General features: G+C 45.5%; 2 protein-coding genes across 15 annotated transcripts; both read right to left on the reverse strand.

Moving 5' to 3' along the window:
- Positions 1 to 2,086: 2,086 nt before the first annotated feature.
- On the reverse strand, positions 2,087 to 12,910 carry QSOX1 (quiescin sulfhydryl oxidase 1). Its single transcript, XM_075422522.1, is given in 13 exon segments — positions 2,087 to 3,369; positions 3,465 to 3,480; positions 3,482 to 3,645; positions 3,852 to 3,991; positions 4,085 to 4,212; positions 6,675 to 6,804; positions 7,026 to 7,160; positions 7,596 to 7,741; positions 7,929 to 8,019; positions 8,795 to 8,897; positions 9,072 to 9,120; positions 10,455 to 10,555; positions 12,652 to 12,910. Coding segments are annotated over 13 exon segments (2,190 nt in total). The 5' UTR covers positions 12,908 to 12,910; the 3' UTR covers positions 2,087 to 2,638.
- Positions 12,911 to 19,972: 7,062 nt separating this feature from the next.
- CEP350 (centrosomal protein 350) lies at positions 19,973 to 102,192 on the reverse strand. Of its 14 annotated transcripts, none has more exons than XM_075422526.1 (39): positions 101,965 to 102,192; positions 88,502 to 88,587; positions 86,804 to 86,847; positions 85,762 to 85,876; positions 84,875 to 85,007; positions 82,437 to 83,053; positions 81,799 to 81,909; positions 77,687 to 77,800; positions 74,472 to 74,615; positions 72,992 to 73,647; positions 72,196 to 72,317; positions 69,575 to 70,641; positions 68,089 to 68,242; positions 66,684 to 66,877; positions 65,565 to 65,754; positions 63,747 to 63,967; positions 63,452 to 63,615; positions 62,626 to 62,784; positions 62,294 to 62,425; positions 59,898 to 60,034; positions 59,402 to 59,521; positions 57,280 to 57,446; positions 56,549 to 56,745; positions 55,815 to 55,999; positions 54,799 to 54,886; positions 54,263 to 54,409; positions 53,317 to 53,474; positions 49,610 to 49,732; positions 45,121 to 45,320; positions 43,311 to 43,522; positions 41,922 to 42,066; positions 38,496 to 38,656; positions 37,856 to 37,995; positions 36,971 to 37,053; positions 34,203 to 36,286; positions 32,609 to 33,010; positions 32,375 to 32,521; positions 31,096 to 31,218; positions 19,973 to 24,063 (listed from the first exon to the last, which is right to left on the reverse strand). In XM_075422526.1, the coding sequence occupies exons 2-39, from the start codon at positions 88,572 to 88,574 to the stop codon at positions 23,839 to 23,841; spliced, it is 9,654 nt and encodes a 3,217-aa protein (XP_075278641.1). In that variant the 5' UTR covers positions 88,575 to 88,587; positions 101,965 to 102,192; the 3' UTR covers positions 19,973 to 23,838. The 14 variants fall into 14 exon arrangements, with proteins under 14 accessions (XP_075278641.1, XP_075278639.1, XP_075278651.1 ...); XM_075422524.1 differs by lacking the exon at positions 101,965 to 102,192 and adding an exon at positions 99,914 to 100,248; XM_075422536.1 differs by lacking the exon at positions 101,965 to 102,192 and adding an exon at positions 99,555 to 99,743 and having other exon boundaries at positions 62,674 to 62,784; positions 72,992 to 73,644.
- Positions 102,193 to 103,615: the final 1,423 nt, after the last annotated feature.

Genomic DNA, 103,615 nt, shown 5'->3' on the forward strand with positions numbered 1-103,615 from the left:
AGCACCCATGCAGCAAGTGCGCCAGGTCTCAGCCCACCTCCCAGAGTCCCCCTGGCATGACGAAACCAGCTCCCCCAGCCCAAAGCGGGGTGGGGGAGGGTGGAGAGAAATGCCCTTATGGGCCCAAAACTGCCACAGCCACCCTTTGGCACGGGGCAACTCCCCCCCGTGTGCACAGCCTGCCAGCAGCCCCCGCCGCTCCCCACTTCACCCCCCCCCAATAGTTACCCGTGACCCCATCCCACACCCCCCTACGGTGAGGAGGAGCACGGAGCGACCCGGGTACTCACCACCGGCCAGAGAAAGCCTCTCCCGTTGCAGGTGCTGCCGAGCGGAGCATCGCTAATTGTTATCGAAAATTAATCGATGCTAAGTGAACCCCCCCCCGGTGATTTTACGGCCCAAGCGGGGGGATGCTGGTGGAGAAAGGGTCTCTCCCGCACCAAGGAGTGAAAGGGATGAGGGGCGAAGCGAGCGCCGAGGGGTGGGAAGGTGGCTGGGCGTGTGGGGGGCCGGCCGCCGGCCAGGCGGAAAATTAAATTGCGCTTGAGGGTAAATTGTATTAGGGAACGGAGGCCGCCTCGCGCCGGCCTGCGGCCATTTGGGTAATTAGCCGTGCTGGGAAGGGGTCACCTCCTTGGGGAGGGCAGCTCGGGGGGCTCGGAGCACGGTGTGTCCCCCCCAGACAGCCCATCCCACCTGCAAGAGCATCCATGGCACGGTGTGATGCTTGGGTGGGGACGCTGCCCCGAGGGGGACGGTGTGGGGGTGCTCCTGCCCGCGAGGGTCCCCAGCTGCTGGCAGGGTAGGGGGGCACACCCCAGTGCCACGGCCCAGGAGGGCTGGGACTGCACCACACAGGATTAGGGAAAAGTCTGTTTCCTGGACTCTCTTTTTTCCCTGCGCGCAGGGGCAGCTGTAGCTCCCCGGTCTGTAAATCGCCTGGCGGGGGGATGCTAATCTGCCCGCTGCCCCCCTCCTGGCACCCACCGCCCCAGCCCCAAGCCCCCGCACCCTCCTGCTGCATCCCCCCGACGCACCCGGGCCAGGGAGCAGCTGGTGGGGACGGGGTGCGGGTTACTGACGTCGGGGGATTAACACCCCCCACCCCCCGAGGAAATCAAGGAGCAGGAGGGAGCAGGGCTCCCCACCCATCACCCGGCTTGGGGGGGGACGCAGACCCCCCTCCGTGGCGGGATGAGGCCGCCAAGGACCTGGCTAAGGAACATGGCCAAGGGCAAGCGGGCCAGCAGTGGCAGGGGTGGCAGCCCCCATCCCGTGGAGGTGTGACCATGCACAGGCACCAAAGAAGGAGGAAAGGCAGAGCGAGAAAATTTATTTCAAGGGCAGGTGAGGGAGGAAGGTCCGGAGGAGCCAGAGCTCTTGGTGCCCGGGCAGCGGCGGAGCCGGCCAATCCCCTTCCCCATCCCGCCGGCCCTCGCCTCCCACCTGGGCAAAGTGAAGATATCAAAGAAAAAGGCTCCAAATCGGATTGACACCCCCCCCCCCCCTTAATAAAGTTTATTATCGGCTGGGCTCTAATCCTTTTAAATCCCCCGCGTGGGGGGAAGAGCCAGGATTAGGGGGAGGGCAGCGTAATCCCAATGAATTTGTTACAGGGGGATTTAGGCAGCGCCGGGAGAGCAGATGGCCCCGGCCCTGGAAAACAACCATTTTCCTTAATGATTCCTAACAAGGATAAAAGGGCAGGGAGCATCGGGGACAGGCCCCGGTCCCCCGGGGGTGACGCAGGGATGCTCACGCGCGTCCCTCCTCACTCTGGACCACGGGCACAGCCGGCACCCAAGTGCAGCTCCACGGCTCGCGGTGACTTTTTTCTGGCAGCTTCCTGGCCCCCTCCCCATCACCCCGCTTGAGGACAAACCACGAGCCACCCCAACCCCGGCGCCATGTGAGGGGGGCAGCTGGCCACCGGCGCACCCAAGAGCAAAAAAGCAAGAGAAAACGTACAATCACGACAATTAAAAATCTTTAAAGGGTTTCAACGGAGCCAGCGCTCTTCCCGGGGTGATGGGGACGGCAGGGAGGGGAGGTGCTGCCCAGGGACCAGCCGACACAGCAGGGCTGGCGTTGGCAAAAATAATTTATTCCACCAAGACAAGCAGAGAGCGAGCAACAGCGTGGGGAGGGGGCAAGGGGGGACACACACACACCCCCCGGTCCACGTCTCAAAGGGGGGAGAACACACAAAACGCAGCTGAACCCACAAGTGCCACCCCCCCGCCCAGCGGTGCCCGCTTTTTGGGGTGCTAAACCCACGCCCTCCCGGCCCTGGTAGTGGTTTGACCCCAAAGGGCTGCTCCCCGGCGTGGGACTGGGCTTCCCAGTTTGAAACCAGTCCGGCAGCGTGGAGCTCCCGAGGGCAACTGGGCGCCGAGACACGAACTGCCGTCGGCATCCCAGCTCCCGCTCACCCGAAAACACGGCACCGCGACCGGAGAGCGGGACGCTCCGACACCTGCTTCCCCCCCAAAACCAGCAACACCGCACTCCAACCCTGGGCGAGGAAACTGCTGGGTGGGGGGATGCACCGAACCCCTTCCCGCCGGGGCACAGGACCCCGTCTCAGCAGCCCACCCACTCCGGGGGCAGCCCCCCCGGCCCCCTGCCACGGCTCTCAGGCCACAGGGAAGCTGGGGCGGCCTTTCCGGGCGCGGGTGCGGAGGCGGAAGAAGGTGTACATGCCCAGGAGGCACATGGAGGAGAGGAAGTAAAGCACGATGCAGAGGCTGATGTCCAGGCGGGAGAAGCCCAAGCCGAGCACCCGCAGCCAGGGGCTCCTCCGCACGCCCTCCCCAGCCTCCTCTTCCTCCCGGACCAGGACGCCGGGAGCCCGCCGGCGCTCCCGGCCCACGCCGGCGTCCTGGGGCAGGGCGATGGTGTCCCGTTTGCTGAGGCGCCGGCGCCGGCCGGCCGCCGCTCGCAGCGCCTGGCTCTTGAAGTGCTGCTCGCTGAAGGAGTCCAGGTCGACGATGTCCTCATCTACCTCCCGCAGCTTGGGGTTCAGCCGCACGATGCTGGGACGCCGCGGCTCGGGGGAGCCCGGTCGCCCCACAGCTCTCGTCTCGCCCCCCGTCTCCTTTTCCTCCTCTTCCTCCTCCTTCTCCCTCTCCTCTCGCAGCCCTTCGGTGCCCAGCCTGGCGCCCGTCCCCTCCCCGGCCACAGGGACAGGGTCTGCCTCGGCGTAGTCCCGGTGGATGTTGCCCGGGGAGAAGTGCACCTTGAGGAAGGCGAGCACGGCCGGCTCGTCCCAGGCGTGCACCCCTTGCTCCTCTTTGTGGCACTGGGGACACAGATCCGGCGGAGGCCACTGCATCTTGGGGAACTTGGGGTCCTCCGTGTCACCTCCTGCGGGGACCGGAGCCAGCGAGGGGGTTAGCGGGGACACCGCGACGCAACCCTCCCCCCATACCGGTATAAACCACCTCATGGCGCCCCCTTACCTGCCAGGCGAGCGTTTGACTTCGTTGTGGTGGGACCAGAGCCAGAGGACAGCCTCCTCCCGGCTGGCCACCCGGTCCATGGACTCGGCCGCCATGGCCTCGAAGTGCTCGGCGCATTCCCGGCAGCCGAAGAAGTGCCGGATGTAGCAGCGCATGGTGCCCAGCACCTCCAGCGGCAGCTCTGCGGGGAGGCAGAGGGTAACGGGGGGGGACACAAACAAAGGAGGGTGATTCCGGACCCCCACAGTGCAATCGCCAAGGTCCCACAGTCAGCAGCCCCGCACCCTGACTCCGTGGCTCTTGCCCTCCCCGTGGACCTGCTGGGTGGGGAGACAAGTCAGCACCCCTCCCCGAGAGCTGACACCCCCACCCCGGGGACGCCGATACCTTTGTCGGGGCCGCTCTGGGCAGCCTGGAGGGTCAGCAGGTGGAAGACGGTCCACAGCCCGCAGGGGTAGCCGCGGAAGTGGGGTTCGCTGCCCTGGCAGCCCACCCAGGTCACGTTGGTGGGGAGCACGGCAGGGGGGGGAGGCCTGGAGGACAGAGGGACGCGACGTGTCGGAGCTGGCGGGGTGGTGAGGGGAAAGGGACAGGGGTGAGGAGAGCAGGGGCCGGGGTCCCTTACGTCTCTGTTATTCTTCATGGCCTCCTTCAAGGCGCTGCGGGGCAGCTCGGGCTCTGTCCAGTTCCTCAGCCAGCCGTCCAGGGACCGCAGGTAGGTCTGCACGCATGGACGCCCGGGGAAGTACTGCGGGGAGGGGGGAGAGCGGTGAGGAACCCCAGACCCCGCCACGAGCAGCCCACCAGCACCCCCAGCTCGCTGGGATGGGCTCCGGGCAGCGCCGGCATCCTCTACAGCATTGTGTGCCGGAGGGCTCTGGCCCCGAGGGGCTGGGGGCCGCGGCGAGACCCCTGCCCGTGCATTCAGGCTCCGAACCCCGGCCCCGTCTGAGGGACGCAAAAAGCCACTCCGACCGTAAGTCAGCACAAAGCCGATTAGCAGCAGCGCTTCGAAACCGCAGGCGCTGCGGGAGAGGGGGCAGCCCGCCAAGCGTATGCCACCAGCGGACGGACGGACGAGCTCACGGGGAGGATGCGTCCAGCAGCACACAGGCAAAGCCGCGACGGCGGGGCAGTGAAAGGAAGGAGAAAGGAAGGAGCGTTTTGCTAAGCCTGAGCCGTTCTCCCCGGGCCTGCGGGGAATCACACTGAAAAGTCCCAGATTCGCGGGGGAACTGATCTGTGCCCCGGCATTTCTGCTGCAGAAGGCAGCTCCCTCACGGGAAGCTTCGCCACACGACGCCTTGCTATCCAGGCACCACTTCTTTCCACGTTAGGGTTTTTTTCCCCCCCCTCCCCGTTTCCTTGCCTTAAATAACTCTTGGGAAGGCAACGGTTAAGGCCGGGACCCGCTGGCTGGGTTCTGGTGGCAATCCTGGGGACGCTGCTCCGTCCCGTGGATGAGCGCGGCAACGGCAGCAGCAGCTCGGCATTCTCGGGGAAGCCACAGCACCCAGCACCCACCTGCCCGCGGCGGGGACGCAGCTCTGCCTCCTCGCCAAACCCGGTGGCTTGGCCAACGAGGGGAAGGTTTGAGGGAAGAACTAAAAGGTGGTAAAGGCTGAGGGAGCTGGGCTTGTTCAGCCTGGAGAAGAGAAGGCTGAGAGGGGACCTTAGAAATGCTTATAAATATCTGCAGGGTGGGTGTCAGGAGGATGGGGCCACACTCTTTCCAGTGGTGCCCAGCAACAGGACAAGGGGCAACGGGCACAAACTGAAGCCGAGGAAGTTCCAGCTGAACATGAGGAAGAACTTCTTCCTCCCTCTGAGGGTGACGGAGATCTGGCATAGGCTGCCCAGGGAGGTTGTGGAGTCTCCTTCTCTGGAGATATTCAAGCCCCGCCTGGACAAGGTCCTGTGCAGCCTGCTCTGGGTGACCCTGCTTCGGCAGGGGGTTGGACTGGGTGACCCACAGAGGTCCCTTCCAGCCCCTACCATTCTGTGATTCTGTGATCAAATAAAAACCACCGCCGCTCCCGGCCACCCCGGCAAGCTCGCACCCTTGGCCAGGGAGCTGGGACAGGGCTGGGGACAGGGCTCCTTCTACCCCACTGCTGGAAAACCTCAGACAAACGCCGCGCTCCATCCCACCAGGAGATTAAGCTGCCCTGCTTCTGCCAGCTCAAAGCTCCTACACACTTAGGTTTCACCAAGCCCAACAGAGGAGCAGAAAGACCTTAAATTGGGCTCTCCCAGAGGCAGAGCAGGAGTCCCCTTCCCAGACTACCGAACAAGCCCACAGGGATCAGCCCCCTGAGCCGGGCGATCAGAGCTACAAACCCTTCCGATCCTCTCTGCCGCCCTGGCAGCTGACAGCACCTCTTCTCAAAAGACCCACTGCCTCATCACGACACCCGCTGCCAGCGCCGAGCCTGCTGTCCGCCGATACCCCTACCCCAGCTCTCGTCTGAAACCTTCCAGCACCCACTGACAGAATCACAGAATGGTCGGGGTTGGAAGGGACCTCTGTGGGTCACCCAGCCCAACCCCCTGCCCAAGCAGGGTCACCCAGAGCAGGCTGCACAGGACCGCGTCCAGGCGGGTCTTGAACATCTCCAGAGAAGGAGACTCCACAACCTCCCTGGGCAGCCTGTGCCAGATCTCCGTCACCCTCAGAGGGAAGAAGTTCTTCCTCATGTTCAGCTGGAACTTCCTCTGCTTCAGTTTGTGCCCATTGCCCCTTGTCCTGTTGCTGGGCACCACTAGAAAGAGTCTGGCCCCATCCTCCTGACACCCACCCTGCAGATATTTATTGGCATTTCTAAGGTCCCCTTCTCAGCCTTCTCTTCTCCAGGCTGAACAAGCCCAGCTCCCTCAGCCTCTCCTCATAGGAGAGATGCTCCTGTCCCCTCATCATCCTCGTAGCCCTCCGCTGGACTCTCTCCAGTAGCTCCTCAACTTTCTTGAACTGGGGAGCCCACAACTGGACACAGCACTCCCGGCTCCCGTTGGGACTCTGGGCTGAGTTTGGAGACCCATGGGGACGGGGACAGCCCCACGGCGGCTGCGGGATGCACTGAGCACCAGGACATGGGGCTGGCATCGGCGACTGTGAGCAGTGGGACGCAGTGCTGCGCACCCCGTGTTTGCATTTCGCTTCCAAACAGCTACCATGCGGTGTGGGCCACCCGTCTGCTGACAGCTCCTCACCTTCACCAGCGTGGCCACGTAGCACTTGAGGGCGGCCAGCTGGGCTCCCGACAGCGCGGCAGGACGGGCAGCCTCCACCCGCAGCGAGTAGTGCAGCGTGGACTCCAGGTCGGCCACGTACACCTTGGAGCTGGGGAGGGCAGCGCAACACGGGGGTCCGTCAGCCCGGTAACCCCCACCCCCAGGGACCCAGCCACCGTTTTTTTTCCCACCCTGCCCCCCTCCCCCCCCTCCGGGAAAGGCACAGTCCCAGCCCGTTGCCCACCCGCGGCCACGGCATCTCCTCCCCACACCAGCCCCAGCCTCCCGCAGCCCCCAGGCGATGGAGGTGGGGGGGGGGGGGTCTCTGACCGGTCAGCATGTTTCGGCTGGGACGCGTTTGTCTCGTTGGAAGCGCTGGCGGTCACGTTCAGCTTGTAGGAGCCGCGGGTGACGCCCGAGAGCATACGCAGGTAGTAGGTGTAAAAGGAGCGCGCCTCCACGTGCCTGCAAGGAAGGAGAAACCGTGAGCAAGACCCTCGTCCCTCCCAAACATCCCCCAGCCCCGAGCAGGAAGCAAAGGGGATCAAAGACTCGGCCCGGTCGGCAACTCGGAGGTGGGGAATGAGCGCGGCGTGGTCCGTGCTCCCCACCTGCCTCGACAGCGGGCATCCCGGTACGAAACCCAGAGCAGAGCTGAGCCCCGGGCCGCCACGCCGTGCCACCTCCAGGCAGATGCGGCGGAGGGATGGCTCCGTCACAAGCTATTTCCCCTGCTCCGGGCAGGGCTGGCAGCCTGTTTCAGGGCTCTGGCCCCCCAGCAGCCCTCCCGCCCCACCCCCTGTCTCCTTCCTAACGAGCCTTCCCACAAGCGGAGACACAGGGCACAAGCCTGGCACCCCCCGGGCTCCCCAGCCACCCCGCTCCGTGCCCCGCACTCACACGGGCAGGCGGGTGAAGGAGCCGTTGCGGAGGAGCAGGTAGCCCGAGGGGAAGGAGGTGACGCCAAACTTCTTCACCAGCTCTTCCTCGCTGCTCAGCACCCTCCTCACCGCCACGTTCTCGTACTGCAGCATGTCCAGGGCCACCTGCGAGCCCAGCAGCCCCGGGGTCAGACAGGGGTGCGGCGGGATCCCCAGCCCCACCTCAGCACCCTGTATAACACTTTGCACTTGCAAAGCAGCACGCAAGCCGAGCAGGGAGGCACCCAGGAGTTCTCCAGCACTGGGGAGAAGGGCTTCTAGAGAAAAGGGGGATAAATGCGGCTGCACCCACCTCCCTGCCCACAAAGGAGTTGCTCTTCTCGAAGATCAGCGCCAGGTACTGGTCCTTGTTCCTCTGGAAGAAGGTGCGAACCTCCTCCGTGCTGCAAAAGAGATGAGGATGGCAGCAGGTGCCTCGGCATCGCCGGACGCTCTGCCTCCAGTCCGACAGGAGCTCGGCCCCAGGGATTCGGCTGGGGCAGGCACAGCCCCACCGAGCAGGCAACTCCTCCCCGCCTAAGTTTCCAGCCCCATTTTCTGTTCTGGTTCAGAGGTTTTGAGAAAACCCGCTGGGGTCAGCCAAGGCAGCAGAAAACAAAGCATGGGCAGGGCAGGGCAGGGCAGCAGAGAGCTGCGCACTCACCCAGGTGAGAAAACAAACTTGAAGCAGGGTTGTTGGCTTTCTGGCTAGGACATGGAGGCACCGGAGACCTGAAGCACGTGTCAGGCTCGACCACGGCTTTGGGAAAGCCAAATCTTCCCCCCCCCGGGACAGCAGAACAACCGCCTGCCTCCGGCCAAGACAACTCCGATCCCAACTAATTTGCACCGGATCAAGAAAACCCTTTCTCAGGGCAGGAAAAGGCTGCTGACGGCAGCGGGCTCACTCAGCGTGGCACGGCACTGCCACGTCCCCGGCCCAGGCACCGCTTGCTCTAATTAAGGCCGACGAGCAGGTTCATTAGGAGATGTAACAACACGGCTCGTCTCATCCGGGCTACGTAAATGGCTCTCGCCTGAGCAGGTCATCTGCTTCTCCCTGGGATGGGGGCGATGCAGCAGCTGCTCCGTGCTCGTTTTTGGCTCAGATTTCCCCCGAAACCAGCTCTCCGTGGGACGGAGGCGGCTGGAGCCACCCTCCCATCACGTCGTCCCTACCTCGCCGGCTCCAGCGGAGGACAGGCGGGCGGCCAGGCATCCCGGCTCTGCTCCAGGTTGGCGATGATGGCATGGCGCAGGTCCTCGACAGTGGCGCTGGGATCTGCCGGGGACAGGAGGCCAAGGGGTTGGTCCCGGGGCAGGTGGTGCCACAGGCTGAGCCGAGGGGAGCCGCTCTGAGCTGTCCCCCCGGGTCCCAACGCACAGGGGTGTGGGCAGCAGGGCTGTTTGCACCCGGGATTAAAAAAAAACAAACCCCGTGGCTCTGAATACTCACTTGTAATTCTTATCCCATCCTCTGCCTTCTTGCTAAAAGCTCTGAAAAACTGAAAGGGGAGAAAAAAAACACAAGGGGAAATTGGGGCGAGGGAGTTTGGAGAGGTCAGGGAGGCAGCACGGCCCAGCAGGCAGAGAGTCCCTCCCCAGACCGGCTCTGCCTCAGTTTCCCCACCATGTCACAGCATGCTGACCGACACCAGCCACACCAGAGGGAGCTCTTGGCTGTGTCCCCACCTCCCGGGGCATCTCTGGAGGCCAGGGATGCCAGCAGGGGCTGGGAGCCATCTCCAGCCGAGGGCTGAGCACTGGCAGCAGCAGGGCAGGCATCTCCAGGGGTCCCAGGGAGGCAGCCAGGACCTTCCAAGCCCTACAAACCGCTGTCTCCCTGCTCCAGAGCTCTCACAAAGTGGGCAAGAGGGGTTTTTTTCCCCCACTCCCGGCCTCCCACTGCGGCTCCGGTGCCCGCAGTACAGCCGGAGCGGCGAAACCGGGTTGCGTCAGCCAGGTGTTTGCTTTGCAGGCTGGGCTGGGAACGCGAGCTGTTTGCAAAAGATGTTTGGTGGGGACGGGGGACGCGAAGCAAGTGACTTCTTGGCACCGCCACATCAGCACGCCTCCCGGCCCCAGGAGATGTTTCAGTCCACATCCCGCGGGCGGTGGGTGCGCGGTGAGACCCCGGGGCAGGGCTGGGGCACGAGCCAACGCCCCCGGCAAACCCCCAAATCTGACCCCGCCTCGGGCTGAGCCTGTAAGCCGGGACCGAAGGCACGGCTGATGACCCCCTTATCCCCCCGGTGCCGCCTCACGGCGATCCTGGCTTTCGCTGCCTGCACCTGGAGTGCTTCAGTGTTACTGCTTGTGTCGGACCGACGCTCTGTTTGCGGTGGGAAACGCCGCGATCCGGCTCAGGGATCAACAGCTCAGGGGCTGGGCGCAGGAGGAGGGACAGCACCTCACAGGCCACCGCAGAAGGCCCCCAGTTGAGCCCCGCGCAGCCTCTCGCAGCATCCCCGTGCCCTCCTCCAAATCCCGTGCCCGCAGCCACCCTCTGCCCTCCAGCAGCCTTTCCCGGGCATTTCCAGCTCAGGTTTCGGACTCTCCCCTGTCTTAGGGGAGCTCTGGCCTCTGCGTTTCACCACCAAGCCCCGGTTTGGTTTTCCCCCTCCTTGTTGCTCCATCACCCAGGAGCTGCGCCAGCTGCAGCCCAGCCACAGCCATGTTTTGGGGAAGGGTGAAACAGCTCCAGCCTGCAAAGCCTCACAGGGAATATTTTGGTGCCGTCGCGCTGTCAGTCTGATTGAGCAAGAGAGGGACAAGCCAAAAGGCAGGGCACAGCGAAAACAGGGCGCTGGCAAACACGCTGGGCACGCGCAGCCCCTACCTTCAGCGTGGGGAAGCCAGTGATCCCGAAATCGATGCACACTTGCTGGTTGGCCTCGTCGGCGCAGTCGATGGCCGCCAGCGTCACCGCAGGCCTCCACTCTGCGGGGACAGAGGACGCCGTCAGCACAGCTCAGCCCCGAAAACCGCCCCGCTCCCCGCAGCCACCACGGGGACCTCCCGCCGCGCTGGGGGCCCGGCCCCGAAATCACGGCTCGCCCCTGGCGGGAGACCAGCTGATGGTTTCCAAGCCACCAACACGCGAAGCCGCGGGCCGTGCCAGTGTCTGGCCGCCCTACTTTTCGTGTGGCGGGAGCGTGGGGAAAGCCGCGCGAGGCGGAACCAGGCTTCGCGTGCCCTGCCCTCGCCAGCTCCGCGGCTGCCTGCCCGTCTGGTTCTGCCTGCCCGGCTTCTGCCCCGGCGGCAAGAGGACGCCGGGAGAAGGGGAGGGATGGCTAACTGCGGCCGGGGAGAGCAGGGAACGCGGGCTCCAGCTCGTCTCGCCCCAGACCGAAGGCAGGGTCGATAACTGAGAGGGGACAACCCAAAACTAGCGGCCGGGACGCCGTGGTGGAGCCTGCCCAGGTGCGGAGCATCCACTCCCCTGCTGCGTCCCTCCACCGCCGGCTCCCCAGGGATGACCAGCGGGTCCCTGGGGTAAAACAGAGATGAGCAGCCTGGTCTGGTGGAAGATGTCCCTGCTCATGGCAGGGGGGTTGGAACCAGAGGATCTTTAAGGTCCCTTCCAACCCAAGCCATTCTATGATTCTATGAAGTAATGGGGGCACGGAAGCATTCTAAGCAGCGGGTTCTGCAAGCCAACAGCAAGATGGAGATAAAGCTCTGAAATGCCTCCTTCTTGGTATGAAGGACACAAGCTGGAGAACGCCCAGGCTCTCCTTCGAGCAGGACAGCGGCACACAGATGGAGCCTGTGGGGGAACCGGCCAGAGATGGGGACCTGCTGGGACCATCCTGCGTTGTCCCAGGTGACGGGGCGGGTGGGCTGCTCCCTGTTGCCGCGGCACCAGCGGCACGGGAAGGCCAGTGCCAAGCCACGCTGACAGGAGCCAGCCACGCTCCCGGACTCATCGGCACGTGGTGCCCACGGGTCACCCAGCATCCTCCCCGCCCACCCCACTCCCACGAAAATCCACCCGAGGATGCCAAGCAGCACGGTGGGCGGCTTCCCCGCCCCGTCTCCGCGGACACCCCATCCGCAGCCCGGTCTGAGGAGCAGTGAGCCCTGGGGGGGGGAACCCCGCTTTGGAGAGAGGCCAGGACAGCCGGCGTTCTGCCGCCGGGCTCGGGCACGCACCCCGTTCCTCACATCCTGCCCCGTCGGGGAGCGCTGACGGCATCCCTTCGAAGGGATGGCATCCCCTGGGAAGGACGGGGTGCCCGCCCTGACCAGCACCCTGCCTCACCGGGCAGCCACCGTGCCGCATCAATCAGCGCAGTAACAGGGAGAAGCCGTGCGCAGCCGGGGATGCCGAGGGGGCTGGGAGCGGGCTGCGAGGGTCCCCGAGCGGGGCTGGGCACCAGCCAGGCCCGGGCATCAAGGTCAAAGCCGGGAACAAAGCGGCTGGGATCGGCTCAGCGCCCTGCCAGCCTCTCCCGGGGGGCACAGGGGGTGAGGGAGGGTCGGGGGGGGGCAGCGGGACCCCCCATGCCTGGGGCAGGCTCAGCTTGAGCTTATCCCAGCTAAGGGGGCTCCAGGCAAGGGGGAATGCCCTGGGCATCACGGGGGGGGGGGGGGGGGGGGGGGGGGGAATAGCCTTCCCACCAGGCCGATGCTCCAGCGAGGCTGTGCCAGGGCCCCAGGGGGATTTCGGGGTGCAGACGGCGGGTAGGGCAGTGAGGATTGAGGGGTGCTGATGGGAAGGGTGCAGGGGTGCTGACGGGGCGGAGGATGCAGGGCCTGGGATGTGGGGAGGATGCCAGAGCGCTGATGGAGAGAAGGATGATGGGGCAAGGAGGCGGGAGGGATTTCGGGGTGCCGGCAGGAGAACAGACAGGGATGCAGGGGGGATCCGCGGGCGCTGATGAGGGCAGGGGGACAGAGACACGGGGGATTACACGGGACAAGACAGAGACGGGGATGCGGGGGGCGGGGAGAAACAAGGTCAAGGACACAGGGAGGGTTTGGGGGTGCGGGGAAGGGGGGGGGGGAGCAGGGCAGCCGTGCCGTGGACTCACCGCGGATGTCGCGGGCCAGGGCCCGCCATGTGGGCGCGAAGTGGACGCAGTGCCCGCACCAGGAGGCGAAGAACTCGACGGCCCAAGCGCCGGGGGACCCCAGCAGCCTCCCCTCCGCCCCGGTCCCCAGCAGCTCCACAGGGTCAGAGGCCGAGTACAGCCCTCGTGGTCGCGCCGCCGGCAGAGCCAGCGCCAGCACCAGGGCCGCGGCCGGCCACCAGCACCCGCCGCCCCTCGCCCCCCGCCGCCGCCCCATCGCTCGCCAGGCCGCCCGCCAGGCCGCCCGCCGCCGCCGCCGCCCGCCGCCTTTAGGGCCGCCCGCAAGCCCCGCCCACCGGGGGCGGGGTCAACGCCGCCCGCATTGCGGCGCCCCCTGTCGGGCGCGCAGCGGCGCTCGCCTTGCGCCCCCGCAATCCTCGGCACCTCCATCCACATCATGGGGGTGCACCAAACAGCACACCCCCCCCCCCCTCCTCGGCATCACCCCGCAACCCTCAGCACCTCCATCCACATCATGGGGGTGCAGCAAAGAGCAACCCCCCCCAGCCTCCCCTCCGTGGCATCACCCCGCAACCCTCGGCACCTCCACGTCATGGGGGTGCCCCAAACAGCACCCCCCCCCCACATAAACCCCCTCTTCGGCATCACCCCGTAACCCTCTGCACCTCCACAGCATGGGGGTGTCCCAAATAGCACCCACCCACTCCCCAGCATCATCCCGCAACCCTTGACACCTCCACATCATGGAGGTGCCCCAAACAGCACCCCACCACCCCACACACCCCCTGCTCAGCATCGGGCAAGGGGGGGAGGCCGCAGCGCTGCCCCCCCATGAGGGGACCGACAGCTTAAAGTGATAAAATTCTGATAAAGCGAGGGAAAGGAGAAGGTGGCTGATTCGGGCCCAAAACTCGGGGTGCTGCCGTTACGATCATCCCTGAGCCAATGCCCTGGTCAGATGGCCTGGCATCAGCTAGCATCACCAGCAGCGCCTGCCGGGACACCCCACAGGATGGGGACCCCGGAGACCCCCGATGCAACAAGGATACCCAACAAGGCCCCAAAATCCAGCCCCTCCACCCAAAAAAGGCAGCCATCCATCCCAGGCGGCCCCACCAGCCCGGCCGTGCCACGGCTCACGCACGCACTCACATCAGCAGCTGCCGGACGGAAGGTGTCCGTTGCCCAGCGCCCCGGGGCAGAGCCAGGCGCCGCGGCCCCGAAATCCTGCCCCTGCTCTCCATCCCCAGCCCCGAGGGCAGCGTCCCCGGGCACCCAGCGCGGCTGAGGGCTGGTTGCTGGCCATTTGCCCTGCTGGGCCCCACCTAGGTATTTTAGGCGGACTTGCCGTGCTAGAAAAACAAGCCTGCCAGAGCCAAGCCTTGCCGTGACACAAAAGCATGGCTCTGGGGGAGCTACGGGGGTCCCCAAGCCGGCCGGGCTGTGGGGGACAGAGCCCGTGGGACATGACCCTCGCGGCATTGCTGCCGCGCATCGTGTGCAAACAGGGCAGAAGACGGCTCGCTCCAGCCCCGCCAGCTGGAATTAAATGCTGAAGGGTTTTATCACGCCTTGCTGCCCAGCTAGGAGGGAGCGAGGCGCAGCCTGGCCCGTGCAGGGCTGCTCTGAAAGGTGGCCCATGGCTGTCACCAGACGCCTTGCCAGGACTTGCCTTTACCCAGCTGGCGACTAAAAGACAAAACCCCCTGTGCTTACGGATGTCACCACCGTTATTTTACCCTGGGCTAAAGTCCTTCTTTTAAGGGCTCATCAGCTTGATTAAGTTATCACCGTGAAGGAGAGGCGCTCAGTGCCAGGGTAATTGCCAGCATCCTCCCCATCCAGCCCGCCCAAATTCTTTGGATCCTTTTTTAGACGCAAAAGCAGATCTAACCCGAAGGCAGATGGGCGAGAGCCCGCACCCCGGGGCTCCGGCTCCCTTTGAGGTGAGCCATGCCATTGCTCATCCGCCGAAGCCCCGGGGTGGGGATGTTCCTGCTTCCGGCTCCCCGGGGAACAGCCGGCGCCATGGGTGCTGCCGAAGACCCTGCTGCCAGGCTGGCATCTCCCATCCCATGGCTCCCTGGGGAACAGCCTCCTTCAGTGGCAGGGTGTGGGGCTTTCCAGGCAAGGACTTGCCCAGAAAGCCTTTTTTCCTTTTAACGCTGCTGCAAAGCAAGGGATGAGGCTTTTCTTCCACCTCAAACTGGGAAAAGCCAGATTTTCATTGCAGGATGCCCTGAGATGGGGCACGCAAAGCCAAAGATGAAGCAGAGATTTTGAAACAACCCGTTTTAAGATGGATTTGAGAATAACTAAGATGAATTAGGAAAAAAATAATCAATAAGAAGTCTGTGGAGGTTTTGGAAATGCCCTCCCAGCGCTGCCTGCCTTTTTGTCCTCTCTTGCCTTGCACCCCCTCATTGCTAGCAGAGCCTGTAGGCAGGAAAGCGCAGGGGATGGGTGCTGGGTGACCCAAGACACCCAGCTGCTGAGCCCCCCAGCCAGCCCTAAAGCCCAGCTTTAGGCTCTTGTGGCACATTTAGGAACCTCCTTGGTTTTTAGCAAAGCCTTCAGCACCCACCTTGGCATCCTTAACTTTGGGAAGGGATGTGCTTCACTCCTACGTAGCAAGGCCGTGGGCTAAGGACCACCACAGAGGTCCCCACGCTGCGTAAGTGCCCGTGCAGCAGCTGAGCAGTGGCTTTAGTTCATTAAGCTCATCAGCTCTCAGATCTCCTTTCCCAGACTAACAGCCAGCAGGAATCTCCTTGAAGTCAATGAAGTATGGGCAACACCAACCGGCCAAGAGCCTCAAAGGCTGCTAAGATCTCGCCAAAGTCATTTAAGCCCTGCAGAACTTGTTTCATGCACCCAGAACGGATCATTTTCACAGACACAAAGAACTACTCTGATCATCTCTGCGGTGCGTTAGAGAGGAGACAGGGAAAAGAGCACTTGGGCTTTTATGTATCCAGCCCTTGAAGTGCTGGGAAGGACTACTGAACACGCTTCAGAAATTGGGGAAAGGCTTTTACTGCCCATTTTTAAAAGCATGAATCTGGCTGCAAAACACCAACACCTCAAAACAGCCAGGTACGCCGAGCCAGGAGCTTCTCGCTTCCCTTTAGTTGTGAAGGTCTGGGGACAGGGAGATCCTGAAACGGACTTTCTTCCTTGAAAATTAAAGAACACGTTCCTACCTAATTGTGTGATTCCAGGAACTGACTCCAAGAAAAACACGCAACCAATGCAAGACTCATGATAGAATCATGGCAAGCTCGTCACCCGGCCCTGGCATTTCATTCAGAGAAGTTCGCATGCAACTCCCCTGCGAGCACCTCGGAAATACCAGTTGCAGAGGAGGCTCGATAGTTTCCCCCTCTCTCTCCAGCCTTCACAAGATGGGACTAATGAACTTGGGGAAGCCCTCCTCGATCTGGAGCACAGCACCGCATAAAGCGCGGTCCTTCTCTAAATAAAAGAAAAAGCTTCGTTTCCCCAATTAGCATCTCCAAACAGCCTCAGAGAGCGAGTGAGGATTGTGCCCCCTGCCACGTCCCAGCCACCTGAAGTCAGCTGGGACACTCCAGCCCAGGTGGCATTTTTCCAACTGCTGCACCAGTCACACCTAGGAAGACCAGGAAAGCCCCTTACAGCCCCCACTGGTAGCCGGGAATTGCCGACTACGTGAGACAGGCTCGGTCGCATATGGTTGATTTCCACTTTTCAAGCCCAAGCAGCCTGTAATAACAACAGACGTAAAAGAAAATCCGGGGTGCATTCTCAGGATGTGATGAATGTGTTCGCGCAGTTCGTGTCTGCAGAGGGACTACGGCAGTGCCAGCCCCTTTCTGCTATTCACCGTCTGCTGATTCATCCCTGCTCGAAAGGACAGCAGCAACGCTGCCCTTGCTCTTTTCGGAGGGACCTGGGGGGAGCTGGAGGAACTGATGCCATCCTTGGTATGTCTGGGTAGGAAACGTTTTACCTGCAAATTTAAGATCTACTTAAAGTCATAAATCATCACCATGACCCAGGATGCGCAGAGCAGATGTTTTCCACTCCAGCTCATCTGCCCAGCTTCCAGGAGCAGATCAGAGGAGGCCACGCCACTCAGATTTGCCACATCATTATTTGGCAGCTGGTTTAATTGCAGTGCATGAAACTGAGAATACCACACGAATGACAACGGAGCACTCCTGTCTTGCCGTGGCAGTAGTCCTGCAACATGAGCGAGGTCTCACCTACCAAGAACTGGTGTGCCCGATCTCAAGTTCACTGAGCAGCACCGGCTCCATCACCTCCGCAGAGCAACGCAGCAGGACACAGACGCTGGACCAGGCTCCTTGCTGAGCTCCTCAAGCCAAGCAGCACGAAGGGTGGGATCCTCTGCAGCCTCCTTTATTTTCCTGAGATAAGAGAAAGTAAAATCTCTGGGACACCCCCCAGAACAGGTGTTAATTCCACCTCTAGCAAACTCACAGACAAAAACCGAGTTGGAGCCAGTCTAGATTTCACAGAGCGGCGACAGACAAGTCCGCCTGCAAGAGGAAGCCACCTGAAACCAACACCAGGGAGGGAACATAGCCCAAGGGACAAGGCAGGTCTTGCACAGCGAGACCAAAGCGCTGAAAAACTAGGGTCAAGAGAAACATTCAGAGCAGGAACCAACCAGACCTGCTCCAGGCCATCCTCACACAGCCTGCTTGGCAGGCAAAAGAAGGCATCTTTGCCCCAAAATGTCCTCCCTACGCCCTGCTCCTGCCCAGCCTTCACAGAATCACACAGAATCACAGAATGTTTGGGGTTGGAAGGGACCTCTGTGGGTCATCTAGTCCAACCCCCTGCTGAACCAGGGTCACCTACAGCAGGCTGCACAGGACCGCGTCCAGGCAAGTCTTGAATATCTCCAGAGAAGGAGACCACAACCACAACCTCCCTGGGCAGCCTATGCCAGGGCTCCATCACCCTCAGAGGGAAGAAGTTCTTCCTCATGTTCAGACAGAACCTTCACCCTCCCGACAGCCCCGGCAGCTCTATTTGCTTTCTTTTCACCACATTCCTGACGGATCTTACCGGGGAAGAGGCAGGAAGAAGCAGAGCTGGGGCTGTAGGTTTTGTTTGCTCCAGCTTCCAGCCCTTGTAGGGCGCCTTTCCCTCCCCCACGGGACCCGCACCCCAGAGAGTGCCCTATGCTTTCAAACTCCATCACATCTCATCTGCATTCCTGCCCGCAAACGGCCCGTGCTCCAGGCTAGGTGCCAGCAGCCGAGCTGCCCCCCTTCCTCTCCTTCCTGCGCGCTGAAGAGAGCCGCCGGCATTCAGCAGCTCCCCACCGGTTCCTTTTCTTCAGAGGGCTGTGTTAACGAGAGCCCGGACATCGCAGAAGCCCTCATGCTAGGGCAGGGCGCAGCGACGTCTGGAGCAGAGTCAACATTTCAAGCGCTCCAGCGCTCTGCCAGGCGTCTGAGGTCGTGGGATGGCAGCAGCTGGCACCGCGTCCCTGGGGAGGCACCCGGGAGCAGGTGGCACCCCGAAAGGGAGGCACCAAACCAGTCCCACTCAGCCCAGCGTATTGGTGGGAAGGCGGCCGGCACGCCATTGCCCAACCCGGGCGTTGCACCAGGTCCACGGGTGAAATGGCTGTGGAAGGCGACGGCGCTCTGAGGGTTCTGGGAAGAGTTGCACAAACACCGCCGTAGAAAGTCAGTGCCAAAAAGTGAAGCAACGCAGACTTGCAAATGAGGAAACTGGAGCCTTCATCAAGCTGATTACCGGGCATCCTGGGTAAGGCCAGCAGCAGCAATGCAGCAGAGCGCCGTGGCAGCGTTCCCACCACTCGAGCTCTTTAAAGGGAAGCCAGTTCTTTAGTCAGAGGAGCACAGCTCAGGTTTTTTTCAATGTGAAATGCACTCTGAGCCACTTCCAGCGGTGGATGCTGATGGCTGCAGGTAGCTCACCGTTCGAAAACACAGGACTTGCGGGGCAAAGTCGCTGCAGAGCGAGGAAAGCAGTGACACAGACGCTCTCCCGCTGCTCAGTAATGAGAGCGCGGAGGCTGCAGCACCGCTTTGTCTCGGCCCTTTGGACATCAAACGACCCACCACCGCACTTTGGCCGGTTCAACCCCCGAGCTCACAGGGCTGCGACATGCTTCTCCGTCGGTACGAGGGCTGCAGACGGCGTTCCTGGCACGCTCCGCCAAGGACTACTCCTGCACGCTGGCACAGCCAGAACGCAGCAAAGCTGCTTCCGTAATGGAAGTCCGAGCGCAGCAAGCCCTCCTGCAGGATGAGGTACCTCTGCTAAGGAAAAGCAAAGAGCAAACAGCTGCTCAGCACGGCCTGAAGTCCTCACAACGGTTTTGTTCACACGCCTCCGCCGGGCAGAGATGAGCGGTGAGGAGTCAACCGCCGCACAGCATCCTCCAAGCCGGAACGACCAGCGCTGGGTTTTGTAGACAGCTGCAGTCTCTGGAAAGCAGAGCCCTTTCTGCTGGGCTGTATGTTGATAAACGGCACCATAGCACGGCAGAGGCACAGCAGCAGCAGCGGCTGTCAGCTTGATAAACTCGCTTGGGCCTGGTCTCACACGGTTCCCGCCGCCACTCGTCCGGCACGTGCCTGCACGCCTGCGGTTTGGCACCGCGACTGCTCAGCCGTCCTCCTACAGAGCGCCGGGACCTTTCACATGTTAAAGTCGGGTTGGTTTGTTTTGTGGTTTTTTTTTTTTTTTCTGGAAAGGAAACAGCAAAGATTTAGGAAAGTTCCACCAACACATAAAGTTTCCAGGGAACAACATTTGCCCCCTGGGTGAAGAAGTGATCAGTGGTGGGAACAGCAGCTGTAACAATTTAGGAGCCTGATTGAGTCATCTGAAGCAAGGCTGAGGCTCCAATGAATTTAATTCCAAGGCTGTTGTTTAGCATAAAAATAGCTTTCCCTCACCCAAATGTTTTAAACCATGAGTTTTTAAAACCTATTTGAAATAGACATGTGCAAGGAGTAATTTTTTTCCCCCGCAGATCACGCGGTGCACTCCTGCAATGATTATGCAATGCTATTTGCCCGTTTTTGCTTTTATCAACACTTGGCTTTAATGATCAGGAAACTCTAATAATGCTATGATCATAATTAAGGCAGCTCTAATTGGATTTTGTGGACTGTGATTGGCATCCCAAGTACAGCATCAGACAGCAAGGGGAACATATGAGGGACAAACCTCCAGGACACCTTCAGAATTAGCAGCCATTTGGGTAATTATAAAGCTCCATTTTATAAAGAACCAGGAAACAAGATTAATTTATAAATCAGTTTATTTACAGATTTTGCTCTCTTAAAGTACATTTCAGTTACCAAAGATATTTACATTGGTGTACACAGGGAACACCCTGGTTATTTTACAATTCTTAATTACAAAAGAAAAACCCTCCACATCCTTGGGTCTGTCTACTGTGCAAAGCTGCTCTGGATGTGAACGTTAGCTGAAACTGGCCCAAAAACCAAGTTACCAGGTTATTTACACATACACAGTAAACGGGGTTCTTTTCAGCATCTCCACACCACAGTACACAGGGAGATGGACCCTCCCGAAAGGTGGCTTTGCAAATGTGTATCAAAAGGCTCTGCAAAGTCAAGGAAAAAACTAGTAAATGCAGGTTAATTACAGTATTCCTCTTTCATCTGTATATATTTTTGCATTTAATGTTTAAATTACAAATAAGTTCAATAGTTTGCTTTTCTCCATTTTAGTTGATTTGTAAACACTTCAGATGCACTAAATACCTTGTAAGATTCAACTGCTTCTCTGCTGAAAAGTACTTTATTTTCCTAATATTCTTAAGGTAGCAAAGGGATACGAAAGTCGGAACTGCGTGCAGTTCCTTGCAGAATAGTCACTTAAAAGGTCTCTGTCACTGTGCTACTGAAGATCTTCTGCAGGTACACACTTAATTCAAGTATTGCAAAAAGCTAAGGCCACTTTTTCAAGAAAGGAAAGTGAACAAGACGGGATTTTTCAATCCCTCGTTCCACCTTGTGAGCAACAAGCCTCTTCTGAAAGGCAGAAGTACTGATATTCCACAGCTCGGCTCGGGGAGCAGCCCGCTGCAAGAGAGGTACTCGTGCTCCTTGTCCTCACAAGCCTGGGCTTTCCCACCCGGCACCGAGCTCCTTCCGAAGAGGGAACTGCACCTCCCCAGTGACGACAGCCACTGTCCCAGACGGCTTACGGGTCTCAGAAAAATGTCTCCGCCGTGAATCTTCCAATGTGGCTGCACCAAGATAACCGGGACCCAGAAATATCATCTTGTTCTTAGAATAGTAAGGTTGGGGAGAGGAGAGAAATAGAGAACTCGGCCTCTGTTTGTGAGACTCCAGGCTTCCCTATACCTCCTCGTTACCAGCCATGACCCAGACAGACCACTGCTTCCTCACGGTAATCATCAGTCCACAAGTACTCAACACACTCGAGGTTTTGAGTATACACTCAACTCAAAGCAACTCAACACACTTGAGGTATTGAGAAGATAATTCACGTATGTTCAAGTCTTTTTAGGGTTGCTCCTATCAAGGATTGCTACCAAAAATAAAGTGATTTTTGTAAAGGAATAGAGCCATTACTTAGACACAGCTTCATTCTGCCCAAACAGCTGTCAAAATAGTTACTGCCTCTGTTGAGGGTACTAAACTAGTGCTCTCCGAGCCAGCAAGACAACAGGCATACGATCTCTGATGGTCCCCGGGACCTTGGCAGGCCAACTGTACAACCTTCTCCCTGCTGGCGGGCAGACCAGAAAAGCCATGCCAGCCCTGCACAACAGCCAAAAAGCCTCAGGGATGCAGGGCAACCGTCTCAACATGGCCCACCGTATCTACGGAACAGAAACTAACTTTGTTTCTCTGATACTCCAGCCACAAACCTATGCTGCAAGTTTCCGCCTTCTTTCCGTAATTGCTACCTATAAAAATAACAATCCTCGCTACTGAAGAAGATACACCCAGGAAAGGGAATCTGAGGTGGTGACCCAATCAGTGACACCATGCTGGTTATATGCAGCAGCTTTAGTTTGCTTCAGTCCTCAGCCTTTGAGAGTTTCCTGGTTCAGCATCATGACGTTTTATGTGGACAAGTGAATCACTTACAGGCAAAAAAAGCTGAACAAGGCTCCACCAAGACCATTTGACTTCCAGCCAGCCAGAAGGGCCATTACTGCGGAACAGACAGGCACATGCCCGTTGGAGGTGTTCTGTACACCATGATCTCCTCCTCGTTGTTCCACTCATTAAGCTCCCATGAGTATGGCTCACCATTAACTCACAAGTGAGGTGCTGGCAATACTGTATCTGAGAATTTGCATGGACCTCTGACAAATCCAACGCTTCCCAGTGCTGTCCCTGAAGAATTACCAGCTGTGTGTCATTGTGCAAAATGCAAATATTCCAATGATAGCTTTAAAGAAAAAAAAAAAAAAAAAGGTGAAAAAGAGAAAACAAAACAGAGCAGTAGCAGAGGTATGCATCGCAGGAAGCCCAAAAGCCACGCAGATGAAACAAACGGTAGAGATCTCCCCGCCGTGCCTACCATGGGCTGCGGCATTTTTGGGGCGCCTCTGAGGGCTTCAAAGTGTCTTTCTGTACTCCAGTGTGCCTGGAGGATCTGACTCTCCTCTGGGTCTTGTCCCAAGTTAGCAAACAGGGACATCCGCTATTAAGGCATCAACATTCAGCCCGATTGCCTGTGCTCCTGCACGAAAAACGCAAGAATTGGAGGGACGGGTTAGGAAGAAGCATTCAGCAGAAGGACACTGCAGTTGAACCCAGCACCGAATCAACCACTGAACAGCTGCCCATGGCCTAGAAGCTCTGGGAAAGGAAGGAAAGATGGAGGAGGGAAGTTTCACATCATTTTTCAGATCGGTCCTCTCAACTCTCCCTTGTCTCTGAACCAGGCACGGTGAAGCTCCATTCCTAGTCCTGCCTTTGCTTCCCACCCCTGGTCACTGAGGTTTGGCTTTTTTTACCTTCTCCCCTCCCATATCTGTCTCAAGAAGCTGGAGGTTTTGTGCGAAGAATACGGGGCTCTGGAAGTTTCCAGAACAGATGCTTTCTCAAGTTCGGCTGTCTCAAAACATAAGACAGTGCAGCCAACTGCACAGGACACTCTCTTATAACCCACTTAATAAATTATCTGAAAATAAATAAAAAACCCACAAGCACCAAACATGCAGACAGTTAAGCACTGGACACCGCTTTCTTTGGTGAATACACTCTGTTCTCCAAATTGTTCAAGTAACGGCTTCTCTGATTTATTAGGTGACAGAAAAGGAGGAAGCTGAGGGATTGAAGGCCAAATTTTTGTGAGGAAACGCTTTCCACTCCTGCATGCCCCGTGCCTGAGAAAATCCTGAGTATCCATTATCTGAGAGCAGTTGGTGCTCCAGGAAGAGAAGTGCTACACGGTAGAAGGAAAGTTGTCCACGGGCTCATCTTTCACACTTGACGTTAGGCGGCCTTTATCTCGCTCCACCTCGAGGCTGAAGCAAGTTACATAGGAAAAGCAGCAAGAACTCTTTACTTGAATACAGAAAGCAACATTATCTAATTTCCCTGGACTGGCCGGCACCATACTTGGTACCTCATCACAGAAGAAAGCTGAAAACCAGCTTCACAGAGAAGGGAATTGAATGGGCTCTGGAGCAGAAGAAAACTGATGCACATTGTTCGGGCTGCAGGAGAAGAGGTGTTAAGATTGTAACCCTGTTCAGTACGGTTAAGTCTCCATTTACGACTGAAACCTGACCGAACCATTTCTTCTCCAAATTACTCACATTTCTAAAGAAGACAAGTCGAGTACCGATGGCTGACAGCCATTCCAGCAAAGCAGCCAATATCCCAACTCAACCCGACCCTTTCAGAGCACAAGCTGAACACGGCAATGCCGCCCAGGCTGGGGCCCCAGACAGCCGCTGACAGTTATATGGCATAACTGCACTGGCACATGAACAGTCTTGAGCACTCCACAACACAGCCTCGAGTGAGGGATCGGCCCATTCCAAACAATAAATCCGGTGCGAGGTCTCTAGTGGCAGCGGATGCAAATTCAGGTTCCTTTAACCACATCTGCACTGCCCTTAAACCCCCCCCACGGAAGTCCAGCAGCATCGCTTGCAGGGTGGCGAGTACGTCAGGAGTCAGAAAAGCCTGTGACTTGGTGGCTCGCAGCTGTAAGTTTATTTTTGGCACCATCACACAAGCAGCATCTCCGCTGTTTCTCACTTATCTGGTTCAGTACATCAACCGTGTCTCTGATTAAGGCCTCGAAGATCCAGTCTGTCAGCTGCATCTTCACACACAGCTCATCCTCATCATAGTTCACCCACTGCGCTTCTTCCTCGTGAAGTTCCTGTACCTTGGAGGTTAGAAAGAAACAGGCAAAACAAACATTACAATTCTGTCACTCTAGGAGAATATCCCCTGCAAAGTTCCAGAAAGAGTCCTAAACAGTGCCCATCTGCCAACAACATATCTGTCTTTGTAACAGACTACAGGAAATGCTTGGAATAGCAAAATGAACGCAGATCTGTTAGAACCAGGCTATTTCACTGTAGGAACGTTTTCTGCCTTTGACTGCAGTATCCATTTTAAAGGATTTCATCTTCCTGCACAAGTTTTTCACTTGAAAGAACTTGGCTAATGGGATATTCTTGGCCAACAGCAGAAGCTCCATTAAGAAAGACCCTAATTGCCCATTTGCAAGAAGCTGATTCCATGCAGCTTAAACTGGTAGGAAATCACGCAAAGGCCTTGAACGGGGGAAGGAGAAAAAGACTTTACTGCGGTTCAGCTTATTTGAATAAAAATTAGAAAACCTAAAGGAAACAACTAACCTTTCCAATTCTTCTGGCACGTGTTGTATGATAGAATTACAACTCAGTTGCACAGAGTACTCCACGCTTCGCTGGATATGAGAGCATTAATTACAAATGGAATTTACAGCTAAAATTACATTACAGCTAAAAGAGTAATTCGAAGAGTATTTATTTCCTTCTGTTCCTGATTCGTTGTCAAGCAACTTCCTGTTTTACTGGTCACCAGCAAATAAGTGTTTTAGTAACAGACAGAAATATACAATTTCATTCAGCAAATCCAGTCTCACCGAGAGTCTCTCCAAACTGGGCATCTCCAATTAAACTTATTTTGCCTTGGTGACCATTTCAGTATTACAGATACAAAGCTCAAACTTGAGAAAAGAAAGAGTGGGTGCAAACATCACTCATATTTAAAATGACAGAGAAAACCTGCTAAAAGCTCTTTCTCTGCTCAGTTTTAGCAGAAAGCTCCTCTGATCGTAAACCTGACACTTTGAACTCAAAATACATTTACACTGTCCAATAGACAAGTGGGCCACACACCTCAACACTGCCAAAACAAGGTTAAAACATACTGAAAATCCACTAATCCAGTATCAAAATGTAATAGTGTTGTTATCCGAAGACAGTAGCAGAGCTATAGCCCCAACACTCCCTTCTCCCTCTTTTGCCTGAAGCTACAACCACCCAGAAACTTCTCCGTTTTGAAGGTGACAGCGGCTGTAGCATAATGATGAGTCAATAATCCAAACGCAGTGTGAAGCCCAAGAACCGCTATGGGAACCCCGGCGGATCAGCACCGCTTCAGGGTTTGTAGCTATTCATAAGGCTTCAGTCACACGTGGGGTTTCGGTCTGACAGCTCCTTTCTCCCTCTCAGGAGAGTTTGGGGAGAGCGGCAGGGATCTCATCCTGCAAACAGCTTCGGAGGAGTCGTGCTACGTGCTTAAAAATCTCTGCGCTACCACAGCGAGCGCTCCTCTTCAGCACCGCCCTCCTTTCCAACAGGGCTGTAAAAGATGAGGTGTTAATGCTTTAATTATGCTTTTTATCAGTAAGGAAGAATCAGCACTTGGCAATCAAACTTCAAACGCATGTTGTAGGTGAAAAATAAACTGAATGCTAACAAGTGGCAGATGATCGGGTGTAAGTTTGTGTGGGGTCCAATGTCTGAAATGGACTCCTGAACTCCCTCTCAAGCAGAAGCTTGCTGCCCACAACTGGTATGTGCTGGTTTGTAAATTTTGATAAGCCCTGGACTAAACAATAGCAGCATCCCAAGTCCTCCCAGCTGTCCCATCAATAAAGAGGCATATAGAGGCACCAGTTTGGAGGCTGAGGATGTGTTGCGTGTCTGCATCACAGACTATTTAGATGAGGAAAAGCAAGAGACAGGGGTCATGAAAAGAAGAGGTGGTGACAAATGGAAGGGTTCCCAAAAACCAGAAGTGGGCTGGGAAAGAAAACAGGGGCCTCAAAGGGAAGATCCTGGCTGGAGGAAAGATCCTGGAAATAGGGGAAGATCCTGGAGATGAAGGAGACGGGTGGAGACAAACGCTGGGGGATGCCCAGGGATCTTGACTGATGACATCCAAGACTGGCAACCGGGAGCACAATACCAACTGATGCGATTTTCTGCCCGACCCTCCCAGGCCAGCAGCGACCTTGCTGCTGGGAAGCAAAGTCGAGACCTAATGAACACAACACTGGGGGTGGTGGGAAGCAAGTGAGTAAAATAATCAATTATTAATAATAACAAAAGCTCTTATCTCACTGACCTCATAAATAATAATAACAAAAGCTCTTATCTCACTGACCCCAATACCCAGATCCACACTAAGGTGGTGTTTATTCTGTTTCACCTGCAACAATGTGATGGGGCAGTTCCTTTACTGTGCTCCAGGAGGGAAGGGGAAAAAAAGAAAAAAAAAAAAAAAAAGAGAGAGATTCATGGGATAAAGAAACACAAGTAAACAGGAGAGGACAAGGCAACCTGATCCAGGTGGAGAAAGGCTGGAAGTTAAACAGCAGCAGAAAGATCAAGAAAGAAAAACAGTATCAGTGATTAATTTTCTCTTGCCTCTGTCACTCCCCCCTCTCAGAGGCACAGTGCACAATTTCCTTTGGCATCAGGAGGACTTCCTCGAGCATACTTCTGAAAAACTAAGAGAATGTGCGATTTGCAGCTGCAGGCAAGTCTTGTTGATAGTGTATTCAGAACACGTGTGGGAACTGCCGTGCTGCTTTGCAGCCCTGGCTGCAGACATCTGAGCCAAGGCAGTTGCGACTGCTTTGGCCAGGAAATGTTTGATCCATTTGTTGTTTTGTCACAAACTGCTTCTAAGCACTGGAGACAGTTCGCTTATATTTGGTGACTGTCGTGGCTTTCACAGGAGTGGGCTTTGCATTGTCTTCAGCACATGCACAGCATTTACATTCTTGCACATTCTCATGACAAAAATAAAACTTCACATAGAAGTCAGCTCTCTATACTAGAGAGAAACTGCATTTGGACAAAGTCAGGAAAAAGACAATTTTAATGAAACTGAATTCCATCCTACAGGAAGAGATAATTAGTGGCACAATGCAGAAGGCTGTGTAGTATGGTTTGTGTGTGCTCTCCATTTTTTTTTTTTTAAGCACTCAAAGAAAGAAGGGGGCATACACACACAAAAAAATCAGGAGATAATGAGGCAGCATGATCCTGCTGGCCATCTAATCAGTGCCACAGTACCCAAAAAACAATACTTGAAAGAATATAATCTGAAGGAAACTGTAGACAGTAAATGAGTAAGTTTTGATTTCTGAAGGTTCCCATTCAAAACTACGAATATCTGCAAAATAAACTACATTTAAGGAGTAACTAGATCATTTGGAGACTGAGAAGTACAAAAATCCAGAAATAAACTACTGCCTTGGAAGACTGCCAGCAGGAGGAAGGCAGGCAGGCACACTGTCACAGCCCTTCACTCTCAGAGTGCTTGGAAAGCTTCAGATGCACAACTGCGCATAAGAGCTGGCTTCCATTCTCTTCTTACCGCTTCACTCCCCTTGGGTTTAGATCTCAGGCACCACAGAAGTGGCCTTTCCAATTAAGCCAGCTTGATAGAACAGCTTTGCTTTGTCGCAGAGTTCAAAACTGAACGGAGAGAAACATCCAGCCATTAAGTCAACAGGCCAGAGGATCAAGTACTTCTCAGTGCGCTTGTTGGCAGGCTTCTCAGGTGTGAAAGCTGAACACTTAGGTTTAGCAGTATCACATGAGCTTTGCTTTCTCAAGCTCCAGATAAAAGGGACAGGGGGTGGCAGGGAGAGCAATGGCAGAGTTTGTGCAAACAGATCAGCACAGGGAGTTCTGGCTGAAGACCCAGGTGAAAAAAAAGTAGTGGAAACGGTCTATTGTTAGTACCTGAACTTAAATAAGGAGATACAAGGGTTCTTGCTGTAGTTTGAAAGGAGGTTTTGAAAGGTGCTGGCAGCCCTGATGTCCCAAAATGCAGCACCTAACCTACGTGTACATTTGAGAACCTCCCACAAAGCACAGACAGCACACACGTGACAAAGGCAGCAACAGGAAGGGACGTGAGAAGAAAGCAAACACCTCAACATTCCTTTAACTTGATTTTAAACAAAGTAGCTTTTCATAAATATGAACCTCCTGTACTTATTTACTGAAAGCCAAGATTTGTTGTAATTGTTAACAAGAGGAACAACTATCCAGTAAACCAGGGAACTCTCATGAGAAATCCCATTAACAAATGCTTTCTTGAGGACAGAGATGCCTGATCAAAGTTAACCATGCTGCAAAAAAGGAGAAGAGAAAGGTGGGTTTTCTTGTCACTGGCAGAAAAACACGGCTAACTATGCTGGTTTCAGTGCTCGAAAAGAGCCGATGAGAGTGAAAATGTAACTAAGGATGCAGTGACTGGTGGAAGTACAAAAGATTAAGGAGGTGAACTAATCCATCCCGTTCTCCCCTCAATTTTCAGTGGGTGTGATGGCTGGCTGACCATCACCCACAGCACCGAGCATCACAGACAGCACCAGCACAGTGCAGGCTGATTCTACCACCGTGCCTCTTCCCCACAAGGCTGAACCTCTGGTGGAGACAAGAACCACTGGGAATGGGGTTTAGTATGATAAACGCAGAAGGACACATGCACCGATAATCAGGGAGAGAGACTGAGCTGATCAGAATAGCCTGGCACTTGCTCCATACTTTCAGCAGAAACAAAAAGAAATACAGCGAACAGTCCTGGCCAAGTTCAGCCTGGTTTTAGGGACACCTGACCACCCAGGCAGACGATGCCACCATCTGACAGTTGTTACTAATATGCTGGCGAAGGCGGCACACCACAAAGTGCCCTTTCTCTATCAAAAACCCTCTCACCCTTCGTCACGCCTAGCTCCTGGGTCAGACAGTACTGGGCAGCCAGACGTGTTCAATCCTCTCACTGAAGTCACTAAAAATGCATAATTGTCTCAACAGAAAACTATCAAAGGATGTTTTCATGTGAAGATTAGTTTTACTTGAAGGGGAAATGAAGAAACTTGGAAGGACCTGTGCTCAAAGTTTAAACGCAAGTAACAGAAGCGTAGGAACGTTTACCACTGCTTTAACAAGATCATGTTTTATTTTAACAGTCTTTGCCTTTATAAGCAGCAAAAGAATGTGGAGAAGCAAACAGCTCATGTATGTACTCGCATGACATCCCCTGCACATTGCACGAGGTGTATATTGGCTAACTCTTACCAAAAACTTCAACAAAGCATTTTCAGTTGTGATTTCTAAAGAAGCTTCTACAGCACCTAAACCTACGAAAAAAGTCTTCATTTCTCTTTCAGGAAATTGCTGTGCTGTACTACTTGAATATACTTTAAACAAAATCTGGAAAACTCCAGAACTGACCTCTCAGTTTCGGGCTACACCAATAGTTACTAGCGGATAGGCAGACCTTGTACAGAGCTGCGTATCTACTTACGACCTTGGATTTGCATTATCACAGAATTTATGACCTTAAGCACAAGTTGGAGGCTGACTAGGAGACAAAGCTATCCAGATACGTCATGTTTTATAGAGATTTTAATAAAACAAGGTAAGAGAAATTGAACACTATCTCCTTCGGTTTTCAGTTAGAAGTTTCGCTGATAGTGTCACACATCACAGTATAAATTTGTTAGCAATGCCACTGAGACTACCTTCTTCCTAAAGCATGGCATGCTGCAATCTTCACAGCGTTCTTCCCAGTCTTCAGCTAAAATTTTATTACTGTCTTCTTGTAATAACCAAATAAACACATTATTTATTAAGCCAAGCTTGTCAGAGCTCTATTAATCATTGATGTCTGGGGCTGCATGTAAATCAAAGACCAGATTGTCTGAACTTCAAACTTGCTCCACCTAACGCACTTTGGATGCCTTCAACTAGAACAATTTTTCCCAGTCAGGAATCCTTCTTCTCAGATATGGTTCAAATAAATTAGGAAATTGGTACACAAGCATAATAGTTGTACTTTTAGTTCTCTCAGGGAACTAAACGTAAGAATATTTTGCGCACGATTTAACAGACTCCGTATCCCAGAATCAAGTGTAACAGGATATGCAGAATAGATATTCTATTTACACACAATTAAAATAAACCCCTGGGAAAAAAACTGTGGTGGAAACCTTCCACTGACAGGCAATTAAAAGACCACACGACCCATGACTCGAAGTTACTTATATGTGTGCATGCATGGAATCAATTGCAGGTATAATTAAGTGAAGCACGGTGTTAATGACAACTCATATTCCCAAGCAAAACCTTCACTATCATTATAGCCAATAAAGATGTTAATCACCCTGCAATACAAGCCAACAGGTAACTTTCAAAAACTAGTACACAGCCAGATGTGCTCTACCTTACGCAGCTTTAACACTGAACTGCCTCTGCCCCGGTGGCAGCTGCACCGTCTACTTCATGACAAGTACTACAGGGGGCAGAAGTCCTGCTCGTTGCATAGCTTTGAGGAAACGCTTGGCCGCGGGTGCCATCTGACAGACTGGTTACCTTGTGCTAGGGATTACCGTGTCCCACACTGTGTCTTTGAAGCCTTTGCTGCCCTAACCCAACAACTTCTGCAACTGTTCAGTTGAATCTGGTTAGCAATCTGCTCTGAGTTCTCAGTATCACTGTTCCCAGTTCAACAATGCTACTTCAAAACAAAAACACTTTAATTTAAAGTGAGAAGAAAACCATTCCCTTCCCAAAGATAAAGTTTACTCTTCCTCTCAGTCAAATAATTCAGTGTTTTCTTCTGTAAATTCACGCTTCAAACTTCTGGGAGTGGACAAATTTATACTCCAGTCAAACAAGCAGGCATGAACAGAGAAATCACTCAAGTCACCTTATTTCACTGGCACTGGACTTCTCTTTTTGTCAACAGGGTGCTCTCTAAAATTAAACACCTTCTGTCAAGACCTCACACACACTCTGTATTCTTTCAATGATCGAATACTGAAAACTATAGTCACATGTCACACTTCAGCCTGGTGGACAGTATCTGACATGATTGCTTATTTTCATTCACTGACCAGTATATGATCCACTCGGTCTCGTTTCTTCCGCCCGAATTTCATCATCTTCTGCCAGTCTGTTTTGTGATTAGGCTCCTTCCTCAGGCTGAACAACTTCAGTACTTCAGCTGCAATGAAGCTCTGCAGAACAGTAAAGGTGAGATTTGTCACATTTGAGCTAAGAAGTGAAATGTATGCACAAAGTACCTACCCCAAAAAGTCACATTACTGAACGCGTAACAGCTTTCTGGTTAGCTAAGAGACATGCAGCGTATGCAAGACAGTTACAGTGCAAGTCTTTGAGGCAGCATCATGCAGGCAGAACTGTTAAATCCAGAAGGCGGGGATGGGGCAGGGAAGTGACACTCACTTCTGTAACAACCTTGAGAACAGAAACTTTCAATTAAACAGTACAGCAAAGAGCAGATTATGACTATCCGTTTTATGGGAGAATATTAAAGAAAAGCAGGGTGGGAGTTTGGTGACCTTGTCCTGTGTCCCTGCTCTCCCCTGCCACACACTTTTGAAAGTCTTCTCAACTAACAGAGCAATCTAGATAATATTTTTGTCTTTTCTAGACAATTAACATGCTCTATCATCCGCAAGTTAATCAAAATACAGTCAACCCCATCAAATTGCTGAAGAAACAGTACAGGTGGAAGTCTTCATTTGTGTCCTGATGAGCTGTATGGAAGGTTCTTTGCTGAGCGCTTTCAGGGAGACAGTTTTTTCCCAAATGTCCAACTGTGCAGGTTTAACCTAGGTCCAGCCAGGCTCTAGCTTTTTGGGGTTTTGTCCTTTCTTGAGCACTACCACCAATAATGGGAGAACTCCTCTGGCTTGCCAAATACAATAATGCGCTCACCCATCAAACTCTGGGTCCCCCTGGGCAACTCCTGCTGTCCCCAGTGAGGCTGGCACAGGTGTGTCTGACTGAAAAATCCAGCTCGCCCCATTTGGCCCAACCCTACTGTGGGATCCACGCCACACAAAGTTCCACTGAAACCTGCTAAAGCAGCAGCCTGTCAGCATCCCAATTTTATAAGACCAAGGTCGTCCTGGCAGTTCTGCGCAGAGGACTAAGGTTTAAAAGCAACCAGTACCAGCCAAAAGGACAGGGAGGCAAATCTGTTGAGTGAAAAAGGACAATTTTGACAAAGTCCCTTTCAAGTTTGTAATCTCGTTTGTCTTTTCATCTCCTGCTGGATACACCTGTTATGATCTTTTAACACTCAGGTAAGAGCCACTACAGTATTTTTCATCTCACTTTCCCTGCATGACAAAGATTTCTTCCTACCTTGATTTCATCCAGATCATTTGGATCTTTTACTCGGCGAAAATAAGCAGATGTGATCCTACAGGGTTTCATCCAAATAGGCTGATTTAGATTAGGATCCTCAGCAAAGATTTCCCCAAAGATCTCTCTTGTTAAATCAAATACCACCTTAACAAAGCAAGAAGGTAAAGTTAAGGCTGCTGTTGTTCATGGTAAACATTCAAAGGGCAAGAACAAAATGCTTGAAGACTGTACCTTTTTATAAGCCTGCTTGTTTATTGTGTCTGTGTCCTGCTCTTTGAGGGTATTACTGAGATCCGTAGGAAGGCTGAAACTTTGAAGATCACGACCCAGCTCTTTCAGTTTCCAGAGTTCCTCAGCTGCTGCATGCACCATACCTTCCACCTCCACCGCAGTGTGAGGGACTGCTAAAGGCTCCTCACACGGCTTTGCTGGCACTTTCTGCGGTTCTACCTTGGGCAGCACTGCTGGTTCCTCAGCTTGCTTCTGCTGGACCTTACGGGAACTCAGGCCGTAGTCCTCATCAAACCAGTCTTGATCATCTCCCAGCACACTCAGGAACTCGCGATTGAGCTCCAGCTCTGCTAGTCTCTTGGCAAGCTCTTCCTGACCACTGGCACCAAATACTGGACTCTCCTGTGAATTCAGAGCGACAGAGTAAATATGAAAGCACTGTCACACTGTTGTCTAACTCAGCTTACACTTTAAAATGCTTTGCTGATGTAATTGTGAACATACGCACAAATACTCAGAAAAATAATAACTAGCTCACAGTAAAATTAGAAATGTTTTGTTTCAAATACCTGGAGTTTCTACTATTCCTGATGAATGCTTTCCGTGGGTTCCTACAGAACTTGAAAGGCTGTGCGCCCTGCCCACTGTCTGTCCTAATGTTTAACTGTTTATGAAAGGCTGAGCGGTTTAAAAACTGATAATGTGACATACAACTTTTCCATTCACTTACCAGAAGTCTCAGATCTTAATCAACAGCCTGAAAGCTTTTAGCAGGTGATGGCTGTTTCAGTGACTGAGCGGTGCTCACACTGGTGAACTGACTGAAGCTTTCTGTGATGGTAACAGAAGCGTAGAATGGTTTGGGTTGGAAGGGACCTTAAAGATCATCTCATCACCTTCCACCGGACCAGGCTGCTCAAAGCCCCATCCAACCTGGCCTTGAACAGAGCATCCCCGGACAAACCAGAGCTCATCCTCATCACCTCTGCCCTGCCAGATCATGAAGGGGGCTGCTGTGCTAACAATAATATACTGAGATCAATGGCTCACAACGATACATTGAGATCAATGGCAACAGGTTTACCGGGATCTTCAGCAGAAACGCCAAGTCCTGTATCTGTATCATTAATGGTTGTTCTGAGGAAGCTTGAACTTCCACTACTCGTGTTACATTCGTTCAGTGGATAGAGCAGTCTGACCTTAATGACTCCACAGCAACTAATTCTGTTTCAGGATGATTATTTCACATCAAGAATAGACAGTAAGTTTACAGTCTATTGTATTTTGCCATTTTTAGAATAAAAACTGAGGGTAAGGGTTAAATACAAATTGCACACGTAAGCAGAATGCAACCTAAATGAGGTATTTATCACTTTCATGTGCCAAAATGTGTCTTTCAGCTTGTAGGGCTACCAAAACAAGCCATGAACTGGGATACACAAGAACACACATGTAAGACACATAGATCCACACATCACCAAACAGAACTTGGGAGAAAACAAACTGGTGCCACAAAGCATTCCTCAGATTCAATCATCATCAGTCAAAGGAACAACTGAGTCTTAAAAATCAGTGCAAAATATCTGTTACTCACTGGTCTGGGACACATGTCTGGAGAGGAAAGTTCTTCTCTTTCATCTTCCAAATCGGAACTTAGAAAAAAGTTACTCAGTCCGTCAGGAATCTGCTTTTCTACCTGCTGGGATGGGGTACCGGATTCCTCCTTCGCATCACAGAGCTCCTGGTTGCTGAGCTGGATTTTCTCATTCCTGAACTTCTTTATTTGCTGTAACTGATTGACTGTGTCTTTCACAAAATCTCTAAGCAGACTGTCTGCCAGCAAACTGACCTTCTCCAGTTGGTCTTCTGGCTTTTCTTCCTCTGTAAGTGGTAGTCTAAGCTGGGCTTCTAATTGGTTCTTCTCTTTAGTCAGCAAATCCAGAAGTGGAGTTGCAGGCTTCTCCACAACTCCAGGAGAGAGATCATCTAACTTTTCAGCACATTCTTCCCCCAGTGTCTTCTGCCTCTCCAGTTTTTCAGAAAGGAAATCTGAGATGTCATCCAACTGAGCAGCAGAAACCTCATTCACAACACCAGAACTGAGAGGAGCAAGGCTGGCCACCTCTTTTACAGCATGCTTCAGATAATCCACCACTGACTGTTCTTGGGCAAATGACTCAGTACCTACAGAAATCTCCTTTATGCTGTTTGCTTTAGAAGATGACTCCTCATCAACCCCTTTCTTAGCTGAGGCTTCCAAAACAGCTGTGTCTGCAGGAGCTTTATCCCGGGAATAGCACTCTCTTGCACCTCTGCTCTGGCTCTTATCCCCTTTGCCAGGTGTGGAACTTTCTCTGTCTTTCTGCTCAGTTTTGTGTTGCTTCTCCAGTCTATCATCGAAGAATGAGTCTTTATCCTTATTTGTGTCTAAATGGCTATCAATACTTTCTGTAATGTGAGAGATTTTTTGAGGCGGAGCAAAAATACCATGCTTTTCTTTGCAATCAAAATATTTAATACCATCATAAGTTCCATTATTGTTCCCTTCAGGTTTATCCAACTCCACGCCAGCCCAAAACCCCTTGGCAAACTTAGTCAGACCTTTGAATCGCAGTGTTCCAGGTTGGACTTTACTCACAAGTACTCTATCACCAATGTTGAAGTTTGGCAAACTATCTGCTTCTTCTGTGATCGAAACAGAGGCCCACAGCAGTGATTCGGCAGGGGCCTGTTCTTGCTCTACATCTCTGCGTTCAGTATTTTTTATAAGTTCTGTTGGTGACTTAAGTTCTAATAACCTCTCTGAATGCAGGCTGCCAGAGAGAGAGAGAGACTTGTCACTGAGGTACTCGCTGATTTCACCATCGCTGCCAAGGCTGGTGGATCTACTTCTGCTGGTTTCTGTGTGCTGTGACTGCTCTGTCAGTGACCAAGCAAACCCGTTAGGGGAGAGAAGAGATGCTTCAAAGTCATCTCTGTAATGTTCCCCAGGAAGCATTTTTTCAACTGATGCTTGTTTTCTGGAGGAGGATCCTTCAAAGTCTGCAAGGTATGATGGCTCTTTTTGACTAGAGAGTTGTTTTGAAAGCAGATAACCTTCTTCCTCTGCTGATTTACTCAGTTTCTGAGAAGACTCTTCCACACTTGGGCCAGCTACAGCATCCTTATCTGACAGTCTCTGTTTTAAGATTTCTTCCATACCATGAAGATTTTCCACAGTCAAACCAAAGAGTTCTTGCTGAGAGCGTCCGTTTTCAGAAGAAAGGACTTTCTTTGCAAGGATGTCCAGTGAGCTCTCCTGTTCTTTATCTAATGTCAACAAGACATCAGAACTCTCCAAAGGCTTAACATCAGAATCTTCAGTCTCGTATTCCTCTGACTTTATGTACTCCAAGTCTTCCTGTATTTCAGATTTATGACTGAAGGCAGCCTTTTCATTGGATGCATTTACCGTATCATTCATTGACCCATGGGATATCCTGCTAACATCTTTCACATCTTTGAGAAGAGATGATGAGGGTACATTTTCAAAGGAATCACCAGATCCTGCTCTGGAACTCCTTGGTGACATTAAAACCAAGGAAGATGTTCCAGAAGGTTCTTCTGCATGAACATCTGTCACAGCCACCTTCTTGGTGTGCACAGACACAGATCTCTCAGTTCTTGATGACACAGCATCTTGAAGGAAAGCAGATCATAATAGCCTGCATTATTTTATTGAAAACTGCAGCTACAGGCAATCAAATAACTACCAAGTTTTCTATGCTAAAAGAAGATACAAACTGGTGCCTTGGAAACGTATTTCTATCTGTCCTATGAACATGAGCAACATTCTTTCAGGTCCAGTGTTATAACACTTTCTTTCTGATTCTGTTCCTTGTACCAGTATTTCATAATGTCATACAACACCGAGCCCAAGGTAAGGGCTCAGTTAGTTGTTTGCAAGCCACAAATACAACCAAGATTAGAATGGTAGATAGTGACCAACAGCAAAACATTGAAAAGTACCTCAGAAACACCCCTATTCATAAATTCTTCGTTATTCTTGGTTATTTTTGGTTTCCTTACTTTCCTCAACTAATAAAGGAACAGAAAAAAGAAAGGAAAAAGGTGGTCATGTAATTCTGGTTTCACACGAACCTCAGCAAGAACAAAACTAAATACTGAATATACAGGAAACAGCCAAAGCAGAAGTCTAGCAAATAAAAATCGTAAATAATATAGCTTGATCATTATGGTTTTATGAAGCCTGCAGGCTCTCTTAAAACATCTTCTTGAATCAAGAAGGAAAAGATTACAGAAGTTTAAAACAGTCAGTCTTCAAGATCTTCATCTGTAGTACAGATTCTTCCAGTGACATACCTGCATGCTCTGAAATGGATTCCAAAGATGCTCTGGGTCGCTCTGACTCAGCCAGCGATTTCCAGTTTTTAGCTGTCTCAGGTCTAAATTTGAAAAATCAAATTGCATTAATCATGGTTACACTGGAGTGTGTTGTTCTAGTTTTTCTTAATAGATAAAAATGGAAATACAAGCATCTGCAATTATAATACCACACCAATGATAACATAAACACTTTGCTTTGTCTGCATACTGTGATCTTACAAACTAGCAATGGGGACAGCGAGGAGAGTTTGGCAAGTCCTGGAAAATAATTTTTAAAAAGACTCATCCAACTTCAGCTGGTTTTGCAGCCAAAAAAAGAGAAAAAGAAAATTACTTTGGTATTTTTTCACTTGAATGCACTAAAATTGCACCATTTGCTGGAGACAACAAAAGACCTACAAACACGGTAGGAAGTGCAGAAGCGAGTTGAATTCTCCACCTTTTATAACCTAAACTCTAAACCAGATTTAAGCTGCAAAGATGAATGCCTTGCCTCACGCACTGTGGCAGGCATAATGAATGACAAAAATGGGTAAAAATACCTTCAGGCCTGTAATCCATTCAACTATCTGGAACAATCCTATGATTCTTGCACAATCCTATGATTCTTGCACAGTTGAAAATTATTGTTCAGAAAGAACTTGAAAATAGGACCTGAAAGGCTGGGCAGGACAAAGGTGAGATGTGTACGATTACAGGGACAGTACTTCTTATCTGTTTTGGCTCTGATGAGACCACCAAATAGGTCACCAGGATACTGTGCCACTGTCCAGTAGCTTTCCTTGCGCTCATGGGTTCTGCTAATACAGCATTCACCGCAGTTTCACAACAATCTCAAAAAGACGTAGAAATCCCAGTTACCTATGAAGTGGTGGTGCCTTGATTTTAGGTTTTTCAGCAGCAGCTGAGGATGGAGTTTTAATTTGAGGTTTGGCTGTGGGTGATGCCTCCAGGTCTTGGCTCAGCTCTGCTTCAGTCTTCTTGATAAACTCATCATATGACTGCACAGAGAAAACAGTTATGGCTCTTAGTCTACTAAACCATAACTACAATTCACCAATCAAAACCTACTAAATGAATAAAGGATACACTTGGTTTCTCTGTAAAGCAATCTAATCAGCTTCCTGAAGCTCTACAGTTGTCAATCCCAGAAATCTTAATACTTCACTTTCAAAAACAAATTACATAAGCATCACTCTTTAATCCAAGCTAGGACACTAATGTGTATAAACATACATAAGCCCCCTGAACACTGCAAGCCCCCTGAACACTGCTAGTAACCCATTAAAGATATACATTTTAAAAGGGAATGGCATTTTTGCCTCCAGGCTCTGGTTCATTATAGAAAACAGTTAAATAGCCAGAACACAGTCACACTTCTATCACAGTAATGTGCCTTTCACAGCTGTTGATACAATATTCTGCCAACAATATCCATACTGTAATGACTTCTCCAAGGCTAGCAGTCCTTTACTTCACCCTTCTTCCTACTGTTCCTAACCTCGAGCTGTTTGATCAAACTGGCTTCCTGGGCTTTCAGTCTCTCCTTTTGTCTCTTTTTCTGTTCCTTTTTCAGCTGGTAAACCACAGACTTCCTCTTCCGTAGTTCATCCTTCAGGGCTCTGATCCGTCCTTCAATGTCACTTTGATCGGATGTGGTTTCTGAAAAAGTTTAGTTTTAGTCTTTGTAAGCTTGCACTTCACAGAACAGTTCTACGCACAGCAATAAACAGTCATTTAGTAAATACAAAATACTAAAGAATTTAATGTCAACATGTTCATCTTGACATAATAAGACTCTTAAAGTGGGGTCTCAGATTCACAACACTGCCATATAACATATGAAAAAGTGTTGCATCTTATTTAATTTAGTAGAGAAAGGCTCTGATACATGCAGTAACTTGTTACCAAACTTGTTCACATCAACTATCCATGTTTATGCTGTTACCTCATTAACTGCTTATTATCATGGCAGCTGTTGCCAAAATTAATTTTTTTCCCGACATACTTAAAAATATGAAAACTCAAAGATGCGTACCGAAAAGATATTGGAAATACTTGTTTACAATCACAATATACAATTTCAAGCTACAGCGTACACTTCATTGATGAGAATTTCACTTGGGACAGCGGACTCCAAGAAAAGTTGAGGTTTCTGGCCAGATTAGTTTTTCTGCCACCTAGACTAAATACTTCTACAAAATGGAGAGCTGACTGGTCTACAGTTGGAAGGAAAGTCAATTTGAACAATGCAGGCATTTTCACTGTTGTCAGGCCTCAGGATGACAACTTCTTCAGGGAGAATGGGGGTAGTCTGGATCTTAGACATGTGGTAGACTACTCAATAACAGCTTATACAAAACTACTTGGCATATCTTTGCTCCAAGTTCAATTTTACAGACCCTTCTGTGATGCCATCACTGACTGTAGCCATCTTCCACCTGAACAATGTTTTTCTTAATCATTATCCTTAGTAATTTTAATAAGATCTCCTCCTTTCCTCTCCATCCCCAGAACTCTCTGCAACCTGGTCTTCCAGTCGTTCTGATGATCTTTTACCTCTTTTCCCTTGGGACACTGTCCCCAGCTGCTTCGATCCATTCTCTGCATGAAAACAACCATTCTATGAGTAACTCTTGCTACTTTCATTATTCCTGCTGTAACAACCTCTTAGCCTCTCAGACCTCTCAGACTTTATAGAGACACACTCTCAGTGTCTCATTACTTCTTCTTTTCCACCCATCTGATTACGTCCACTTGTTTCTTGGTTTAAATGCATACCAGCAGAGCGCAAAACAACATCCTTGTCCCAGACTGGTGCTACTACAATTCAGTATCAAAACCTCTTAAAACTATTTATCTGACGTAGCCTTACTGGAGCTCCTCCCTGTGGCTGATGTCCCCCTTCCTCTCCTACAGCAGCAGCTGCAGCTCCTAGGAGAAGGCTCTTGGCTGGTTTGCTTTTTTAATGCTCAGTATTACCTATAATGTTTTCTGGACCAAAAGGTTTGGATGCTCGTAAATGCCAACTGCTTTACCAAACACCCTAGCAAATCACCAGTCTTATGTGGTCAGCTAGCAGAAACAGTGGGACATTTTGCTAATCAATTTCATTTCTCAAGACAACAAACCACCATAATGAAGGATTTAATCATCAACAACAGCCACTAAACACAATCAAACTACTCTATTCTTTTTCCATTAACAACTGTTGTTAACCATTTAAAGAATTTTTTATAAAAAAGGCACAAAAGGAATGGAATTGCAGTTGCTAATCAGGAGCACTTTATGATGCCACTGTAATTAACAACTCCTCCCGAATAGTAAGTGACCACTATATAATTATAGCTTTCCTTGATCAACTCATAAGGGAAAGATCTGCACATGCTTTCATCTTTGACGATCTTGTCTACGCATGCATCGGACTGACATAGCAATGACTTCATTACTACTCAGCAGCTTGGAAGATTTGTCTCTTTACAATGCAATGATTTATTGCGAAACCAGCACCATCCTGATTGACTTCCCACCGCTTATACCTTTCTTCAGCATTTGAAATCAAAGACTGCAAATACTTTATTTTAAAAAAGCTTATTTTCATGATCACTGTTGCCTGCTCTACTTTTCATAATGGCTTCCTTACGTGGTTTCTCAGTCAGAACTTGAAAATAACTTCATCCAGTTGCTGAATGCTTCACTGTGTTGCAAACTGCCCTCCAGACAGAATCCCAATACAAATTACCCAGTGCAAATATCTAGGTGTTACGTACTCCTTCCTCTATCCAGCAGGAGAACAGCTGCCTCAAAATTACTGTGTTTCTATTGCACTTACATACACATTAACCAAAAAACCCCCAAAACAGATTACACTCGCTACATCAAGCGCCACAAACACTTGATAAGTATGCACACCAGTAAGGTATCCATCAATCACAAACAACAGCCAGCACATACAGTAGAACCACCTAAGTCTTTTTCCCCTAAAGACTTAATGATCCTTTAGTGAATTAAAAAAACCAAGTGGGAAAATGCTATCTCATTTGCTAATAAGTATTTTACGATGCTGTATCAGCTGCATTGTGGAATACAAGATGTTTTAGAGACTGAAAGCACAGAGAGGTTCAAAACAGACTTCCCAGCTTAGCAGAGCTGAAATGGTGACCCACTGAATGGTGGCTCAGGAAGTCCTGCCATCCACATGACTAACAGACTGCAAGAGCACACCAGGGAAAGGACCTCTCTGCACCAGTTCACTTCTCATATTCTCTCCCTCAGCATTTACTGGTAGCCAACTTGGAGACTGGATAAAAGCCCTGTGATAAAGAGTCCATATAGCAGATCTTTTATTGCTCAAAATGCAATCTTAGGCCCTATTTTACTGCACACAGTTCAAACCCTCCTCTAAAAATAAAAACATATGTCCTGAAGTATCCAAACATTCTGCACATGCCAGTGCAGGTCCAAGGAGCTCACTCCTACTACCATGATAACAGAGCTCTACAGCTTCTGGGGCCAGGCTGCGTTCAGAAGGAGGACAACCATGTTCACACCATGCTGAACCATATTCTGCTTTCTTACAACACAGAGGGTGAAGAAGTGTCACCTGTTAAAAGCACAGCTAAACTTGGTATTTTTAAATTCTAGAACCACCTTAACTGTTGACTGTTATCTTCTTCAGACCTGTTTGCAGGAACCTGCGTTGCTTTCTGAAAGAAGAGATAATATATAGACCTTCTTACATTAAGACCTTCTTAAACTGAAGGGATCAAACTACATCACAAGAATATATTCCCACAAAACTCAAAACCGTGATAATTCCCAGGAACTTCTTTCTGCCTCCCTACATTTATGTCTGAATTTCAAGTTTACTCGTTAAAAGGAAAAGCTTTGAAAAAGTGATTTAAACCAGACCAGATATTACACTTACCTGACTGTGTCATAGATAAAGATTCATCAGACCAGTTGTGAGATATCTGATGAGACTTCACAGGTGAACGTAGCTGTCCTCCAGTTCTATGGCTGCCTTTGCTGGAATCTTGCTTTGATACAGATATGCTGCTTTTGGGAGGAGACTACGGGAGAAGAACAGGAGAAGTAATTGCTTGTAAAGTTCAGTTTGAAAGCAGGAGATCATTGTCATTGGGAGCTAGTTACAAAGAAAGAACAGCATGACTAGAGAACATCTCACAAGCAGTGGTACATATCCAAGTATCTTTAGAAGAATTTAATCTTCGTTAGCTAGACAATTAGATAAAAATACCAAGAGCTGCAATAGCTGACTGCTTACTTTGAGCTTAGATTTCAGTAAACCTGCTTAGACTACTCTATTACTACCTAAGTGAACTGACCTGGTTCTGACTCAGAGGCGTTCAATACAGTTTATGTAATCTTATCTGGTAACAACCGCAGCAATAAGAACCCACACTAAATATATCTGTGAAACCAAAAGGACCATTTCATGTAAGGAGTGCAAGATGCCATTCTAAATCAGTAAAACCACAGAGCACTATTACTCTGTAGCCAGGCAAAAAATTCTAAGAGCAAATATTCTTCAAAAATGCTCTTACTGCTGCAACATTATACCACAAACCTGTCATACACCTTGAATGTAGTGAGCTTGAGCACATATTTCACATTTTACCTCACCACCGTCTCAGCAGACTTCCCAAGGAAGTATTTGTAATAAGTCTAGATGAACAGTTCTTTTACCCCCTAGACACTGCATTTCCTGTCTCACTGAGCCCAGGGCAAAGGTATCAGAATGAAACTTATCAAAATTACCAACCAGACAGACATAGCAGTTGGAATAAAAGAATAAGGCTGAATTAGCTAGCAAGAAGGCATAATCTGAAACCCAAAGGACTGTGCACGAGGCTACAGCTTCACTTCTTCATCCTATAGCTATACTTTGGGATACATTACTGGCAAGTAAAGCTAAGCGGAAAAACAGAGCATAGTTTCCATGGCCTCAAAGAACTTATACAATGGTAACAAGCTAGCCTACAGCTAATTCACGCTGGTAAACTGGGTCAGTGTTCCACCACTTAATACTACATACCTACATGACATACGCAAAACATTTTGCAAGACTACCCACAAGTTTAATAATATCTAAACTCTGTGCTGAAGCAATTTTTCCTCAAGACTTCAAAGAACATACCTGATCACAATGTTTGTTCACAGTCATGTAAAATGGCATTGCACACAGAGAGAATAGTTTCATCTCCGCTTTGACCACTGAGACAGCTATACTTAGTACTTCCCCGATAGCCTTTTACAAGTGTAAGCACACACATAGCATAAAACGCTCACTCACAAGTTTGCCAGGTGAGGTAGAGGACTTGAACTCCTCAGAATAAACCATTTCTTCGTTAGCTGTACTCTGATCTGGGCTTTTGAGCTGTGCATGGCCCATAGTCTCTGACGGGACAGATTCGGCAGCTGGACTGCCAAGATCTTCTGGAATAGAGCTTTCACTGTTCAGATGAGAGCAAGAAGGCACTGGAGACTCTTCTTCACTAGCTGTTTCTGAGATCGAATAATAAGAGAAAAAAACAAAGGGCCTAAGAACTTGTACTCACTTTATGCCTTCAGAGATACTGCTACCTGCATATAAAGTAGTAACTGCTACCAATACACGTCAAATTGATAAGTGTTATTTCACTCACCTAGACGCTGAGGGTGGAATATTTAGCAAGAACAAGCATGTTTACCAGAGAACTATGATTTAAGACTGCCAAACGTTCTTAGTGATTCCTGCTTGTCTAAAATAAAGAAGAGGTTTTCAGGATATTCTAACACTTTCCAGACAACACACTCCAAAAGATTATTAGGGAAACCTGTCCTTCCAGTTGATCATACCCCAGCAAGAGTCACTATTAGTCTGAAGAAGTCATGGAGGAGCATATAATCTGCAGGCCAGATCTTGAATTTAGAATTGATTGCTTCCTTTACAGTAGCTGCAGAAAACATTTTAATGTTATGATTTCATCATGAGTCTCTTGACTGGCAACAAGTAAAATAATAAGTTGGGTTTTCAATATTCCTGTTTACTAAATTCCGCAGGAGTCACAACATTACTGAAGCAGCCATGGAGAACTATTCAATACTTGAGCAAAGGGTGGGGGAGAGGGACTTCTGAAGCAGGGCTCTGCTCCAGTGCTTACTGGTAGATACAACTAATAGAAAGCAAGTGTATTTTCTCATCTGTTGATGAGAATCCAGCATTCATGCTGAATTTTTGTTCATTGGAACTTACTGACTCATACACATACCATCTTTAAAATGTCTTACCATCCCTAAAATCCACATGACTGTTTTCAGTAACAAGTTTATAATATGGCATAATTCTGAATTACCTTTGCACACTCATAGGACATGCTGCCTGCTTTTGTAAAGCGGGAAAAAAGCAACATTGCTTGTTTCTAGAACCATCCCTGAAGCTTCACTGTTTTCTCCCACTGCAATCCAGTTCTCTGTGCTTCATGCTGAAATTATGGTCCACTTAGAACAGTAAAGCTGTAGCTCCCAAAATCTGTGAATTTATTTTTCCTCACAATAGCATCATTTATACTAATTCCATCCTAGCACACTTTAGCACAGTTGCAGATTTTGAACAGTTACACTGCAGTAACAACAGAGAGAAGAAAAAAATGCTTTCAATTTTTTGAAGATGCTGACAAGGGGAAAGCAGCCCCTGATAAGAGCCATCCTCACCAACAGTAATAAGGCTGATAGGACAGACACCCGGAATACAGGGGAAAATGGTTTAAAGTGGAGCAAGTTTAGAAGATGATCAGCAAAAGATCATGCAGCAATTTTGTTCTGAAAGGCAGAAATATAGCTTGAATTGTAGGTAGAAACATCTGATGGACCTATGCTGCACTGTTCACTTCAGAAGATATACAGCAAGGAAGGAATATACGTTTAACTAAGGTGTAAAATAGGCCTAAAAGAACAAGGCAACAGAAGGCAGTAAGGTGTGCAGAAATCGAGATTCTAAGAGTGTCCACAGAAGAACAACCAGCACCAAAACATCAAAAAAGGAAGCAAGTGCAAGCCTTAGCCACCGTTGTGTGAAATTATGCTTTACTCTTGCCATCTGCACTTCACCCACTTCCCATTACCTTTGGGCTCAGTTCTCTGATCCCCTAGGTCTTTCTTGGCTATTTTGGTTTTGAGCAGCTCTTTGTCCCAGGCAGCTAGAGCCTGCTTTTCTATCTGCCGTATTTCTGCTTCCTCTGCATCCAGGCGGCGTTTCCACTCCAACAATTCTTCAGCATGCTGTCGACGCTGCATCAGCTTCTGTTCTCGCTTGGTTAGGAACCTGACAGACAGAGCAGGAGACAATGGGAAGACAGCCAATCACACTCAAAGGTCCTGATAGCCAGATGCTCTGTTGCCACAATTCCCAGAATCATAGCTGCTCAGACTGTTTTCTAGGATAACATCCACCCTAACTACTATCTCCTAGACTTCTGGTGTGTTGCTGAAAAAAATGCAAGTAGACAAGAGGTTTTTTTCTTTGCATTAAGTAAAGCCTACATCAAACTGTAAACACGCTGCTTACATTTTAAATATCTTCAAAAATCATTAAAAGCACTCTAACTATTCACTAAAATGAACTGGGTGAGTTGCCAATTTCAGGACATGAAACGTACCTGTGGTATTAAACTGGAACCCTCAAGAAAGCAGTGGCTGTTTGAAAAATGAACCTTTCTTTTTGCTGATCCAAACAACAGAAAAATTGTAATCCCAGATGCCCCACAGTTCTTTATAAACACATAATTATAAGAGAAAGTGATTCTGTATTAATAGTTCTCCTGAATTACTGGAGCTTTTATTCTTCTTCTTTTAAGTATCATCTCTATGGAACGCCACACTTGGAATGTTAACTGTCAGCTGACAACATCAAGAGAATAAGGACGCAGGACTGTTATTCCCAGCTACTAACAGATTTGGCTACTAGTTTAAGAGTAGGAAAAAAGTAAAAACTCCTGCTGAAAATTAGCAGATTTTTTCTTTCTTTCTGACAAGATTTCTGAAGTGGTCCATGAAACCTTAGAAATGAGAAAATTCCTATAGACTTTGTAGGTATGAACAGGTGGTGTGCATATACTAGTTCTCTTTGCCAGCCCCTGAATAACAGTATCTCTGGTCTTCTTTCTAAATACTGAAGTATCCAAGACCAAAGCATTTAACCTTTAAAATGCATCAATTGCACACACTTCCTCTAACACACCAAGCCTACAGAAGAGTGTACATCAATCCGTTCGTATGCTACACTGAAATTTTTCAGATATCATAGAATCACTCTGTAGAAATTCCACGGTTTGCCAGCTAGAGTGAAAGTTCCTCACTGGTACAGAAAGCGTGGTGCCTAAAAAGGCAGTCTTCAGAGACTTGTGATCTTTTGCTTTGCAAATGCCTTTATAATTTGTAATTTTCAAGCCAGTCCAAACACTTAGCATCAAAGTTTTTAACCTGCAAAGCAGATACTTTATTTGTGCTCTTTAATCTACCATGTTTCAAAAAACCCTTTCATATGCAGAGACTGTTTCCCAGTTTTGGCTGGGATAGAGTTAATTTTCATCCCAGTAGCTGGTGTGTTTTGGATTTAGTACGAGAAGAATGGTGATAACACTGATGTTTTTGGTTGTTGCTAAGAAATCAAGGACCTTTTTCCAGTCTCCCATGTTTGGCTGATGAGGTGTGCAGGAGCTGGCAGGGAGCACAGCCAGGCAATGGAAATATTCCATACTATAAACATCGTGCCCAGTTTATAAATGGAGGTTGGCTGGGGGACAGGAATCCTTCTCTCTCTTCTATTATCTGTGAGTTCGAATCCTCTCTTTTCCTACAGTTCAAACTTTTCTGTGAGTTTGGTCTTTTTTGGGAATTTTGTAAAATTCATGGCATCTGAGTTCCAGGTTCCACGATCGCTGCTTGCGGACTGGCTGTGAATCGGTTGTCAGGAGGTGAGAAAACTGTATTGTATATAGGGGTTTTTGCATATTCATTATTATCATTAGCAGTAGTATCTTGTTTGTTGCCTTATTAGACCGTCTTTATTTCAATACATGAATTTTACCTTTTGCCTATTTCTCCTCCCCATCCCACTGGGGAGATGGCGAGGGGTGAGCGAGCGGCTGTCTAGTGCTTAGTGGCTGGCTGCCAGGTTAGACTATGACAGGCTGGAATAACCAACTGGCTCATCAGCAGGTCTTGCCTGCTGAGGGACAGCTCTTGTTTGCTCACTTAGTGTTCATTCTCTTCTCTGGGAAAGGGAGCTGGCAGCTGATGACAAAGGTTAAGATTCAGACGAGTCCTTCTCTAGAATAGATTCCTATAAGGTGGAAAAGTTATCTCACAAAAGACAAAAGCTACAGAAGCCAGTAAGACCTGCCCATAATCCTCTTTCCTATGGTCAAAACGAGGGCAGGTCCAAAACAGAAGAACCTCAGAGTCGCTGGAACACCTGTCTCCTTTCAGCTGACAGACTCCATGATTTTGTGCATACCTTTGACACCTTCTATAGACAAACATCCAACACTGCGCACTCTTAGGCAAAACTGACAGATCAGTATCGGTAAGAAACTAGGCTACCAGCAGTAATTGCAGTACCTACATGACACGGGCCGTCCTGTCTGTGTTGTGTCTTTCACCAGCACGATCAGATTTACCAACTCTTACTTTCAGACACACATCAGTTCCCATTAGCCTAGCAGATCGTGTATTTGGAACTTGTCATTATTACAGTGATCTCAATGCAAAAGGCAACTTCTTCCTTCACCCGCTGTTTGATTTTATCAGAATGTCTGGATCTTGAGGGAGGCAAGTCCAGCCAAAATAAAATGCAGGACAAAGGCTCAAAGAAATGGATTCAAAAGAGCAGGACTCTTAAAAGCACATGTCAAATGAATTAACCTAGAAGACCACAAACAGGAGGAGAATTAACTAAATGATCATGAAACTAATCACCACACAAGGACTACTGAGTAAGAAAGCTAAACCAAAGAAAGTGATGGGAGAGAAAGAGGGTTTCAATATTCAACCTATAGGAAGAGGAGGATTCAAGCAGCACAGCTAAGGATGCGGACCCTTTTATAACCCTGGGGGTTTAAAAGGTCAGAGCCACAAGGTAGCATACACACTGCCTTAATATTTACTACAGTCTAGAAGGTTCCAGTTGCAACACCAAGGGTACACGTTTATCCCCAAAAGCAGGGACAACTTCACAGTAAAAAAAATGCAAAGTCACATCTGGCATCTATGAAGCTGGAAATCTGGGGGAGCAGAGAGGAAGCAGCAGCACTCAGATGACACCAGCATGATTTCAAAGTCTAACTGTTTCTCTGGTGCTAATATCACACATTTTATCCATGCATTCCAAATATTAACCTGGAAGCATTAACCTGCTGTTCTAACCTGTACTTGTACATTTACATCCCAGGCATACTAACTTTAAGTCCAAATCAGACAGTTTTAGCAGCTATTCTGAAGCAGTGACCAGACAGCGGGAGCAAAATGAACTGTCTGCCTGGCACTCACAACGCAGTAGGAATAAGAGATAAAAATCACAGAATGGTTTGGGTTGGAAGGCCTTAAAGATCATCGAGTTCCAACACCCTTGCCATGGGCTTGGGCCACCTTCCACCAGACCAGGTTGCTCAAAGCCCCGTCCAACCTGGCCTTGAACACTGCCAGGGAGGGGGCAGCCACAGCTTCTCTGGGCAACCTGGGCCAGGGCCTCACCACCCTCAGAGTGAAGAATTTCTTCCTTACATTTAATCTAGATCTACCCTCTCTCAGTCTAAAACCGTTACCCCTTGTGCTATCACTACAGGCCCTGGTAAAAAGTCTCTCCCCATTTTTCTTATAAGCCCCCTTTTAGTACTGGAAGGCCACTATAAGGTCTCCCCAGAGCCTTCTCTTCTCCAGGCTGAACAGCCCCAAGTCTCTCAGCCTTTCTCCATAGGAGAGCTCTTCCAGCCCTCTGATCATTTTTGTGGCCTCCTCCAGATCCGCTCCAAAAGGTCCATGTTTTTCTTCTACTGGGGACCCCAGAATGGGACACAGTACTCCAGATGGGGTCTCATGAGAGTAGAGGGGAATCACCTCCCTCGACCTGCTGGCCACGCTTCTTTTTACGTAGCCCAGGATGCGTTTGGCTTTCTGGGCTGCAAGTGCACATTGCCAGCTCATATCCAATTTTCTGTCCACCAGCATCCCCAAGTCCTTCTCTGCAGGGCTCCTCTCAATCCATTCACCCCTCAGACTATATCGACACTGAGGATTGCCCTGACTCTGGTGAAGGACCTTGTACTTGGCCTTGCTGAACTTTATGAGGTTCACATAGGCCCACTCGTCAAGCCTGCCCAGGTCCCTCTGGGTGGCATCCCTTCCATCCAGTGAACCAGTCACACCACTCAGCTTGGTGCCATTCGCAAACTTGCTGAGGGTGCACTCAATCCCACGGCCTACGTCACTAATAAAGATCTGGAAACAGCGAGAAAAGTGTCAAAAACGTTCACTGATTAAGAACTTCTTGACTTTCTAGGACTGAACAGAGCATGCTCTATCAAAGAGTCTATGGCTTGAGAAAGATACAGTTACCTGACCAATTGGTTGTAGATATACAGCTGGAATTTGGGGTGGAGGTTGGGAAAACAGACACTGAGAGAGGCCCAGTGGTGAGACGTAAAGACAGAGAAGAAGTAGTGAACAGGAGAGCAGTGTCTACAAAATAAGGAGGAAGAGTTTAAAACTAATATAGCAAAAAAGGCAGAAAGAACGAGAAAAGGATAGCATCTAGCAAAGAACTTTAAAATTGATCGCCTTAAACATTGTATAGTTATTACCCAACATCCAAAGCAGAAAAACTATACATTGTTACGCAGAAGGTAATAGAGCACATACACTTACAACACTTCATTTTCTGTTAATTACAGGCAAGCTACTTTCACACTGCTATATTATTTAAATTTTGGAAGGAGTTTGATTGCTTTGATGCAGACTTCCACATGCGCCGGTTAACATATCTCAACCTGATCTTTTTGCAGCTCCTGCTATTCCAACCATCAAGAGAGTCTATTCTTAGCATTAAATGGCATTAAATAGTAAGCTGGTTTTGTGACATGAACAACTTTGCTAGTCTGAAACTTTAAACACATTTTCGTTCACCTGGCGAAACCTCAATAAAATTACTTCTCCAAAGGTAAGCACCAGTGAAAGGGCAAAATCAGAGATTAAATAATGTATTTTTAAAACGAGCAATTCCAGGAAAAGTACGAGATATACCTGAAATTCAACTTCTAGCTGCAATTTTGGTTTTTTTTGCAACAACATGCAGACTTGGTGTCAGAATACTCACATGTTGACTCTTTCATTTGAAGTACTAACTGCAGAAAGATAACGCCTGTTGTTTTAAAAAAACTCTACATAAACTTACAGCTGTGCTTAAAATGGTACTTCCTAATGAATTACCATTTAAGCTAATTCCTACTGAATTATCATATTTATAAAAAAATACCATGCTCCGTATAGGTCTACCAACTACAATGCAAGCTAAGAAGCATATTAAGGAAAAGCAAAAGAAAATGAGCATTCAATCAGTTCTTCCATTGCACAGATTATCATTAAAGTTGCATATGCAAGGAAAGCAAGGGGAAAATGGTTAATTCTCTTTGACAGAGCATGCTCCTGTTCACATGCAGGCTACATAGACTCACCAATTAAAATTAAAACACAACTATTCTTTCATTCCCCTTTGAGCAGAAGAGAAATATTAAAGCTGCCTCATAAGTAAGGAAGCCAAAGGATTTCCGCCTTGCTGTGGAGTACAGCAAATCCCACGTAGCAGACTTTCCCAAACCCTTCCTCTAGTACTTTACTTGTCATTCAGCTTCATTCCTTTTGCCATGTCTCACAACCCGATTGACACCCTTCAAATGGCAGCTGCCCACCATTACACCCCAAACTAAACATCTTCCTCTATTATGTTAATATTATTATGCATTTTACAAATAAGGACGTTAAAAAAAAAGATACTGAGTTGGCACTGTTTTCAATCAATAAGCACTGCTATCACTATCAAAATACCTGCAAAGGGTGTACAAAAACTATACTATTAGGAAGATTGAGTTCCAGAAAATCATTTATGTTTGCACAAAGTACTATTTCCTTTGAACACATATTGCAGTCCAAGACAAAACCGTAAGAACAAAAAACCATAACAACATACATCACACACTATTTCCACGTGTTCCTCCTAAAAGCAATTGCTTCAGCTTCAATCCTGCTATGCACCTTTTGAAAAATATATTCTCCAGCTGAGCAATAGTTTGGACTGACAAGTAAAATATCTTTAAGGGCAGAACATACTTTGTATCTACTACTATCCCTTATAAGAGTAAGAACAATTATTTTTTAGTACATAATTCTTTCTGCAATCATAAACGTTGCTGGGAAACGAAGGCACTTTGAAAAAATAAGATTTCAAAAACACTACTTGATAAGAAGTGGCATAGGAAATCTCGAGTATAAATGTGTATTTGTCATCTCTTATAGTATTAATACAATCTCAAAATTCATAAGCTGTAACTTGGATTCATAACACCATTTGATATTTTGTTTGCTGAATCTAGGGTGGAAAAAATTAAGAGAAAGACCCTCTTTTTAACAAAAAAAATAGGATTAGAAGAAAATTCTTGTTTTCTTGAAACCCTAGAAATCAACATGGCCTACAGAGCACATCCTTTTCAAGTCCCTATCTTAGGCCGTTAACCAACCACAAAACATACGCTGAGGAAAAGTTTGCTGCTGTAACTATGGGGTAGTTTTCACATGACTTGGAATGTCGAGTTTAGTTGTGGTAATAGAACACCTCAGAAAATTGAAATAATTTTCTATTTTGGCTGTTCAGTCTACCAGATGCTAATGGAAGAGTAAAATAGCAACCAATTCAGGCTAGAGGATGAAGACCATGTAACTAGAACATGGTTTTGGTTTTTTTCCTACTTACACCAAATCCTCACTTACTACTAGTGTGTTTTATCTTCCTTCTATATAAATACATGCAAGTGTGGGAAATGTGCTTCTCAAATGATTGCAAACAAATAGGGTTCTAGGGAGTCACAGACAGCTTGCCTTTACACATGGCAGTGCTTGCTTTCTGATGTTTTATCCAGCTGCATTAGAAGTCTGAAGAGAAAATAAACACTACAAAGATCACCCAGATGGACTAAATATAGTGACCTACCTTAGTTCTAAGTTTGAAAAAACTGTTTAATCAAAGACTATTCCTTGCAGTAACTGGCAGAGGGCAGGCTTTCAATGGGTTAGTCTCAAATAAGAATTTCGGGCTTCAAACTAAAGAGCACATGCTAGTCAAGCGTTTGGGATGCTTAGTGCAGACAAAGTAATCCCTACACTGAAAAGATGCAGAAACAGTTTTTGATTCAAAACAATTTAACAGTGAAATGAACAGTGTCAGTCTTAGTTTTCAGACCCAGAAACTGCACACGCATTTCATTATTTCCTCGGAAGACTAACAACCGTTTTCAACTTTTTTCCAACCTGTGGACCACATAGGAAGAAAAGAAAGGTCTTATTAACTGTCTCTTCAGTCACACACATACCACCTCCATTAACTAAGAAAATGCTTACAGAATTCATCCTTAGCTGATTTTGATGCAATTAGAACTGAAATTCAGCAACTGGATAAAACAAGGTAGAAATCATGTGCCCGATAAGCTCAATGACTTTCTGTGAGCCAGATCTCAAACCCACTTAACAGTTTTTGCATAAGACTATTGCTACAACTTATGCTTCAATACAAGAATAAAATTGGTACTGTAATTTCACAATCTCACTCCCTATATTTTTCCCCTTTAAAATCAAAAGGCAGATACAAAATACAGGCACCAATTTGACCATCTGACTTCAGGTCTCTCACTGCAAGAGGAACTCTGACAAGAGGTACCATCAAGCTGGAGCTCTCAAGTTGATGTGCTTTCACCAACTACCAAGTACAAAGAACATTAAAACTCATCTTCTACAATAAAACCTTGATCACGCAGTCTGCCAACTAACATTTGAATCTCAGTATTCATGCAAGAATTTTAGCCTTTATATTCAAAGATTAATATAGTTCTATTAATGCTTCCAACCAGCTATTTTGCAGGCAACTCAGATCAAAGTGTATGTGATATCAATACCTCTGTAATTTTTCTGATGGCCATTTTCAGTGCAGGTAGTGGCCAGACCAAATCATTCTATTAAAATAGTAAACATTTGTATAAGAAAAAAAAAAATTTAGTTACTTTTCATCCATTCTGCTGCGCATTTTTTTAAGTTTCTGCATAATGCTACTAGTTTCACTGCTGGAGATTGAGATTGGGGAAGGGCTGCGTGTTTCTGCGTCAGCTGGAAGTGGGCTAGAACCATTGCTCTGCTTGATGTCATCCTCACTGTGAAGTTCCTGCAATTAAGTGTTAAAAAACAATCAACACTGAAAGTAGGAAAAGTTATTCTACCATCTTTTTAAAATTGAGTTAATTTAGGCTATTTGTCCTGAGAGTACATCAAATACTACTTCAGATAAGTCTGTCCACCTGAAGATTTAACTTCGTCTTCCAACTTTTTTTATCTGACACAGTTTTTAGTACACCCTTTTTCTCCATAATTTAATTTCTCCCCTAGCTGCATCTAGAATAAAAAAACCCACCATAATTCAGTTACCCGAACAGAAAACCAATTCTTTATCTACTACTATCATTAAACTTGCGCCTCCTCAAAATTTTGTAAGGAGGCAGACAGTTCTCAAAATCCCATCTTGCTATCTCATAAAGCAGATGCAAGAAACTTGGTGTAATGACACTAACCTACACACAAAGCAGTAAGTTTTGGGTTTCGTGCTTACATTTAGTTCTTTGGAGTCTGACAAATAATCAAACAAAATCAGAGCCTGAGAGATCTAAGCATCAAAAACTGATACTCCTGAAGCCATTAATGAAGCCTGAGAATTATCAATCACCATCTACTGCCCAGGTAAAACATTTTATAACTTCTTCAAATGTATTTCCTTAAACATCACTTTTAAGAAATTAAACATAAAATTGCTGAGATAGAGGATGAGACGCTTAAGGCAGGCAAAACTTCCAAGTGACAGGTCCAGTCTAGCAGCTTTCCCTTCCTACACACACTCAGCTCAAATACCAGCTGCACGGCGAAAGAGGGAAGACTCCAGCTTCTGCACTGAACGCTTACCAGCCTGTTTTCTCCGGCAGACTTTAGTTTTTCCTGCAGTTTCATTGTAGTCTGACGGATTCGTTCTATTTCTGCCTGTTGTTTAAGGATCAGTTGTCTCTCCTTTCGAGCAGCCTTGTTCGCCTCTTGCAGACGCTTGATTTCTGCCTTTTAGGTATAAAGGATTAAGCATAAGAATTGTGACAGACAGCTCTTAAGAACATACTCTAAAGCTGCAACAGCGTCCCTGCTATGGGTTGAAAATGACTCAAATTACACGATGAAGTAACTGGCCTGAATTTCAGCAGCAAAGAACAGAAGATCAAACAATACTACTAAATCTCAGGCAGCAAGATTACTGATACAGAAGGATCCTTTAAAACAAGGTGTTAAATACCTACCGAAATGCAAATAAAAGCTATTGGTAAGAAATACTACTAGCTTCCTATCCAAAATCCTGGTAGGGAGTTTTCTCAGTTCTTAGCTTTTACATTGTCTGAAACATTTAATAGCTACACAGGGGTTTCGACAGGATTTTCCTAGAGGGCATCAGTTACCTTTTCCTGCTGTAATCTCAGCAGCAGACCACGCTGCCTCTTTCGAATAGGAGGCATTTTATCGTCCTCTCCCTTGTCTCGCAAATGCCTGCAAATAGATTGGAAGAAAGGATTAAGCAAAAAAAAAAAAAAGTGCACAACAAGAAGCCTCTTACTCCCTAAAGCAGGGAAAAAAAGCTTACTTTTCCTAACCTGCAGAAGAACATATGCCTGTACCTAATCATTGGCACTCTCTATAATGGAGTATTTTTTACTGTTTAGTCAGACACGCACAGTTTAAAGGCTGGGGCAGTAACACGAGATCTCACATCAACAGGCAGAAGTTCTGCAGAGGTAGCATGCTCACCGTTTGAGAAAGACAAAAGAAAGAACACCTGGGTCACCGCCTCACAGTGCTTTGCCAAACCCATGAGGACAAGCATTTGGAAGGAAATGTCTGGTGAACAATGGCACCCTCACGCAGACAGCGACCAAGGAAAAGTATTATTGATTAACTCTGGCCACCACTGTTTAGTAGGATCACTAGGTACTTCAAGTGGTGTTCCAGGACAAAGCAGATGTTAGGTTGGAAACAAATCATTAAGGACAAAGCGTATCCAGATTCACAAAATTCAGCCTGAGTCAACTAAAATGACCTCAGATACACATCAAGCAAGTACAGTTTTAACTGTTTGACTTTTTTTATACATTCTTGAATTCAGACTTGTAGAGTAATGGTTGGGATCTACCTTTTCTGACTGACAACAAGCATCTGATGTTCCACTGTTTTAATGAAATTCTCCTTTATCAAACTGCATTCAACGTAAACATCTAAGCACAATTACAAACTGGGTTCTGTTCTTTCCAAGTGACAATAACATTTGTCTAGATTACTCATGTCAGAAGACTAATTCAACCACTGATACTTCATAAGGGATGGGCAGGGTGGAAGCAAAACCTTACAGGAAAAAAAAAAATCAAGTAGAAGTGCAAGCAAATGGTCAGTCAGCAACAGTGTATATTCAGAGATGCCTTACTTCTTCTGGTGTTCCAGCCAAGCTAATTCAGCCTTGGTCTTCTCTTTCAGAGCCTTCTCCCGGAGCCGAAGTAGTGAGGACTGATGAGCTGCTCGCATTTCCTCCTCTTTCATGTACTGTCTTACCATCTCCATGGTAAATTTCGAAAAACTATCTTGCCCCCCTGAGAACGGCATGCTTAGCTCCTGGAAGGCAAGACAAATTTGGCATGATTTGATAACGCAGAAGTTCCAAGGCTTTTTTCAGTTACGAAGTATGTGTGTAGACACAGACACACACACACAAAAACAGACATAAGAAGTGAAGCTGCTTTTCTTCTCTGAGCTTTGTATAGATCAGCTTTTTCTGCCCTGGCCTGCATGGCCGTTTTGGGGTGTCCCCTCTCAGGCCAGAGAGATTAAGCACCCTCTTGCACTTCCTACCTATGTGTAGACATAGTAGGAAGAATTCATCCACTGGGCTTTTATAACCTACCTCAAAAAGTCACTCCTCTTCTCCAAAGCCACAAGAGAACAGGTAGAGACCCAGATGGACTGTTCCATAAGTCAAGTCATCACACAACAGTGACATACAGTATGATTCATAAAACTCTATGTTTTGAGATGCTCAAAGAACCAGAAGGAAGAAAAGAACCCTAAAGTTTGCAAACACAACTAAGAATGGCTCACTGGAAGCTCCTCAGCTTAACCATTTCAGTCCAGTTAATTTACCTCAGCTAGGGTCGCTTGACCTACCTTGATAGATGACAGAGCTGTTTTTTCTGGGGAGACTTCCTCATCAGAATCATCGCGATTGCCCCGTTTCTTCTCCAAGTTATTTCTGCGATGACTCTCAGAGGGCAACAAGGACCGAAAAGACTTTTGTTCTATCTCGTCCTCTGTCATGGACTCATCAAATTTCAGGGAATACTCTGTTGCAACAGAAGCAGAATCTGAAGGTGAAATCAGGGAAGTGGTTTTACGCTCAGGTATGTATCATGAATGCAGTTTTATTCTGTCTCATCTCAGTAAAGTTGGGAGGGCAGGAAAGACAGGGAGATAACTATTCTAAATGCAGAAAAATGGGCGTTTAGAAAAGAGTGACTTTGAGTTAGAAGACATCACGAAATACTGTTATCTAGCTTCAAAAGCCCCAATAGACTCCTGCACACAGGTATAAACATTTTTCTGGAGCAGCTGAAACATTTGGTGTTCAGCCTGCATATTCAGCAAAAGAACATCCGGCTACAGCTACCACAGCAGAAAGTAGCATGGCCGATGGACTCCATCACTCTGATGTGCAGAATTTCAAAGGTTTCCACCTCACTGTACCATCCTCTGTCACTTCTTAAGAGGCTACAAATTCCCCCGGGACTCAGTTTTCTTCACACATATTCCCTCGTTTATTTCAGAAACTAATTCTGAAACAGCACCTCCCTCCCCCCTTAGCACCTTCAGATCCATCACATGCAAACAACACAGCTAACCTTTTTCATCGGGCAGTGACAAAATACTATCACTCGGCAAGGAATCATCCACACCAGTATGAGCCTGCTCTTCAATACTGCTAGTTATCTTTTCACGACGGGAAAACTTTTTCTCATTCTCCTTAGAAGACGGAACTGAAGGACTCTCTTGGCGGCTGCTGGTACTACTGTGTTATCAAGAGATAATTTTTTTAAAAAGTACTTTGCACATTTCAAAACATTTATGTTACATTACCACTGTACAGACCATGACTAACATCCTAGCAATAATCGACATGCTGAGGGTTTGGTTTTGTTTGTAAAATGCAGCTTGGCTACTTTAAAATTACAAGCCTCCCCAAGCTGCTGACTGACAGTGGAACTTGTTATTTTTATTCTACCTTAGAATGCAAGTGGTTTTAGGTATGCACACCCTCTACCTGGCAATGAGTATTGATGATAAACCATTACAAACATCTCTCCTTACAGTTTTTAAAAGGATGAGCGAGACAGCGATACTGTTTTAAATTAGAATAGCTACAAAGAACCAAACCATTCCAGTTGGTCAAGATCAGAGCAGGCCTGTGAGAAGTTTCATGAGACCTAACTACATCAGGTAAGAGAACGGGGTGGGGGTGGGGGGGGGAAGTTAAGATCCAGTATTATTAAATACAGGCAAGATACTGAAAAATAACACCAGAAATGAGTCAAATCTAAACTTCAGGCAAGCAGCATTCAAGGCACTTCATGTAAAATCTCAGGCCAGGGCAAAGCAGCAGTGAAAAAACCAAACAAGCCTAACAAAATGGCCAGACCCATGGAGAACAGAATAGAAAGTAATGCATGTTACAGAGCAGGCAGTTCTACAGGTTGCTGCGCTGCATTTTCCAAACATATGCTCCAGTGTATGTTCTAGTACATTTCAAAAACACACAAAGCAAAAGGAGAAGGGCATAAAACCCAAATATTAGGACAGATAAAAGCATTCAGATAAACAGAGACTTAAAGTGACTCTCGGGTTACAAAGGTGATGCAACAGAAGTATGCAAGTCCACAGTACAGAAATCGGACTTATCCCAGCTCAACAATTTCTGAAGGTATTTCATCCGATCAAAGTCAAGGCCACATCCAAGTTCTGAACAGCTGCAAGGACAGAGGATCCCGTAACCTCCCTGCATCCCCAGTTCCAGTGTTTGACCACTCTCACAGAGAGCCACAGAATCACAGAATGGTTGGGGTTGGCAGGGACCTCTGTGGGTCACCCAGTCCAACCCCCTGCCGAAGCAGGGTCACCCAAGGCAGGCTGCACAGGACCTTGTCCAGGCGGGTCTTGAAGATGTCCAGAGAAGGAGACTCCACAACCTCCCTGGGAAGCCTGTTCCAGTCCTCCATCACCCTCAGAGGGAAGAAGTTCTTCCTTACGTTCAGCCGTTTTCTCCTCCCCAACAATCTTCCCCTTTCTGCCTTTTCCTGTCACCAACGCCTTTTGTCATCTCACTGTGCAGCACCTCCAAGAAGAGCAGCCTCATGTTCAAACCACCTCTAGGATACCCTGTCCGCTTAGCCTGCTCTTTTCCAGGTTCAGTTAGCTCCTTCCCTTCAGCCTCTCTTTTATACCACGTACTCCAGCCTCCTAACCGTCCTGGTGGTTCACCACTGGACTTGTGTCAGTGTGTTTATGTCTTCTCTTTACCAAGGAGTCCCAAATTGAACACTGTATTCCACATACAGTCTCACAAGAGCTGAACAGAGGGGAATAACCGTGTCCCTTCACCTGCTTGCCAGACTCTTGCTAATTCAGCTGAATGAGAAAGCAGATGTGGAACTCAATTATTCTTACGTTATGAAGGAGAAAAGTGTCCAATCAGAATAAACACAGCAAATTCAAAACTGAAGATATTAACACACAACACACTATTACACTGTGGACGACAGTGTAGTAGGATTTTTAATTAAAGACAAAGCTAATTGTGGTAGGCATGTAAACCTTCAAGCTCTGGAATATAAGACAGGTTTACCTGCTGAAGGTTTAATACTGACTTTCCCTCTTTTAAAAAAAATATTGAAGGAACTATCTTGATATTCCTTCATACTTTTCTTATTTATGGCAAAAAAAATCTGTGTATCTATAAACTTTTCTTACCTCTGATCATGAACCTTTGATCTTGAGGACTCTGAATAACTATCAATCATCGGTGAGTACGTCTGTTTTGAGTCACCCGTCTCCTCTTTACCTTGTGATATGGCACCAGGCTCACATTTCCTGAGGAAGAGAAGCAGTTTGGGTAAATCTGCATTGTCTTAAACCAAAGAGTAACACATTTTTCACAAGCTTTCATCAGTTTACTAGAAGTAGTTAACAGCTAAAATTTCTGAAAAGATCACTTGAAGCTCAGACTAGTTAAATCATCCCACAAAACCTTCAGAGCATCTTTTTCTACTCTTTTACACAGAGCTTCATAGAACCAGTTAATATCACCTTTGGTGTACACTATTCCGGGCATAAAGACGGAATCTAAATTCTTCTTCTTAAATGCTCACTTATTATGACATCTTAAAATTTTCTTCAAGGTTAGGTGAAGCAAAAACCTAACAAACCTCACTTCCCCCTTCCCAAGATGTGAAACGTTAGACAAAACCTGTTTGCATCAGTTCGGGCTCTCAGCTGTTTCACGAACTCTGAATGATGCTGCCGCTGGTGGTCAAACAAGGTGGTGACTGGAGCAGCTGGAGCGCTGGCAGTATCCGAGATTGGAGTTCGTGCTAACTCTGTCATCTGAGTACAACAAAAGCAAAGGAGTACAACGTGTTTATCAGCATCAAAATGTTTTTGAAAGAGGAAATAGTCATTCTCGCAGGCAATTTACTCATTTATTGATTAAATGTGTAAGACGTTTTTGAGATGATCTGTCATTACATATGTGTCGACTTTGGTTGCAGGAGGCACATATTGCTCTGTAAACACATGTTCTTTATGCAATGGAATTACTGATATGAAACTACAGACATGCAAGGTACTAATCATATAATTCTAATCAACTTAACCAAACTCTGTTCAGTAGATCCCCATGCAATAAAACATTCCAGACTTACCATTACAATTAAAAAATACAAAAACCCCAACCAAATGCCAGAAACAATGTTTTCTTTTTCATTTGAAAGTGCATCTTGCCCAAAGAGCAAGAAATATTATTTCCATTCTAATGGAAGCAACAAGTTTAAGTTCCAATATCATGTGAACTGCCAGATCTAAAATTGGCAGCATCAAATCAACAAGGAGCCATAGGTTTCTCCTTTTTCATGTCTGGCTGTCACTGTGTACCTGACTAGAAATAATACCTTCTTCAGAAATCACAGCAGCGAACACTGGTTTTTAGAAGCTTTAGAATTTAGTATTTTCCTTCTTGTTCAAAAGTCTGCCTCTTGAAGAGCAGGTAACTCTAGATGGTTCCAAATGTAGGAATAAGCTGTATTTCAGTAACTTCCAATACACACACTGAGTCTCTCTATTAATTCTTCAATTAATGTATGCATTAATTGTAATGCATAAAATTTTATAAAAATAAGTGAATAATTCTTTTTTAATTGGATTGTCTGTATACATCACCCACTATTTTCTCCTTCATTAGTATGACAGTCAACTCTAAGCAAACAAACTTGTAAAGTAGCATGCTGTGTTATCTCTTTTGCATAAGATACACTTCTAATAAAAGCAATGCAGAAAATTAACTCCATTCCCTTATACATAAGAAATCACAGTCTACATCCAACAGTATTCCCAGCACATCGGTGACCAGCATTTCCATTGCTGCATTCCAGTTAAAATAAATGGCTGTTCAACTGAGTATCAGGAGTCGCTTATGAATGCGGGCGGAAAAGCCACTCTGCCAGCCCATCATCACCGACCAGGTCATCCCCACCAACCTCTCCACTAGCACCTCTTACTCTCGGACTTCAAACTTAAAGCAAGACAAGAGACCAAAACCCTACACCAAATAAAAGCTGTCTCTGTTTCTTCTACCTTGTTTCTTAAGTGGTTTCCACCCATTTTGGCTCTATAAATTACAAATGTTTCTTTGTCTTTACCCAAGACTTCACTACCTGCTATCAAAAACCACTGCACGTATCTCGGATGCCTGAGCTTTTCTGCTCCTTTAACGTAACCCATTCTCGTCTATTCAAAAATGATTTAAATGTCACATATTTGGCAAAGCCCAGAACAAACACATCAGTATTATTCTGCAGTCCCATTACCTGTCATAAAAACAGCCTTGTTGAGCACCAGGATGTGCACGAGCTGTGAAGAAACCGTTATGTTCATACCCATCAGCCTTCCGTGCTCCATCCCATAACCCTAACCCACAGCCACTGCAACTGCTAAACTACGAAGAAGCAAAAGCATTTTTTGGTTACTGTGTTTCTTACCTATGTGTGAAGCGGCTGCTACATGTTGGGAACAACCAGTATAAAAACTGATAAACTGATACATAAAACTGAAAACTAATAAATATTCTGTATGCCACCAGAAGAATGAAAAGAGACTCTAAAAAAGGAAAACTTCAAACTCTGTACGAAGTTAAGAGCTCTGCCGAAGACCCTTCCCCTCCTTCTTTTTATTTATTTCATTTGTTGGTCTTCTACCCTCAAAACTAAGCAAAATTGCAGTTTTCCTGCTTTTCTAATTTAATTTACATATGAACCAGATACAAGATCGATCCCTGACAGAGTGCAACCCAAATTAAATCCAAATTAAAGATATTGTGTTCACTATCATCAACCTCTCCTGGAAGAGCAAACTTCTTAACAGTTTGTTAACCGGAAGATCATAAAAAGAGTGACCAGGGACTTAAGGCTGCTGACTGACTTCTAAGTGAGGATGCCAGAAAAGCTCCTTTAAAATCCTATCACTTGTCATATTACGAAGGTGAAGAAGTTGCACTGAGAACGACACTGAACAGAGAACAACCTAGAGGCAAAAAAGTATTAAAACAACACTGAAATCAGAACAGCTTTTTCCTTCCACTCCGGACCTCACCTCACAGAGCTGGTAAGCTGCATCGGTAGGCAGAAGTGCAGTTCCCGCCTGTTTGGCTGCAGCCTTGCACGAGCTCTCTTGTACAGGCTCCTGCCGTGCCTGGGCCAGATTCTGCAGTGACTCTGCGTGGATCTGTGCAGACAACACAGACAGTTCAGCTCTTCAAAAATTTCTCACTATAAGAAGTACAGTTTTTATTTCCCAAAATCTGGGGGAAAAAAAGTTTTAAATTGGCCCCTAAAGAGCTTTTTTCAGCTATATCAAAACCCTTCACCACTTCCATATGTTCACAGCTTCAAATTAAGAATGCTCATAGGCATGGATTTACTTACAGCATTTTGCCTCTTACACACTCCACATTTTTTGAAGGGCAGCATTACCTGAGCTGCCTTCTGCCTTGCCTCGTCCAGTTGTCTCTGACTTTCTAAGGCTTCTTGTTTGGCCTTGATTTTCAAAAGGGCTAAGTCCTGTTCATGACGCTGCTGCTGTGCCTACAGATTAGGAAAATAAGTTTTAATTGTGCAAGCTGAATACAAAGACCTTTTTTGTCTTAGCCACTGGCTGCAACTACCTCTGAAAGACCTAGATCTAGTCAACTAGTGTTGCCTCTTCTGCTAAAGTTAAAAGTTTCAGCCTACTGACTGACCCTCTCCCTTTTTAAGTAGACAGTAGACAATGTACATCCTCCATCCTCTTCCACCACAGTGCAGAAAGAAGGAGGATTTAGGAGATCAATTAATTCTAAGTAGAACAAGCAACCATGTCAACACAAAGAAATTCCAATCAAAAATATCCTTTTCATGGAATAAGACAAATGAGCAAGCCTGAAAAACTACACTGCATGGCATTGGGACCCAACATCAAACAGTAAAAAAATCAAGTTTTTATTTTACTGAGATACACAAGGAAAGCAGTGATTCCAGCTAACGGTATATTAATGACACATATTCGAAAGTCACCAGTTCCTTGGTGTCAACTTAAAATAAGAAAGATAACAGACATTAATCCTAAAAAAACCAGACATTATCAGTCAAGCTCCATCATGCCCATTACGATTTCTCTGCATTGCTCACAAAAGCCTAACTCGCCCTAATTTGATTAATTTTCTTGCAGAGGTAAAAAAAGAAAGGTTAAGACAAGGAAGTGTTTTTCCATTACCTTTAGAATCTGAGCCAAAGAAACACTCTCCTGCTGGGCAAGTGATATTCCTCGTACTCGTTCTACATCTGAAAGCTGTCGCACAGACTCCTCAATAGCACTAAGGTAGTTCAGTTCTGCTGATAAACGATGCTGAAGACCAGCAGGGGAGAAGCGCATACATCCTGCAGGATAAGACCTACCGGTCAACCTCCATAGACTTTAGTGCCCCACATAAAACAATAAATTTAAAAAAAAAAAGTATATATATATGTAACGGTTCTGGGATTAGTATGGCTTTAACAAAACAACTCACCGCTCGCTGAGGCTGCTCCTGCTACAGACCTGTTAGTCCCCAGACTCACATCAAGGAAGGCTGCATTAGGCTTCAGCCCTGATGATGTACTTCCAGAAAAGCCAGCAGGTGACTTAATTCTTTCTGCTGTACTGCTTACAGGATCAAACTGCAACATTTTTTGGGAACCAGGAGATGGGGAAGAAGTCGGCGTCTTCTGGGATCTTCCCTTCTCTGAGAAACTGATGGTGAAATGAAAAAAGAAAGGAGTCGATATTCTCCTAAGTCCAGCCTTTTGATACGACAACAAAGCAATAACTCAGTTCCTCCATTTATACACACCAAACAGAACCATGCAAAAGCCACAGTCTTCTATGGTTTGCACAGGCCCAGTCTGCCTTTAGGAAATGGCCTCATGAGACAGGTTTTGCACCTCTATCCCAGTTTAGGGTTAAGTTTCTAGAGCACCCTATTCCTCCCACCCCTCTCCCCCCCCCCCCGTATTAAACCTAATTTTATATCATCATCAAACATTTAACATCAAAAACAAAACTAAACAAAAAATTAATGTAGTATCTGCATGTCCTGCATGGCAAGACAAGCAGTTTCAATGCCTCCTGTTAGGAACCTGGCATGAGAAAGTCAAGATTCACTCACCTGCATGTGCATTTACACATCTGCTTTGGGAGTCTGAGTGAAGAACTTTGTTTTACTCACAGGAAATTAGGGCAGTATTTTGCTATCAGAATACAGTGAACAGTGTTTTTGTAAGGTAAACAGGTGACTCTCAGCATATGGATGCAACTGAATGTGGTAAGCCACTGCCCCGAGTCTCATCTCTTTCATCAAAATGCAATGAAATGCTTGAAGGCCAAAAATTGACTTAAAAAGTAAAATATCACAGTAACATTTCTTAAGAGAAAGTTAGACACATCTCTTTCCAAACATACATAAAATGATGCAGACACTTCTTAAATTCACTATTCCAATTTTATTAAGCCAAAAAGCACTAGCAGTGGCTGCTTAAATCCCTTAGGAAGACATTCTGCCTTATTTGGAGGATCTTAGGAGGCTGCTGGACCTTTCAAAGCCAATGCTGGATACCAGTGAAAGTCGCCAAAATAAGTCAGTACCTCAGAATCACTCCATACCCACACAGAATGAGTGAAAGACCATTCATATTACTTGCTGCTTTTTAGAAAAAGTACAGCGAAAACTAAGCTCAGTGTATTTCATAGCTATCTTCATTGCACAATTAGCAGAAAATAAACTGCATCCATAGGGAGACATACAGAGAATGCAACAGGAAAAATAATTTTTCTCTTCCTCTACACTCTTTTCCGAGGTGCAGTTCATCTCTCCAAAAGCATCATCTCACAGAGCTGGATAGGCTTATGAGTATTAGCTGGACACAAGTCTAGCCAAAAATGTCTGTGGTGCCTACTCAAAAGAGCAAGCTGAGCGCATAATTTTACTAGCTTTTTTTTTTTTTTCCTCCACTTCTCACAGACCATTTGAAGACACAGAAAACAAAAATTGTGTTTCAATGCTTAAGGTACTGAACCTGACAGCATACCTGTATTGGCCCGTTATCCTTAAAAGAACAGAGAGGTTGTTCGGGGAGGAATCAGTGTTTTGTATTTTCTCTTAATACAGCCATCTACTTTAGGCCTCCATATTTAAAACCCTGGGAAAAAAAATGTTTTCTGCATGCCCATCTTAGTAGCATTTAACCATTTCTCTTACTCACCTCTGGCATACCCAAAGACATCGACATTTCTGATAACACGCCATAACACTACCAAGCCTAGTTATATTTGTTACATATGCTCATATTACCTCATCAGGGAGTGTCCAGACAAGTTTTCCAGCGTGCTGTCCGTATCTGCATTCTGCTCATGATCTTTATTAGAAACTCTGCTACTTGACAAGGACTTCTTTGCCTGTTGAGGTCCCCACTCTAACTCCGATAGCATTTTGTCTTCTTCCACGGGGAAGCGGTGAGAATTTCCATTGAAAGAGTCCAACCCTAAGACGCAACAACATTGTGAAAAGTTTATGTTTGTATGAATATCTTAGCCATCAGCAGCCCCAAACAAGTAATTGACACCTTTCCCCCCCAATTAACGATGCCTTTGAGTTAGAAGTCTATAAATCCAACATGCAAGAAATTTAAATTTGGCAGTTTCCTAAAGGAGATTATGTTCTCTTCTGCCTATTGTGTCCACTGTCAACAAAACTGTCACTCAGCTTTTATCTCAGCACACTATCGGTTTAAATAAAGAATATATGCATTTGACTCTTCAACACTGATAATTAGATTAAAGCCTAACTTTTTTGCGTAAGTCAGAGAATTTCGAAAAAAAAAATAGGAAGATAGCTAATTTTGAACACCCAATCTTACTTTTCTCATCCTTTTATTGGCTTTAAACCTAGCTTTTCCTTAAGTAATCCACTGCTTACATAGTAAGAGTGTACCAAACCTCAAGTTTCTTCATGCTTTTGTAAAGTACAAGTCACTGTAGGAAGAAGTGTATTTATTAATTTGTGTACTTACAAAAAGTGCCTGTGATCCAAAGATGAAGCATACAGACAAACTCGTTGTCGCCTTCATAAATGTGGCCATAACTCTGATTCCTCAGCAGCCTATTGGAACTTCCTCAGTACTAACAAATCAGTTAATTTTAATATCCTGTGGGAACTATCCTCAGATTAACTAACTTGTTAGAAGGCTGGTTTAGGAAGGGAAAAATTTTCAGTGCTGTTAACAATCTCTTGCTTATTTAATTTTAGGTGACTGTATTTTAAGGTCACAGCAAAAAGAATTTAGGAATGAATCACTGGAGGAATAAATAAATAAATCATCCTATCAGTATTAGATTACAGTATCCAGATATGTAGAAAGACTGCAATTTTCATAACCAGGAGAACCTAAAACCTCCTTTAAAAAAAACCCACCCAAACTCTGCAGTCCAGTACTGTACTTGCGTTCCTTTTTCCCTCTCTTTTTAGAGGAAGCTGATGAGTGAGAAGATGCTGCAGACCGTGGTCCAGATGAATGCTGAGAAGCAAGCTCTACAGACCGAGGTTCATGGGGAGATTTCCTACTAGGAACTTCTTCCTGAATGCTTGAATTACTGCTGCCAGCAGCACTAAAAAGAAGCAGATTGGCAGTGCTTAACTACGGACTTCCAACTCCCCCATTATATTGTGCACAAGAAACCCACCACACTTTAAATTAGAGACAGATGGCTAAAACTGCACTAATTAGCCCATCTTGAAAAGCATTGATTTTGAGATTAAAAACTATGACAGCTAAAACACTAGGAAGTCTGAGATGCTATTGAACGTACTGAAACATACTGCTGATAATACAAAACAGTAAAAGATGGATAACAACCATCCTTTCCAATGCTAACTCTTAAGAGCTATTTGACCATAGACGAACAATGTAAGAATGACTCTGAATATGACTGTATTTTAGGTAATCTCTGGGCATACAGATATAATCAATAAATTGACAGAAATACGAGTGATTTTCAATACAAGATTACAAAAGATTTGCAAATATGGGGGGTGGAGTAACACATCATATACTAAGTAATACCAGCAGAAGACCTATCAAGAAGTTTAATCAGAAAGAAAGCACTTTTTGCAGTCAACATTTTCAGCATGCCAGGTGCCTTTTACCTTCCTTTCTTCTTAGGTAAACAAGTACCAATATAAACACAGTACTTGTGGCCTTCCCAAGGTGCCCAAAAGATGTAAATACATGTCATTACAAAAAAAAAAAAGAGGTCTTAGGAAATTCAGGAAGCCATAAGTTCAGTAGTAATACGGAAAGTCTAGGATTTACGGTTTTCAAATTTTAGTCTGAACAAAGGGTTTTAAAAGTTCTTACAGACAATTTATGTATCCACTACTCAGCATTACTGAACCCATACTGAAAGCAGTAAAGGTTTTTTACAAAATTTTGAAGTACTGAAGGTATTTTAACACTTTCAAACACCTTTTCTTTTTTCTCAATTACTAACCATTCAAGCCTATTATCAGCCACACAAGTTGGAGAACTAACTTTCACCTGACTACACAGGGTAAGAACCTAGCCTAAATCTACCTGCCAGACTAAGGAAGAACAAAAATTAGACAGATCAGCAATACCTGACTCTAATTTTTATGTCTTAACCGTGCTGCTTGCAATATTAACTGCAAGGTCCTAAGGAAATACCTGATCACTTTCACTAGTATTACAATACAGCATAACAGAAAAGATAACCACCATATTATGAAACAGATTTTGCATTAACTATGTTCTGTCAAATTCCGCATTTTTATTTTTACAACAAGTCTAAACCACAGTTACCTGAGGTCACGTGCAATCTTTTTGTCTGTTAAAGTGTCGCTTCCCTGTGACGAGGCAAAATCACCTTTGTAGGAAACCACGCTCTCTGGAGGGCTCATGGCAGGGAGCAAAGGGCGCAGAACAGTAGACCCTCCACTCGACCTTTCATCAAACACTAAAGCGTGGACAAAGAAGGGAAAAGACAAAAATTCTACCAAACGCAATGTGCAAACAGATAATAAAACTGCAGAAATTGAATTGCTCCCAACCACAAGTTACAGAGATTTCCTTTCAAATACCATGTCACCAGGAGAACAACAGTATAGCCATCCCATGGTAGTTTGAACACAACACAATAAGCACAGTCTCCCTTTCTCCCTCTTTACATAAATTATTTAATACTCCATTAACACACTCCAGCTAATACATTCTTGAAGAGCATAGTGCTTGAAAGTAGAGCCATCTGCAGAAAATTTAAATGCAATTATCTTTAAGGAAAATATAATGACTGAAAAAAGAATCAAGAAAAACCACAAGATAAAAATCAGCTTCTCAGAAAATATTCCTCCTCAAAATGAGGAACTCAAGGCAAGAGAAACAGTACTCATAAAACGAAGAATAAATTTGTACAAAAAATGAGAATCAAATGAAGCACCCTGCATGAGACACTTGTTAAGCATGCCTAAGACAAAAACTTGAAATGGGCTCATGTAAGCAAGAGACTTTCCCTGCTGATATACCAAAACTTTACCTTCTCAAAACCAAACATTGTTACAGGAGTTTTGGTTGTCACACTACTTGGAGACATTATCGAATAACTCATATAAGCAAAGATGCAAAAGGGAAATCCACATTATTCGTCCACTGAAGTTACATGTTTCCGATAACACAGTACAGCTCTATCACTCTTGCGTAGCAAGATCGTAGGACATAGGCAAGAACTCATGTTTATGCCACGACATAAGTGCTGCATAAAGCATGCGCTTTGTCTTTCTGCCTTAACTGAAACAGACACGATGTGTTATTACAGATGATCTGGAGCACATAATAGTAGCAGGACGCACATTCCAGTCCAGAGGGTCTGTTCTCCTTGGTGGAGAGAACCATTCCCAAACACTACTACATTTAGCACGCAATTTTGGATACAATAAGTACAAGCTTCACATTCACAATTCCGTAACTATGGGTGTCCTTAATATATGTAAGCCAGCATATGAATTAGTTACCGACCTACAAACACAGAGCAATCTAATACAAAAATAATCTCCTTCCAGCCTAAAAGTGTGAGGGGTTTTTTTCCTTCTTTTTTTTTCCCTTAGACAAGAAGGCAATAGAAGTGGAAGGGAAATAATTTATCATCCAAAAGTAAAGTGAGAGAGCCTTACACAGATTCACGTCTGAGACCTCTAAAAGCACATTCCTTACCTGTGAAGTATACAGAGTAAGGAGTAGTAAGACTGGGAAAACAGCAATTCACAAGAGCTTCGAGAAATTACTCCATTTTTACCTTTTCCGTGAAGCTGATAACTTTTCGCAAAGATGTTGATGACGCTGTGGGGACTTCCGTTCGCCAGTTCCTCCCACGGCCCCTTGCTGTGCGCACCACTTGTCTGAGTGAAAAGAGGCAAATACTTCTCAGCTTCCTTCTGAAACTCCTTTATGGGCTCAAAAGCATTTCTCTCCCGAATGCAGAAATCTTTCTCTTTTAATGTCTCCAGCATCTTCAGTGGCAACTGTTTGTGCTGGCCTCCTTCCTCTTCCGAGAGGCTTCCGTCACTCAGGAGAGGCCCTTCGCTGATGGAGTCAATGCTGGAGGAATGTTGAGGAATTACGGCTTTGTTCGGTGGGTAAGCCTGGCTTTCGCGCCCCGGGGAATCAGTCTGTCTCTTAGATAACTGTCCTAGCACCGCCTCGTGCCTGTTAGCAGCAGGGGACCTCATTCCAAGGCTGACTGCAGCAGTATGGGGCCTGATGGTCTCAGGGAGCTTTTTAAATTCACTAAGATTGCCTACCCCAGGAAGGCTGTCATCAAAGGCTGTATGAGACACGCAGGTACCCAACATTTTTTGAATTCTGGCCGAAAAAGCATCTTCATTTTCCTCTCTCACAGGAGGAGTCACAGCCTTTGCCCACCGCCCATCATCCTGGTTTTCTTGCATAAATTCATGGTCCGAGTTCCACACGGTACCATAATTGATACCAGCTCCAGCCAACTTCTTGGCTTCACTTTCAATCCTGCTAGAAAGCGAAGCAGCTGTAGCTTTCAAAGCTTCAATCCGATCTAATTTGCTCTTATACTGGTTAGCAGTAGGTTTTACTAAGAGATTTTGCTGTGCAGCAGGTGAATTCAGATACGGCTGAGGCATCAAGGTCAGTGATCCCACGGGTGCAGCATGGCTCCTCCTGCCTGCCAACATCGCATCACACTCCTTCGACAGAAGGTCCATCTGCTCCAGACTCCAGTGTTGGGAGCAAGGGCCTCCGCTTGAGCCAATGAGAGCTTGCGGGTGAGAGAGCTGGACTCTTGGGCTCAACCTGTCTGGCTGAACCCACGGAGGCTCCTTCAAATCGCTCCTGAAATGAAAAGTCAACATTTAAATTGATGATTTATACAAGTACTGTTATTTTACATACAAGTGCCATTGCCACAAATTTATTTTTCAGGAAGAAATACTTCTTGGTGAAGTCAGAGAGGCAGGGAATGGGACCTTAAACAGTTACAGAATGTTATTTAAAAAAAAAAAAAACAAAAAAAAAAACCAACAAAAAAACCCACAAAAACCACTGCATCTTCCAAATTTGAGATGGCCTTTATGAGGTACTGTGTGTTTTAGAATTGTAAGAAGCTGCATGCTGCATCATCATCAGTAAGTCTTTTCCAAAAGTTTCCTGACTTCAAAAGGGAGGAAATATATTTTTTTTTTCCTTTTCCTTCTTTTTTCTTGGAATTTCTCAGCCCCAGCCTTACCCCTCCAGTTGAACCCAGCCCATGTTTCACTGGAGCTGTCACTTAGGGTAAGCATGAAGAACATTTCAAGAAAAGGAGGACTGGAAATAAAATGATGTTTAAAGTTCTGTAAGACATCTTTTTTTTATTTCCAAACAGCTCCTATTTGCATGACAGGAGCTCTGTAGAGACCTTCCTTCACTAGTATCACCTGCACATATTATGAATATACAGAGACCTGGAAAGTCCCTCGCAAAAAACGGCTTCTCTGCTTTCTACGCGGCTCTCCAGATAACTTTTGCAGCCCTTTAAGTCTCACCTCTCACCTACTATTAGTATTTACTTTTTTTCCTTACGATGTTACACTAACAATATTTACTAGCATGTGGTTTAGTAGCCTATTGTATACACAGTACTACACAGCATTCCTACTGCTTCCTTGAACTTCTCCAGAAAGGAAACAGGTCTCCTTGAATTTACAAAGTCAGTGTAGATTTGACCAAGTTAAGCTACAGATAACGAAGCAAGTATATATTTAAGAAGCAGACATTCATTACGTAACTAAAAATGAAGACACACTTGCACAACAGGAATATTCAGGATACGCAAGAAACTTTACGATTTTTAGTTCCTTCCATTTAAGTGTTTGGTGAAGCACCTTAAACTACAGTAAGAAAAACTTTGATAATACTCTGGACAATTAAAATGGGGAAAGCAGCATGAAAGGAAACAGAGGAAGGCTAGTTTCAAGCAGAAGCAGAGGGTTTTTTTGGTAGAGACAGGAACTAAAGGCCTGAATGCAAGACAACAGATTAAATAGAAACATTGAACAAATCAAATATGAAAAATCAACAGACATTCGTATGATCAGCATCTCTTGCCCCATAGCAATGGCAGAGGAAATCTACTGTCCCAATACGAAATGTACATTCCCTTGATGTCAATAAAAAATTAACAGCAACCACCATTCCCTTTATTTACTTATAGGCTCACTAAACACCCATAGACAAAATTTTCATACGCGTTCTCGCGTCAGCTTCCTCTTTACTGTGATGAAGCTTTATAATTGCTATACAATCACTCTCACTAGAACACGAACTTAAGAGCCTAGTCTATTTTCACCTCTCGGAGATGCAAACTAGCCTATTTTCCTCTCTCTCAAAAGGCCCACAATGGCTCACCTCAGCAGCGGCTGCTGCGGTTCTGAAAGCGACATGTCACTACTTGAAGATGCACTAGGAGGACGCTCTTGAGCCTTGTTTTCTTTGTCGGATTCCCCAGATGGCTGATAACCAGGTCTGGGCTAGAAATGAAGAGAACCAGAAAAATGCATTTTCAGAAGCCTGTAGGAGTTTAGAAGCTCTTGTCTCATTAAAATTGAAAAGGCTTACATTTCTCAGTGCAGCATCACATCACTCCTACCACTCAAGGACTTAAAAAACATCGGACATTTATGGTTTTGTCTCGGCAGAATGTACTGGGAAGAGAGCTTTGCTCACATATCAAACTAGTTCAGCCAAACACATCAAATTGATATTCATCATTTACCATGTATTAATCTTCTTTCATATTGAGTTTCTGATTAGCAAAACTTACTTAACTCACTGCTGATAAAGTTTGGCTGCTGACTGAAAACAACTTCAGACAAAGCTCTTTAAATCATGGTTTGACTGATGTTTACAGTTTTCTTAAGTGCCAACTTTTATAACTGCTGTTAGCCAATATCCAGAATTCTGCTTCTAGTTATAGCAGAAAGATGATTTCCTACCTTTCTAGTAGGCCTTGCTGTTCCAAAAAGCAGCTACTAGTAAGAAGGCTCTGGATCAAAACCACTATGTTTAAGAAAAAGCTACACAATTTTCTTTGTATCCTTCCTCTTAACTGATAACCAGACCAGGATAAGTCACGACCTTCCGAAACAAACGACCTCCGATTCCTGCAAACTACTGCAACACTAAGTTAGTGAATCAGCTATACCTGCGTTTCCTGCACCGTAGGCAGCTGAGGTGGCTCTTCTATGAACGTATGTTCCAGCAATAGTTTGGAATAGGTTTCCTGTAACCGTTTGGCTGCTGAAGGCTCAGAAGGAGGCACATTCTTCACTTTAGTAAAAGCCTCCTTCTGCTTTCTGTAGAGCTCTTGGAGTCTTTTATTCTTCTGTTCTGTTGCCTCCTTTTGCGCTTTCTTCTCTTCATTCTGTTTCTTCTTCCTCTCCTCTTGCTGCCTGATGATGTACTGACGAACCTCATCGGTATCATAGTGACGTTTCTTAGAGATCACCTGAGGCTCTTCACTGGCAGCTATCTTGTCTGGTTTCCTTTTGGTCGGACTGTGACTCCTGGCATTTTGAGTAGGCAAAACAGATTTCTGATTCTGCTTTTCTACATCTTTCTCTTGCTTTGTACTCATGGAATCCAACTGCAAGTCATCGAGAATACCACGTATCTCCATGGGCAAGAAGTCCTTATTTACAGAGGCATGGTCTTCTTGGTTATGACCTGGAAGAGCAGCTTCCAGTTTCTTACAATTATTCTCAGACCGTACTTTACTTCTTGACCTTTCAGAACTTCTTGAAAAGGTTTTACAGGTAACGTCCAGTCTAGAATCTGAACCTGTCCTTCCAATACAGCCTGCTAAAGAATAAGACTTGTCAAATATTTCAGGTAAAAATCAAATTTCGGAAATTACACACCATCACTGAAAAAGATACAAAGCTGAGGGTGACGGAGGAGTGCAGATCTCACTGTAAACATGTTATTCCTCCACTCAGTGTCATAGTCTGCATAGAGCAGCCTTTGCTTAGACTGAGCTCACACCCTTGACGCTCTTACCAGACTCACCACCTCACAGGCATGAGAAGCATAGCGGCTACTACCGTCCCTTACTTGCCCTGAGATTCCAGATAAATTCTGAAAAGGGCTGGTAGAGAAATCAATGAAGATTTAAGATGCATGTGGATGATGTTATACAGTATCTGAAAGAACCAAAATTCCTGTAAAACAGGGATGCCAAATGATAGCTTACATATTCTATGCAGCACATCTGGAAAATTCATCTAGCCTGTGGACCACTGTTAGCCATCCCTTTCCCCACCAGCTTCAAGAGGCAAAGACAGATTGCAGGTGATCCATTTTTTTGGTTGCAACCTATTTCCCATCTTTTCCAGAGCTTCTGAGCACCTTCACAGCACGTACTGCCTCTCCAGTCACATGCACAGGGCTGGCTTCCCATGGCACCAAGAAAAGTTTATAATCCATCCAGGAAAAGAAGTTATGCATCCCAAATATGGATGTCAGAAAAATGTTACCCCCTTGAATCCCAAGTTAAAAATAGGAGTTATTTTAATAAGAAACTGATTCCATTCTATCTCAGAAGTCTGCTTTATTCTGCAGACATGCAGTGTTCTACAATAGATCAAGTAAAATGAAAAAAGTCCAGTGATAAAAGTACAACTTACCAGACTTGGCAGCTCGCTCTCGTCCTGTTCTGTCACTAGATACAGCTCTTCTGTCCTGTTCTATTTTGGGAGCTGGACCTAGTATCTTTTTCACTAGCTTTTGTCCCTCCCGCCAAGAGGATGCACTTATTACATAGTTTCTACCTGCACGATAAGTAATAAGTAGAAGTCAAGCACTAGATGGATTTTCCGACATATCATAAAGCAGTATTTATTGCAATTGTTAATCATTCCTATGCCATTTAGTTCCACACAAGCGGTACGGCTGCAGTTACGCAAAACAGTCATAACAGTGATGCACCATGCAGACACTCACCAGCCAAATCACACAACCATCAGTGCTCCATGCCCACACACAACACAATGTAAAAAGACCAAACACACTGTAGCACATTAAAGCCCCATAAAAACTGATTTAAAAAAGAAAAAGGGTTATGCAAGTCTAAAACATATAAGCAAATGCTACTGGGGGAGAGAAATATTTGTAGAAGTCTGAGAAAAAGCTGTTCGTCTCTACTTAAATAAAGGAAATAAGAAAAAAAAGACAAAAGCACCCAAAATGTTGTAATAATAAGAACAAAAATAAAGGTGAGAGATAAAAAGAAATTCATCTTCATATCAAAAGAACATTAGCTGATATTAAAAAAAAACCAAAAAAACAAAAAAAAACAAAAAAAAACCAAAAAAACAAAAAACAAAAACAAACCCCAGACTTCAGAGATTTTTACAGACAGGTGTTTTGTGAGAGGTTAAAAAATACCGAGCAGCAGTTGTTCTGCACCAATATTAACTCACTGTCCTCCGCCTGGGATTTCTGTATCATGACTGAAAACAATTAAGATATAACCCTATTAGCTGATACTTAATTCAAGAATGGATTACCTTGCAGGTGACAGAAACCCGATGAAAATGTTATTAATATTATTTTATCATCCTACATATAATTTAACGATAAAAACTGGGTATGGTGGTATCTTCACACAATATCGGTTAGATTAAATGCTAGGTTTATTCGACTCTCCTTTCATCCCACTAACTTCCAATATTATTAATAATTTTAAAAAAGTAACGATCTTAATGAGCTTGGGAGAAAAGCATCATACAAAAAAGAAAAGTATGAACAACCTAATTCAGGCCATTTAGCAGTATTTTATTGCTAGAAAAATACCTAACGTATAGCCACCGTGCAGCTGATTTCTAACCAATTCCAGTTTCCACCTCTGACAACTGCCTAAACAAACCCAGACACTGCAGCATGAACACAACACAGACAGACACAGCTGGACTGTACTCTGGGCCCAACAGGACTTTGAAGACATGGTACCAAAGCCACTTCAAGTGAAATCCAGGACAGCAGACTCAGTGTTCTGGTAACCCCAGTCCTCAATCCCTGCCCCGTCTCCTTTTCTTTGCTTCTTGTTACTTTAAAGCACAAGGAGGAAACCTGTTCAGCCTGAAGTCTGTAACCCACTGTTCATTCATTTACCAACAGTACTCCTCACTTGCATTGTAAATTATCCGAGTATTTTATAAATCTGTCACTTGAAACATGTCACTACAAGGCTCTTTTAAAAAGACACATCAGCCAACGGGGTTCTCTTGCCGAACTCACTGTTTTCAATTATGTCCGTGTGCATTTAAAAAGGCAGCGTAAAGTCTCATCCTTCATTTCAAGTCAGCTGTTTGAACTAAAACATGCTAAACGGAGCAGAACATGAGCTGTGGCTATTTATAGGCCTGGCTATGTTAAGATGTTTATTATTGCTGTGACTGGAGCAGGACGGACCATCACGGATATGCCATTTAGATCAGGTTCTTCTCTTCTAGCGACTTCAGGCCATCGTTCTCCTCACATTTAATCCATTACGGAGAATAACCATTGCCACAAAAACTCGCAGCAATCTCTGTGCTCCTCCCTCACTTGGAACTGTCACAAAAACCTAAGTTAATTTAGTATAGGTCCTTAAGTATGAACTGATCACACAAAATCCATGCTTATCACTTACTTCTAAGTATTAGCATTCATTACCACAAAATATTCATATGTAGCTTCATGACTTACAGCATGTAGAAGTGCATATTCACTCTCAAAACTGCTTTGCCATAATTTTTTAAAAGCAGCTTCTTCAAAGTGTTTACTGATTATGGGTCACTGCTTGCAAGGAGAAATATAAAGCCTTAAAAGGTGCAAGAGGTGCCTCTCTCGCATGTATTTAAAGAAAAAAAACTGCTCTGTAGTGTGACTGCAGTCATAACTACTTACTTTGTATGAAAATTAAAACCAAATACAAACAGATGTGGAAGTCTTCACAACTCATGTGTTACAGTATCAAAGATCAACATCACTGGAAAATTAAGAATTCCACCTGCTGTTAATATAATTTTCTACCATAAGGCACTGCTCTACAGTAACCTGCTCATGTGACCTTCTCTAAATAATTTTATTTAATATACAGTGGAAATGTCAGACAACGGTGAAAAGAAAAAAACTCTTCATTAGTAAAAGCAAGAAACTTTCCTTTATAAATATTTGTAAGACTTGCAGGGAACGTGCTTTTACATTTTTTCACTAACTGAAAACGCCAGGAATGGGTTAAGCCAGAATTGAAGGTGCGGCACAGCAACAATTGGACACAGGACTAGAAGAACAACAGCCAGAGAAGAGCCAGAGGGGACATCCTGTTCTCTGCCCCCAGTTGAGAAATCACACAGCAGAACAGCTTCCCCTGCAGCCCCTCCTCACAGAGGAGGGCAACTCTGCCAGTCCCACCGGCACTGATTTTACTATCATCTGCACTCCTCCTCTCAGCATTATTCACTGAGCTGTAAGTCAGGCACTAACCAGCTTCAACACAAGCAAAGCAGAAGCAGGATCCACAACAGACCTATTGCTACTTTTTGTCTGTTTTGGCCTGTCAGACCCCTAAGGATTAAACCCAAGAAGCAGTCTTCAGCAGTTTCTGTAAGGTGCACACAGCAAGTGGAAAGGCAGAACATTAAAAGAAACAAAAAAAAGCACACCCAGCCAACCACCCACCACCAAAGACACATGCATACCCAGTGCAGCATATGATCTACAAATACACAACAACAGCATTGTTGCACATCTAACAAGACTTCGAAAGCAATATGCTTTAACTTTTCTTTATTTCTCGAGACAAAACTCATGTCTGAAGGACATGCGACAGTCTTCCCTCTACAGCAGAGGTAGTCACCTTGTTTGGACTCTGGACTTGACAACCGTGTCAGTTTTTGCACTTTCCGCACTGGTCTGGTTGCTTTTTTCTCTCTGTTTCGCTCACTAGGTTTTCCTTTCACTGTTGAATCCTCTAAAAACAAACAAAAGCTGTTAAGTGATATCACACAGGAAAGAACACAGAATAACAACCTTGCTTCAACATTTACCTTGAAAAACTGGAACTCCGAGTAACACAACAAAATCCACTGACTCTCTCACCTTACAGACTGAGATTAATTACTCCCAGTCCAGCACTTTCAAATCCTCATAGCATGAAAAGTTTGAATCAAGTGCTGTTTACCTGTGCACTGGAACGCAGCGAAGCCACAGCAACCCCATAATAAATCTTAACAAGATTCATTTTCAATTTTAAAAGCAACGCTGATAGTTTGACAGGAACAATTGTTGGTTCTCTTCTACTACAGACGTTACATTTTACAGTATTAATGTTCCACAAGAACACGTAGTTCCTCCACTCCTGAAACACATGGGCTCTTGCTTCCAGATTAACGCATGACAGCACATTCGCTCATGTCTCCATGCTGGAGCACGAAAGATAGGATCCGCCTGCGCTCTCCTCTCTGCAAAACTCGACACAGAATTCACCCAGGGATTCAGGACTATTCTGTATGCCCGAAGCCCTCATTTACAACACTATTAGGTTTTAGGCTTTAGAGATGCCAGGAACACTTACCAAAATAGTGTCACATTTTACCAGGTTTTCCCATTAGGGTAAAGAACAAAAAGAAAACCCGGGATGTGGGTCAATCACCACCCCACCGAGCGGGCTTCCCAGCTGCTGAAGGCACAACGCAGAGACAAGCATTGCTCAAGAAGGACAGGCAAGCTCTATATTCAGCCTCAGCAGTCGACACTGGACATCTTCAAAGATTTGTTGAAGCACTGTAGTTTACATGCCTTGAAGATGCTCTTTTCTTAATCCTAAAAGTGAACTGTAGACAGGGAACTCCATGGCCACCATCACCACTGTTCTCTTGTTCCTCTTCTATAAAGAATGTGATCAGACAACCTAAAGCAACCAGGATGCAATCCTCTCCATGGACAGATCTGAAGCTTTATTTAGATGCCAGTACTAACTTCTACAGCTCGTAATTTCAGCTGAATCCGCTCTCTGATGGATGCCCATAGGAAGTATCAGAGACAGAACAACAGGTCATATTAAAGGATGCAGGAATGGAATTTTCAGAGCCTTTCTCCCCCTTAATATCCTTTCCTTACAAATTTTTCAGTCGTCTTTGAGGCTGACAACACGCGCCGGGAAGACAGAATCAATGCATCAAATACCAGAGGCCTCAGAGACTGCAACGGCAGAGATCTAGCTTGCCTCCTCACCTCTTTCAGTCACAAAGTTCCTTCCTGATACCAGGAAACTGCAGGCTGCTTCCCACTCACTCTATTCATGTTACAGCAATTTTGTTCTAGTATGGCAAATCCTGAACATCTTTAAGACAGAATTACTGGAAGCTTGGGGTCCATACAACATCCTTTAGCCTAACTGCTAAATGAAGTTAAAGACCTTCTGCATGGTCTACACTTGGATGTAAAAATCTTGTTGCAGTAAAGAACAACGCTTCTGTAGATGTTGGAGATCTTATAGCTTACTTTAGCACTAGAGAGCATGGAACATTTTTGATACAACTGACTATACACAACCAAAACTCCACATGCTGTAACTTTAATACAGTATTAACGCATGGATAGATAATCTAACAACCTAAAAATTCATTTACAGTATATATTATGTGCAGCACCATCATCCGATTACTTGGAATCACCTATTCAACATAGTCTTTTGAGGTCAGAAAGAAGACATGTTCCACGACAGCTGTTCTATGCATGGCATCAGGACAGGAGTACAGGTGAACACATACGCAGCTCCTTCCTCCTGTAGACAGAATTCCACTGAACACATGATCCAAATGCCTTTTTAATCAGACCTCTTCAACAAAACTTTTCCAAAATTTGGATTTCTATAAAGAGCTCACGAATAATTTATATTATACGTGTCACAACTAAAAAAATGAGTGCTGGTGTAGATTAAAAGTCTTTAGAAATTTGGCATTACTTTCACGGACTGATGCTGAATAGAGGATTTGCAAGCCATTTTTACTGAAAAGAAACGGCTCTTCTTTCAGAACTTTTTTTATGAGTGATTCCAGAAAATTTCCTCAGGACCTTGTCAAGCTGTACAAGCAAAAGAAAACTGAAGTCTAATAATTTCCATACCAGCCACTATACTATCAAGACACAAAGACGCCTACAGGTTTACAATCTCATCACATTTTCCTCCGGTCTTCAATGTTTTGACCAGTGAGAAAAGTTATTTTTAATACTCAAACTCGTAAGCTGCAAAACTAGAGGTTGTCAGGGGATTTTATTCCACTCCCTTCCTTTTTATTCACCTGATCTCTTCCCCCTCCCCCAACTGTCAGCCAAAAGCAATTCCACCTCACAGCACTCCTCTGTCACCAGCCCAGCAAATCAAAGAGCACACTTGGGCATCCTACCCCGGATCACCCGGAGAAAAGAGCTGCCAGTGGTACCGCAGTTTTCCAGAGTGAAAAATTAATAAAGATTGGGTCTTGGAGCAGTACACTTGAGAAAATAAAGCACATATAACTGTTTTGCTCTTGTAGCAGCAAAACCGTCAAGCAAATATACAGCAATTTTTATCATCTTTGCCCATAGTTTTAAGCATCAGAATATTGTGTTGCTACATGAGCTCATCACCTAAAAAAAAATCTTTCTTCCTGTGTTGCAGTTTTGCAGCAACAGTATTTAATGTTTTTAAAAAGACCATTAAGCAAAGAGGAATGAGTAACACTTTTCTAAGCTTTTAGCATTCAACATTCCTTCCTACGCCTCCATGTGGAATAAACCCCAAAGGTTTCTGTTCATTTACCAATGCAAAGTTACACAGTCTCTCCTCCCACACCTTATCCAAGCCTTACAATACTGAAGTTAAAAGAGTTATAGATTAAATAAAATCCAGATTATTTAAAAAGTTTCTTAAACCTTCTTCTGGCCGACCTGTTCCTCCTCACGGAATCCTGGGAAATCCTCTAAAAAAAGTCCTCGTGTACAAACCTCTGGGACATAAATTTCTCCAAGAACTTCAAGACTTGGATTATTCTGATGTCAAGCAATAAAGTTCTATAAGTTCAGAGATACTGAACCAACCTAACACCATATAATCTCATGTCCACCTCATATACCTGAAGGAATACTCCTTTTACTGCAGGCTGTCTACTGTGTTTTAAATAAGTATTCCCAGAGACTTTTCACAGCAGATGCGCCCCCATGTCCCCTTCAGCTATCGACACGTTCCAACTAAACCACTAACAGTTCCCACAGCAGCCTCAGGATTGACAATTTGTTAACACTACATTGAAGGAAGCAGAATTCAGGCTTCAACATACGGTGCCCGAATCACTTTAACAGCGTTAAAGCTGGCAAAAAAAAATCAAAATTGTTCCCATGAGATAATATACGCTTCATCAAAATGCAAAAGTGGTTTGGTTTTGTCTTTTTAAACAGGAAATCGAATGCACTCACACAAACATATATAAAGAAGTTACAAAATTATATAAAAATTGTTCTAATGAAGACTTTTAATTCCTGTTTCAAAGAAAAGCCATAATTTGATTCTTTTCAGTACTTGACTTTCTATTAAAAGTATTTTAATGAGAGAATGAGCGTGGGGAAACACTGGCACAGGTTGCCCAGAGAGGTGGTCGATGCCCCATCCCTGGAAGCATTCAAGGTCAGGTTGGGCAGGGCCCTGAGCAACCTGATCCAGGTGAAGATGTCCCTGCTCACGGCAGGGGGGTTGTAGTAGATGGCCTCTAAAGGTCCCTTCCAACCCAAACTACTCCATGATAAGGACACTTTTTTTTTTTATCATTTCAGTGTTCAACAAGTTACTCTTCCTGTGGAGAGAAGTACAATATATTTTAACACTCATTGCTTTAATTTTTTGTTTCCATGACTTTGTGAACCTGTACAAAATAAATTTCTCAGCCTCTCAGAGAACATTGTACAGCTTAATCAATTCCGTTTGTAATTCACCTGTTAATTGGAGTGCTATATCTCTATACAGCTCCCGACTAATGTGGAATTCTTCCTCATGCCAGATCTTTCCATCTGGAGCACGAATCTTTGTTTCAGCAGGATTGAAACCTGGAAGCAAACAATTTAAGAGTTTAAATTAACTGTGTAAAACGTAAATAAAGCTTCTCAGGGTGGAAGGGATGGGAAACTGCCAAGCAAGAAAGGAACTACTTGAATTTCTAATGCTGAGTTAGAAGAAAGCAATATACCAGTCTGCCACCTGCTCACCTTTGAAAAACAGCAGAGGGGATCAAGAAAAGATTATTAAAAATGCAAAACACTTTCTCAGTCAATACCATGTTACAAACCTCTGGGACCATAAGAAAATATCAAAATAAACCCAACCACTAATACAGTGAACTTCTTTCTAATAGTAATTTTTAAGGATAGGAAGAATTTCAAAAGAATCCACAATTCTGTAAATTGGCAAGAATTTCTTTCCTTTCTTGTCCATATCTGATCAAACCATGCATCCCCTCCCGTACTGCCCAAACACAGCTACGAGTTGTGTCCATGCCTTGATATATTGCTCAATGAATTGGACTCCGCTCCTTCACCACGTGTAACCCACAGGAAGCGATTCTGCACCTCCGTACCTCTGTATGATGGAGCAGCTGGTGCAGCTGCCACCTTTCTGACTTTGGGAGTCACCGCATTCTCCACGTTTGTGATCACAACAGGTTGCTCAGCATAGCCCGAGAGCTGCCCTCTGCCACCTAGCTCTTCAGAATGCTCCCACTGCTTTCGAATCCGCTCCTTCAGCCTCTCCAACTTTGCATCATGCCGCCGCTGTTTCAAGATTTCCAGCCTATGAGCACTAGAAGTACTCATGGCAGAAGGGGAAGACACTTTCAGTTTACTGTCCTGGGATGTGTTACTCTGAGTAGTTTTACTGCTACTCTCATCCCCTGTGGAGCCACTATTTTTTTCTTCTTCCAGTCTTGGAGGTGTTGCAACCTTAAGAAATGGCTCACTATTCTGCAAGGCATCAATTGCTGGTCGGTCGTTCAAATACCTAATAACAGTCTCATCTGCAGCAGAAGAACACGGGCTTTCAAAATCTCTGCTGTGTAGATCCCACTCATCTTGGTTATGTATCAGGCGGCTGGTTATTTCAGTCTTCCCTTCTGCTTCGCTGAGGTCCAAACTAGAGAGCAGTTGCTTGGCCTCAAGTTGGCTGGAACCATGATAAGACAGAGAACTGTATGTATCTCTGATGTAACAGAAGGAGAAAAAAAAAAAGTCACCATCAGAAACACAACTGTAGGACTTTCCAACCCAGCAATCAGCATGTTCATTACCTAAAAGAATGACTTCCTATACCTTGTCTCCACTTTAAAGGCAAGTTCTTATAAGGTTTGATCACCACACATTTAATAGCACAAGTCTGACGAAACTGAAAGAGGCTCTGTTCAACATTTGGTTTTCTGCGCTCTCTGTCTGAACAGGACTATACATAAAGCTGAAAAGCTGAAATTAGGACTTGTAGAAAAATCAGCAAGGAGTAATGTTGCCCTTCAATTTAAAAAAGCTTTACACAAAAGCCAAGTGTAAAACTTGGGAGAAGCATAATTAATATGTTCTCTAAAACAAAGCAATGTACACATGTACAGCTCCTCAACAGCACATCCATCAGCTGAGAAAACCAATAAACTGCACCAAAAAAACCTGCCCTGTATCTGAGTACTAAAAAGGCAAGCCCCTGACAAGAACTTCAGAGTGAACTGAACGTTGTTTTCCTCCGCACACTTCAAGCATTGGCTGCAGGCTGTTCTCAGAGGAGGAGCAATGTGTTAACGTAGCAGCTCTGATGTTAATCCCCATATTAATCCCCCCAATGCCACGCAGTCTTCTTACTGTAAGAAAGCTATTTTTTTCCATTGGATATAACGGCATGAGTCTAGCTGCTCTCATTTTCTTCTCTTCCCTGAAGTCTGTTGAATTTACTACATGTTTTTAGAACTAATAACCGATGTATGTAAGTTATTCCAGACAGGGTAGACAACAGAGATGTTCAATTAACAAAATGGACCCAAGATTACACAACTGATCCAAATCAGCCTTCCATACAACAAGGAACAAGAAGAACCCCACAGCTGACACAAGAAGTGGAAAAGGAGACCAAAACTTAGATGTTAGGATAACAATTATTAATAGAGATGTAGTGGAATTAAGAAAACCGTCCCATCTCCACTCTAACCAGTCAAAATCAATTTGACTTCACTAGGAGAACATCTAGAAAAAATGCAAAGGATGTGTTAGAACCCAATAAAAAAACTATTACCAACCCAACCAAGCTATTTGTCGGGGATGCCTGTGAAAAGAACACACACTGCTTACCAAACACAAGGAATTGAAGAAGTTATGGTAAAAGGCATCTAAGCTCTGATATTATTGCAAGTTATAACTAGTTAATTTCTGCTGCAGGTACTCTTTCTTTTTGAAAGCTTTTGAGGCATCTCATACTCACTACAGTACTTAACAGAGGCTAGGAAAAACAGGCTTTCCGTATTTACCTTCATTCCTTACACCCCACCACGCTACGGCCTGCAATATTCTGTGCCACTTTTTCTCCTTGATACAGCTGTTCTCATCTGCTTTCTCACACACACAAAAACTGAATGCATCTTTAACACTAGATGTTCTTGCTCTACACTGTCTTATGGTAATACATCTGGAAACACGTGCTGAAGAACTAATGAAAAAAAGTTGGAAAAGCATGAGGAAACACTCTTTTTGGTCCTTATTACTGAAACTAAATACTTCTCAACACTATCAGGCTACTGGGGCCACCACCCCATCAACTGGATGATATGGCCCCATTTCAACTTATGTGACTTTAAATTCGCATTCACTGAACAAAAACTAAATTTGCAACATTTTTTTAAAAGGAAGACATTTTTGTCCAACATGCTGCTCATGTGGGTAGGGGAGGAAGTAAATCAATTTTTGAGAAGTTGTAAAAAACATCACTATCAGCTTAATTCTGATCTTAGCATATTTTTCTTTCGTAGCCAATTGTCCCAGCACTAACCTGTATGAAGTCAATGGTTCATGAAATTCCACACGATTGCTTTTTTTCACATTGCTTTCCAGAGTGGTCGCTCGAAGAGGGCTGCGTGAGGACTTGTCCTTGCTTGTTTTATTTTGGCTGGAGGACCAGGAAGCTGAAGCAAAAACCAAAGAATCCTCTATGTACCTATCTCTCCATAAAGAGAAAGCTCCTGGCGCTGAACAATCAAGAATGCAGTTTTTCCTGGGTTCGAGCAGCACTCCAAAAGAGCATTTGGAGTACTCCTCCTTTTTCAACAAGCTGATTTCAACAGCTAGGAGCGAGGTGGCAAGTGCTTGAAACAATGATCATATTTAAAGATGGATAATAATGCTTAAACATTAATTATAAGTAATTAAATCTGTGAAAGTTGACTGTCTTGCCACTAGAGGTCGATCTGTCTGTTCTTCTCCAGTGGCACACTACCAGAATGCTCTAAATAGTATTTAAAACGAGGTATTATTTCTTATACGCAAACGCTCTCCTTAAATGAAAGAAAAAAGGAAGTACCAGATTTAGCATTCTATCTGGGTGTAACAGCTGAAAAACATTAAAAAACATAAAACAGCTATTCCAGTGTAAACATAGGCATATACACTCATTATCCAAACCCCCCACAAAAACACAGTATCAGAGCTCACTCACAGTGCGGGGAAAGCCCTGTCACTCACTCTAGCCAGGTGACTATGCAGCACATTTCCCTTCCTAAGCTAAGGGAAGAAAACATTAGTTTTTCCTGGGAAGTTAGAGTTTCATGAATAAATATCATTAGCAGGAGATACCTTGGGGGCAGGGAGGAGAAATCCAAGTTTTTCCAGAATGCAGTGGCTTTACCCTGTCCTACACGCTATGTCCTCAATAATACATACCCTTTCTGCTTATTTTCCTGCTAGCGCTAGCAGAGGGCTTCTTGGCATCCATGACAGAATCGAACACAGCCGTGCTGGAGGGAGCTATTTCCAATTTGTTCTCTATATGACGTAGCTAGAATTTGAAGATAATGCGAATTAGAATATTGTTTTCAATTTTTAAGCTACAGTTTTTTTTCTCTAATTTGTCAATTTTTTCCTCATTTTTATAAAGAATAAAACTGCAGGCAAAAGGAACTTCACTAGGCTGGTGTTGCAAAACTGTATAGCCTTACAGACAGAAACTATGTCAGATTATTAAGTTTTGTTTAAAAAGATTATCTAAGTTAGACTTTGTTACATAATTTTGTTTCCACAAATGCTGTTGTGAAAAAATTAATAATAACATGCCATTCAGAGTCTTAATGCTTGGCCTGAATGAAATATTAATTCCACTTGGAATAAATTCTATAACACTCTTCTGAAAATGGAGCATGATACAAGATTCCACATGTAAAACCCCACACTGATGCTCAGCTATTACAAAAGATAGGGACCAAGCTATGGGAAAGAGCTGAATTCCTTGAAAAACCTTCACTGAAGCCAGGATTTAGAAACTAATGTGATATCTTAAGCACCTAAGTTAAGGTCCCATAGAAAGACAGCAATCCCAAAGCTCAGACAGAGATGGAAAATTATGAAATACACTGGTGGTGTCCCAATTTCTGACTGGTTTGGGTAAGTAGGGGAGCGCTATTTTTTCAAGTTTTCACAAAAATTAGAAGTCAACACTTTCTTAATCAGAAAGGTACCATTACCCTCAAGACTTAGCAGGTATTACTATACTCAAGATTAAGTTTGCTGTGGAAAAAATTTCTTCTACTGTGGATGGAAAAGTTTTTCCAAAATACAACAACGTTCGACATGCAGGTGCTTCAACTGCTCGCCCTATTGTCCACTTGTTTAACAGACAATCACTGAGCAAGATAATACTTTGGTTAACTGATTTGAAAACGAGTAAGAAAAAAAAGAAAACACACAAAAGAAAAAAATCAGTACTTACAGCAGCTTTAGTCTGAGAAAAAGTAGCCCATGCTGCAGTTAGATCTTACAGGGCAGAAACAAAGAAATAAATTTCTCATTAGTACATGGAAAACAATGAAATAAAATATTGCTTCAAAACAATTTTCATGGGCTCACTAATCAAGCTCTTTTCATGACTCAGTTTCAGGTTGTAAGCCTCCTCTACGAAAGGCTGTTCTCAGTCAAGACTCATCTTAACAGAGCAATAAAGTATTTAATGTAAAATTTAATGAGTTCACTAAATTAGGTTGAATGCATTATTACAATTGAAATCAAATATACCACACATTATAGAAGACGTTTACAAGGCAAAATAAAGCTGGTTATCTAACCCAACACAAATATCTTACATTTTTCCATTGCACTAGAGTTCAGCTACTTTTTTTTCCCCTTTCATTATTTTCTTCAGTAAACTAAGCATGAATACTTGGTCACTGAAAGAGCCTACTCAAAAAACAAGTTTTGAACATGTGAATTTTGAACACTAATCTTTAACTGTACACTCTACAAACAAAATAGAAGCAATGTTTTCAAAGAACAAGCAGGAGGCACTAATCAGCTTCAGCCTTTTAATGTAAAACAGATAGCACGCACTGTATGCGCAATCCAGTTCCGTAGGATGCAGCAGTATTTCCCTCTAAAAATATTTACTTCCTTAGTTCCCCTCTTCTTTTGATTTCTAATGGTTTTCTTCTAATCTAATGGTTTACACAACACAACATCCAAAACCTTAACGTGCATCAGAACCATGGAGAGTAGTAGTATTAGAGAGTTTTAAAAAAATATATATTAAAAAAAAATCTTTTCCTTAGAGTAAAAAAGCTGCCAACTTCATTTCAGGTAAGATGCAATGACACAAAGGAAGAGGGTTACAGAAATCGAACAGAAACAACTTCGTCTTGGAGAGATGGTGCTTCACGTCTACAGAACACCTCAGTTCCACAAAGTATGTAATTTTAAAAGAAACCGAAGGTATCGCAGGAAACAATCAGCAATAATGTTCTCTTACAGATAAAATAATAACCTGTCTCTACTTTCAAAATAACTTCTGGAGTCCAGTTATGCCTAGTGGAGATCATAAGACTGATCTTGAACCACAGACTGCACATGCGACTCTGCTGCTCCACAGACTAGCGCTTTCTCCCTCTTGGGGATGTACTGACATTTTCCACCTCCCCCTCCTTTCCTAAATTACAGAGCAATCATGACAGTAAAAAGCTAACAGGATTTCTCCAGTTCAGGGAGACAAAAGTGCTGCAAGTCACCTTAGTGGCAACGTACCACTGCTATTCAAGTGTCTTCAGCTCTTCAGCACTTTCGAAGGGAGCAAGAGTCAGGAGCGACGGCCTCTCGGGCTCCTCTTCACTTCTTTCAAGAGCCTCCAGTTCCCAATTTCTGTTCCTGCACTGCTCCTCCTCTACAGCACTCCAAAAAGCTCTGTCTCTGTGCCATCTTGGAAACCGTATCACAGGTCGGCAATTCCTAACGCCGATCAGCAAATACTCGGCAGATCAGCGTATGAAACTGCTACCTCAGCAAAAAGCAAGCCACGGAACACATGGCCTTCGCTTCCAAATGGAGGCAGGAGAATGCTTTCTGTCAAAACTCCCCAAAGTTTCAAACAACTCATGCCAAAACACCTTCCAAAACAAGGCCATAACACAGAGAAAATCCATACCTCTGGTAGAATCCTTGTTTTGGTTATGTATCGGATTTTGGAGAGGTGCCTCATTTGACTTGTTGCTCCACATGGTGCCAGCTTACCTACAAAAAAAACAGCCATGGAAGGATCAGAGAGGTATCAAGTAACAACAAATGTATCTTATGCTAAAGAGAAGATAACCTCGATCGCTACAATGATTGCGCACCTCACCTGACGACTTCAAACTTACATCATTAACAAGATCAGAAACTCAGCACCAAATCCCAGATGCGTTTAGAGCCTGCAATTTTTCAGAAACCACGTAATTCTGTGGATAAAGAGGGTTTTGCTTTCACTCTTCTTTGTTACAAAGAAAAGTGAACTTGATACAAAGGAAACCCAGAGGTCGCGCAATTTGGATCACAGCAGTAAGTAGTCCAGCAAGCCTGCAGATGACCGCACCGAAATACTACGCGTGAAGGGGTAACAGAGGCAGCACCACATGGCTTGAACCTACACATGCTTGGCGAAAACACTCAGTTCCACCAAGGACAGACGAACGTGTCCTCTGTCTCTGTTCAGAGAAGCGGCAGAGCAGAGCCGCGCAGCAGGACATGCAGCCGGGAAAAAAGACGGGACTGGAGCTGCCCTTGTCTTCCTGTGAACTTCAAAGGCAGACTCGCAGTGAATCTAAAAACGTGTGACCTCTGAGCGACAAACCAGGCAGCCACTGTCACCAGAGGATTTTCTTGTAAAGGAGGAAAAAAAAAGCAGCTAATCAGGAATTTAAAAAGAAAAAAAAAAAAGGCAGGTATTTTATGCAAAAAGTTATTTCTCAAAATATTTTTTTTTTAAAAAAGGCAGGTAATTATGCAAAAATATATTTCTCAAAATATTTTTTTTAAAAAAGGAAAGGCAGGTAATTTATGCAAAAAGTTATTTCTCAAAATATTTTTTTTAAAAAAGAAAAGGCAGGTAATTATGCAAAAAGTTATTTCTCAAAATATTTTTTAAAAAAAAGGCAGGTAACTTATGCAAAAAGTTATTTCTCAAAATATTTTTTTTTAAAAAAGAAAAGGCAGGTAATTTATGCAAAAAGTTATTTCTCAAAATATTTTTTTTTAAGGAAAAGTCAGATATTCTATGCAAAAAGTTGTTTTTCATTACTTTCACTGCAAAAGATGGAATGTCATAGGTAAAGTTGTAACAGACTTTCAAGGTGTGCTGCATAAGGAAAAAAAGTAAGTTAAAGAGATGCAAGAGGAGCTGATACAGCCAACAAGCACTCTGCCTGGTCAGCGCTGCGGCTGCCCTCTCACCAAGGACCTCCCATCTGGTGGCACGCGCTTACTGAGCCATCTTCACGACTGACTGAGAACATTTCTCTTAGGGAAAGAAAAAATGAGGTGACCACAGAATTCACACAGGAAGTTCCAGAACTCTGAAAGAGTCATAAAGGCACATTTTCCCCTCTCTTATCTCATCCACTCCCAGATATCATATTTCTTATTTTCTTAATTTCTGAAAATGTCTTTTGTTTTCCCTTCCCTACACGGTGTGCCACATAAAAGGGCATTCAAACATAAAGGTCATTCTTCGGATAAAAGGTGACCAAACATCCCACAAAATTAACACTGCGTATCACTTACTGGAACAGATCATTGTCTGTACCTTCTGTGACAAGGATTTTTATCATATATGGTTTTAAGGATACTCACAGCGACCAACGGTGAAGTTTGGTCCTCACATTCAGTTAAACAGCTTGTATTTATGGCAGTAAGTTATCCCACAAAACTATTCTTACGCCCCAAGAAACACTATCTAGAACACAGGTCTTCTTCTGCCTTTCTTTAAAGAATCCTAATAAATGTTCGAAAGAGCATGGAAAAGGTATGTGAGCTTATACATGCAGGCACAGGAAAACACACACACATTAGTGAAGTCCACAGTAATGCAGAAATTCTACAAAGCAGTGGGGGTGCTTTGTTTTTTGAGTATCCAGTTATGGGCAGCAAGCCAAGTGAAGTTAGAAAATTCTGCTTCTAGGACAGGTGCTGCAGAGCTCATTCAGGCAGAACAGCAGCTTTGTGCCTCCCATCATCTGTGCTGTAAATCCTAACACTGCCCTGCCCTGGAAATCGTCTAATTGATCTTCTCCATCACTGGAGCAAAGGGCTGTTGTGCTAGAAATGTAGAAAACAAATATGGGGGAATTTTGTATAAAGAACCAATTTTCAGAGCCACTGCAAATATCGTATCATACCAGTACCAGTTTCTTGCCCAAACACAAACATAACAAAACCTACTCAATGTGTAAATTTAGCATACAAGAATTTCTGTACTAGCAACCATTTCTTAAGGGATTAAGTATCCCTCTTCGTGTAACTGCTTGTGATTTATTCTTATCATCAGAATTACTAGTCTAGATAGGAGAACTTAGGGACTAGAATTGTTCTTGCTATTATACACACACAAATCTACATAGTTTACATTATGATGCCCTGTGAATACAGTATTGTAATACACTCAATGTAGTCCTTAACTCTCTACAAAAAGTACGAGATTAATTGGAAAGGTTTGAAATTCCTTGTTCTGCCTTTCACCCTGATACTCAAGCAGTCCTCTACCCAAGCCAAAAAGAATAAGAGTCAGACAAACAGTGAACACACTTTGGGGAACACCTTAGCTCTATAACTCACAGATGTGTGATGATCACCAACGGTCAGTAATTCTGTCTCAGTGCCTTGGTTCAAAAGCATACGACGCCCCGCTGTGAAAGGCCACTCAACCTCTCCTCCTTTCTGTACAAGCTGGGAAGCAATCACAAAGCGCTCCGCTGTATTTCTCCTAACGAATACCTGCAGCGCCGGCTTCAAGCATACCCTACAATGCTTACTGGCTTCAGCGCAGCCAGCGGAGATCCACCGAGCAGGTTTGCTTAACTCAGGTCGCTGTCGCTGGAAACACAGACCCGCAAGAACTGCGCGTTCTGGAGCTGTCTACAGTTTCAGGAAGGCAACACTGCAGTAGCTTTCAGTCGCGACGTAATCTTCGTAACTGTAAGGGTTTGCTTTTCAGATGTCCCTCTCCTTCGGAAAGGTGGGAGAAATTCAGCAGCTTTTCAAAACCCACCTACAAATCATGCTGATTCCCACCAACCTTTGAATTCCTACAGATTAACAGAATAACTTCTTTCACTTGTCACAGCTTACATAAATAAGCAGCACCCTACAAAACCCAAGCACTTGCATAATTCAATACCCTGTCTCTGCAAGGAGTTAAACCAGACAGAGAAGACAATTTAGTGCTATCACGAGTACAGCTAGAGGGTGGGGGAGAAAAAAAGAAATAAACGAAGACACAGTTGCCACATCTATTTACAGGACTGGCATACAGGGTAGTGGACCAATTAACACTAAAATACACTGATAGGAATATTGATCGGAGAATAATACTAAACTAAAAAATTATACAAAGGAAGTTTAAATTACTTTTGAAATACATTTTACATTAATACAAAAGTTGTCTTAATGTCCCATGAACAACTTTAAGAAGAAACACATTGTTAAAATTACATTCTGCAATGACTGCTTCAAAAAGATTTTTTTTGCTAAACTAAATGAAGAAATGAGCTCAACAGCCAAAATGCCAAAGAACTTCTGAGGAGACAGGAGTGATGGCAAAAGGTTATCTGCAGGCTGGATAAGGCTATGAGGATCTTAAAAGTTTGTTGAAAAAAAAAGGTGGAAGACTCCAGAATCAGCAGCACAATCTCCCGGTGATTTGATTGCTCACTGGTAGACACAGACACCCTGCATAGGTTCATTCAAGGTTGGTTTGCCAAGACTCATCTGGGGTGAATGGTTAAAATACAAACACCATTGTGTTCTGAAATTTTAATCCCACATCACATGCCCATCTCGTTCTTTACTCATTAGTCCACGACAAAAAAAAAATTACACAAGAGAAGGCACAGCAGAGCCCCTGCAGATAAGGACTGAAGAGGAAACTAGGGAAACTAGCAACAAAAGGATAAACTCCAAACTCCTGGAAGAAACTGGAGGGGGGGGGGGCGGAGACGGACATGACACGGCCACAAGACACGATAACCGCTCTCTTCTACAAACACTGTTCCTATGGGAAGACACTGAAGAGAACTGACAGCTCAGAAAGTGCATGAGAAGACACCAGAAAGGAGGAAAAGGAAACAAGAGAAAACCACTGCCAAACAAAAAAGTAAGACGAGAAACCAGCACTAGACCTACTACCAAACCTACCAAGAATGGCATTGAAAGGTACAACAGATAACAAAGTAACAAGTCAACACAGTTAAGAGCACAGCCTTTAAAAAGGAATGAGAGATACAAAAGTAAAATATGCTCAGCAAAGGTACACAAAAATGTGAAGCGATGAAAAAAACAGGGATGGGAAAAAAAGAAAGCAAAGTGGTGAGAGAAGCAGGATATAAAAAGGAAGAGAATGGAGAAAGGCAGGAAGGAGAGAGAAATGGAATGAACTTTTGAAGAATCAGCACAGAGAGCAGCAAAAAGGAAGAAAAGAAACTGATATACCGGTCCAATTGTAAAGTTTTTCAAGCACTCCCAGTATGATTTTTTTCCCTTAGTAGCACAGCTTTGCTAAGAAAAGAGGAAACTCGGAAGTCATGGCACTGAAACAAAGAAACGGGAGAGGAAATTGAATCACAGCCTCAGAGAAGGCAGAGAATGTGAGCAAGCGATCACCCACTTCTTTTCACTAATACTTAGTGGTTGTGCAAAAAAACCCCAGTATGGATAGGGAACAGTATTCCTCCAGACTTTGTTTCTTATAAAAACACAAGGGATACCAAATGAAAGGAGTACCACAAAAGAAAAGATCAAGCTTTGCTAAGAGGGAAAGAAACCAATTATTGATATTGACTTCTGCAGGATATTCTTAAATGTTTAAGACCCAAAGTGGCAGGTTTTTCTACAAACTGGATACACAGTGCACGAGGGCAGCACTTCACACAGTTTAAACTACGACAAGGCAGCAGCACCAATAAAAGAAGCCATCTTTTCCTTTCTTTATGCCTTGGTCTCTCCTGCCTAGGCAGAAAAGTCAGTGGCATTATGTGGTAAAGGAAAGTAGACTGGGAATGTGGTAAGGTGTAAGAGCAGCTTTTAGTTCTTTTCGCTTTACTAGTTTTAGCTATGTCATACCATAAACTACAACCTCCATGGAAGCAGAATGGGAAGGAATGAAAACACCGAGTAACAGCCAGATCAGTCGCACTCCTGTACTAGCTGCTGTCACGTATTATAACCTACAGTCGTTCCCCGAGAGCAAATGCCTGAAGCTGCTACTGCCTTTCCCTCAAGGAGAGTGAGTGGGACTGGGAAAAATGAGAACCATCCCCTTCACCACCTTCTTACCCGTGGAGATACTACTGGAGTCAATATGCCCTGCGCTGGTGTGTCCCACTGTACCCACACCTTGCACAGTGCAGGTAACTTGTCCATGATGGAAACGGGCACAGAGACAAATAAAACATTTCAGGGATGTTTTTTTCCTATTAACAAAAACATTTTAAGGTTCCAAGTACAAATAATTTGAAGTTGACTTCCAAATCCTAAGGACCCTCTGGGGCTCCAGTCCGTGCAGCTACAGCTCAGCACTGCTGGCAGTACCAGGCAGACGCAGGTGGACAGACACGATCAGACCTACTCAAGCAAACTGTTTTTCTGAGCCAGTCCAATGAAAGTAATGGAATTTCTATTTAAAGATGCCAGAAACACTTTCCATGTCTCCTCAAATACCACAGAATACAATTTATGATGGCTTGCTTGAATCTGGAATACAAATACCTTTACCTACTAATTTTTCTGGAATCTGAGCTTTTACCATATTGCATTATCCCATTTAAATGGGAGCTAAAAATATCTGTAATACAGTGTTCTAAGACTTTTTTTGGTTATGTTTATGGGCTTTTAAAATGCTTTTTTATACTACGGTAACATACTTTATTTTTGGCCTCAACATATTTCGAGAAAACTTTGTCTCTCAAAGTGGTTAGACGCAGGTGATTCACTGACCTTCCTCGGGACTGAGGACAAATTCCAGCTCAAACAACAAATGCATGACGTATTTGTCAAAAAAGTGCCACATCTCCAGAATCTACAGCCGACTGCAGAATCAGACGGGTCCTCCCCTCACCTTCTTTCAATGTTCATTTATATAATAAGCCTTCAAATGAAAGGTATTTCAAGGGCAAAGTTTCTGAAAGGAAGATAATATTCAAAATCCAAGTACAACTCCAACAGCCCAGTGCTTCATAGACACAAACTTCATCTTAAACACTTCTCCACCACAGGATCTTGAGCCTGTTATCTCTGCTTTGCTCCTATAAAATTATTCCTGCTACAAAGTTGGAGATTTTTCTTTTCATGATTTTTAAGCGATGCTGAGCTAAAGAGTCAACGGGTTCAAACTACTCAGAGTGCCTTTACACGTACTTTGCTGGTATTTAATGTGACTGGCTGCTAATACCATCCCACTTAGAAATGTTTTACTGATCCCCATTGCACTGCACCCCACGAGCGAGGCTGTATGTAATGACGATGGATGCAACTATGTAAAGCTGATGCAAGAAAAAGCTGGAAGTAACAAACACCAACAATGCCCAAGGAGACTGTGACTGCTGGCTGCTCTGAATGACTAAAATTTTAGTTAATATTGAGCATTTTGTCTTGTAATGTAAACAGTAAATGTATCAGAAGAACTCACACTCTAATCATTATGACTTTGGAAAATAATAATTGAAACAAAAAAAGCTTCAAAAGTAAAAGAAATATACCAGTAAAATTTGATCTGTCTTAAACTGGAAACACCTAAAAAAGCTTTTAGGGATATTAAGGTAAGACAAAAAAAAAAAAAAAAAGAGCAATCAAGATACATCACACACTTGCAGACAGAAAAGCAGCGAAGAATTTCAAAGCACATGTCACTACCTCTAACCGTGAACGAGGAAGACAAATGACATCAACAGTCATACCTCCATCAAATGTCAGAAAATATAGTAGAAAAATACAAATACACTTCATGAGCTCCAAGATTAAATCACTTGCATCAGTCAGCTACCAAATTTGCATCCAAACTATTGTGAAGATTTCTCTATAAATGAAACATTACTGAATCTGACTTTCCAACCGTGCGCTGAGGATGGACATTTACAACACCATTCTGCTACGAGAAGACAGGAAAACTTCCAAAAATGTCTCTGCTTCATCACAAGTGATGTAAAAGTGACGAAAAAAAACCCCTGGCACTAAAAAATGGATTAGCGGTTTTACTGAAAGTAAAAAGCATTGAATGTCTTGCTCTGCTGCATCACATGCTAGGAGGTACTCTGAGGAAATCTACTGAAATGAATGTTGTGACAGCTAACGTAACTCGATTTATTGTTCGTGAAGAAATCCGAGCACAAAGGCACAGAGAATGCATCCATTTATTAAGGAGATGCACGCGAGGGTTTGCCTATCCATTCACATGTTCTGTATTTTCTTTGACTTCACAGATCATTGCACTTGTGACAGAAAAGAAAATAAGCAACGTACTGTAGTTCCAAGAACAAATAAAATACTCCTGCCTTTGTCTCCTTGGCCTTCAACACAGAAGTTCACTTGTTCCATCTCCAGTGACTACAAACTGCACATTAGACTATTTCAATTCTTGCAGTCCAAAATAAAGCCATTCCGCAGAATACGCTTAAGGTCTTCAACAAGTCCTGTCTCATCTGACAAGGAACACTCCACTGAGGGAGTCTTCTTAGAATCCACAGGCAATCCTCTTGGCCAAGTACGAGAACCAGACCTGCCCATTTTGAGAGTCTAAGACAACAGCTTTCAGCTGCTCAACAACACCAAGGACAGGGGAGCAGAGCAGCAACTTCATCTGCAGCCGACTCAACTGCAGGCTGATTGCTATTTTCTTTCAAAGCAGAATAAAGTGCACAAAAACTTAAGGGAAAACGTTCCAAATGTCACTTTCTCATGTTTGATGCCTTTGCTCCGAAATTGCACTCAGAAGCAGCGTCTGAAAAAATGTCTCAATAACAACACAAAAAACACCAAAATCCCACAAGAAGCCAAACAGCGACCAGCAGCACTGTCTCTGACCTGGCATTACAAAGACTGGTGTCAGGACTCTGCTGAGAACACCTTATCTTGAACTAGCGAAAAACAGCAACAAAAGATTTTCTCACATTTAAATAATTCCATCCTATTAAATGCTTTAATTGTCCAAACCCTAAATCCGGACTTTTCTATTTCAGTACAACAATTCCTCCCAATGTATTTGCTATTAGCAAGCATAACACAACACATTAATATGACTGGAAAATATAAAAGAAAAATGTAGCTGTTTTTTAAACTTTTACAGTCTTTTGTCATGGACTGGACTTAATGTCAAACTCTGTCCTCAGCGAGGAGTGTTCTCACAATGCTAAAACACTGCCAGAATTAGTGTTAGCATTCAGTAAGTTGCAATTGACCTAGTATAATTGATCAGTTAAATTTATTTGCTCTATTCGTTCTCCAGTATATTGACAAAGGTTTCACACTTGCACATACAAGTAATTTTATTCTCATTTGCGTAGTCCATTAAAGTCTATTATATCATTAGCACAATGATACACATAGATCTTCCACGCACTTACATCTACAGATAAATTTTACACTCGGACATTCTGATCCAGCTCCATACCTAATATATTAACTGTACTGGGAAAGTTTTCTCCCTGCACTCAACTACCAAACCCCTTTTGTTATCATTATTAAACCACTGTACCTTTTCTCGCATTTGTCTGAACAGCATGAACTATATTAGCTTAAATACATCAGCAGCACAGTTCATACACCACTGCTGTACTGATAAAAAAGTCACACTCCGGATGTAAATTCTTAAGGTAGAGTTGAGCAGATTTAGCAACTTGACAGTGCCGAAATAATGCATATATCCCTCCCCACCTTCCCTAACAACCTCGCCTCTCCTCTGTGAGAGCAGCAGTTCTCATCCGACTGCGTCACCGGCCAGTCCAGCTCACTAACCCAGCAGAAAATTATTCACTTCTTTTTTTGTTGGGTTAGTTTCCTACCAGTTTATCAAACTGAACCAGGCTGCTGCATGGTCAACGCCAGAACTGGTCACAGTGGTGAAAGAGAAGCAGCAGCAAAACATCACACTCGCTCACCTTGCGTTGCGCAGCTACACCTGACTGCCACAGGTACGGCAATGTAACACTACGTGCACTAAAGCTCCGGGTTTCAAACGCATGCCGAACTTCAGAGATGTTAACAGGACTACAGCCTCACCTGGGCACACTAAAGTCAACTAGACCAATCACTTTAACGACTTCTATTCACAAAACACACAACATAACTTTCTTAGCAGAAACCAGCAGTACGTCTGGTAGAGGGGTGCAAGGAGACGCAGAAAGTTCGTTATACATGAGCCAACAAAACCTTTAGAGTAGATGTAGCAATTCCAAGATCAGATTCTTAGCCATTTAAGGGATGCTTTTACTATGGTGGCACAAACTGCTGATTAAGTTATTTCAAGACATGAAAGACACCATCCACACTGGGACTCCTCTATCTGTAAAGTCTTCCCAGTGTCATTGTGGCAAACTGTAGCTGTGCGCCAAAGCTTTGGAAGCTTAGTAGCGCAAATCCGTGCAAAAGTAATGTTTTACAGTTTTAAAATCATGTTCTTTCAGTTACCACCACACCTAGCCTAGGGACTCTACGAGAAGATCTACACCGATCAGCAACGTAATTTCCGCAGTACCCCGGCCCCTTGTAGAAACGTGTCGCTACCACGTAAGTGAAGTCGCTCTCTTTAGTGGATGCAGCACACCATTGTCTAAGGTAGTGTCACCCACACAAACCGAAGCCTTCAACAGTTTACAGCGTTCGTGTGGCCACACCCTCAGTTGCATTTAATTATCCAAAGCATTACCTAATGAAACTGTTGTAGCAACCAGAACTGTATGACAGAGCGAGCAGTTCACGTAGCTCAGCCTCTCCACGCAGTCTGACACAACACTTTGAGCTCACGTGCGAAACGATGAACAAGCGCCCGACCGTCTACAGCTCCGCATGCGTCTGTCCCACAAGCTTTCGGTCGCGCTCCTGGATGAGTTTTCAAGCCTGTAGCCCTGTGAAATAGTTGAAGAGGACCAGAACACTGAATGGACTGGTCAAGCTGTAAGTTTTCAAGTGCAAGACGCTGGAGTGTTCATCTATACGATGAAGCTATCTGACACACACACCTCTGCGCGCACGCACATACACAGTGTGCCAGGCAACGCTTGATTGCCGAGATACCGCTTATATCCAGGGACAGAAAGAGGGAAACCATTCCAGAAAAACTACACCAAGAGCAGGCATTCTATCACGGAAAACGGCGTCCCCAAAAAAAAAAAAAAAAGCCACAGTGAGGTAAAAGCCTTTATGCCAACCACAGCCCAGCTGAATGGCACCAAGGCAGCTGGAGAACGCTCGGGGCAGATGTCACCGGGGGATGTACGAGCCTGTTCAGCGGGCAGACCCCGAGGGAGCCCGGAGACCCCGAGGGACCCCGGGCAGACCCCGAGCCACCCCGGGCAGACCCCGGTCCTCTCCCTCCCCGCCCGCAGGCTCCGAGCCCGCAGTACAGGCACAACCGGAGCCGAGGTTTCGGCCTCCGAAGCGGGGCCCGGCGCAGTGCGGCGGCCTCCGAGGGGAGCAGGGGCCCCGCCGCGCTCCTCCCCGGCCCCAGGACGCGGACAGCCGGCCGGAGCCTCACAGAAAAACCCGGTTTGGGCGGTTTTCCCATACAAGGCGAAAAAAGACGGCGAAACCGGAGCTCCCCCCCCTCCTCCGCCACCCCCGAGAAGCGGCAGGGAACAAATTCAAACTACGAGGAGAAAGAGAGGGAGACTTCGCTGCCGCCGAGCCGAGTGACAGCCGGCAGCACCGCCCGGTCCCTGGCCCGCCGAGCCCCCGCCGCCCGCCCCGGCCCCGGCGCGGCCTGAGGCGGCGGCACGGCCGGCTCCCGGCGCCCTCCTCACCCGGTCGCGGCAGAGGTGGCGATCGATGCCCGGCCGCCCCGAAGCCAGGTCCCGGCGCATCCCGCGGGAGCGGAGAGAATGGTGGCGGGGAGCTTCGCGGCGCCCCCGAGCCCGAGCTCGGCGGTCCCCTCAGCGGCACCGGCCCGCCGCCATTACCGGCCAGCGACTGACACGGAGCGGCGGCGGCGGCGAGGGCCAGGGCGGGAGCGACCGGCCAAGCCTCGCGAGAACCGGGCCCGCAGCGGACCTTCCCGACATGGCGGCGCCCCGCCGCTTCCCCCCCCTCCCTCCCCTCCCGGCGGCGGCCATCTTGGGCGCGGCGCGGCCCCGCCGCCTCAGCGGCCCCGCAGCCCGCCTACCTTGCTGCGGCCGAGGAGCGGGCTGAGGTGGGCGGCGGAGCCCGGCGCCGGTTAAGCGTAGCTTTCATGGTGCCCGGGAAGCCCACGGCGGGGGAGGTGGCAGCCGGCGGCTCCGGGCCTCGGGGCGGAGGGGGGGGGCCAGGCCTCCCACCGCCCCTCCTGGCACCCCGCGAGGCGGGCAGGTCCGATTCCCCGCGCTCCTCGGGGCGCCAGAGCTTCCCTCAGCCTCGGAAAAATGTATTTTTCCAGTATTTCGCTCAAATCTTCCCCTCCCTCCGCCCCCAGGGCCGTGCAGGCTTGACTTGCCGGTTCAGTCCCCATGCAAATGGTGTCAAAATAAAAGAGCTGCGGCGGAGCGCTGGGTTTGGACGCACGAAGAGGACTTTGCAATGTTCACGGAGCGGTGCCAGCGCTGATGCTGGCATTCCTGAAGCAGCTCCAGCCGAAACTAGGGCACCATTTTCTTTTTTTTTTGTCATTTGTATTCATAGCTAAGTCATCTTTACAAAAATAATTCTTCTGCGAAATGAAAAGCGGCTCCGATTACAGTCCCCCAGTTGCCAAATTTGTTTAAATAAACGACATTTGCAAAACTTCAGAGATAACAACTGAGTACCACCGGCTCCATTTCACTTCTAGCAGTCGGCACAAACCCGGAGGATTTTGTTCGGACACTGTCTCCCAGCACATAGATTCTACCCCAAAGATGCATTTAAACCACCCACGTTCCAAAAATAGGTCTAAGATGTTGCCCAGCTAGAACAAAACTATTTCCACTGAAGAAGGGAAGTCATTAGAATAGGAAAAAATAAATTCTTCTACAGTTATCTTGGGAATGTCTCCTTCAGGGCTTGTCTACAACTTCACCAGAGTCAGGTTTTCAGTCATTAGTGTGCTTGTTCGACTACAGATGCTAAAATTCTTGGGGGGGCATGGGGGTGGAGAGTGATCTACCCCAACCGCTAAAGGATCACTAAAACTACTGAAGCTCCCCCCCCCCCCCCTTTTTTAACTAAGAAGGATTAAACTATTTTTACATAGCTTCTCCTCTCGTGAACGGTCAACATTTTGCTTATAAATTATTCCATTATGGGAACACCACATGAAAACACCCTAAACACTGACAGACCATTACAGCTGTGAAGCTTAGGCAATGCAGAACTTAATCATGTCACAATTACAGGATACTTGTAACATTACAGGATAATTTGGCTCTTTTACATACACAGACTAATTACAGAGTATATTCTCCAGCATAAGCATAGCTCCTTTGAAACAAGGGGTGAGCTTGAGTTGTCAGTGGTTAAACCTTTGAAAACGATTTTGTTTTGCCAGATGAGTGGGGAAAAAACAAATATGTGAACACCAAACGACGAGCACAGCTCCAATGGGAAAAAGTGGTAAGCAGTGCCAAATTCCCCCCTGAGTCCTCAAAGAGCAAACCTGCTCCTCCCAAATGCAGGAGAAGACTGTAAGTAATAATAGTAATGACAATTTCAGTCAATGAAAACAGTATTACTGCAGTGTATGGGAGCCCTGATCACAGACAAGGGCAAATTAAATTATTACATTGCCCATCATCACCTGGTGTTTGCTTAAATTTACAGCTTAATATTGCTGGATGGGCAGCCTATTTAAATTATTCAGCACTTTTGTAATGCACTACCTCTTTAATTATGCTTTTAAACATAGTTTCTCTTTTCTGCTTGGAAGCAGTTAATCTAGTTTCATGCTCCTCCTTCTCATCTGCAGGCAAACAAGGCATCACATTAGTATTTTCTTAAACATGAAACTCATTTGGTTTCAGTCAGTCAAATAAAATTAAAAGGCAACTACTGTTCTTGCTTCTAGATGGCTTCTATTTATTCTCTGTATCTGTCAGTGGAACTTAATTGTAAAACTTTAGGTTACTTTTTCAAAGATTCCCTACCAACGGGCGTAAAGCTCTGACAGGCAAACGTCACACGAGAAGAGAGAAAGACATTCTTATGGAACATGCAATCATTTCGTGAAATTCTGTAAGATTAGAAAGCAAGCAAGCAAGCGTTTACCTGCAAACAGCCACAGCGGAGAGAAAGGGAAGAACTGAACACGCTCCAGCTTCATGTACTGCTCTCTAAACCGTGAAGCAACGGAGATAACTGCAGCAAGCCCTGCCCAAGCACTGAAAGTGGTGGATGGAGACAGATACTAAGTCAAAAGTCAAGCGCCACAATCTCAGCTTATGCTAACTTGGTTATTGCAGCTTTAAGAGAGAGGTTTGGAAAGTTTTCCACTCCATACTACTCTTGCACACCCCTTCTAAAATTAGAAAGGGGCAGCTGGCTGTTGCAGCCGAAAGTGCGGCCCGAGCCCCCCGGACTCCCTCCCCCCTTTCCTTGACTGACGTGGCTCCCAAGAGTCACGGAGGAATTTGGGGAAGGGTGCTTCCACCTGTTGGACACGGAATGAGGTTGTCCAGGCATTCAATTATAAATCCAACTGTCAGGAGCTGACAATAAAGCAAGACACAGGACAGCTGTGAGGGCTACAGGAACGCCCCCCCTCACCTTCTCCATACTCCTACAGTTTTGCGGTTTGTCTTACAGCAGAAACAATGCATGAAAAATTGTGATTTGGCTTAGAAAATAGATCAGATTGGTTCTCATCATTTTCCAGCTTTGCTACACGCTCTTAGCAAAGAATCTGGCAAGTTGTTCATATATCATTACACACCTCCAAAAGCAGATTTTTCTTCCTAAATACAGCATGCTGGCGATTGAACTGTAGATGGTGCATGTAAGCTGCATTCTGGGCAGCAAATACTTCTATGCCTACAGAGCTTACCTTGCCTTTTGCATTCAGTTTGAGCCAAATCAATTATTAGTTCAAAACATTTTTCAAAAGAAGTATATTATAACCATTACTTTTTTTTTTGATTTGTGGAAAATGAACAATTGCTTTTGTTGATGTGAAAAAATGGGGGGGGGAAATTAGTCCTTGTAACAAACCTGCTTAGCATGCTCAAAACTCCACTGCTCAGCGCAGTGTGACTCAGAGCAGGGTGTGTGAGACAAGGCAACAGACGGGGCTGCGGGTTGTTCTAGGTCCTTTCACAACACCCGCGGCTGAAGGCGATGTGGGGATCGCCATCCTCCAGGTGCAGGAAGATCACAGAACAAGAGGCATCCCCTTCTCAGTCCCAAGGCCAGACCTGGTGTCTTTGCTCTATATAAGCACATTTTTGCTGTTACAGACTATTTAATTTGCTGATCTGCTGACAGTTAGGGACAGTTCAACTTCAGAAGTGCTATTATCTGTAGAAGCTGAGGTATTTTCTAGTTCGGAAAACATCAAATGGCTATGTTTGCTGCAGGCAATGAATTAATTATACAAGGAGGATAGTAATCAGCTGCCTGTGAGCAACGCAGACAGACATTACTCTTCACCTCTGGCTGAGCAGTTACTTAATGAGATCTGCATTAAGTATCTGTGGATATTTAATAAGAGTCTTTTAACGACACAGCCACAAACAGCTACAAAAAGGACCTACTACTTCAAGAGCAGGAACAGTCCTCTAATCCTGAGCCTTCCCCCTCCTCCAGAAGGGGCTAATGTGTACAGCATCTTTTCATATATTTCTCCAGACTAAGAGCACACCATATATTTGGAAATATATCTCACTTTTTCTACAGTTAAAAAAAAAAGTGATTCTCCTTTGCC

The sequence above is a fragment of the Opisthocomus hoazin genome, chromosome 6 (assembly GCF_030867145.1).
Source record: "Opisthocomus hoazin isolate bOpiHoa1 chromosome 6, bOpiHoa1.hap1, whole genome shotgun sequence".
In the NCBI taxonomy this organism is placed as follows: Eukaryota; Metazoa; Chordata; class Aves; order Opisthocomiformes; family Opisthocomidae; genus Opisthocomus; species Opisthocomus hoazin.

What these genes read in the sequence shown, in the direction of transcription:
- CEP350 (XM_075422526.1), bottom strand. Translation starts at nt 88,574, where the DNA reads ATGTGGAGCAACAAGTCAAATGAGGCACCTCTCCAAAATCCGATACAT. An exon ending in AAGTCCAGAGTCCAAACAAG is followed by an intron (nt 74,616 to 77,686) that starts GTGACTACCTCT and finishes CTTATCGTGCAG; the next exon opens with GTAGAAACTATGTAATAAGT. An exon ending in CAGCTCTGTCATCTATCAAG is followed by an intron (nt 56,000 to 56,548) that starts GTAGGTCAAGCG and finishes CTTGCCTTCCAG; the next exon opens with GAGCTAAGCATGCCGTTCTC.